The following is a 144,179-nucleotide window of genomic DNA, read 5'->3' as shown; positions in this document are numbered from 1 at the left end:
CAAGGATGGACTGAGGGTATAAAGAAAAGACTGGGAAGGCTCTTTGGGATCCAGAGCCTTCCCTCTCCATAAGAGGGTATCTAAGTTTTTTTTAAATGGGCTTTACATTTGCTTTAAATGATAACATTAAAAAAGAAACTCCTCAGAAGTTTGGCCACAGCAGTGCCAGGAGTACAGCTTGTGTACATTTTCAGCTTTGCACCTTTTCGTTTTACTATAAAGAATATAGCCTTAGATAAAGTAATTGGTGGTGAAAAATGGCTGTTAGACTGCTCAGGCCTGGAGTCCATGGCTCTTGTACCTCAGCACCTAACATTGCTAAGAGAAGAAGAACAAATTGTGTTTTGCACATCTGTTTCTATAAAAGAATGGATTTCAGTGCCAATCTTTTTAAGGAAACGTTTGTCTTTTTGAATCATTTTTATTTTATTAAAATCCATACCAACATTTAATGACTGCAAAAATAATCCATACCAACAAAGACAAGGGGTCTTTCATAAATGTATTTGGATACTTGGTTACAGTTACAGAGAATAAACCATCTGCCGTCACTAACAGTTGTCACCAAACATGGCTCGTCAAGGCAAACACTTTTATTAAAATATTTATGTTTTATGTACTTATTTTTTTGATTTGTTTGAATGTGTAGCTGTAGAATTTCACTTTAATACTATCAATGCAAAAGGAGGCAGTATGGGATAGATGCACTGTGGCAATGCTGGTTTACAAAGACTTCTCATATGCTTACCTTGTCTCATGATGTGACAACCAATCAGATATTCCCATTCACAGAGCTGCTCTCATTGGCTATTGCAGAAGCTCTGGCACCCAGCAAGCTCAAAAGCTATAAAACTAAAGAAAGAAAATTCATATTGAAATTAGATTAATCAGGGACAACTTATTTTATGAGTCTTTCCTTTTGCTTGAGAAGTGCGAGAAAGGTGTTTAATAGACAAGGTGAGACATCGTAACAAGATAATTAAGAGATTTTGCAAATCAGTCCCTTGAACCTGATCAACAAAGGCAGAGGAATGCACCTTTCAATTCCTTTCCTAAGTGATACCTTGATTACCTAAGCAACAGGTGAGTGGCAGCAGAGAGGCAAAAGTGTGACATATCTTCAAGATGTGGTTGCCTACTACTATAATGCCACTTTTGTAGTTGCCTAGTACTATAATGCACTATGCATGCACATGCCCATGGGTATATGCAGTAGGAAAAAACAAACAAGTAAAATAGAGAAGTAAATCAAAGCAAAATACACCATATCTCCTATCATAGCTAGTAAAGAGAAAAGATAGCAGATGATTTTACGAGCAGGTGGTCTACACATAGACATAAAAGTATATTTCTGATTTAGAACTGTTTTAGGGTATGTAAAAATGTCATCGGGAAAAGAAGCTAATAGAATACAGGTGAAATAAACTATATCCTACTTTTGGGCAATGCGATAGTAGAAAATTGGTAAGTTTACTATCGTTAACCTAACCCTATTCTCACTTGATCCCTGCCTCTATCGATGCCTAACCCTAACCGAGCCAACCCCCCCTCCCCCCCCCCCCCCCACACACACACATTTCACCGCTAAACCAAAAACACCCTTCGCTTATATCAACATTGCCTATTTACCAAGTTTACCGATTCAATCAATGTATGTGCCCACCTGCTTTGATGACACACTGGTACAGAAAAACACAGTAAAGATCACATTTTCTTTCACAGTTACGAACACAAAAAAAATATATATATTTTTTTAATTTAGCATTCACGTGTGTGTGAAACAGAAGATAAAGAGGAACTTTAACCCAGGATTGAACTCCATCCCAATCAGTGGCTAATACCCCCTTTTCTCAAATAGATCATTAGGGCCATCTGTATGGTTCATATTGTGGTGAAACCCCTCCCACAGTGCCATGTCAGGGCCATGGTCCTGACAGTTCGTTGTCTGTGACCCTCATTGCATTGTGGAAAATAATGTCTGTTTTCAACTGCCAAGCAGTATCTCCCTCTGTGCATAGAACTATCAGTAAATGAACATTCCACAGAGATCACCCAGTAGGACTTAAGATGTCGCCACCTATGATAAGCAATTTTATTCATTAGGTTATTTTCAGTACAGTTCCTCTTTAAAGAGAACCTAGAGTGAGTACATTTTTTTTAAATAAAGACATGACGTAGCTGCAAATGAATATTACATACTTACCCTACCGTCAGTTCCCCTCAGAAGCTCACCATTTTCTTCTTACAGTGATCCCTTCCAGTTCTGACAATATTTTGTCAGAACTGAAACATACCAGTTGTTGTCAGTTATATATTAGCAGCTGTCAGTTACAACTGAATGTGCAAGGTAATGTCCATGTTTCTCTATGGCTCAAGTGGGTGATATTACAGTTTAACAGTGTGCTGACCAGGAAGCTGTTATGGGGTAATGGCCATTTTTAAAATGGAGGACAGAGAATTCCATTGATCACAGTGGACAAATGGGACGCAGGAGAGGAGAAAGAGCTTGAGGAGTAGACTATATGGGAGGTAAGTATGACCTGTGTATGGTTATTTTGACTTTTTATTTTCAGTTCAGGTTCTCTTTAAGATAAAGAGATACATAGGGTGCATTCAAGGATTTCACGCAAACAGTTACTGTATCTTCTATGTGATGCAGAGTACTTAAATGCTTATACTGCAGAATAAGTTTAAAAGAGACCTGAAGTTAGAGAAATATTGAGTCATTTAATGTAGCTGACAGGAAAATGTGAATTCTGGGAATCCTTTGCATTGGTATACTATTGCCAAGGCTGCAAAGAAGTACAATTTGAAATGTCAGGCAGTGACTCTGAATATACTCCAAAAAGGTAAAGCCCAAATAAAACCTTTACTGGCTTCTAGACAGAAAGCACAGATATACTGTTATTACCTCATGCACTCACTGGCTTCCCTTATGAATAATGAACTCAAATCCTCCTCACTGCTGAATAGGCCCTCTTCAGTCAGCTTGGCTGTTTTCAGCAGTTCTGGCTGCCATAGCCCTAGCTCAGCCTCGCATTTGTTTTAATGGATGATAGTTAATGTGCATTAATAAGCAAGCCACAAAGTTTTGTGCATGGCATATTTGTACTTTTTTTTACGATAAATATAGTTAAAATACCTGGTTGCTGGCTATGTTGACCATCTTGTTCACTGCTGCCAGCAGAGTGAGAATTCTTTCCCCAACACAGAGCAGATCGTTTGACCAAATCCACCTCCTTCCTGCTCTGAAAGAGATTAGCTTTTTGTGGTCAGCATTTCAGCCTTGCTGTCCCTGCAATGTTTTGTTTGTTTCTGGTACTGACAAGCACACTTTAATTTGTGTATGGTATAATATTAATCTAAACAAGTGAGGAACATGTAAAGTGTTTTTTAGATTATAAAAAATGATACTTACTTAAGGAGGGGGAAGGCTCTGGGTCTTATAGAGCCTTCCTGTTCATCTCCTGGTCCCCTCGTTCCAGCGATGTAACCCCCATATGCAGTGTCCGACCGTTGGGTTGGAGACTTCTCACTTCCGCAGAAGACGGGTGGCTACGTAGTTCGCATGCAGGACCCTGCTCTCTCTTGCATTCATGCATGCACAGTATGGAACCGCCCGTATTCAGGAGCACTTGAGCTCGCGAAGATTTCCGAAACCTCCCGCCGCAGGAGATTTGAACAGGGGAGACAGCACTGGAACGAGTCTTCCTCCTCTCTAGGTAAGTCTCTATTTTTTTATTTTAAAAAACGCTTCAGGTTAGCTTTAAAGAGAATCTGTACTCTAATATTCTTACACTAAAAAGCATACCATTCTATTCCTTATTTTCTTCTGTGCCCCTCTGTGCTGTTTCTGCCACTCCCTGCTGCAATCCTGGCTTGTAATTAACAGTTTTAGGCAGTGTTTACAAACAAATAACCAACTTGTAATAGGCTCATATAAGCAGAGTGTGTGAGTCATACAGAGTGTGCATGGGGCCTGCAGAGGGTGTGTATCCCTTCTAACCAATCACAAGCAGCCCTGCACATTCCACACATTCAAGCATTAGCCCGACAGACACGACAGAGGAAAGGAGATGAGATTTATTACAGAGACAGTGCAATTAGGAAAGGCTGCAGTAAGCCAGAGCACATTAGAACAGGCATAGGAACTTATAGGATGGAAGAACTAAGGCGGACAAATTTGTTACAGAGTCTCTTTAAGAATGAAAGCCCGTACACATAGCAGAGTGTTCTTCCCCTTAGCAGAGCTGGACAGGGCCGACTCTTCCAAGCGCACAATTCTCCTCCTTACCCCACTGCTTAGTTACTGAAAAGTAAACAAAAAATTACATTGATTAATGTTGTACACAGGAAACAAAATGAAAATTATTCACCTAGTTGTCTCCTAGGTGATATTTTTACACCTTATTTATAAACTGCCTTTTTAGCCTTCAGCAAGCAAAAAAATACTTAAACAATTTTGACAGTACTTTTTGACCTAATTGTTGGTCCTTTTTCAATTGCAGAGTGTTGAAAAGTTACAGTAATGTAACATACCGTATTTCGTGCCGTATAAGACACTCCGGAATATAAGACGCACCTAGGTTTAGAGGGCAAAAACCAGGGAAAAAAAAAAAATAAACTAAACCTGGTGCGTCCATATTTCAGGAGCGTCTTGTACATGACCTCCCCCAAATGGTGCCCTCCTGTGTCCCCATGTCTCCCCCAAGTGTCCTCCTGTCACCCCCAGGTGTAGGTGCTGTACCCCCAGGTGTCCTGCTTTCTCCCCATGTGTCCTTCTGTCATGCCCATGTGTCCTCCTGTCCCCCTCTAAATGTCCCCCTGTCACCCCCAGATGTCCTGCTTTCTCCCCATGTGTCATGTTTTCATGTCCATGTGTCCTCCTGTCCCCCTCTAAGTGTCCTCCTTTCCCCCTCTAAGTGCCCCTCTGTCACCCCCAGGTGTCCTGCTTTCACCCCATGTGTCGCCCTGTCATGTCCATGTGTCCTCCAGTCCCCCTCTAAGTGTCCTCTTGTCCCCCCCAAGTGTCCCCCTCTCAGCCCTATGTGTCCTCCTCCTCCTCCAAGTGCCTCCTCTGTGTCCCGCTGTGAGTCCCCCCCAACACCTCCCCCCCGCGCTTGTCTGTACCCCCTGCGCTTGTATGTGCCCCTCCTGTGTCGCCGGGTCCCCCCCCTCCCCGTGTACGAAGCGGCAGTGGGCAGCAGCTTACCTCAATCTTGCCCGCGGCGATTGAAGAAGACATCCTGCTCCTGTGGGTGGCTTCCTCTAGTGCCGGCTTCTAATGACGCGTCATCAATTACGCGTCATTAGTAGCCGGCACTAGAGGAAGCTGCCCACAGGAGCAGGATGTCTTCTTCAATCGCCACGGGCAAGATGGAGGTAAGTTGCTGCCCGCTGCCGCTTTGTACACGGGGGAGGGGGGACCCGGCGACACAGGAGGGGGGTACATACAAGCACGGGTGGTACATACAAGCGCGGGGGGGTGTTGGGGGGGACTCACATCGCTGCCCGCTGCCGCTATTACATGGGGGGGACCCGGCAACACAGGGGGGAGGGGGGTACAGACAAGTGGGGGCAAGGGGGAACGCAGCCACAGAGGAAAACAGGCAAGGCAGGGAATCTCCGATGATGGTGGGTCGGTGGTTCGTAGCGGCGGACGTCTGTAAGTCGGAGATTCTCTGCCTTTGCCGTATAAGACGCAGGGACTTTTTGCCCCCATTTTTTGGGGAGAAAAACTGCGTCTTATACGGCGAAGAGTACGGTAATTGAAAAATGATCTCCTAGCAGAAAACTCAGGAGAACAAGTGAAATGAATAAGGACCAATGGCAGTGGTGTAACTATTAATCACGGGGCACCCTCAGCAAAACTTTGATGGGTCCCTCGAATGTTCACACCCTTTCCCTTGCCTATCTCTTGTAACCCTCGCAACCTGGGGGCCCATCTTGTAAGGATCAAAAACAAGTGTGGACATCGCAATCTTCACACCCATGATAACTTTAGCCACAAATACACCTGATCTGAAGGAAGGACCCCTTTATCAGAGGGAATGAAGTAGTAGTTGGGAACCCCATTACAGTTCTGCGCCCCTCTGCATTTGCAGGGCTCTTCCTCTGTAGTTACGCCTCTGGCCAAGGGCCCTTATTCAATTGACTTTTTCTCCTGAGTTTTCTCCTAGGAGATAATTATTCATCTTTAAAATTACTAGGTAAGTGAAAAAGTACTATCAAAAGTATATTGAATATTTACTTGGTTGCTGGAGCTTTAAAAGTCATTTTTATTGACAATATTTAAAAAAAAATCACCAAGGAGAAAACTGCAGGAGAAAAAGTTTATGGCATATGGGCCCATGGGCCTGATTCAAATCACTTTTTTTTCTCCTAGGATTTGTTGTATGTGATATTTTCACACCTTATCAATAACATCAATGGTCCATATGCAATTAACTTTTTCCCCAGAGTTTTTTCCTAGGAGATAATTTTTCATTTTCTATTAAATTAACTTTCCAGCACTCTGCAATTGAAAAAGTACCAATAATTAGGTGAACGATTGCTATCAAAACTATTTGGAGTATTTGTTTGCTTGCTGGGGGTTTAAAATGCATTTTATTTACAAGTTTAAACATATCACCTAGGGGAAAACTCAGGAGAAAAAACAAATTGCATATGGGCCCATGCCTTTTAAGCAACCAGCAAGCAGGAAAATACTCAGAATCATTTTGACTCTACTTATTTTACTTACTTTCTGGTACTTTTACAGTTGCAGAGTACTGAAATGTTCTTTGAAACAGAAGATAAAAACTCATCTCCTAGGGGAAAAGGTAGGAGGAAAGGTGAATTGGATCGGGCCCAATGTGTCTTAAAGGAGGCATACGGAAATAAGTAAATAGTAAAAAATGTCTATGCTCATATCTCTCCCTGTTAACTAGCAATTCTCCATGGTTATAATTGTAATAACTAGTGAAAATGTATTACTTACACGTCTCATGAATTGTATGGCAATTTGAATAATGATAAAATGCTGAGTCTGAGGGGCATTGCTATATTAGAGATATAATCAATACTACAATTTGAATGGTCTGAAGTTTTACTCTCTAACATTTTAGGCCATGTGTTTAATAAATTAGTTGTTACATTTGAAAACACCCATAAAATTTAACAAAAACTTAGGGCAAAATTAGGGCATATCTGATTGGTATCACACTTGCAATATCAATCTTATATTGATGAGGAAAAGCCTTTTCTCTTTTGGGCCCTTTCACACTGGCGTGGTGCTTTTTGGCAAATTGCTGCACTGCTACTGCAGCCTAATGATAGCCTATGGGGAAGTTCATACCTCCCATGTTGCGGTACACTGCGTTGGAAGTGCCCAATTTAACGCTAGCACAAACCTACGCTAGGATGGAACTCCTGCGGGACCTGCAGTGATCTGCATCGGCCCGGAGGTCACGTTAGTCTATGGCAACGTAGGTTTTTCTTACAATGCATATTTTTACAATGCGCTTCATGCACTTCCACCTACCTGAAGGAGGAAGTGACCGCAAGCACACGTCGCTTCCTGCTTGGCCGAGTGCCAAACAGGGAACGCTGTGTACTAATGCGGTGTTCCCTGAAGGCCTGTTTTTGGCGGTGCGGTGGGCGCAACGCACCGCATCGCTAACGCCAATTTACAGTTTGGAACCAGCCTAAGATTAATGTAGGGATGTTCAGGAGGAAGCTGACAGATGCAGCAGATAAGAAGTGTTTTCTACAGCTGTGTACTACATCAAGCAGCACAAGCTGATAGTGGTAGCAATCGTGTCTGCTAACATCTCAAGGTATATTAAAGGTGACCATGCACAATACAATTGTTCATATTTCTTTTCACATTGAGAATTACAATACAATTTTGTAATTGATAGTAACATTTTAAAATTCTGAGCAATGTATTTTCAATTTTTCCCCAATTATGAAAAAAAAGTTTGAAAAAATTGCTTGGCTCTATTAATCAAGAAACTGGCAATCTACATACAGCATTCATTCATCAGAAAAATAAGCTCCCTGTGAAGGGACCTGATGTGCAATTTCAACAGTCGTGGGGACCCTGTACTCTGTGCCCATCACGTCAAGTTGTCAATTCATGAAAATGTATTAGGCAGTATTATGTATAGTTGTAAGGGTTCCTCTTCTTTAAACTTTAATCTTGCTATGTCTAAATCAACACAGCAAACGAATCAATTGTGTAAATATATTCATTACAAAGCCTTTATCTTAATGTTAGAAGATAGACAAGGCAGTTATGCTTTCTCTGGCATCAAGGAGGCGCCATAGCAATTTACTTTCGTTTTCTCTAAAAAGATATGATCAGTTTATTTTCTTTCCCGAGACACTGAGATGAGTGACATTTGCTTTGTGTCATATTTACTGCCATCAAGTGTAGTGTCTTTGTTACTGAATGAAATAAACGCTAAATAGAAAAATCCACTTCAGATTTGTATTAGTCTCTTCTTATTATTAGGATGAATGGATTGGTTATAATCTATTCATTGTGTAGCAAAAGATAATATCACAAGAGCGATTCAGATGACTGTACAACTGCAATCAATAGTCATCAACAAGTCAGCCATGCAAGTGATGACAGTACTTGCAGCATAGGAAGGAGATTATGGCACAGAATAAGTAAAGTAAAATAATTGTAGTGTACAGGTGATGAATCACAGTTGGATCACAGCAGAAATTGGAGTACTTTCAGGTCTTTGAAATCTTTGTTGAGCTGAGAGAATACACGAGAATCACAAGGCAAAATATCAAGGCTAAAAAAAAGATATTTGTGACTTTTTTGGTCACTGTGCTTTTACACTCTCCCAGATTACCCAGCATAGGTCAGGGAAAATGTTTTAGCTGAGTACAGTAGAATGCAGCACTGTCTACAAAATGCACTTGTGCTTTTAAACCAAGTACTGTAGATGATGGTTCTCTTAGCACTAGGGATACTTACAGCAGACCTAAACTCTTGCATAGCAGACAATGAAAGCACGTATAGTTGGTAAGGCTGTGTTCCCACTTGCACCGGATCATGTGCGGCCAGCAAGATCAGACAGAGTAGTATCCTCTGTGGTCTGGTTGGAGCCCGGGACAGATGCGTTACCCCCATAGGCTATATGGTAAATGCATCCACCTGCTGGGATTATTGCAGACTGCACAGAAGTGCGGCCTGCTTACCACAATGGATCCCATGGATCCGTTGCAGAGTGACAAATGTGAACGGCTCCGGTTTATAATAAATAGTTCACTGTCAGTTTAGCGATGAACAGCAAGAGATCAGCCTGTCTTATAAGCTGATATCAACAAGTAATCAGCAAGTGTAAATCAGGGCTGTCAGATGTCCCATAGGGTGCTAAGGTTCTGTACTAATATGTAAACACTGAAGGTTAACCCCATCTGTGCTCCCAGGAATTACCAGTGATCTGGGGATCTCCTGCCTTCAATATCACTATCTATGCCTCAATCTCCTCCACATGCTTCACCCTGTGTGGCGCACAGCTGCTCACTACATACGATTCCGCTTTATTATACAATCTTATTTTTGATTCCAATTAAAAAACAGCAGCATGCAGTACTTTTTTTAACCAGAATCAAAAATCGGATCATATAAAAAAAATGTAATCGCATGTAGTGTGCAAGAGGCCTTACACCCAGGCCTTTAAGTGTGTAAGATATAGATACTGATAAATAGAAGGCAGATGTACCACCAAATCAAACCAGACAAACACAAGCAATGATGTAGACAGTCCCGGGTCATACAAACAAAGATAAGTTACCCATCTGGGATATATCAGAAGAGTGGTCAACCAAGGCAAGGTTTCAATCCAGGCAGCAATCCACAACAGTAGTAATGTCCAGGCAAAGGGTCAGTCCAGGCAGCAATTCAAAAAGTAGTTAATTCCACTCAAAGGGTCAGTCCAGGCAGCAATTCGAAAAGTAGTTAATTCCAGGCAAAGGGTCAGTCAAGGCAGCAATCCAAAGAGTAGTCAGAGTCCAAGCAAGTTGTCACAACATTAGATTAAATCAGATACAGCACACCCAGCAGCTAAAGAGGTTAACGCTATCACAGCAGTTAACTCTGCGTACAGGCAAACTTGTATATCAGCACTTCACTTGCAGGATTCCCAGTAAGCACTGTAACCCACAAACAAGGGTTATTCACTGGTGATCTAATAATTTCATTCCAAACCATTCATACTCACTAGCTGAGGTTCAGTCATGGCTGTAAAGCTTCAGCGTGATATTATACAATATGAATGCAAAACCAAATCCTTCCTTCTATATCTGCTCCCTAATATATCAACATTTATAAAAGCATACAGAAACATTGCAAAGAAACATTCATTAGAGCTGGGCTAAAGTCACATTACCTACTTCTGAATTATAATTACAACACCCTCATTCAACTGTATGACTAAATCTCTGTGAGCTGGTTGAGGAATCTTCCAGCAGAACTTGAATCCATACTCAATTATAAAATCTTATGGGCAGGAAGACTTACAGTATGCAGCATAATAACTCTCCCCTAAATTATATACTTGTACAGGATCATACCCATACAAATACTAGAATCTTTTTTCTATTGAGTATCAAACACATACCAGTAACTGTACCAGAGAGATGGTGGAGGAGTCATGGGGAGACCCTTCTACAAAGAGGCAAGCCCACATGTCTGAAAAAAATACTACAAAGGAAAAGCACGTGTGTTAAAACAGGTAAAACACTTTTGGAAGCTTCAAACAGACAAGCTTTGATCCATGACTGAAAGCCACTTGGTATATAAGCATAATCTGCCTAAGACTAGTAGACGAGTATACACCAAACTGAGAAAGCTCATTTCTGTGCTTAGCGGCAGTCGGGATTTGGATAATGTAGATTATAGCTATAGCGGCAACAGCCGGAGCCCAAATGATGATAAAAACAGGTTAATTCGGGTAATAGCCGGAGCCCGAATTACATGGACAGATAAATAATTAGGTAGTTCGTAGAGGCAGGGCTGGTTCTAGTTACAATGAGGCCCAGGCCAAAAGTAACCTGGGGGCCTCCTTGAACTCGGTCAAGGTGAGTTTGTGCCTGTCCCCACTGCCTCTATAATGCTGCGAGGGAGGAGTAAGTCAGTGTGGGGGGTGTACATAATTTAGTGTGGTGATGGGGACACTTGGGGGTCCCTATGGATGCTGGGGCCCTCGGGCAATTGCCCCTTTTGCCCCATGGTAGCACTAGCCCTGTGTAGGGGAATAGATTTTAAGAGGATATATCTACTGTGTATATATATATATATATATATATATGTATATATATATATATATATATCTCTATAGTATATATATATATATATATATATATATATATATATATACATTTATATATATACAGTGGCAAAAGTATTAGGCCCCCTTAAAGTTTTCCACATTTTGTCATATTACTGCCACAAACGTGAATCAATTTTATTGGAATTCCACATGAAAGACCAACACAAAGTGGTGTACACGTCAGAAGTGGAATGAAAATAATGTATGATTCCAAACATTTTTTACAAATAAATAACTGCAAAGTGGTGTGTGCATAATTATTTGGCCCCCTTTGATCTGAGTGCAGTCAGTTGCCTATAGACATTGCCTGATGAGTGCTAATGACTAAATAGAGTGCACTTGTGTGTAATCTAATGTCAGTACAAATATAGCTGCTCTGTGAGGGCCTCAGAGGTTGTCTAAGAGAATATTGGGAGCAAAAACACCGTGAAGTCCAAATAACACACAAAACAGGTTAGGGATCAAGTTATTGAGAAATTTAAAGCAGGCTTAGGTTACAAAAAGATTTCCAAAGCCTTGAACATCCCACAGAGCACTGTTCAAGCGATCATTCAGAAATGGAAGGAGTATGGCACAACTGTAAACCTACCAAGACAAGGCCATCCACCTAAACTCACAGGCCGAACAAGGAGAGCGCTGATCAGAAATGCAGTCAAGAGGCCCATGGTGACTCTGGACGAGCTGCAGAGATCTACAGCTCAGGTGGGAGACTCTGTCCATAGGACAACTATTAGTCATGCACTGTACAAAGCTGGCCTTTATGGAAGAGTGGCAAGAAGAAAGGCATTGTTAACAGAAAGCATAAGAAGTCCTATTTGCAGTTTGCCACACGCCATGTGGGGGACACAGCAACCATGTGGAAGAAGGTGCTCTGGTCAGATGAGACCAAAATGGAACTTTTTGGCCAAAATGCAAAACACTATGTGTGGCGGAAAACTAACACTGCACATCACTCTGAACACACCATCCCCACTGTCAAATATGGTGGTGGCAGCATCATGCTCGGGGGGTGCATCTCTTCAGTAGGGACAGGGAAGCTGGTCAGAGTTGATGGGAAGATGGATGGAGCCAAATACAGGGCAAACTTGGAAGAAAACCTCTTGGAGACTGCAAAAGACTTGAGACTGGGGCGGAGGTTCACCTTCCAGCAGGAAAATGACCCTAAACATAAAGCCAGGGCAACAATGGAATGGTTTAAAACAAAACATATCTATGTGTTAGAATGGCCCAGTCAAAGTCCAGATCTAAATCCAATCGAGAATCTGTGGCAAGATCTGAAAACTGCTGTTCACAAATGCTGTCCATCTAATCTGACTGAGCTGGAGCTGTTTTGCACAGAAGAATGGGCAAGGATTTCAGTCTCTAGATGTGCAAAGCCGGTAGAGACATACCCTAAAGACTGGCAGCTGTAATTGCAGCAAAAGGTGGTTCTACAAAGTATTGACTCACGGGGCCGAATAATTACGCACACCCTACTTTGCAGTTATTGATTTGTAAAAAATGTTTGGAATCATGTACGGTTTTCGTTCCACTTCTCCTGTGTACACCACTTTGTATTGATCTTTCACATGGAATTCCAATAAAATTGATGCATGTTTGTGGCAGTAATGTGACAAAATGTGGAAAACTTCAAGGGGGCCGAATACTTTTGCAACCCACTGTATATATTTATATATATATATATATATATATATATATATATATATATATATATATATATATATATTTTACAATAGCTAAATGAAGGCGGTGGCTAAATGGGCTTAATGCCAGTTATACATTCAAAAACAAGAGGTTGTAGATTATAAGAGCAGGGGTATAATTAGATCAGAGTGAGCCGTGTTTCAGCTTCCCTACACCCAAATTTACCCGCGCCGTTTTTTAATGTACACACCTTCTCAGTAATTCACCATCCAAAGCATCCTTTCTAAATGGGACGCATTCTGTTGCTCTACAAAATCTGTCCACTCAGGCTCTGCACTCATGCTACTCCTTAGGTTTCACTCAACTCTTATCAACACTTTTGACAGTAGAAAATGTGAATTTGGTAGCATTCCATAGATAAACTCTGTATTCAGTAGAAATAGAATAGTTCCATTCAATGTTTTCTTCTGAAAGTACCGAAATACCCTTTTCTGAAAGTAATTGATACAAACACTTGGAATTAAAGTTGACATCCCGCTTTACCTTTTACTGGGAAACCCTCTAGAAAATCACTGCGCAGTGGTACTCGTAAATCTATGCCATATCTTCTGGTCAACCCCATTAATAAAACCCCTGGCTGAGAGAATTTTAGCCCCTAGAAATGAGAAACACTGGAAATGAAACTATTGGTGCCTCAGAGACTCATATGACTAGTTAGCTACCTGAGAAAGCTCCTATAGAACACAACTAAATGTGCCCAAACACAATGCAGTTTTCCCCAGCAATATGATCACTGTAATTGAATCTGCCAAAGACCCACGTCCCAACATGCCATCTGATCATAATTTATATTTGTAATTTTGTAAATTGATAGTAAATTGATGGTCAAAATGTGGCGGGGGGTGACGGTATCTATGTCAGGGGTCTAGACCCTGAGATGGCCCCCCAGCTATACTGCTCCGCTGAGAGTAGTATTGTAAGTCAAATTAATACTGCCTTAACGTGAACCTAAGGTGAAAATAAACTGATTTATGCTCCTACTCCTAAAATTACCTTTTTTTTTTAGATATGCCATGCTTTTATTTTATATATAAACATATACAAACTAGATAGAATGTTTTGTTGCCTCCACTCAGTGCCAGCCTAATTAGTGTCCCAGCATTAGAAAAATGTCAATAGTTCATGTATTTTTATCTCCCTCTGCTCTCAGAAGTATTCTGCCAGGAAAACTGTATGGCTGTAATTTGCTTATCAGAGATGTATTCCTGACAAGGTACAGACAAGACAGAAGCTGTCACTTCCATGTCTAGAAATAAACTATTTAAGGCAACAAAATAAAGCAAGTAAAACAGCCTGGTTATTAATATGTTTTGCACTGTACATACACGTTTATCTCATCATGTCACGTCGCCTCGGGTACACTTAAAGGCTTCAAATAGAAGAAAACTGGGACAAGTTAGTTGCAATTGTGTTGACTAACTTATTTTGTAAAATGCACAATATTGCACTACGTGGAAAATATAGTTCCAGTAGTAATGTGCAAAGCTTGTATACTTTCTGCATTGAAGCTGGGAATAAAGTATTGAGCCAACATTTTGGGGCTTGATTCACAAAGCGGAGCTAACTGTTAGCACGCCTGTGAAAACACCCTTAGCACGTCTAAACGAGCTTTTCGCGCGTAAAACTTTATGCGCATAAAACTTTACGCGCGTAAAACTTTACGCGCGTAAAATTTTACGCGCGCACTGCACAGAGCACAGGGCGCTCCGTGCAAAGTGCCCATTAAAGCCTATGGGACCTAGCACGCGCATAGGACTTTGCGCGCCCAAAACTTTGCGCACAAAACTTTGTGCGCGATCTAATTGAGAAATCTGGTGCTAACCTACTTAGCACCCTGGTTAGCGTGCCTAAAGACTTTAGACGTGCTAAGTAGGTTAGCACCGCTTTGTGAATCAAGCCCTTGATATCCTATGCAATTCACCTTGATTTGACCAATGTTGTGCTCCATGCTCTGTGTGCAAAAATCGATTCAGAGTCGATCGAATGACATGTGAACAATAGCCGATTCCTTTTGTGCTTGATTACCTAAGATGGCTGATTGAATATGAGATCAGGCACCATTCAATGATTGGATATATTGGCACACACTCGATTCTCTCTAGGTTCTATAAAATGATCGATTCAAATGGTCGATCGTACAGCCAAATCGCTAGATATATGGCTACCTTTAGGAGAATTTCATTCTGCTCACTAATCTTTTAATTCTCCCCTACCCTATATGAGGGTCTGATCCAGCAATTGGTGTAACTGACTAAACATTTGTTGCAATTTTTTTTTTCTTTTTCCTTCCCTTCTCTCATGTACGTTTTTTTCTTTTCTTGATTAATTCTGCTTATTTAACCACTTCACCACTGAGGGGTTTTACCCCCTGATCACCAGAGCAATTTTCACCTTTCAGCGCTCCGTCCATTCATTCGTCTATAACTTTATTATTACTTATCGCAATGAAATGAACTATATTTTGTTTTTTCCGCCACCAATTAGGCTTTCTTTAGGTGGGACATTATGCCAAGAATTATTTTATTCTAAATGTGTTTTAATGGGGAAAATAGGAAAAAATGTGGGAAAAAATTATTATTTTCAGTTTTCGGCCATTATAGTTTTTAAATAATGCATGCTACTGTAATTAAAACCCATGAAATTTATTTGCCCATTATTCCCGATTATAAAACCGTTTAAATTATGTCCCTATCACAATGTTTGGCCCCAATATTTTATTTGGAAATAAAGGTGCATTTTTTTCAGTTTTGCGTCCATCCCTAATTACAAGCCCGTAGTTTATAAAGTAACAGTGTTATACCCTCTTGACATAAATATTTAAAAAGTTCAGTCCCTAAGGTAACTATTTATGTTTTTTTTTATTGTATATATATATATTTTTTTTAAATTACAAAAAAAAATAAAAATTGGGGAGTGTGGGAGGTAATGAGTTAATTTATTATGTAAAACAATTTATTTGTATGTGTAAAATGCATTAGGGTGTAGTTTACTATTTGGACACAAGATGGCCACAGTGAGTCTGTTTACATGCGACCTGTAAGCGTCCGGAAGGACGCTTACAGGAAGCAGTAGGAGGCTGGAGAATCACAATGATCGCGCTGTTTCTGAAAGAAGCAGCAGATCATTGCGGGGGCTTAGATCAACGAACGGGAATGGATTTTCCCGTTCATTGATCTCCGGGCAAGCGGGCGGCGGCGTGCACAAGCGGCGGGTGCGCGCACACGAGCGGCGGTAGCGCGGACAGCGGCGGGAGCGCGGAAGGTACGGATTTCTCCGTCCCTGGTTTTTTAGGAGGGAGAAAAGGGGCGGAGAAATTTGTACCGCCGGGGGTAAAGTGGTTAAAAAGTGAGACTAGATACAGCGGAAGTACTGTGAGGCAATTCAGCATTAATTTGTGACTTTTTTTTGTTTAATCTTTTGCTTCCTATCATTTTCTATAGCTTTCATTACACATGCAAGTTCTGCAAAGTCGATGACACAAGTTTACCAGCCATAAATGTTATTACTCTGAGGCTATGGGCTTAGCCTTTCATTATCAGGAAAAAGAGAAGTTCATGAAAGCTCAAAGACATGTTTTAGTTACATAATTTTTCTGGAACATTTAAAGCAGAATGAAACCCAGCAATTCTTCTTTGCTCTGAAACATTATTTACAGAATATTACATACTACCAGTATTTGTTTTTTTACTAGAACAGCATTCAAAGGGTTAAACACAGGACAGAAAAGCTCACTGCCGGGAAAGCTGGACACATCCGGACTGGAGATAATGTAATCTTGTGTTCAATTATAACAAGTGAAGAATGTAAACAAACACTTCTCTGACACTGCAGACTCTCCTGAACACAGACAGACAGTCAGAAAGCATTTCTGCTTATATTTCAAGATGACAAAAAAAAAAACAAGTTATAAATAAAATGCAAAGTCAGCTCTCAGAGCAAAAAAGTGTACTTTGGAAACTTGTAATTTCTAAATGAATAATAATACTTATGCACAAAAGCAAATATGATAACTGTATGGCATAGAAAAAGTAGGAAAACATGTTTTTATTGTCAGGGTTTTATACCACTTTAAGAGTTTTAGTGATTCACAACAATGATTGGGCCAGGCTGGCCAATATATGGTTATTTTTTTTTATTATTGTTTTATTGTTAGCACCTCAATGTTAATGGATTGCAGCTGTGGGTGTCTATTGGAGAATGGGATGGACTAATGGAAGGGGCTCTCTGGAGTGAATTGTTTCAGAATCACTTGATACTTTAATATTATATGCAGATTAAAGCAATGTTTGGGTTATGTCATTTTGCAAAACTGTTTCTAGAAGTTACTATACCTGATTAAAGAAGAGTTTAATCTAAGAGAATAATCTCCTGGAATGTTAAGATACTGAAATCTCCTAGTAAAGGTTTTAAAGTATTAAGACATTTAAAAATGTTAAGGCTGATATAGTTCTTCATCCGGAAACCCATTTAACTAGTTCAGATTATAATAGGAAGAAAAAACTATGGGTGGGTCCTGTTCTTGGTTCTCCATAAATTGGAAGAAAAGCAGGAGTTTTAATTTTAATTCACAAAAAGGTAAACTGTTCTATTAACCACTTGCCGACCACCTAATACAGATTGGCAGCGGCAGAATGGCTTAGTTGTTCCTCAGAGACACCATATGACATCATCTCGCAAGGACCGAGATTTGACGGGAGCTCACATGATCAGCCTGCCAGCAGCTGATCAGTGCTGGCAGGCTGTTTTGTTTATTTATATGTCAAATAATATTTATATAGCCCTTCCATTTTATGCAGCGCTGTAGAATCATGATTCTTTCCTGATTCTTTTCCCCTTCTCGTAGCTTTTGCTGCAGCATGCATGACATGTCCTAGTTGGGGCATTTTTCTTGGGAGTTGGTGGAATGTATTCCATAAAAATGACGGCCAGTGAGGCGCTCCGGTTTTACCACATAAGAGGCACAGTGCTCAACTCTGGCATCTGCTGCAGTCTGGTACTTTAGACAGATGCATTCGCACACTTTCCAGATTAAGTCAGCATGCGTCACTTCACTGCTTGTGCAGAATGTAGGCATTCCAGATGCTTTGTTCCAGGAGGTGGTGGAAAATCTTTTTGTAATATTTTTTCTGCTTTTTCCTTACTGCAGGATAAAAGGTCACCGCCTGGTCAGCTCTGTCTACACCACCCATGGTGTGGTTATAGTCCACCACGACCTGCGGTTTTGCAATGTCTTTTCCTCCTCTCGTTCTGGTGGGGACAGTGCAGGTGTCGTGAACTGTTGAGAGGAGACAGATGTCTTTTTTTGTCCCGCCACCAGAGCGCTAACATCTTCCCCTTCTGCCAAGCAGCTATGTCCCCAGTCTTCAGCTTCTGCTTGGCAAAGGCCGATGGCATCTCCCTCCTGTTAGCCCTAACAGTGCCATAGGTGTCAGTCTTATGCTTTATAAGAATCTCAGACAGTTCAGGGGAGGTATAGAAATTGTCTGTGGTGAGACAGTAGCCTTTGTCCAGTAAAGGCTCCAGAAGGGACAGTACAGACGGTGTCGCCACTCCATACTCGCTAAACCTGGGACAAAATTTGGTGCCTTTTCCCGTATACATAATAGTGTTCCAGATGTATACGGTACTTGACTCGCATAGAGTGCACGATTTGATCCCAAAGCGGGCCCGCTTGGAAGCAATATATTGGAGCCAGCTCAGCCTCCCTTTGTATGCCATCAGGCTCTCGTCCACACTGATGTCCCTCTGTGGCACATAAGTGGTCCTGAAATTTTCCACCACCACCTGGTACACCTCTCAGATTTTTCTGTTTCAAAATTTTTATTGAAGATTTTCATTTTACATGGTATAAATATAGTGCAAGAGAGACTTGCTTATCACAACAGTTAAATCAGGATATAACTTTGAACAGCTAGTATATAGCAATATACCCAAAATATCCGCCATCAGCCAAGTTCAAATGTTCTTTCAGTATGTATAGTCCTGACTTTATCCTTGAGATTGGGCCTGAGCCCTAACACAAAAAACACATAGGACATGTGATAGAAGAAGAATAGAAGAAGGTAAGTTGAGAGAGGGGAGGACTACAGGAAAACATAAAAATAAGAGGGGGGGAGGGGGGGATGGGGGAGACGGTTCGAGGTCGCCGCTCCAACCGGCAGGAGGGTTGAAAGTGCTGAGGATTGGTTCCGTCTTTGTATTAGGAGGGGACGGAATTGATATAGTGGTTCCATGCGTCCCATGTTCTGTGGTAACTTGCGACTCTATCTTCCAAGGCCCCAGCCATCCGTTCCTGGACCATATAGGATGACACTCTGCTTTTTAGCTCCTCAAAGGAAACAAACTGGGTTTTCCAAGCTTTGGCTATTGTTTGCAAGGCTGCCACAAATATAAAGTGAGCTAAATTATTTTGATATTTAGTAAGAGATTCAATCTTACAGTGTAGGAGGGCAGACCAGGGGTCTTTAGTAATGCGCTTATCAAACAGGGTTTGTAACATCCTGTATATACGGGACCAGAATCTAGATATCATTGGGCATGCCCAGAAGGTATGGAGCATGTCTCCTTTTGATTGGCAGCCTCGGAAACAGGAGCCCGAATTCGTCACTGAAATGTGACGAAGTCTAGCCGGGACCCAATACCATCTTAGCATAACCTTATAAGAGGATTCCACTAGTGCTAAGTTTATAGATAGTTTGGATGTAGTAGCCCAAATCCTTTCCCATTCCTCTTTTGATTTAGTTCCTTTAAGGTCAGTCTCCCACTTTTTAACATACTGATGTTGAAAGGATTCAGGTAGGTCATTTAATGATATATACAAGTCAGAGATAACACCCTTCGCGAATGGTTCTAGTGCACAGAATCTTTCGAATCTGGAGAGAACAATTGGGAATGGAGTCTGTGGTGGGAAAAGAGATTTCAACCAGTGCTTTAGCTGGAAGTAACGAAATTTTTCCTGGGGAGGAATTTGGTATCTATCTCGTAGATCTACCCATGATAATATCCCAGAACTATTAGTGAGTGATTTAATCTGCTCTAGCCCTTGGTCTCTCCACCATCTGAAGCTTCTAGAGTTTTCGTAGGCTGGAAGAAACAGGGGGTTATCAATGAATGACAGTAGCGGCAGAGTTGGAGACATTAATTTTTGGGAATAACGAACCGAATCCCATATTGTAAGGCAGTGACGCATTACTGTACTCAGGCCCTTAGGGCGAGACTGCTTGGGAAGCCACATGGGGGTTTGAACTGATTGAGGGGCTGCTACAGGTATATCAAATAAGGTCCAAGCCGGCATGCTGGACCCCTTATACAAATCTAAAAGATGATTTAGTTGGGCCGCCTTATAGTAGTTGGAAAGGTTGGGAACTCCCAGTCCCCCTTCCCTTTTGTGCACATATAATGTGTTCTTACAAACCCTCGGAGAGGCATTGTTCCAAATGAATCTGTTTAATTTATTCTGCAACATTCTGAGAAAGTGAGGGGGGATTCGGACTGGCAATAATCTGAAACAGTACAAAAGTTTGGGGAGGAGCGTCATTTTTAGGGCGTTTATCCGACCCAGCCAGGAAAGGCCATAGGTGGACCACTGGGCTAAAGAGCGTGTGATCAGCTTAGCCAGTGGGTAATAATTACATTGGAATAGATTGTCGTATGAAGATGTAAGATTAATTCCCAAGTACTCTATAGAAGGGTCTGCAGTCTGGAAGTGATATTGGGCAGTTAGGGATTGACAAGATTCTGGCGATAATGTTATGTTGAGCATTTTAGACTTGTTAGCATTGATCTGGAGTCCCGAGATTGAGGTGAATTTAGATAAAAGTGACATAACTGCTGGAATGGTGGAATGGGGTTGCGTAATAAAAAGTAGTAGGTCGTCCGCGAAAAGATTCAGCTTATGCTGAACTCCGGCCAGTTCTACCCCTTTTATTTCCGCATGTTGCCTGATAGCAGCTGCCAGGGGCTCTACAGCCATAATAAAAAGAATAGGCGATAAAGGGCATCCCTGGCGGGTGCCTCTGCAGATTTGAAATGAGGAGGATGAGGAGCCTGCATAGTAAATGCTGGCTGTTGGATTGGAATACAATGTTTTAATCCAGGTAGTAAAAGGACCCCCAAGTCCCCACTTTCTCAGAACTGCATATAGATAGTCCCAAGAGACCTGATCAAATGCCTTATAAATGTCAAGTGAAAGACATAATCCTGGGATCTTACGTGATTGTAATAACTCAAAAACCTGTATTGCTCGCAAAGTGGCGTCTGACGCCTGACGCCCAGGGACAAAGCCTGATTGGTCCCTATAGATTATATCTGCGAGAAATCTGTTGATTCGAGTGGCCAGGATTTTCCCTAGCAGCTTATGGTCGATATTTAGTAAAGATATGGGTCTAAACTGGTGTGGTTCTAGAGGCTCTTGATCAGTCTTTGGGATCATTACTATATCAGCCTGCAATGAACTGGGGTGCGGGATTTGGCCTGTTTTATAAGCATTAAAAAGTGGGACCAGGAGTGGACTTAGGGCTGTTGCAAATTTTTTGTAAAAAAGGCCTGTGAATCCGTCTGGACCTGGAGTCTTGGACGTCTTAAGAGATTTTATTGCCAGAGTAACTTCCTCAGATGTAATATCGCTGTTTAATAGGTCTATATAGTCTGTGGGGATCTGAGGAAGAACTATGGAGTCTAAAAAGGTTCTGATTTCTTCTGTAGGGGGTGAATCTGGGGATGAATAGAGTTTACTTAGAAAGCTTTGAAAACTGAGGGTTATTTTATGTGGGTCTAAAGTGGTTTGCCCTGAAGGTAGACGGACTGACAATGTGGGGGGTCTGTATATTCGATGTTTTAGTTTGTTGGCTAATAGGGTACTAGATTTATTAGCCCACCGATAATATCGGTTCTTCTGCCAGCGTAATTGTTTTTCCGCATTGTCAGTGAGTCTGAGATCCAGTTGGGTGCGTAAAAGGTCTCTGTCTCTCTTTAAGGATGAGGAGGGATTATTTTTCCACATTGCCTCAGCTTTTTCTAGCTTAGCAGTTAGATCCAGCACCTCTTTCTGTCTTTGTTTCTTCTTATATGAGGCTAGGCCTATAATTCGTCCTCTCACAGTCACTTTAAGGGCCTCCCAAAGGGTAATGGGAGATGTGACGGATTCGCCATTCTCCTCCATATATTCTACTAAGTAAGCTCGAATTTTATCAAGTGATTCTGGATCTGTGAGCAGTGAGTCATTCATGCGCCATCTGTAGGTGGGCTTCCTGGGGGTCAACGATGATAATTGTATTAGGAGGGGACTATGGTCTGACCAAGTGACTGTGAGAATTTTAGCCCTGATTATATTGGAAAGGAGTTGCTGGTGCAGGAAAAAGTGATCTATTCTGCAAAAACTGTTATGGGGGTTGGAGTAGAATGTGAAATCTTTGGTTGTGGGGTTAAACTCTCTCCAAGCGTCAAAGAGATTCTGTGCGCGAAAGAGAGCATTAATGGCTGAGGGACATGGTGCTCCAATAGGTTTGGGCTGGGCTGGTTGACTAGTGGGTTTAGATCTGTCCAGGGCTTCGTCTAGTACTGCATTAGTGTCCCCACAAAGTATAAGTGTGCCTACACTATGCTGATTTATCACTTGCACTAGGTGAGAGAGAAATCGCTCCTGGAAGGTATTGGGGGCATAATAGGAGACCAATGTGAGACTTTCATCTCCCAGCGAACCCACCAGAAGTACGTATCTCCCAGTTGGATCGGATATATATTTTGCGCATTTAAATGGCAGGCCCCTACGGAATGCTATTGTCACCCCCCTCACTTTCTCACGTGCCCAAGAACTATAGGTTAACGGGAAATGATAACTGAGGAAGGAGGGGTGGGAGGAAACTGAGAACCTTGTTTCCTGTAGGCAAACGATGTCTGCTTTACAGGATTTATAGTAATTGAAAGCCTTAGTTCTTTTCTGTGGGGCGTTAAAACCTTGTACGTTGTGCGATATTATTGTGAGACTCTGTAAGGCATTAGAAGAAGCCATGGTGAGTGTTTTTAACAGATAGAGCTCTACATAATTCTCCTACAGGTGGAGCAAGCGACCCAGGAACGACAATAGATACATACAGGGGCAAAGGAAGGAAAAAGGGGGAGGAAAGGGGTATAAAGAGGAAAAAAAGAAGAAACAACATAAAGGCGCGTCCCTCTGGAAGGAGTCCAAACAGAGGGAAGCGTAACATTTTGTATGATTGGCTGTCGCTGCGTTCGGAGAACACAGGGAGAGCCAAGGTCATTCCCTGTTGTATCGGGGAATTCGCCAGACTTTCGGCGGGGGATCTGGTGGCCCCTCCGGCTGCACAGCTTAATTCAAAAACTTTAACAAGTAAGGGTAGTAATAGAATGCTTGTCACTCAATTAACAAAACAGCATAATTAACAACATTTTGAACAATAGAGGTTCCGCAACTTTAAATGAGCTTCTGCAACGCAAAATCTAAAGAAAGTTCTTGAAGCAGGGCTGTCTTGGTAAAAAGGCGACATAAAAGGTGAACCTCGTTAGAAAAAAAAAAAAAAAAAAAAAAAACTAAGAACAGAAACAGATTTTGCCTATCTAATAAACAGAGTTCCGCATCCAGAACCAGTTAGCAATTGGTATAGTAATAGATAAAGTACTGAAGTATCAGGACCTAGTAACACAAACCAGAAAATCCTGACCGTGGTGGTTAACAAACCCAGGTTCAGACATTATCCTTTCTTTTCACCCCGGGTCTGACATTCTCGAAGGAGAGCAAGAAGGTGCTCGTCGTCGTGAAGTGGTGCGGCGTGCTTTGACTGTTTCCCATAGTGGTGCAGAGCGTGCGGAGGTTGAGCTGCGAGTAGGGGATCCTGCAGGTAGGCTTAGGTGCAATGTTTCTAGCTGATGTTGGGCCTCCTCAGGGGACGAGACCGACACTTGCTTGTTGTGATATGTGAATATCAACTTGAAGGGGAAGCCCCATTTGTACTTGATTTTGTGTGCCATCAGGATCTGTAAGATAGGCTTCATTGCTCGCCTCCTCTGAATTGTGGCCGGAGCCAGGTCAGTGAAGATCTGATAAGAGTGACCTTGAAAAGTTAAGTTCCCTTTGTCTCTCGCTGCACGCAGTAGGGTTTCTTTTGTGTTGTAGTAAGTAGGTTTTACTAATATGTCCCGGGGTGGGCCATTAGGTTTTAGCTGTGTGAGGGCTCTATGAATTCGATCGAACTCCAGTCTTTCTATCGGGATGGCCGGGTCTAGTTCCTGGAACAGGGCTGTGATGGTTGAGGTTAGGTCAGTTATTGATTCAGGGATCCCGCGGATTCTGAGGTTGACCCGCCTGGCCCTGTTCTCAAAGTCCTCAAGCTTAAGCTGGTTCGCTAGCGTATCTGACTGCACTGACTCAATGTCTTTTTCATGGGCGTCCAGGACCACCGTGGCATTATCCATTCTTTGCTCTAGAGCATTGGTTCGAGCCCCAAGATCCCTTATCTCCCTTTTAAGCTGCTGTGTTATACGGGCCGAGGCCTCGTCCAGTTTACGCTGCAGGATCAGTTCAAACTGCTCTAGTAGTACCCTGTCCCGATCTGCTACGTCCCCAGTACCTTGTGTAGTGATCGCAGGTTGCTGCCACTCCTGTGCTGAGAGTGATATGGAAGCCGAACTGTTCGCTTCAGATGTCCGGCCTGGGGACTCTGCCCGCGAGGGATCAGGCGCCATCTTAGATGTCTTAATGAAGGAAGAGGTAGGCTGCTGGGCCTTGCTCCCGGGTGTCTTGTTTTTAGCTTGAGCCTGCCGCCTCTGCTTGTGTTCCGCGGGCTGTGACTGTGGCTGCGAGGTGAGGCTGCCCTCTTCCGTAGATGGGGCTGGAGAGGCCTCTCTCGGATGTTCGTGCGCCATCTTGGTCTTGCCGCTGGGAGCCTGGACCTGCTTATGTGTCTCGCTCTTCGGTGGTTTGTCGGTTCGGCGGCCACCCATCTAAGTGCTGTATGCGGTGGGGGTCTTCGTTATGCTGTTGGGTTCCTTTCAGTAGTACTGTGACTCGCATATATGGGGCAAATGCAGCCGGAGGGTGCAGAGCTGAGCTACCACGCGTCCATCCGACTCGGCTGCTGGCCACGCCCCCCCACCTCTCAGATTTTTTTTAGTTTTGGAGCAGGGTGGGTTGACTTCTCAAAGGCGTCATTGTTGGCAAAGTGTAGAAATGTCATTATTAGAGAAAACCGGTACTCGGACATCACTGTACTAAAGAAGGGGGTCGCAATTATCTTATTCGTGCTCCAGTACCATTTCTGCAGGGGCTTCCCCATCACTCCCTGCAGAATGATCAGGCCCAAGAACAACCAGATATCCGTTGTTGTTACCGGCTCCCAGGTCCTGCTCCTGGAAAAGCATCCTTGCGGAGTAGTCAATTGTTGGGTGGCATCCCGATTGGTCTACTCCACTATCTTCTCAATAACAGCCTCTGAGAAGAAAAGCAGGTACGCCAGGGGGTTGCACTCACAATTTTTTTTCAGGCCAGGCTCCCCATTAAAAGGGAAACGTGGGGTCGGTGGCGAAGCCTGAGAAAGGTCGATGGTGCACCAAACCCGGACACCACTGACCTCGCTGGTGATGGAGTCGCTGTCGCTACCTGAATCGGATGTCAGATCCCCAGATGCATCACTGTCACTAGAGATGGCCCGAACCTCCGATTTTCGGTTTGCAAACCGCAAAAGTTCGGTTTGCGCAAACTTTCGCGAAACGCAATAGACTTCAATGGGGAGGCGAACTTTAAAAACTAGAAACACTTATGCTGGCCACAAAAGTGATGGAAATGATATTTCAAGGGGTCTAACATCTGAGTTTTTGCATGGATTAGTGGGATAGACGCCAAAAGTCCCGGGGAAAAAAAACTGGATTTGACACAAAGCAGCGTTTTAAGGGCAGAAATAACATTGAATGCTAAATTGCAGGCCTAAACTGCTTTAAAACATCTTGCATGTGTATACATCAATCAGGGAGTGTAATTAGAGTACTGCTTCACACTGACACACCAAACTCACTGTGTAACGCACCGCAAACAGCTTTTTGTGTTGTGACGGCCATGCTGGAATGGTGCGCACCATGGCGAGAGTGCAGGCAATAGCAGTTTTCAAGCCCATATGGTCACCAGGCTGAGGTAGCTCAATGACAGAACAACAGTGACTGTCCAGCTGATCAAATTTGGTCTGTCCACAATGAAGCAACAACCTTATTATCTTGGGTGTGCCCCCCCCCCCCCGAGACACTCATACCACCATCAGTCATTGCTTCATTGTGATATGCAAGCCCCTTCCCCGCGGCAAGGTAATGATAATGAAGGGGAATTGGCACATGTACATGCCTTTTGTTTTGTTGTTGCAGCTGCAGTGCAGCCAGAAAAATTAGGCAGAAAGGCTGTGTGTGTGGACTGACTTAGTCTTTGGGCCCTCCAGGATCCATGCCTCAGTCATTTTGATAAAGGTGAGGTACTGAACACTTTTGTGACTTAGGCGACTTCTCTTCTCGGTGACAATGCCTCCAGCTGCGCTGAAGGTCATTTCTGACAGGACGCTTGAAGCAGGGAAAAACAGAAGTTGGATGGAAAATTGTGACAGCTCTGGCCACAGGTCAAGCCTGGGCACCCAGTAGTCCATGGGTTCATCGCTGCTCACAGTGTCTACATCCACACTTAAGGCCAGGTAGTCGGCTACCTGCCGGTCCAGGCATTGGTGGAGGGTGGATCCAGAAAGGCTAAGGCGAGGTGTTGGACTAAAGAATGTCCGCATGTCCGACATCACCATGAGATCGCTGGAGCGTCCTGTCCTTGCCTGCGTGGACATGGGAGAAGGATTACTGGCAGTGGTACCTTTATTGCGTTGTGCTGTGACATCACCCTTAAATGCATTGTAAAGCATAGTTGCCAGCTTGTTCTGCAAGTGCTGCATCCTTTTTGCCTTCTGGTGATTTGAATACATCTCTGCCACTTTGTGCCTATACCGAGGGTCTAGTAGCGTGGCCACCCAGTAATTGTCATTCCCCTTGAGTTTTTTTATACGGGGGTCCCTCAACAGGCTGGACAGCATGAAAGACGCCATCTGCACAAAGTTGGATGCAGACGTACTATCCATCTCGCACAAAAAGACACCAGCTATGGCCTCAATGAACCGCACCACATCAGACATGAATCATATAGAAAAAAGTACATCCTTTATTTATCAATCCACAAACAATTAAAACATACTTAAAAACAGGTGGGGAATGGCATGTAAACCCAGATTGTCGGAGAACCGGCAGGAATTTAAAGTGCTGATATTGTGTGTGACACACCACTAAGGGTGTGAACCATAATTGGTGACACACTGATGTGATGAGTGAACGTTGGGGCTGCAAAGTACACAGCATAAATAGTAAAAACAAGGGACCAAAGTGCAAAGTGCATACAACAATATATAATTAAACAACAATCATGGAAAAAACACACATAAAACCACTGAGGTGATCACTGTATAACTGGATGTAGTACAGTGAAATAACAAACAACAACTGATCAATGTCAAACCAATGTTCAGATAGAGTGAAGGAGAAATCCCCTGAAAATGTAAGGCAAGTAAGGAGTAGTGATAGACATGTAAGTGAAACATGTACCAAATCAAGTGAAGAACCTACCAGTAATGAAGTAGCTCCACGGGTCCCCCACCGCTGCTATCGCGATTCGCCACGTTATGTGGCTTTCTCAAAGCTACTGTGTTACCTCCTGCAGCCATTTTATCCTAATCCAAGAGGAGGGGAGGAGGGAATGGACGCCCGAACGTAGCGTGGCCACGCTACTGCCTCCATCACTCCACGCTGCAGAGCAACTGTCTCTCTTGTGGAGTTATTTACATGCTGCGGTGTCCTTGCGACAAAATATATATTTGGCAAACAAAGAATATCCTGAAAGTGCGGATTCAAAAGCACTGGTCAACAATCCGGTTGGCGGAGAGGGATTGGATTGAGGGGAAGAACCTTACCCCTGTGGCCGAGCATGCTCTGAAAATACATGGAGGGAGCACCAGGGGCTGGACTGTGGTAGGTTTACAAAAAATCCGTTTATCTCCTAGGGGTGGTGACGTAATCCAAACTCTGTTGAGGAATGAGACAAGATGGATATACGAGATGGGATCCTTGCAACCAGCAGGTATGAATGAGGAATTTACTTTTGTGGGGTATTTGAAATAGCCCCATTGTCCTTCTTCAACCTCTTTCTTTGACTCACTTGGGTGCCCATTGTGGATAGTGTCTCGGGGACCTTTTGTATGGCATGTTGTGTTTGTTTGGGTTTATAACTTTCCCCTATTGGTTGTATCTCTTGGGGTCTGGATTTACTCCACTTACTTGTGTCATCATGTGAGTTTGTGTGATTATGGTTTGCTTTGGTGAGTAGTGAACCATGACTTATTATTAGTTGGTTTGTATACGACACAGCCTCCATTTCTCTAGGGACTTGGGGTCATGGTCGCCTCTTGATATTGATTTGTGGATCATGGCATCTTTCCTTCATCCAATGATGGGCGATTGTGGATGTTTTCATTTGACTGCATCATATTTAATGTGTTATTTCTAGTTGCAGATTATACACATGATCATTTTGGACAGTATACATCCCTTATCTCTGTCTGAAGTAAGGAAGAATCTCTGACAGGACTTCTCTGCAGATTCTGGACCCCTGAAGAGGATGTTGGATTGTCTATGCAGTGTTTCTTATATGGACTGGTCCACTTGGACGTTCTAAATTCAGGATTGCATGTGTTTATTTAATTGTACATTATCTACATAGTTTGCTATTGTTTAAACATGATAATGTGGTTCCGACAGTTATTATTTTATCTTGGGAGTAGCCTTGATTTATCTGACCAGTTTGAGGTCATCTGTAATGTACCCATGTACCAATTGGTTGTTGCGCTCTTTTTTAGTACTGTAGTAATGTATAGATAAGGAAATAATAATACAAATGTTCCTTATAATTTCTTCTTTATACTACATTTCCTTTACCCTTTGTCTTTCCCTTTCATTCTTTTTACATAGAGTATGTGTAGTTCTTTTTTGCAGCCAGTAGATGGGGTGGGTGTGCACATAGTTAATATTGTTTTGCAGGTTTGTATTATTTCATGCTTTAAAACCTGCAGTCTATTTTTAGACCCTAGATGGCGCCTATGCGTATGTTTACTCTAGAGTCACGTACGAACGTACGTGTTATACTTTTTTGGCCACAATGTGGCCACCATAGGTACGGGAGCCGACAGAGCTCTCACGCTGCTCTGCAGCGTGGAGTGATGGAGGCAGTAGCGTGGCCACGCTACGTTCGGGCGTCCATTCCCTCCTCCCCTCCTCTTGGATTAGGATAAAATGGCTGCAGGAGGTAACACAGTAGCTTTGAGAAAGCCACATAACGTGGCGAATCGCGATAGCAGCGGTGGGGGACCCGTGGAGCTACTTCATTACTGGTAGGTTCTTCACTTGATTTGGTACATGTTTCACTTACATGTCTATCACTACTCCTTACTTGCCTTACATTTTCAGGGGATTTCTCCTTCACTCTATCTGAACATTGGTTTGACATTGATCAGTTGTTGTTTGTTATTTCACTGTACTACATCCAGTTATACAGTGATCACCTCAGTGGTTTTATGTGTGTTTTTTCCATGATTGTTGTTTAATTATATATTGTTGTATGCACTTTGCACTTTGGTCCCTTGTTTTTACTATTTATGCTGTGTACTTTGCAGCCCCAACGTTCACTCATCACATCAGTGTGTCACCAATTATGGTTCACACCCTTAGTGGTGTGTCACACACAATATCAGCACTTTAAATTCCTGCCGGTTCTCCGACAATCTGGGTTTACATGCCATTCCCCACCTGTTTTTAAGTATGTTTTAATTGTTTGTGGATTGATAAATAAAGGATGTACTTTTTTCTATATGATTCATGTCTGATGTGGTGCGGTTCATTGAGGCCATAGCTGGTGTCTTTTTGTGCAATATTGTATCTGTTTGGCCATTCTGCACATGTCAGGGTTCCTCCAAAATTATAGATAGGACTGTACCAATGTTATGGATGGTGCTCCCCAAATTGTTGTATTTAGTTTAATGTACTATCCATCTCCTCTTGCTCTTCCTCAGTGACGTCAGGTAAGTCCCCCTCCTCCCCCCAGCCACGAACAATACCACGAGAACGTTGAGCAGCACAAGCCCCCTGCGACGCCTGCTGCGGTTGTTCTTCTGCTGTCGCCTCCTCCTCCTCCTCCTCCAAAGAAACACCTTCCTCATCATCCGAGTCTGACTCCAGTTCCCCACATGACTCTTCCTCCTCCTCCCCCCTCTGTGCTGCCGCAGGTGTTGAGGAAACATCTGGTTCTGATGAGAATTGATCCCACAACGCTTCCTCCTGTAACTGTTCCAGTTCACGCTCTGGTACCTTCACTGCGACTCACCAGGTAGGTCACCTCCTCAAACGGCCGCATGAGCCTGCATGCATTTCGCATGAGTGTCCAGTTGTTGGGCCAGAACATCCCCATCTCCCCAGAGTGTGTCCTTCTACTGTAGTTGTAGAGGTACTGGGTGACAGCTTTCTCCTGTTCTAGCAGGCGAGAGAACATAAGGAGGGTCAAATTCCAGCAAGTCGGGCTATCGCAAATCAGGCGTCGCAACAGCTGAATATCGTAAAAGTGTGCCATGGCCGCGTAAGACCGCCTGAAATGCCCACACGCCTTCCTGGCCTGCTTCAGGTCGTCCTCTAAGCCTGGGTACTTTGACACAAATCTTTGAATGACTAGATTCAGCACATGTGCCATGCAGGGTACATGTGTCAGCTTTCCCAAATTCAAAGTGGAAATGAGATTGCTGTCACACACCACCTTGCCGATCTCCAGCTGGTGTGGGGTCAGCCGCTGATTCATCTGTTTGTTAAGAGCAGCCAGGAGAGCTGGTCCAGTGTGACTCTCCGCTTTGAGGCAAGACATGTCTAAGATGGCGTCACATCGTCATACCTGGCATGCAGCATAGGCCCTGGGGAGCAGGGGCTGTGTAGCTGGAGAGGAGATCGCAGCACCAGTAGAGTTGAACTGCCACTCAGCCAAGGAGGAGGAGGATGATGACAGCAAAGAGGATGTAGCAGAAGGAGAGGAGGTGTCAGGAGGCCTGACTGAAAGCTGTGGAGGTGTCACAAGTTGGTCCGCTGCACAGCCACATACTCTCTGCTTGCCATTGGTCACCAAGTTGACCCAATGGGCTGTGTAAGTATTGTACCTGACCTGACCGTGCTTGGCAGACCAGGCATCCGTGATCAGGTGGACCCTTGACCCAACGCTGTGTGCCAGAGATGACACCACTTGCCTCTCAACTTCACGGTACAGTTTGGGTATCGCCTTTTTAGATAAATAATTGCATCCTGGTATCTTCCACTGCGGTGTTCCAATGGCCACACATTTACGGAAGGCCTCAGAGTCCACCAGCTGGTATGGTAACAGCTGGCGAGCTAACAGTTCCACCAAGCCAGCTGTCAAACGCCGGTCAAGGGGGTGACTGGCAGAAATTGGCTCAAAGATTTCCTTCACAGACACCTGGCTGCTGTGGGCAAAGGAGCAGGTCAGAGGCGGAGTGGAGGAGGGTGGCTGTGAAGGTGCAAGGGAGAAAGCGGCTGAAGATGCTGCACCTGAAGGAGGAAGAGGAGAAGGAGGGTGGCTTCTCTTTTGTGTGCTGCTTTTGCTCAGGTGCTCTTCCCGTTGCAGTTTGTGCCTTTTCTGCATGTGCCTTCGTAAGGCAGTTGTCCCTACGTGGGTGTTGGCCTTTCCACGGCTCAATTTTTGGAGGCAGAGAGAATAGATGGCATTGCTCCAATCTGAGGCAGACACATTAAAAAATTTCCAAACTACTGAGCCCCCCTGGGGTGATGGCACTACGGTGGCATCAGCAGCTGACATTGAAGGGCATGTTGGCTGGCTGTCCATAGGTGGCGATACATGGTGCCGGACACTGCCACCAGCTGTTTCTGACAACGAGCTCCCCCTGCTTCTTTCAGGAACTCGTCCTCCTACTCCTCTCTGACTCCCCCTCTGAGCTGTCCCCCTGTTCAGCTCCTCTTTTGGGAACCCACGTGGCATCCGTATCATCGTCATCATCATAATCATCCTGCCCAGCTTCGCTTGCCTCAGACACCTCCAAAACTGCACCAACAGCAGGTACTTCATCCTCCTCCTCCTCACACGTTACGTCCATAGTGTCGCCTAACTCAGACATATGAGGTGGTGTAACTTGCTTAGCGCCTTCATCTTGTTGTAACAATAATGGGTGTGCATCAGTGATTTCCCCACCAAATAACGTCTGCGAAGTGTCAAATACAGCGGATGTGGTGCTTGTAGTAGCGCTGGTGGCTTCGGAAGAGGAGGTGTTCTGTGTTAAATAGTCAACCACGCCCTGACAATCTTGGGAGTTGATGGGACGTGCCTTCTTCTGAGCACTGTACTTTGGTCCAGGGCCGCACGAAATCACATCAGCACGACCTCGAACAGACCTGCCGGGTGGCCTACCTCTGGGTCTGCCTCTACCTCTGCCTCTACCTGTTTTGTCCGTTTTGTCCATATCTGGGGGGGGGGGATGAAGTGAAAGGTATGCACTGACTTGACTAATACAATGTGCAGTCACACAGGTGCAGTTAACAGGTATGCACGGAGTGGTATATCACGCTTCATGCACTCACGTAGGTTGGTGGGTTTACTGAACACAACAGGTAGGTATATGCAGTGATGGGTATTACAAATGTGCACCTGTCACACACACGTACCGTGAACAGGTACAGTGACTGGTGGTATTAAATATCACACTGTGTGCACTCACGTAGGTAGGTGGGTGCACTGAAGTGAACAACAGGTAGGTTTATGCAGTGATGGGTATTACAATGTGCACCTGTCACACACAGGCAGGTACCGGACAGGCACAGTGACACTGCGTGCGCTCACGTAGGTAGGTGGGTGCACTGTGAACAACAGGTAGGTATATGCAGTGATGGGTATTAAATGTGCAGCTGTCACACACACACACACACACACACACACACACACACACACACACACGTACCGTGAACAGGTACAGTGACTGGTGGTATTAAATATCACACTGCGTGCGCTCACGTAGTTAGGTGGGTGCAATGAACAACAGGTAGGTATATGCAGTGATGGGTATTACAAATGTGCACCTGTCACACACACGTACCGTGATCAGGTACAGTGACTGATGGTATTAAATATCACACTGTGTGCACTCACGTAGGTAGGTGGGTGCACTGAGGTGAACAACAGGTAGGTACATGCAGTGATGGGTATTACAATGTGCACCTGTCACACACAGACAGGTACCGGACAGGAACAGTGACACTGCGTACGCTCACGTAGGTAGGTGGGTGCACTGAAGTGAACAACAGGTAGGTATATGCAGTGATGAGTATTATAATGTGCACCTGTCACACACAGACAGGTACCGGACAGGCAGTGACACTGCGTGCGCTCACGTAGGTAGGTGGGTGCACTGAAGTGAACAACAGGTAGGTATATGCAGTGATGGGTATTATAATGTGCACCTGTCACACACACAGGTAGTCACTGAATGAGCTGGGCCTGGCAGTGGCACACACAGTAGGAATTACCAAGGCTGTCTATGCAACACAAGTGTCTGTGAAACACACACAAAAAAAAAACAGATCACAAGAACAAGATTAGCTCTCTAAAGAGCTGTTGAGGGGTGCTTTTTTAGCAATAACAATCAGCAAGGAGCAAGCTAAGAAGCCTACAAGAGCCTAACTAAGCTTTCCCTATAGGTCTCTGCCTGGACTTTCACTATTCTTTCTGTCTTCTGCCTGGACTTTGACTATTCTTGCCTGCTGCCTCTAATTCTCTAATTACTGCAGGCACAGGACTGAGTCCAATGCCTGACGCTGCCTGCCTTTTATAAGGGGGGGGGGGCTCCATGAGGGAGTGTAGCCTGATTGGCTACAATGTGCCTGCTGACTGTGATGTAGAGGGTCAAAGTTGACCCTAATGATGCACTATGGGGGCGAATCGATCTTCCGGAAAAGTTTGCTGTTCTCCGTGAACGCGAAGCACCAAAGTTCGCCGGGAACCGTTCGCCGGTGAACCGTTTGGGCCATCTCTAAGTCTGTCGCTGGAGTCCGCCAGTAACTGCAGATCGCTGTCCTCCAACTCCGCCAGCGCTTCTACGGTGAGACGCCTTCTGGAGGATGATGCCATAGTAAACGACAGGCAGGCAGAGGTCGGTGCAAAAGGCAGGCAGAGAGTTGTCAAATCCAGGCAGAGGTTGGTGCAGGCAGCAGGCAAGAGTAGTCAAAGTCCAGGCAGAAGGCAGAAAGAATAGTGAAAGTCCAGGCAAAAATCGGTAACAGGTAGGCAGAAAAATTAAATCAGATCAGCACTCACAGATATATCAGTTTCCATCACCTCCTATATCAGTTTCTGTGAGGACACATGCATCCCAACCAAGACCTTCAAGGTGTACCCCAACAACAAGCCTTGGTTTAGCGGCAAGCTGCGCCGGCTCAGGAAACTGAAGGAGGTAGCGCACAAGTCTGGCTCCCTTGAAGAGTTCAGAGCTGCCAGGAATGCCCTAAATCGTGCACTGAAGCATGCAAAGAGGGCCTACTCGGACAAGCTGTGTCTGAGCCTTCAGTCCAACAACTCACGTGAGGTCTGGAAGGGCCTGAGGGCAGTTACAAACTTCAAGCCCCCCCCCCCCAGCAAACGCCACCTAGCACCCAGCTGGCTGATGAACTCAATGACTTCTATTGCAGGTTCGAGCAAAGTCCCAAGCAGCCTGGAGTCTCTGGGGCCATGGCTAGAGATGCGAACTCCCCTCCACCTAACTTAGAGGACAGTGGTCTCGCAGCTTCAGAGGCAGTCCAAGAAGCGGAGGTGCTACGTCACCTGCGCAAACTCAACCCCAGGAAAGCCTCAGGCCCGGATGGCGTGTCGTCAATCTGTCTGAGAACGTGTGCAGTCCAGCTAGCTCCTGTCCTCACCTCCATTTTCAACAGGTCTCTAACGGAAGGCAAGGTCCCCTCCTGCTTTAAGAGATCCACGATCATCCCAGTCCCCAAAAAAACGGGGAACACAGATCACAATAATTTCAGACCAGTAGCCCTAACCCCCACCATCATGAAGATCTTTGAGCGGCTCATTCTTGCCTCGCTGAAGCTATCCACGAATGCCCACCTGGACCCACATCAATTTGCCTACAGGGCCAATAGGTTGGTAGAGGACGCCATCAACATCAGTCTGGCATACATCACGGAGCACCTCGATAGACCTGACTCTTATGCTAGGCTCCTGTTCTTGGACTTCAGTTCTGCGTTCAATACCATCTGCCCAGACATCCTGCTTGCCAACCTTGCACAGCTGAGAGTAGCCCCCTACCTCTGCAGGTGGATTAGAGACTTCCTTTCAAACAGATCGCAGAAAGTTAAGCTTGGCAATTGCTACTCCAGCGAGCGAACAACTAACACAGGAGCACCGCAGGGGTGTGTTTTGTCCCCGCTCCTGTTCTCATTATACACCAACAACTGCACCTCAACTGATGACTCTGTCAAGATCATTAAATTCGCAGATGACACAACAATCATCGGCCTCATCAGCAGGAATAGCGAGCATGCCTATCGTTATGAGATAGACAGGATCTGCAACTGGTGCAAAGACAACAATCTCGTCCTCAATGCGGCAAAGACTGTTGAACTGATTGTGGACTATAGGAAGCGTCCGCCCCCCCTCCTTCCAGTTCACATTGGGGAGACCGAGGTCTCCAGGGTTCCGTGCGTTAGATTCCTCGGCACAACCATTACTAATGACCTAAGATGGTGGGAGAACTCCACTAAAATCCAAAAGAAGGCACAGCAGCGGCTATTTTTCCTGCGCCAGCTGAAAAAATTCGGCATCCCGCGTGAACTGCTTAAGAGCTTTTACACGGCTACCGTGGAATCCATCCTGTGCTCCTCTCTCATCGTCTGGCATGCAGGGGCATCTGCCAGGGACAAGTACAAACTGCATAGAGTAATCAGCACCGCAGAAAAGATCATCGGAGTGCCCCTGCCGCCCCTTGATCTTCTCCACACTACCAGAATGAGGACAAGGGCCATCAAGATCTCGCAGGACCCCTCCCACCCCGGCAACCGCTTCTTCAAGCTTCTCCCACTGGGCCGCCGTTTCAGAGCCATCCCCTCCAGAACCACCAGACGCTGGAATACCTTCTTCCCACAGGCGGTACACCTTCTGAACTCAACCTCGAGCCCCTCATGACCAGTTCAGCCACCCCCTGGCCCTTGCCCTGAATGCATGTCCCCTAGGCTCTCCATGTGTGTTATGTTATTTTGATGTAGTGCAATGCTATGTTGTATATGTTTGCTATGTTTGTATATGTTTGACTGCCATGCCATGTGTACCAAAAACAATTCCGGGTACGTCATTCCGCGTACTTGGCGAATAAAGCTGATTCTGATTCTGAGATCACAGCCAGCTCCTCTCCAGCTCAACAGCCACAGCTCCTCTCAGCCACCCAGGAAGCAAAAGGCAACATTGCATTGGATACAAAATCCCCTTGTATCGAATACAATGCCCTGAATGCATGTCCCCTAGGCTCTCCATGTGTGTTATGTTATTTTGATGTAGTGCAATGCTATGTTGTATATGTTTGCTATGTTTGTATATGTTCGACTGCCATGCAATGCTATGTTGTATATGTTTGCTATGTTTGCATATGTTTGACTGCCATGCCATGTGTACCAAAAACAATTCCGGGTACGTCATTCCGCGTACTTGGCGAATAAAGCTGATTCTGATTCTGATTCTGAGATCACAGCCAGCTCCTCTCCAGCTCAACAGCCACAGCTCCTCTCAGCCACCCAGGAAGCAAAAGGCAACATTGCATTGGATACAAAATCCCCTTGTATCGAATACAATGCTATTTTGGCCCAATAAGAAGCTTTACATTTTTTTTGCTTCCTCTCTCCCTTGTGACCCTACGCCGCCCCCAACAGCACGCTGCACCACCGCATCACCGCCGATGCTCCATGCTAATTGGCCGCCGGGTCCCGGAAGATCAGAGCGATAATGGGAATTCCGCTGGGGGTAAGATGCCTGGGTCCCGCTGACAAACGCTGATGGCGTGCGGGACCCAGGATAGAGCTGCACGTGATATTTACAGTCATAACGAGCTGAGCTCGGACCGCTCCTGACATGTATCAGTCAGCCTGAGCTCAGCTCGTGAATACCGCCAGGGAGGTTAATAGTGATGAAGATGGTAGAAATCTAACACATTGCCTTGCCAGATATGGAATTCATTATTTACAATATTTATGCTCCTAATTCCCAGAGCAAACAGTTTTTTCAGGAGATTATTCCATGGATCAGGACTGGAGATCAGATTCCCAATAAAATTGTAGGTGGGGATATGAATGTGGTGTTGTCAGAATTAGAAGATAGATCATCCAAAACTTCTGCACTGGATTCCTGGGTGGTGTTTCCTTTAATAACAATGACAGAATCTTTGGGGTTGTTTGATATTTGGAGGCTACATAATTCTACAGGCAGAGAATACTCCTTTATTTCACAAGTCCACTCATCTCTATCCAGATTAACTACCTATTAACCACCTCATCCTTACCTCCCTTTGCCTCAACCCCTAAAATACATGATATTATTATCTCAGCTCATGCTCCTGTATCCTTAGATATCGAGGTGGACAGACTCAATATGGTGGCAGTGTAGAAGCTGGTCAGCAGCTCCTCCGGGATTCCAAACTTCCTCAATTGCCTCAGGAAGAACAGCCTCTGCTGGGCCTTCTTTTGGGTTATGGCAGTGTTTGCGTCCCATTTCAGGTAATTGGTGATAATAGTACCTAGGAACCGGGCGCTGTGTACCCTGGAGACCTCAGTGCCATCAGTGGAGACTGGGGTCAGAGTTGGTACATACCTTCTGAAGTCCACAATCAGTTTAACAGTTTTTGCTGCATTTAGTACAAGTTTGTTATTGCACCACCTGCAGATCAGCTTAATCTCGCTGCGGTATTCTTGCCCCCCCTCCCCCCCATTTTCATCAATGAGGCCAAGGATGGTAGTATCATCTTCAAAAGTGGTGACTTTGAGAGTCAACAGATGAGGTGCAGCTGTTTGTGTACAGGGAGAAAAGAATTGGGGACAGTACACACCCTTGTGGGGCGTCTGTGTTGGATCTTATGCTGAAGGAGCCACAGCCAATTTTGACTAGCTGCATCCTGTTGGTAAGGAAGTTTTTGATCCAAGCACAAAGAGTGAGATCAACTCAGACTTGTACTGGGTTGTCATGCAGGATGCTCGAGCAGATGGTGTTGAACGCAGAACTGAAATCCAGGAGGAGGATCCTGGCATAGGTGCTGGGTCTGTAAAAATGTTCTGTGATGTACGGCGGACTGACATTAATGGCATAATTTACGGACCAGTTCGCCCTGTACGCAAATTGGAAAGGATCCAATAGAGTAGCATTGTGATGTTTCAGATAGGAGAGAACCAGCCTTTTGAAGGTCTTCATGACAATTGGTGTTAAGGAAACAGTTCTGTAGCTGTATAGGTTTGTGACTCCCGACCTTAGGGACTGGAATAATGGTAGATTTCTTAAAGAAAATCTGTAACTAAAAAAAGTTCTCCTGAGGGGTACTCACCTTGGGTCGGGGAAGCCTCTGGATGCTATTGAGGCTTCCCCATCCTCCTGTGTCCCACGGCGGCAGCGATAAAGCTTCCCGAATCGTGGGGATGTAAATATTTACCTTCCCGGTTCCAGCGCAGGCGCAGTATCGTTTTTCCGCTCGGGGATAGGTGGAAATAGCCGATCGCTGTTGGTCCGCTCTATTGCGCAGGCACAGGTCTCCTGCGCCTGCGTAGTAGAGCGGACCCGACAAAGATTGGCTATTTCTGAGCGGAAAGCTGCAACAGTGCCCCCCGGAGCCAGAAAAGGTAAATATTGCCCAGCCTGACAAATTGTCGGCTGTGCGTTTCGTGGGCTGCAGCGAGACCGCCGTGAGACACAGGAGGATGGGGAAAGCCTTGATAGGATCCAGAGGTTTCCCACCAAAGTGAGTACCCCCCAGGGGAACTTTTTTCGTTACAAAGTCTCTTTAAAGCAGGAGGGAACTCTGCCCAGCGACAGGGATTTGTTAAATATGGAGGTGCGGACAGGGGCCAGCTAACTTGCACAAGTTTTCAAATACAAAGCTATCCTCCCAAAAAGTTCAGGAAGCTATTGCTTACTTAAAAAATGGAAACTGGCCAAGCCCTGATGGCTATACATCAGAATGTTATAAAATATTACAACAGGAAGTCACAGATATCCTTTCACACCTTTACAACCGTATACTTGAAAAAGAATATCCTTCCACAGGCAATGAGACACATATAGAAGTTCTACACAAAAAGGGAAGGAAGGGATCTGATGGACTCTACTAATTATAGACTCATTTTTATGATTAATGTAGATATGGAACTGCTATGAAAAATGATGGCAAACAGGTTGGCCACTATATACTGCCAAGTCTAATTCATCCTGCTCAAGTAGGATTTATGAAAGGAATATCAGCAATAATTAATATTCAAAAGGTGCTCCCTGTACTTGAATTTTGTAAAACTTGGAGTAAGAGAACAGAGTGTATTGCCACTAATGATGCTGAAAAAGCATTTGACAAGATAGCATTTGAATGGTTGTTGATATCATGGGTTTTCAAGGACATTTTATTCATATGATGAGAGCTATGTATGAAAAACCTATGGCTCTAGTTTGTACTTCAGGGTTTACATCGGATCTTTTCCCCTTACATAAAGACAGAAAACCAGGTTGTCCATTATTCCCCCCTATTATTTAATGTAGTAATTGAGTCCCTTTCAAGATTTTTGATGAATACCCCTTAACTTAATGGGTTAAAAATAGGCAAAATGGGAGCAAAAACAGCTTTGTTTGCTGATGATATTTTAGTTTTCACATCCAAGCCATTAGTAGATACTCCTGATTTAATTAACAGCTTTAATTTATTTGGTGAATGTGTAAGATTTAGAAACAACCCCGACAAATGTGAGCTATGGCCCATTGGAAATTGACTTTTTTTTTTTTTTAGAAAAGTTGAGAGGTTTAGTTTTCAAATGCGTAAAAAATGATATTTATCTGGGTATACAATTTATTTAAGTTATTTATCTATGTATTTACGAGTTGAATCCACAAGAACACAAACATTTTCAATTTATGAGGTACTTGTTTTTTTGTATTGTATTTTTATTTGTTATTATGTATTGATATGTATAACAAGTTACAAGTATACCTTTGTATTAAAGCTGAAAAAAGAAATAAAAAAAGAAATGTAATTGATTATGATTTGTGAAGAGACTACAATAGAAAAAATATTGCTAAGGTGAAAATGTCATCTGGCTCTGTGATTATTTCTGACGAAAGTGCTGACATTTGGACATGAGCAGTTGTGACATGAACAGTAACAAAAACATTATTTGTGAAGAATTCCTGAGTTTTACACGTGTCATTGGCTTGGATGCTGTTCCTGTTGCCAACACAATTCTTGGCCATTGAGTAAAATTTGGCTAAACCTTGAAAAGCTATATGGCCCCGCATATGATGATTGTTTTACAATGACTAGAAAAGAAAATGGCTTGCAGTCAAAAAGCTTGCAGTCAAAAATTAGAAGCAATTTCCCAAAAACTGCATATGTACATTACGCTGCACATAAGCCTAAAGTGGGAATACAATTAAAATTAAATGTTTGCCCTAATGCATTAAACACAGTAAAACATGAATATAAAACACTAAAAGAATACTCCAATGTCATTTCAAAGCAAATTTACACCTCACTAACTCTATCTGATATTATTACTGCCGGACAAATGATCAGATTGACTCCTAATTAAGTAATTAGTGTGAGCAAATAAAGGAGAGAAAGTTATCTGCTTACCCCTGGATATAACAGGGTCTTTTCCAGCATGCTTCCACAGTTAATTACATTTCCAAAACAATTTGATAATGCTGGTCAGCAAAGGCAAGCTTATCAACTAGGAGCTAATTTAGGTAAAAAGCTTGAGTTTTAACCCTCCCAGAACCTTGAAAAAAGTCAGGTGGCTTTAGCTGTTAATTTTACGCTGTGTTTAATGCTTTAGACAATAGATTAAATTTGAGTGTAATACCACTTTTAATGATGTAGTTCATGTCTGATATTAAAATATAACTGTAACTGTAAAAGCTATTGTCGCATACTTCCATGACTACCCAAAAGGGAGAAGACTGATACCAAATGTACCGTGCCTAAGTGGCATACGGCGGACTGGAAAATATATAAGAATCAGAGTGCTTCACTCTAACTTTGGTGCTATGTTTGAGCAGTTAAGTTGATGGCGACTACAGCAGTTGTTAAAATTTGTGTAGCTTTAAGCACAGGATATTTTTTGTCTGTCTTATTATCATTTCAACCTACTCAACAATGCTGGAACCTGTAACACAAGCACTTCTGTTGACTGTGATATTCTTGCAGTGCATGTCCATGTACAAGAACAAATAGCTCTTCAAATATATGTTTAAGAAAGATGGGGAGTTGGCTAAATCAATTGGGTCTGAGCTAATGATTCCTTGAAAGAACAAAAGTCGAGCGTTCCTATGACAAGACAAGACAAATAACATTTTTTATTGCGCTTTTCTCCTGGCGGACTCAAAGAGCTGGAGCTGCAGCCACTAGGATGCACGCTATAGCCAGTAGCAATGTTAGGGAGTCTTGCCCAAGGTCTCCTACTGAATAGGTGCTAACTTACTTAATAGGAAGGGCCAAGAATCAAAACCAGGTCTTCCTGTCAGAGGCTGAGCCTTTAACCACAATCTCTGTACAATATCTTGAATCACTAATCATTCCCTGGATAACAGGTTTGGTGAACAACATAGAGGAGGTGTTAGTTGTTTTGCTCTGTGCCCTGTACAGATGATAAAAATAAAACTAGAAGATTTTGCTGAAAACATTATGCAAGTACATCAAATGTATGAAATTGACAACTCAAATGCTAAAGCACTCACATGGTTTGATATGTGGTCAAAGAAAAAAATTGGCCAAAAAAAAACAAAAAATGTACTACAGGATGGACTTACAGGCTTGCTGAACATCACGGATCTTTTTCCTGTTGCTCTTCTTATTGCTCTAACATTACTGATAACAACTTGCACAGTGGAAAGATCATTAAGTGCCATGAAAAGCATGGAGACTCGATTGAGGTCAAACATGACAGATGGATAATTATCTTGACTATGCATGATGAGTGTTCACAGGCCAAAGATTCTGGACCAAAAATTCTGGAACAGAAAAGTAAACTAGCTGACAAAATTATAAACAATTTTGGTCCCGATGTGCAACGAGTACAACTGCTATTCAAGTAACAGGGTCACAATTTTGTGAAAAAGTAACATCCCATGGAGGTGTTTCTTATAAGTGACTATAAATTAAACACCTTTAGCAGCAGTGACTTAGTCATCTTTGTGACTTTACCGTTCTCTCACACTGGCATCGATTCATAAACCTTGCAATTCCATATAATTGCATATAATAATGCTGTTTGGACCTGATATTTTGCCTCTTGTAGGTAACAAATGGATCTCCTGATTCGTATACTGAAGGAGCTGCGGCGACATGACCTTAGAGATAATTAGACCCTTTTTAACTTTTATATACTGGCATGTAGATAATAATCATCTAAAGATATTGATATCACCCATTGTGTTATCTGGTGACTAATGCTAGGTACACACTATGAGATCTTCTGTCAGATTTACTGACAGTATGATTATTTCCTACATGTTTGATTCCCGATCGATTTCCGAAAATTTTCCGATCGATTTTCAAATGGAGTGAACAGAAAACAGAAAAATCAATCGACAGAAATTGATCGAAAAATGATCAGAAATCAGATCGGACATTTTGGAAATAATCAACCTGACAGTAAATCTCCCACTAAATCTCATAGTGTGTACCTAGCATATTACTATTTTCAGCTCCAGCAAGGGCTATTGCATGCAATTTTTAGCCCAGACATTAGACTTGCCAAACAGGAGATCTAAAGTCTTATCTCTGAGCAGATATCAGAACACATACAGATGTTTTACATATGGAAACATCCGTATGTGCTCTGATATGCTTTAATTTACTGTAGTTAATTGATTGAACAGCTAGGTCCTCCCAGCAAGAGGAAATCCCTCTCAGCAGGAGGATACCCCTCTTACTTGGAGCCCCAACAGCTTGCATAGTTACCAGCATAGTTACTTTCTGTTTCTACTTGTACTGTCATGAAGTTTAGCATTTAACATTCTAACTCATGTCCGTAGAGTCAGAAATCAGCTGATTTTTTTGTGTGCAATTTTTCTGATCATTTTACTGTCTGACCTGGGGAATAACTTGCTGGGAAGTCCACTCCTGTGAAGATTTGTAACTGTCTTTAATGTTTTCCACTTCGGAAAAAAAAAATCTTGCTGGATAGATCACGTGAAGCCACATTGCTGATTATTTCCTAATTAATATTGTGTTAACACACACTTGAATGCTTCAGACCAGCAAAATGCCAACATTTCTATAAACATTTTTGTAGAGGTTGCCAATTTTGGTGATTACCTTTGGATAGCAAAACCTGGCTGCTACTTACCCTCTTAATTTCTGTGGAAGTGGTTAGCATCTACCTATGCTTAACAAATTTTTCCTGCATTTTGAACTGCACTGATTTTTCCTGCTGTTCAACAGGCCATTCTTATTGCTCTGATATTAGCTGTAACAACTTGCACAGTAAAAGATCAGTAGAATCACCAGAAGTGTAAAAACTTGGTTGAAGTCATGACAGTTTTATGTGGACCTTGCTTGCTGACATGGTGTAATATTTCTTGTGTTGTTGTTCATCAGAAGTTGTAGTTACCTAAATTGACCTGCTAAGGAACAGGTGACATATTATTGAAAATGGGATGATTTCTGGTTGATGAGATTCCAATCACCAAGGTTCTGTAATTAGAGAGACCAGGAGCCTGATGGTGCAGTGTCGTTAGGTAAAGTTGGTATGAGTAGGATAATAAGATATACTCACAAGGGTGGGTTGCACTCCTGCAACCACCAACAGAGCCTATGGGAAATTAACCATTCTCGTTCGGGATCCCAGATCCGCTTGGCAGGTACTGGTCAGTCACTCTCCTTAGGTATTTGGACATATACTACCCCAAAAGGGTTGGACTACAACTGAGAGAACTTGTTGGAGGCGCCCAGAATATAATCTTAAATCATAAGGTATACAAGTAATTAGATCTTACCTCCATAAATGGACAAACCATATGGTTAAAATTAGTTTTAATGATGCACACAAACAATTTATGGAGGCAAGAGCTAATTACTCCTATACCTTATGATTTAAGATAGTTATATTCTGGGCAACTCCAACAAGTTCCATCAGTTGACATTGACATTGTATTATAAGATGGCGCCTGAGCGGGTAGCCACGGCCACAGGGCTCCGGCTGTAACTTCTCCTTTTACCTCTTCTCTGTGGGGGCCCCCGGCCATGGATCACTGCACGAGCTCCTGCCAGCTTCCCCACACCGTTGGATCGTCGACCGGTGCTCTGGCTCTCCGGGCTGCGGCTCCCCAGCGCTGGTTGTGAGGACCGGCTCCTCACGTGGGAGGTTGCAGCTGATGGCCCATGTGACGCACCGCCCCCATGGTGGATCTGGACATCTCGGTGCTGGCTCTCTCCGCTGGGCCCCCGGGCCCCCGATCTGCTGAGGACCTCCAGGAACCGGGCTGCATCTGCCCACCGGTGGCATACCATCTGCCGCAACTGCATGGCACTGCCCTCCGTGGCTCTCCACCGCTGCCACTCCATCGCCACTGTCCGGGTCTCCTCACTACAGCTGGCTGAGCCTCCGCGCAGCCTGGAGACATTTTCACCTCTCCGGCTCCTAGGACTCCAACGCACCACGTGGGAGGATGTCCCCGGTCCCTGCAGCAACCATGCCGGCCCTCGGCCACTGCCCCGGTGTGCTGCTTCTGTCGGCATCCGCGTGACCAGCGCACAGGGAGCTCTCCACCAGACCAGGATCAGTGTCTGCCCTAACAACAGGCACAGTAGGCTGCTGATCCCCGCGCAGCCCTGGTCCCTAGCCTTGCCTGTAAGCAGCCCAGCATGACCTCCGCTGCCAGTGTTCCTCCATCGGAGTCTCACCTCCACTGCCAGAGCCTCCACAGGCACAACATGGGGCCAGAAGTTCTGCACTGCACCACCAGGCTGGCCAAAAGGTACATCATCCCCACGTGGCTGCGACCATAGGCCCAGGAGCTGCTTCACCTGATGCAGGCACTGCCGTCCACTTTCTGTGGGGCCTCCACAAAAAGCATCCAGGCCCTCCACAGACAGAGGAACTTTTTGCTGAGGCTAGCCTGGTCCGCCGGCTGCCGGGCCTGGTCCAACAACCTAGTGCTACCACCGGCTGCCGGGCCCTGCTCCAACAACCTAGTGCCGCCACCTTCCACCTGGTCCCCACGGGGTCTGCCACCTTCCACCGGTCTCCACGAGGTCTGCCAGGCTTAAATAATCCACCGAACTGGCACTTTACCACACAGTGCCTGAGTAGCAGCTGCAGATCCGTCACAGCCTGCCATCCGAGACATTTAAATGGACTAGGTTGCATGGCAATCTCAGGGGGTCTTACCTTCCACTGCTTTCTTTCTCACTGTCTACTGTCTCTCCTTTTCTTATTTTCTCCTTTTCTCTCACCACCTGCATTTTCCAAGACATGCGGTGGGGTGTCTGTTATTGCTGCAGAGCAGTGAGCGCCGCACAGAGTGCAGCAGGCAGCTCCGCTTGACATAGCACTCAGACAGACCCATCTAGCTTACGTTTTGTATAATGTGCAACGTGTAAATCTTGTAATATGACTGCTTGTATATCTCTGAAACGACCTTTGTATGTCTATGATTCTGCTGTTACCGTACCATCACCGACCCTGTATGTGCCAAAAATAATTCCGGGTACAACCCCCGTGCTGTACTTGGCGAAATAAATGATTCTGATTCTGATTCTGATATGTAAAATATTAGAAAAAATTGTGATCCGTTGCTCCCTGCCACTTCTGTGCCAAACTGCTGGGACTGCCAATCTCTGCTGCATCCTTGTCGTACTTAAAACTGTAGCCCTGACAAACGCCTATTCAAAGCTCCCACCGGGGTTCCTATTGGTCCATCAGTGATGTCACAAAAAAGTTTTTGTCACTTATTTTTAACTTTTTTTTATGTTATTATAAGAAAAAAGATTACATCAAAATCTTACAGTAATTTACTAATTTATTTTCAGTTATGTACAGAAGGCTACCATGTCATCTTTCATTAACTTAAATGTATATGCTAATCCATACCACAATTACAGAAGTGACTAAACAAGTGTCTACACAAACAACTAGTATTTCTTAGTTAGTTTTGTACAAGTCTTTAAATGTATATTGGTTATAAATTTGTTCATAGATCAAGACAAGAGCGAGCTTAGTTTCGCTAGACATGACACAGCATCAGCTTGTTTTTGCAGACGGGGACAATGCAATGAAAGTTAATTTACCCAAATATTCAGCTCTTGCCGCAGCACTCTACACTGCACTCCATCCTCCCAATATTTCCTGTTTCAGATGCGTAGCAAGAGGAATCCCTGGAGAAGGGGGAGCACAGTTCTAGCGATCAACAGTCAATTTAAAGAAAATAAAGTTATTCTGTTATCTGCTAACCAAACACAAGTCAAACAAGAGAGGAGGGATAAAAGCAGAGTACAGAGACTGTGTGTAAAAGTTTCAAAAAGCGAGAGTCACGGGGGGGCGTGGCCGGCAGCCGAGGAAGATGGTCGTAGTCTAGCCTTGCTCTGCTCCCTCTGGCTGCATAAACGGCTATCAGTCCCACCTCATACAGCTTTTTGACCCTCCTGGAAGCTAATTGCAGTTGGTAGCACCTCCGACAATAAGCTCAGCCTGATTTATTAAGGTGTGTGCAGGAGAAAGACGATAACATCCTTGCAGGAGACGCTCCCAGCATGACCTCTAAGATGGCGACTGATAAACAGCGTGAGGAATCTCCGGCTCAGATGTCAGACGACAGCAGCGTCTCATCACTCCGCTCTTCTACCAGTACTACTAAAGCCAAACCAGCTGTGAAAGGTCAGTCTAAACCAGACTCTAGAGATCAAGCGATGCTTGACCAGTTCGAGCAGATCCTGCAGCGCAAGCTGAATGAAGCCACGACCCGCATAACCTCACAGCTTAAAAAAGAGATTAGAGAGCTGGGTACTCGAACCAGTGATTTAGAGCGACGAGCGGACAAGACAGGTGTGGTGTTAGACGCTCACGAAAAAGACATAGGGTTATTACAAACTGATGCCCTACACTCGCAATTAAAAATGGAGGACTTTGAAAACAGGGCCCGGCGGGGCAACCTGAGGATCAGGGGGCTTCCGGAGTCAATTGAGGACTTAACCTCCACAGTCACGGCCCTTTTTCAGGAATTGGACTCAGCGATTCCTATAGAGCGTCTAGAGTTCGATCGAATTCACCGCGCATTAACCCCTCTGAAACCTGGGGGCCCACCGCGAGACATTATAGTCAAATTGACTTACTACAACACTAAAGAAGCCCTCCTGAAAGCAGCTAGAGACAAGGAGGAGCTCCAGTTCCAGCAGCACAAATACCAACTTTTTGCAGACCTTGCTCCAGCTACAGTGCAACACAGAAGAGCAATGAAGCCCTTTGTTCAAATCCTCCAGAACAAAGAAATTAAGTATAAATGGGTCTTTCCCTTTAAGCTGCAGTTCACCTATAAGAATAAACAAGTAGCCGTTGCTTCTCCGGACGAGGCCCAGCAAAAATTTGAGCAACTACGACTCTGCCTGCCTGCGGGTTCGCCCACTCCAAGTCAACATTCCGCAGCTTCTCACCCTCCTTGGGAGACTGTGAAGCCGAAGCGAACCAAAAACAGACGTCGTCGAGCTTCCCTTTCGCCATCTCGCCTGTCCGACCCGGGGTGATATAACACAACTAGAAGGATGGGTGACTATTTTGTTTTTCCTCTAACTTTCTTTATTTCCCCAGGAGTTTCTCTGCCAAACCTCTGTCCCCTGTTACCCGGACTCTGGCCCTTGGCACCCTAAACTCTATTGCTCAATGTTATATGCCTGTGTGCTGGATCTTGCTTTTGAGCTATCTTGGCTTAGTTCCCAGTGGACATTATATTACTGCACTAGCTCTGATGGAGCTCTTTGGAACACACGGCCCCTGGCTGTAGGACATGCTTCGAGAATAACCAGAAGCTATTACTTCCAGTTAAAGTTTTCTCTTCAGAGGTTCGAGTAGTTGAAATACATGCCCGTGTCAGTTATGTGCGGGCTTTAATAAGTAGACTGTTCTTGATTGTTTGCTTAGTTTTTTATGAGGGTTTGATTAGCTGTATTATGGGGGTGGGTACAAGTGTTTTTGGGATGATTTTCTGTTATGCATTTTTTCTTAGTAGATAGTTCTGGTAATCTGAAATTGCCCTTTAGTTATTGTAAGCATTGTGCAGTAGGAGGTGGCCGTCTCCCCCTTGAAATTCGTACTGGTGGTTCAGATTCTGTCCCACGCAGACGTGAGTCTTGCCCCTTCTGTGCTCTCAGAGCACAGAACAGGCATGAACTGTGTTTTACACGGCATCCCTCTGTTTGGCCTCCTTCTGGAGGGATGCGCCTTAGTTCTTCTTCTTCTTCTTTATCTCATTTCTTTTTCCTATTTTCCTTTTCCTGCCCTCCTTGTTCTTTCCCTTTGGTGTTGGGGCCATCAGTCTCCCCGTAACTCGGGAAAATCCCTTGTAACTAGGCTCGGTAAGTTCAGCCTTTTTGACTTCTCAAGATGGCTGAAAATATAGAAGCTGGCTCTCTTACAATTATTTCACATAATGTTCAGGGTTTTAATTCTCCCCAGAAGCGCTCGAAAGCATTTAAATATTATACATCATGTAAAGCGGACATAATTTGTTTGCAGGAAACCAGGTTTTCGGGCTCCTCCTGCCCATCCTATTTAAGTTATTACTACCCTATGGTCTTCCATTCAAAAGCACGCGAGAAAGTGAGGGGGGTTACCATAGCCTTCAGGCGTGGCCTTCCCTTTAAATGCACTAAGCAGTTGGCGGATCCCACAGGGAGATATCTTTTGCTAACCGGGACGTTGTATGACACCGCCCTTACTGTGGTGTCCTACTACGCCCCTAATAGATTTCAGGATAGGTTCTTATCACACTTGATCCAGGTTGTTAATGATCACAGTGCGGGCGTCCTGATTCTGTGTGGGGACACTAACGCGGTCTTGAGTGACACCCTAGACAGATCCCGTCCCACGAGCACTCCTTCCCCTTCTCAAAGCCCTGGATCCCCCCGCCCCACAGTAATAGCCACTTTGTTTAAATCCCAGGGTCTAATCGACACGTGGAGAGAATTACACCCAACCACAAATGACTTTACGTTTTATTCACACCCGCATGATAGTTTTTGCAGAATTGATCATTTCTTCTTGAAGCAACATTTCCTTCCAAATGTCTGCTCTGCGAAGATTCTTAGTGTAACTTGGTCCGATCACAGCCCTTTAAAAGTCAGTCTTTCTTCTTTAAATCCTAAAAAGACATCCTTTAACTGGAGAATGAATGATTCCCTTCTGTCTGATCCTGAGACTCTGGGAAAACTTCGTTCCTACCTTGAAGAATATGTTGATGAAAATGCTGGCTCCGTCCAATCCTCTATAACCTTTTGGGAAGCTCTTAAAGTATCACTGCGTGGTCGCATTATAAGTTTAGCATCGTTCAAGAAGAAGCAACATGCTAGCCTAATTACTGATCTCACCAATGATCTAGAGCAAGCTGAAATGAACTGGAAAAATACACCTTGTGTTGCGTCCAAAAAAGCCAGTGATACTCTCCGTGTCAAATTAGACTCTCTCCTGACAGAGGCGGCTGAAAAGTCCCTAAGGTGGCAAAAAATTACTATTATTATCAATATTATTATGGGACTGCTCTTGCACGGTCAGGAAGAAACACTAAAGAACGAACCGGGTCTGTCATGTATACCGTTACTATTGTTGTGTATCTTGTCTTCTTATACTATGTCTATGCCATGTGTACCACAAATAATTCCGAATATAGCTCTTGCTGTATTTGGCGAAATAAATATGATTCTGATTCTGATTCTGAAAAGAATAAATACTACAGGTGGGCAAATAAGTCGCATACTCTTCTAGCAAACAGGCTTAAGAATAGATCTTACAAACCGCCCACACTGTCTGTTCGTTTGTCTAATGGGCAAGTATCCTGCAATCCCTATAAAGTGGTAAATACCTTCCAGGAATTTTTAAGCACTCTTTATAGTCGTCCTGAATCCCAAACAAGTCAATCTATAGAGTCCTTTTTGGAGGCAATTAACTTACCTCCTATTTCAGCAGAACTAGTAGAAAATCTTAATAAGGATATTTCAGGGGAAGAGGTCCTATTGGCAATTAAGTTTCTAAAAAGTTCCAAAACCCCTGGTCCAGATGGGTACTCAAACCTTTTCTACAAAAAGTTCCAAACAGAGCTGTCCCCCTTTCTGGCATCTGCGTTTAACGAGAGAGAGGGAGAGAAGGGGGGTTTATCCTTATGTAGACTCCTTACATGCAAATATTGCCATGATTCCTAAAATAGAGAAAGGGCCCCTAGATTCTCATCAATTTAGGCCTATTTCTTTAATAAATGTAGACTTTAAACTGTTAGGAAAGATCCTGGCCACCCGGATCAACCTATTCCTGGCCTCAATAATACACAAGGACCAGGTTGGTTTTGTTCCGGGCCGCCAGGCTTCACATGCCACGCTGCGGGCAATGCAAGTCATCGAATTGATGCGCTCCAGAAGGATTCCTGGGTTGTGTCTGGCCCTGGATATCTACAAGGCCTTTGACACGGTCTCTTGGGCCTACCTGTTTAAGATTTTGGAAAGGTGGGGATTTGGAGAATCTTTTTCAACCTGGATCAGAGTGTTATACTCTAGGCTTTCAGCAAAAGTACAATACGCAGGATATACCTCTGACTTACTTTATATTAACAGAGGGACGTGGCAAGGGTGTCCTCTTTCACCACTTCTTTTCATTATAGCTATGGAACCTTTAGTGATCGCGATCAGGCAAAATGAAGCAATTTCTGGAGTGGAACTAGCAGGAGTACAACATAAGACGAATATATTTGCTGATTATTTACTTCTATTCATCTCAGAGCCTGCTTCCTCCATCCCTGAGCTGCTGTCACTGCTTACCAGATTTTCCCAGGCCTCTGGTTTAACAATTAACCCTGCCAAGTCTAAAGCCCTAAGTATAACTTTGCCGACAGACACCCTAGCCTTCTTGAAGTCGCAGTACTCCTTTCAGTGGTGCTCACACTACATAGATTACCTGGGAATCAATTTAACCAACTCTTATGAGTCCTTATTTGCTCAAAATTACTATCCGCTAGCAAAAATGGTCTCTCAACAATTGACACAATGGTCTGCTTATAATCTCTCCTGGCTAGGGAGGATTAACGCTATAAAAATGACCCTGCTGCCAAAGATTTTATACTATTTTAGACTACTCCCAATCAAGGTCCCCCCTCACTTTCTCAGAATGCTGCAGAGCAAATTGCTCAAATTTATATGGGGTAACACACGATCTAGAGTTCCCAAGTCCACCCTTTACACTAGTAAAGATAAAGGTGGCCTGAGTGTTCCCAATCTATCACGATATTACCAAGCTGCACAATTAGTACACCTGGTGGACCTCTACAAGGGTGACAGGATGCCCCTTTGGACCTATTTTGACATTTCATACTCTGCACCTCAGTCGGTTCAGACTCCCATCTGGACCTCAAGGCCTTATCGTTCTCAGTACATGAGTAAGGTCCTCAATCATTGCTTAAGGACATGGGACGACATCAGGTACTCTAAAGGCCTGATGTCTCCCACACTACCCCTGATGTCCTTTATTAATAACCCTATGTTTGTTCCTGGAAGGGGCAATCCTTTAAGTTTCAAGTGGTGGAGAGACCATGGCCTGGAATGCATATACAACCTAATTGATGGTTCCGGTATCCTTACCTGGGAAAAATTGCTTGATAAATATCAAATCCCTCCTTCTGAGCATTTGCGTTACATGCAAATAAGACATTCGCTCCAGAGTCTCATTCCACCACATACAAACTTTCCAATTGTCCTCTCTGGCTTTGAACATCTTTGTATAAAAGACCCTTTCGGGAAAGGGGCCATCTCCACTCTCTATAATATCCTCAACGAACCTCATGCATCTTTTTCACATCCGTTTGTGTCCAGATGGGAATCTGACCTGGGGAAACTAAAACTATAGACGATTGGAAGGAGGCCTGGAAGACCTACTCGAGACTGTCCATAAATCTGGCAATAGTAGAGTCTGCATACAAGGTAGCCCTCAGATGGTACTGGGTTCCCGCCAGGTTGAGGCACGTGGCGGGTAACGCTTCTGGTCTCTGCTTCCGTGGATGTGGCGCTTCTGGGGACATGCTACATACCTTCTGGTCCTGCCCTATGTTAGGGAGATTCTGGACCAAAGTTTTTAGGTTGCTGAGCCAGCTTTTCAAGGTCTCAATTTTTAGGGACCACTGGATAGCCCTGTTACATTTTGAGATTGCCTCCCTGAATAGATCCCAGCAAGTGCTGGCCCACTTTGTTATAGTCGCAGCTAAACAAAGTATAGCCAGGGCCTGGAGAACTCAATTCGCCTCATTTGAGGAAGTCAAGAGCAGGGTGACGTCTTTTATGACTCAGGAAAGGATGGCTGCGATCCTTGAGGACAAGGTAGATAAATTCAACAAAATCTGGGAACCATGGCATGCGCTCATTCTCACCTCCTGAGCCATAATCTAATGTTAGTCTCCAGGATGGAGTCTGTGGGCCCCCAACACCATTCCCCTTTCCCCCCCTTCCCCTCTCCCCCAGCTTTTCTACCTCCCTTTCTTCTTTCCTCACTTCTATTTTCACTCTTTTCTTCTATTTTCTACCTCTATCTTAATTTTTAGGGCATCTGCCCTCCAAACAGTATAAGAAGACAGAACAAGTTGGTTAAGCTGTGCCTTGCTGTAACATATTACGTTATTGTTGGATGAGTTGCCTAGGGCTAACCTAACGAGGCTTTTATTTTTAATTGAAAGACTCTACTATACTTGAGCAATGTCTTCTTACTATATTGGTCCATGACCATTGTTGTATACATCTATTTTTGAAAACTCAATAAAAATATTGAAACAGAAAAAGCGAGAGTCACAATTATTTCAAATAACTCACCCCTCTTTTGTTGACTGAAGCTGTAATACTACAGGGTCTGCAAATTTGCTTATGCCGTTTACACCTCGGCATGAGTGTAATCAGGATTAGCAGAAGTTTGCTTTTTGAATGGACTGGTATTTTTCATGGGACTGCAAGACTCAGCAGACCTGCATTTGTCAGTGTGTAGAGGACGAGTAGAGGACATTCAGGGAAGGGAGAACAAGTGATGTAAATCAAAGAAACTTGCTTATTTATTCAATAAAGTAAATAACTACAATTGTTAGGGGTACTGACACTAAAATGTTTCGCAAGTGGTAAGCACTCCTTCTCAGAGTGAAAGGATTGTGGTGAACTGAATGAAAAAAGGAGTGCTAAAAAAAAGGTTGGTGGGTGGGAAACAATGGATAATTATTTAACAAGGGCAGTTAGTTAGTTTGCACAGAATGGATGACAAAAGCAGAAAATAATAACTAACTGATCCACACAAGCAATTGGATGTGGATAACCTGAGCTGACACCAGCAGAGATGCTGCAAGAAAAAAAATAATTCTAAGGACTCTTGAGAGGCTCCCTTTGCTGAAATTATCATTGTAGTCCGGCACTGCTATTGGCCTGAGGAAGCGCGAAACGCGTTGCCTGTGCTACCAATAAAAATCTTTTGTATTACATAAAGATTTTTCGTCATTTGAGGTAAGCGACCTCAAAAACTTTTTGCATTTTAAACTGTTTTTAAATGCTTTTATAAACCACCAAGGGCGCCTCTTATACCCTAGAGTAATGACATGAACAAAACATTCCAAAATATGATTGAGTACATGCAAAGCAACAAAGAACAACAAAAAAATACATGGAAAGAGATGAGATTGAGCAGTATATTTTCGTAAAGGGTCTTATTCCCAATTTGAACAAAACAAAACACAAATATCTATATCCTGATCTTCAAGCAGAAATTATCAATTATGTCAGACATACATATTGTGCATAAAGGAAGTGGAAAAAAAACAGGCCTAGTGAAGATAGTAAGCCAAGCATGTCTGAGTATGCCTCAAAATCTGGCCATGGTCATGCTCACGATAATTAATATACACAGTACAAGACCACCCACCTTCTACACCATACAAGCCTGCGCAGTTCGCTGTGGCCCACGTAGCCATGACTGAGAACGGCGCATCGCGCAGCCGCGTGAGGCCGACCCCGCGGTCGGCCTGAATACGGACACCGGAGACCGGGACAGTGACGGGGAGTGGAGCAGTCGGCGTGGGACAGTCGGCTGCAAGGGGCTGGAGAAAGCCCCCATTTGGGTTATTTTTACTCCTTTAACCCTCCTGGCGGTCTATTAAAAACCGCCAGGGGGCAGCACATCCGTTTTTTTGAATTTTTTTTAAAAATCATGTAGCGAGCCTAGGGCTCGCTACATGATAGCCGCTGTGCAGCGGCATCCCCCTACCCTCTTCGATCGCCTCAGGCGATCGGCGATCAGGAAATCCCGTTCAAAGAACGGGATTTCCTGGAGGGCTTCCCCCGTCGCCATGGCGACGGGGCAGGATGACGTCACCGACGTCATGGACGTCGTGACGTCTAAGGGAGTCCCGATCCACCCCTCAGCGCTGCCTGGCGCTGATAGGCCAGGCAGCGCACGGGGTCTAGGGGGGGGGGGGCTCTACGGCACGGTGGATAGCGGCGAATCGGCGCGGGGCGGTGGCGATCGGTGTGCTCACGCAGCTAGCAAAGTGTTAGCTGCATGCAGCAAAAAAAAATTACACAGATCGGCCCAGCAGGGCCTGAGAAAACCTCCTGCGCGGCTTACCCCGAACGTTACCACCAGGAAGGTTAAGACTGTTTATATGTTATTATTTGTACTGATCTGAGCTTTTAACCATTTCAGCCTCCCAGGCGTGATCATCACGTCCAGGTGACTGCTCTGCTGCAGTGGCGCGCTCCTGTGCCGATCCCCGGTAGCTCCGAGATCAGTGAATGGGAACATGGTTCCCATTCACCGATCTAAGTCCCCAGCAGAAAAACCGACGGTCTCTTATCAGAGGCTGCAGTTTTTCTGAAAACAAAAAGTTACCCATCCTCCATGTGCTTCCGGGAAGCGAGAAGCACAAAGGAAAAAGAAAACTCAATGTGGCCATCTTGTGGCCAAATAGTAAAACTACATCTATATACATTTTTGAAGGCAATTTACACACATTATAACATTAAAAATTAACTGTTTATTTCCCAACACCAAAAAATTACCCAAATAAAATGTTTATTGGAAAAAATGTTTTACAATAAAAAAAAAAAACAACATAATAGTTATCTAAGGGTCTGAACTTTTTAAATATGCATGTGAAGGGAGTATACTATGAACATTTTTTAAATTATAAGCTTGTAAATAGTGATGGACACAAAACTGAAAAAATGCACCTTTATTTCCAAATAAAATATTGGCGCCATACATTGTGATAAGGACAAAATTTAAATGGTGTAATAACCGAGTCAAACGGGCAAATAAAATACATAGGTTTTAATCATGGTAGCATGTATTATTTTAAAGCTATAATGGCCAAAAACTGAGAAATAATGTATTTTTCTTCATTTTTGTTTTCTTAATATTCCTGTTAAAATGCATTTATAAAAAAATAATTCTTAACTTCTGTGCGTTTCTCTCTAATAAACAAACATAAACTCAACTTTTAATCGCTAGGTGTACTTTTAAAAATGGCAAATTTTATTTGTTTAAAAATGTGAAAACTAGTTCTCCTTTGCAGTATGCTCTTTGTTTATAAGAAGAAATGAATTTCTTACAAAAAGAGGAAAACTAACAGAGTTAATCAATTTATTCTACATCCTTTACAGACTTAAGTAATTAACTCTACTTTTTACAAACTAATAAACATTTTGGCAAGGCAGAATATTTGTCTGTTTGGAAGTAAATAGATTTTCTCTTTGTTCTTTAAATCTTGTTATTTTGATAATAATGTTAGATGATTTCCTAAGTCTTTCCCTAGAGCCGTGTTTACAATTTGCAGTGATCTGGTAATGGATTTTAGAGCCTGTGCAATAAATTCATGTTTCCCATTTTGTTGAGAGTATAGCTTTAATAATGGATTTCTCCCTAAGCACAAGTCACTTTACAAGTAAGATCTGTAATCAGAACATAAATAACAGGTCTGTGACACCAAGCTAAACGATTTCCTAGAATATGTTCTGTACACAGTGTGGGAGACTCACTGGGTCTCATTCTCAGAACACTACTAGCATCAAGGTAATAACTTTTAAGGTTTTCATAATGAGTAAACAGATTTCTTGTGTAATGTAAATACAATTTCTGAATCCCTCACAAGGAATCCTATAGATGCTGTGTCTGATCAGCATTACTGTTTCAACTGGTTACTTTGCTACCCCAAAAATCTTTGGAGCCGGGGAAGGGGGGAGGGGGATAGGTCCAAAGCTTCCCTCTTCTCCAGGCCATATTCCTGTATAGACCACAAAGGCCATGGCATGGCTGTCAGGGATGGTTCTAGAGCGCCACTGTAACATGCAGCGGGGATGACGCCGCGGTGGAGAGCGGCATGTCAGCCGTCTCCGCATGTCAGCCGGCGGCGGTCCCTGCCTCGCGCTCACAGACAGGTCCTTTGGCCGCACATAGGGCACGGGCTACGCGTGCGCGCGCCCAGCGGCAGGACATTTATGCAGCTAGACTCGCCGGTCAGCTGACTCCAGCTAGCTGCCGGATTGGCTGGGCGGCTGGGTGGCGCTGCAGAAGCGCTCCCAGCATAAAAGGAGCTGTTTGTCAGTTGCTCCTCGTCTGCTGTCGTGAATACTTCGTGTGCTAGCGCTCAGGCCTTAGACTAGATCCCTGGTGTTGATGCTAAGGATTTCACACCAAGATTAAGACATTGCTGATATTGTATTTGATTTCCTGTGTATGATTCTTGGCTAACTCTGACTCTGATCCTGCTTTCTGACTCTGTACTTCTGCCTATCTGCCTTAAACTGTTGCTGAACCTTTTGCCTGATTACCGACTACTCTCTTGCCTTACGATTTTGTACCGATACTTACCTCTCTGTTGCTGAACCTTCTGCCTGATTACCGACTACTCTCTTGCCTTACGATTTTGTACCGATACTTACCTCTCTGTTGCCAACTCGATTAGTCTGACTCCTCTACTCTCACCAGAGGGCCCTTGTCTCTGGTGAGGGGCTCTGTACTGTTAGGGCCCTCCAGCTCCTCTGGAGAGGTACAGCCAAGGCTATCAGTACTACTGTTGAACCAAACACCACAATATTGTATTCCTCTGCTATACTAGTATTATTGGTTGATTCTGCAGGTCACCACATAATCTGGTATAGAGTCTGCATTATTGGTGATTCTGCAGATCACCATATAATCAGACATTTGAGGCGCTACACAATACCTTTACAGCCACATTCTATTTCACTAGGAGTACTGTCAGAATGTTCCCCTGTACACAAAAGCAACTTAACTGAGGAAATGATCTGGCAAACTAAAAAGTGTTGGAGTTGAGTGCTAAATTAAATTACAGATACTTAACTGAGTTACTATCATAGAGTTTAGTTTTCAGTTTAATAAAAAAAAAATAGACAGGAAAGGGTAAGATGACACAGGAGAAGTGGCCCGGAGAAATAGAATGCACATATCTGGCCCTGCTCTGCTTTCTGCATCATGGACTTGGCTTGTGAAAGTACTGGACCGCACCAAGAGATGTCATAGTGTGTGGCACGTACTACGACTCTCAGGCTGTGGGCTACAGTGTTCCCCAACCCTGTCCTCAAGGCCCACCAACAGTGCATGTTTTGTGGAAATCCACAGAGGTAGTTAATCAGCTCTGCTGAGACACTAATTACCCCACCTGTGAATGTTTGTGGTTTCCTGCAAAACAAGGAGTGTTGGTGGGCCTTATTTATTTACTGTATTTATAAAGCACCAACATATTAGTTAGCAGCGCTGGACATTAGTTAACTTTAGGTTATAGACAACATTTAGGGTGACATATAGCATATGACAATACAGGAAAACAAGAAAAACCAGATCACGCAGCACAGTATGAGTACAAGGTAATGCTTAGTCAGTCACTGGATGGGAGCATGGAGATTAGGCAAGTTGAGTGAGTTTGAGTTCACTCAAATGCATAGCATGGGTGCACAGTAATGGAGGTGCATGATCAGGTAGGACACAAAAGGAGGAGTACCCTGCCCAAATGCTTACAATCTAGAGAGAGAGAGGTAGGGACACGAAAGGTAGGGACCAGAGTTAAGCTGCGGGTTTAGGGCACTTGTGAGGTGTGGTAGGCCAGATTAAAAAGGTGAGTTTTGAGGGCCTTCTTGAAGATGTTGAAAGAGGGGGCTGCCCTAATGGGTGGAGGTAGGAAGTTCCATACAGTTGGTGCAGCTCTTGAGAAGTCCTGGAGGCGTGCATGGGACTGGGTGGTGCGGTGGGGGGGGCGGTCAGGGGAAGTTAATTGGAGGAGCGGAGTGAGCAGCTAGGTGTGTACGGTGTGTACCTCTGAGCAGTGCTGCTCATCAGGATACCGGATATCCGAGTAGACTCGGATATCCGAACTTTTTAGGCCTATCCGATCGGATCCGGATTCCGGATATCTGGACGGTAATCCGGATAGCTCTATGCGGATAGTTGGTCGCATAACCCGGATACCCGCGGATACCGGTCGGATATCCGAATCCGGGTACTGTAATTGGAGATGATGTCCATGACGTCATTCAGCCAATCAGAGCTCTCCCAGCCTAAGCCCAAGCACCCAATCACAGAGGGGAACCTTGGCCAGTCCCTCCTGTATATAAGGAGGGGGCCATGTTAAGAATCTCGTCCTTGCTTTGTGACTACCACTGTGATAGGTTGTCCAGTGTGTTTGGCTGAAGCAAGTACATTATCCCAGTGATAACCCAGCGTTTTAACACTAAAACACCTTCTGGTTTTACTGTTTTACTGTGTTGTAGTTAGCTTAGCTAGTCTGTGTAATTTGTTAGTGTCAGTCAGTCTTGTCAGTCAGTCTTTCAGCTGCAGCAGCTGCCTGTGCCTGCTACTAGATCCTGTGTCTTTGTGTGTGCTGTGTCTGTGTGCACACACTCCAGGCTCCTTGCTGCTGGCTGGGCTGCTATTATACTGTGCTTTTATATTGTGTAGTTGCAGTGCTAGTACTACAGATTATTGCTGCTGTGCTGCTGAGTGAGCAGTGTCAGTGTGTTTAGTTGTTGTACTCTGCTCCTGTCTGTCAATCTGCTGATAATTTCCAAGCCCGCCGCCAATAATAAAAGTGCACCAAGTACCCCGGGCCCACACACATCATCTGTGACGTCGACTCATCAGTGAGTCTTGTACTATGTCTGGCACTGGCAGTGTCAGCCGGGGGAGGGGCAAGGCCAAAAGGAGAGTGAGCAACATTGTGGCCTCTGGCAGCAGTTCTGCCGCATCAGTCATTCCGCCGCTACCCACTGGCAGTCACGCTGCAGAGACGCAGCAGCGTGTTGCGTCAATTTTCAAGCAGGGTCAGCGGCGCAGATTGGAGGAGAAGGACGCCGCGTCTGTGATGCAGCAGATGGCGCATGACGAGGAGCAAGCCAGTGACAGTGAGGCCACCACCACCAGCCCTAGCCCTAGAGAAAATATTCTCAGCAAAATTGGCTTTACAGAAGAGTCTGAGATGCTGACAGTAATTGTTGGGGGGGAGCCCGTCCATGATGTGTCAGCAGAAGAGGAGTTTGAGGCGGGCTCATCATCCCAGCAGTTTGACGAAGGGGAGTTTGATGATGAGGTGAAGGACCCGGACTACCAGCGATCGGAGGGGCATGTCAGCTCTGACTCTGAGGAGGAGTCAGTGGGTCTGGCACGCAGGTTGAGCATTGCAGGGATTGGCAGGAGCAGCAGTGGGCATGGAATAATACGTGACCCGCAGGCTGCTGCTCCATCTGTCAGTGGCACGACTACCACCAGCCGCACCACTCAACCCCAGGCCCCAACCACCACCGGGAGAAAATCCACAGCAGCATCTCGTTCTGAGCCACGTAAGGGAAAACTCCAATCCCCAATATGGCAGTTTTCCCATCTGCCCTCACTGGATAGCAAATTTGTAACGTGCAAATTATGCCATGTAAAGCTGAGCAGAGGGTCTCACCCCTCCACTTATGGCACCTCCAGCTTTATAAACCATCTGGGCAATAAGCACAAACCTGAGCATCAGGAATTCAAGAGGCTGAAGGAAGCTGGCGCTGGCCCTTGCAGAGGTCAGAGCACTATAACCAGCTTTGCCACTCCTGCTGACACTGAGGCCTGTTCAGGCAGCCAGTCCTCCTTAGTGGTCTCCTCTGCTCTCTCCTCGGCTTCACGTGCAAGCCTAAAACGCCCCCACCACCAGACCCTGCTGAGTGACTCTTTTGTGGTCAGGGCTCAGCCTCCCGGCAGCCGTCGCATACGCCAGCTGAACGGCTTGCTGACACAGGCCATGTCCTCCCAGCTCCTCCCGTACTCGTTTGTGCAGGAGGGGAGCCGGATGCGTGCTCTCCTGCAGTGCGCAGCGCCAGATTGGCCAATCCCCAGCCGGCACTACTTCGCACGCAAGGCCATCCCAGCACTGCACTGCTTTGTGAAGGCCAATGTGAAGCGTGGGCTGGATCATGCGCTTGGTGCGCGCGTCCATGTGACAATGGACTCATGGAGCAGCCGGTTCGGGACAGGCCGCTATTTGTCCTTTACCGCGCACTGGGTCAGTTTGGTGGAAGGGGGTGAAGAGGAGACAGCAGCATCATCACCCCGGTGGGTGGTGCCACCCCGCAGCTGGGTCAGGGGAAGTGCAGCAGCTTCCAGCTCTGATCCGGTTCCATCCGCCGCCAAACAACCCCGCCTCAGCAGCAGCGTGAAGGCCCACCACTGCCAAGCGCTGCTGCAGATGGTCACGGTGGGCAAGAACAAGCTGACGGCAGACCACGTCTTGGCCAAGCTCCGAGAGCAAGAGAGGAGTTGGCTGACCCCCAGAGGCCTCAGAGTCGGAGAGGTGGTGGCCGACAATGGGGCAAACTTGGTTGCCGCCATCCAGTGGGGAAACCTCACCCACATCCCCTGTCTGGCCCACGTCCTGAACCTAGTGGTGCAGAAATTCCTGCACACCTACCAGGGGATGGACACTCTTTTGGGAGCGGCAAGGAAAACGGTGGGTCATTTTCGCCGCTCGGGTAGTGCCACAGCGACCCTTACAGCCGTGCAGCTGGAGCTGAACCTCCCACAGCACCGCCTCATTATAGACGTTCCAACACGCTGGAATTCCACCCTGGCGATGTTGGAACGTCTGGTTGAACAGAGGCGGGCTGTCAACCTGTACCTGGCCAGAGCCACCATGGATGCCAACTTGTTGGGGACCGGCACCACCCACCTCCCAGACATCATCCGCCCTGCTGAGTGGGGAAAAATGCAGCTGGTGTGCTTTGTGCTGGCACCCTTCCTGGAGGCCACCAACATGGTCAGCCGGGACTATGCGTCGCTGTGTGAGTGGTTGACCATTGTGTGCATGCTGGACAAGGCCCTCGATGCTCTGCTGGAAGTGGGAGAGGAAGCCTTGATCCAGCAGGAGCAGCAGCAGCAAACTTCGCAGTCCACCTCTGTGCAGCAGGAGGAGGATTCGGAGGAGTTGGAGGAGGACTTGGAGGAGTTGGAGGTCCCTGACCTTGAAGAGGAGGGGGCACAGCGGAGTGCAGCTGCAGTAGTGCGGGGGTGGAGAGAGCAAGATGAGGCTCCGGAATCAGAGGAGGACGACAGCACTGTCAGCGGTGCAGAAGATGATAGGTCAGCAGAGATGGCAGCCCTCTTCCCCATGGCAGTGCACATGCTGCAGTGCCTGCGCAAAGACCCAAGGGTGAAGCAGATGAGAGCTCGGGAGGACATCTGGATCACCCTGATGCTGGACCCACGGCTGAAGGGGAAGCTGGCTCAGTTCCTGCCTGTAGGAGGAGACCCTGTGCGCCGAATCAGGGACTTGCAGCGGATTCTGGTTCGGCGCTTGGAGGAAGCCTTCCCCCGGACTCCCACCCCCCCTGCTGTCTCAGTCCAGCCAGCACAGCAGCAGGTGCCTGCATCCAGCATCAGCAGGTGCCCAACAAACCTGCTGTCTCTGACAAAGGCGCTCTATGCCACACCAGTACCGCTGCCTACAGAGGAGGTGCCTGCAGCAGCATCCGGCTCTCAAAGCCAGAACCAGCACCTGACCCGGATGGTGACCGACTATATGGGGTCCTATAGCGGGCTTGACACCGACACCCCTGTGGACCCCTTGGAGTACTGGGTGAAGCACCTGGATATCTGGGGCGAGCTGGCGCAATACGCCCTGGAAGTGCTGTCCTGCCCGCCTTCCAGCGTTATGTCGGAAAGGTGCTTCAGTGCGGCCGGTGGTGTGGTCACTGAGAAGCGCTCTTGTCTGTCAGGCCAGTCTGTGGACAGACTGACTTTTCTAAAGATGAACGAGGCTTGGGCGGTTGGTGAGTTCCTGGCCCCTGTTGTTGGCAAGAGGGGGAAATGAAGTGGCTGAGTGGTAATCACTATGCCTGCTTCACCACCCTTTACCACCACAACCTCCTGACTCCATCTTCATGAAGCCAGGTTCTTATTTTTTGAACTGTGCCGTGGTACCTGCCATGGTCAACTATCTAAACACAATAGCTGTGTAATTTTTTTGGAGGTGTCTGTGCTGTCCGAGTTGTGGGGAGGCCCCAACTGCGGCAGTACGACCGCTTCCTGGAACCTCTCCTAATTTTTTACTGTGCCGTGGTACCTACAACAGTGCCATGGTCAACTATCTAAACACAATAGCTGTGTAATTTTTTTGGAGGTGTCTGTGCTGTCCGAGTTGTGGGGAGGCCCCAACTGCAGCAGTACGACTGCTTCCTGATACCACTCTGATGTTGATTGACAGCCATTTTTTTTTGGGGGGGGGGGGGGATTTTAAGTCCCCACATCATCAGTGTTTCACTTTTCAAAATTATGATGCTACATGCCTCATATACCCTAAAAAACCTTTTTAAAGCAATTTAAAGGCCACTTCCGGGTTTAAACCCGGATATCCGAATCCGGTCGGATACTAGGGTCGGATATCCGAATCGGATTCGGATCGGAAAATTTTGAATTCGGATATCCGACCCGGATCGGATAGCGGGGTATCCGGATCCGAATCGGATCCGGATTTTGAAAAAGGGTATCCGAGCAGCACTGCCTCTGGGTGAGATCGGAAATGTAGGTTGGACAGGTTTTGTGGACAGATTTATAAGTCAGGCACAGTATCTTGAATCTGATTCTGGAGTGGATAGGAAGCCAGTGGAGGGATTCACAGAGAGGAGCCGCTGTGGTGGAGCAATGGGAGGAGTGGATAATTCTGGCTGCCGCATTCATGATGGACTGCAGTGGGGCGATTCGGGTCATAGGGAGACCAGACAGAAGGGCATTGCAGTAGTCAAGGCGGGAAATTATGATGGCATGGATAAGGAGTTTGGTGGTGGCAGAGGTCAGGAAAGGGCGGATCTTGCAGATGTTATGGAGGTGGAAGTTACAGGACTTTGTGGGGTTTTGGATGTGGGGAGTGAAGGGAAATGCGGAGTCCAGGGTGAAACCGAGACAGCAGGCTTGAGAGGTAGGGTGAATGGTAGCCTTGAGGACAGGGTTGGGGAATTCTGGGCTATATTAACTATATGCAATGGTAAAGGTCTCCTGGGTCTTCACAGCAAAACATAGTAAAAAGGTATTGAATTAAAAATGTGCTGTAATATGTACGAACAGAGGCGCCAAGCAGAGTAAAAGAATGTTCTAAAAATGACCCACACGCTTTATGGACCTGAACCAGTTTTATATGCTCCTGTATTGCCTGATGAAGCAGGACTGTTGACTGCGAAACGCGTTGCGATTTTATGGAGCTGTGAATAAATTGTATATTTTTTTACTCTGCATTTGAGTATATGTCCACTACCAGAAGGAGGTAAATCCACCTCGACTTCCCTCTTTTTATCATTTTTAGAACATTGTTTTACTCTGCTTGGCGCCTCTGTTCGTACATATTACAGCACGATTAAGTCCACCCCTGGTGGAGGGGTTCTTTCCCCATTTTCCTATCTACAGAGAGCGACTTTTATACCTGAGTGGGGTCAGGTACTAATACTCCCCACCTGCCTGTCAAGTTGCCTGATGGTAACCCACCTTTGATAGTATAAGAACCTTTGACATTACATATATTAGCTTACCAGACAATATTGCTCTATTGCGCTCTTGGTGTCCTCTGTTTTGTTTTTACAAATTGAATTGAAAATGCAACATTTTGTATACTTTGTCATTTTGTTTCACTTCCCCATATTTTCACTCTCAGGGCCAATCATTTCTTCGCAGGCAAAAACTGAATCCGTTCTTTACTATTTTAAAATACTGACATACTTGTGTATATCCAAAAAAGACAATAAAGCAGCGTATTGCAATGCTGTTTTATTGTTTTATGTTATGCAATCTGGAGACAGCGCATACCTTCTGCCAGCCATGTAAACAATGAACATCTGCATAATAATGTCAATAAGGTAGAGTGTCGGCTGTAAGTCGACTATCCGTAGTTATAAAATGCCTAGGAACATCCTTCATTCAACGGAGCTGCAGAATGTAATCTGAAGAAGTGATGAAATGTCTTCTAGAACAGAGAAAGGTGTCCAGTCAAAGCTTCATTATTTTCCCTGGAAAAGCACGCTGACATGCAAACAGCAGTAGAGGAATGTACCTTGTTAGCCATCAGATAGAGCAGAAGTATTTTTTTCTCCTCACTTGAGACTAGGATTCGGCAGAAATGAGAATTATGCATTTCTCATCGGAAATTGCATGTCCGCATCTGTAAGATGAATTCTGGAAACATATAGTGGTAAGCGGTAATGGCGGTATTTTATGCGGAAATTTCGCATTACCGATGTTCAGTATTTTTTGACCAATCAAAACACTCGGAAATTGATAGCCAATCAAAGAATCAGGATTTCGTAGCGTGGAAATGCAGAAATTGTGCCAGAAATCCTCTTTACCATTTGGCGGTATTTTTAAGCCAATCAGAAAAATCTGAAGGAATAAACCAATCACAGAATCATGAAATATGTGGAAATTCGAATAAAACGCGGAATTATGCCACCAATTAGAGTCTTTAGAAAAAACAACCAATCATACGTTAGCAACCAGAACCTAGCTACCTATCATAGGCTATCCCACCCATCTTGTATATAAGAGAGGTTTGACTGTCATCAAGTTTGTGGGTTTGAGTCAGGTGTTTTGGAGAGAGGAGAGACAGACCCATATTAACTGTTTTTATATTAAACAATAGTCTTTTTAAATACTGTGTGAGAGCTTTAGACTGAGTGAGGTTTAGTGAGTGAGCGAATAGTACTTAAGTGTATTTGTGAGTGAGTGATAGACTGTAGATTGTGCGTTTGAGAAATAGATTGTAGTATAGTGTACTAGTTGCTGTGTGGAGAACTAGAGAGAGTCTGGCCACAGGCTTAGTGTGACAGAGAGAGGATACCGTATATACTCGCAAGCAAGCCGAATTTTTGACCCCCCAAAAGTGGGCCAAAAGTTGGGGGGTCGGCTTGCTTGCAAGTCATGGGTGGGTGGATAGGTGCTGTCCCTCCCCGCTCCCCCCGCGGCCGCCGCTGCTATTACCTTAGGCGGCGCCGCTTCCTCTATCCCCGTCCTCCTCCGGTAACTCATTCACAGCAGCGCGCCCCCCGCTGCTGTGATGACGCAGGAAACCATAGAGAGCGGTTTCCATAGTAACGGCATCGCCGCTACAGGAAGCCGCTCTCTATGGTTTCCTCGTCATCACAGCAGCGAGAGGCGCGCTGCTGTGAATGAGTTACCGGAGGAGGACGGGGATAGAGGAAGCGGCGCCGCCTAAGGTAATAGCAGCGGCGGCCGCGGGGGAGCGGGGAGGGACAGCACTTACCCACCCACCTACCCACCCATACTGGGGCACTATGCTAGCTATATGGGGCACTATGCTAGCTATATTGGGCACTATACAAGCTATACTGGGGCACTATACAAGCTATAATGGGGCACTATACTAGCAATAATGGGGCACTATACTAGCTATAATGGGGCACTATACTAGCTATACTGAGCACTATACTAGCTAAACTGGGGCACTTCACTAGCTATACTGAGCACTATACTAGCTATACTGAGCACTATACTAGCTATACTGAGCACTATACTGGCTATACTGGGCACTATACTGGCTATACTGAGCACTATACTAGCTATACTGAGCACTATACTAGCTATACTGAGCACTATACTAGCTATAATGAGCACTATACTAGCTATAATGAGCACTATACTAGCTATACTGAGCACTATACTAGCTATACTGAGCACTATACTAGCTATACTGAGCACTATACTAGCTATACTGGGGCATTTTACTAGCTATACTGAGCACTACCTACCTATACTGGGCACTATACTAGCTATACTGGGACATACTGGGGGGATCACGCGGCCAGCGTTTCCTACCCCCGGCTTACATGAGGGTCAATCATTTTTTCCTGTTTTTTGGGGTAAAAGTGGGGGGGTCGGCTTACATGCGGGTCGGCTTGCTTGCGAGTATATACGGTAAATGTTTTTTGTGAGTGAGATAGGTTAAGTGTGACAGAGAGAGTTTGATTATTGTTATGTGACTGGGTGACACAGCTTTATCAAACAGTTTTACAAAGTGAGAGAGTTAGGTGATTGATTAGTTGAGTGTAGTGCAAGTGTAGTGTGTGTCCTTTTTTTTAATAAGTTTATTTTCTGTCTTTTTTTTGTTTTCTTTATTTTGTTCTTGATTTATTTTCCTTTTTACAAAAAAAAAAACGTTAAAAAAACTTATTTTCCTTTCATTTTTTTTTATTTTTCTCTTATTTATTTTTTACTGTTTCTAGTCTACTCTTCAGAAAAAATGTCAATTAGTTCTCTGCGGCTAGTTATTTGTAGAGACAGTTCCAGTTAGGTGCATTTATTTTACTTTTGCTCTGTCTCATACCCCCAGCCCCAATAAAAAAACTTTGTCAAAATTATTTCCCAAGGCAATGGAGCGAAAGCAGCAGCAATCTCCTGCCACTCCAAAATGAAAGTGGAGTGAGGGAGCACGTCAAGCACGTGATCAGGTGGAGGCTGGAAGCAGCAGTAGGATGTGTTCCCCTCTGATCAGAGATGTCTTCCCTCTGTTCGCACGCAGCAAAATTTTGACTGAGCAGCAGGCGAACAGAGTGGTTGACTATTTTGTTCAGGAGCTCTCTGCTCAGTCAGAGGAATTTGACGCTAGTGGCAGTAGCATCAGTAGTGGCCAGGTTCCTCAGGACCAGAACCCGGCGGCAGCTGCTCATGCCAACGGGTTTGCCTCCTCCAAGTTCGCTCCTAATGAATTAAACCTGACATATGATGATGAGAGAGACTTGCAGAAAGATTGGGAGGAGGCATTGGAGGAGACCATGGGACCAAGCTCCCAAGAAGTGGTGGGTTCTGTGGTGACAGAAATGGCCCCCATATTTTCATCATCCAGTAATCCACAACTAGGAGCTTGTGTCGCCACCAGTCAACATCAACCACAGAGGTGCTTCATGGCCAGGTGGAGGGTCCAGATGCACTTCTTTGTTTCAGATCTGTGGTGGCTGATCCAACGTGGACACCATCTGGCGGGTTAGGCAGTAGCAGGTGTGAGCAGCATGGCCAAACTTTTTCAAAATTAAAGCAGAGGATGAGTCAGTTGCAGTCTGTACCATCTGCTGCAAATCAGTGAGCAGAGGCATATCAAGCAGCAGGTATGGCACTTCAGGCCTGATAAGCCATCTGCTCATCCACCACATACCGGAGTTTGACTTCATAAAGAATGCCAAGAGCATGGCTGGAAGAGAAGCTGCAGCAACAGGCCCCTCCTGTCCTTCTTGCAGCCGTTCGCTTATCCCTATCCAACCTGCTCAGTCCCACTCCAGTCCTATTCCCTCTGCATGCCAGGCTGGAAGAGAGCTCCAGACCTGGGCAACCACCTCATCATTTGTGTTGGTCTCCTCTGAACCACATGTGTTCCAGCGCCAGGCCTCTGTGCCAGAAATGTTGCAGAGGAAGCGGATGCTCCATGCAACTGATACATTTCTTGTTAAGAATAATGGGCTCCTGGCAAGACTGTTGGCCCAACAGCTCCTACCCTATCAGTTTGTGGACAGTGCCCCCTTCTGCAAACTGAGAGCAGTGTGGTGACATAATGGCGCATCCCCAGCCACCATTATTTTGCCAGGAATGCTATCCCTGCCCTTCACCAGCACATTGTGGAGTGTGTTTCGCCCAGACTATGGACCACGCCATCTTCGGCAAGGTGCACTTCACTATAGATGCTTGGAGCAGCAGGTATGGGCAGGGAAAGTATCTAACATTTACTGCCTATTGGGTCACCCTCCATGGCACTGGGGTGGGTGCAAGATCTTGGGTGGTATCTCAGCTAGTGGTGCCACCCCATGGGGGTCAAGGGGAGGCCTGTCCCACTTCCCTCTGCCACCTGTTCTGTCCCAGGCCAGGCCACTGCTGAGCCTCCCAGCAAGCGGTCCCGCTCCTATACTGGCCTGCAGTAATCAATGCCAAGCAGTGATGAAGCTGGTATCAATGGAAAAGAACAGGCAAACCTGTAATCCTTGCTGCCCTAGAGGATCAGATCCAGAAGTTGTTGACCCCCAGAAAATTTCAGACAGGTGTAGTGGTATCTGACAACGGTGCCAACATGCTGGCCGCCATTCGTGAAGGTGGCTACACCCACTTGCCTTGCCTGGCCCACGTCTTCAACCTTGTAGTTCAGAAGTTCTTAGGAACTGTTGATGGGTTTAAGGATGCTGTGGCCTCAGCAGGTAAGGTGTCAGCCTAAATCCGTAACTCTGCAACCACCACCGCATCCTTGAAACTTAAAACTTGCCACAGCACAAGTTTCAGATTGTACAGCGTGGTGGAACTCCACCCTCCACATGCTGGATAGGTTGTAGCAGCAGCGAATGGTGGTCAGGCTATACCTGTCTCAGATGGCTTCCTTCACAACAGTAACAGTAACACTTGATAAAGGCCGCAGGCCGAAACGTCGTGTGTTGGTTTTTGTAACTATGGTGCAATAAAACACAGCATTTTGCTCAAATCCAGGTGGAGACCCAGCCATCTTTCTTTTGTTGCAGTTCCTTCACAACAGGGTCACTGGACTACATCACTGTGAACCAGTGGCAGCTGATTGGATAGGTCTGCAAAGTGTTGGAACCGTTTGAGCAGGCAACAAAGTTGGTCAGTGTAGACCACTGCAGCATATCGGAAGTGCTCCTTCTTGTCTTCATATTAGACAAGATGCTTTTCAACCTGCTCGGACAGGGGGAGGAAGCCCTAATGCAGAGTGCGGAGTCAAGACGGGGAGTGCCTGAACATGCTCAGGTCTTGGAGGAGGAGGAATGAGAGGTAGGGCTTGAACAGGATGAAGAGCCCATTGTCTGGGGGTGGGAAGACTTTGATGTGCAGCTGGAGCATGACGACAGCTCTGTTGACAGCCAGGAAGAGGTAATTCATGGTCTGCCTTCATGGTCTGCATTCATGGTCCCTTTGGCTACGCACATGCACCAGTGCTTCAGGAAGGACCCCAGGATAAAGAACTTAAAATCGTGGCTTGACAATTGGGTGGCCACCATCTTAGATCCATGGTGCAAAGGAAATATGGGGCAGTTCATATCCCCAACCCAGGAAGTCTAGGATGACCCACATCTGGGATGCCCTTGTTTTCTGGGTAGAAGATTCATTTCCCGCACCTGTATCCCGGACCCTAGTTTCCACACCTCATCATACTCAGCAGAGGTCTGGTAGTCCCAGTAGCACCACCACCGGCAAATCTGTAAACCTGCTGAGTATGATGAAGGATTTTTACCAGCCACTGCCAGATTGTTCCAATTCTCCTTGCAGCAGCAGCAGCACCACCAGCAGGCACAGTAGTCCCTGCCAGCGGCTGGCCCATATGGTGAGTGACTACTTGGGGTCAGCCAGTGCTCCTGACAATATGGAGACTAACGACCCAATGGAGTATTGGACAAGGAAGCTGGACACCTGGCCTGAACTCGCTCAATATGCACTGGAGGTTCTTGCATGCCCCGCCTCCAGTGTTCTTTTTGAGCGAGTATTCAGTGCTGCAGGTGGGGTGGTCACCAACCACCAAACCCGTCTGTCCACAGAAAATGTGGATGTAACGAAAAATTTGTAACGTCGGATGGATTGCAGAAATATGGTCGCATCCAGTCCGGCAAGCGGACCTTCCAACGCGGGATGCGGAAATTCGTCCGCATCCGCTGCGCAAACCCGTCCGAGCGCTCTGCTCCAAACTCACCAGCATGCTGCTCACCAGGGCTCTGCCATCTTGCCTCTAGGGGGTGCGCGCTCGCCAGACATGCCTTTATACTCTTAGAAAGCGTGTCAGCTGACCTGGAGGTCAGCTGACATTTTAGCCTGCTCTGATTGGTTGCTGCCTGGGGTGGAGACTTCTCTTCCAGGCAGTATATAAGGAAGTCCTTTTCAGTCACACTTCGTCTGTGTTTGCGATACTCTGTGTCAGCACCCAGACCTAGTCTGCCTTATATTGAGATTGTGTTATATATTGGTTTATCGCCAATATATACACATATTATATTGTCTTGATTTATCGTGTATGATTCTGTGCCTGTCTTGACTACTCTTCTGCTTCCTGATTCTGTACTTCGCCAGCCCGTACCGTTACCGACTATTGGCTTGGTTTCCGACTATTCTCTTGTCTCACGTTTCTGTACTGCTGCCGCCTGATCTGTTGCCGAACCTCATTTTGTCTGACCTTTTTCCCTTCAGTGGAATGTCTCCCACTGTAGGGTTCTATCAGAGGCTTGCCTCTTTGAGACGACCGCCACTAGCAAACCCTTGCTGCTAGAGGCCGAGATTCCTCCACTCCGTCCTTTCCCATTCAGAGGTAACCACACCTCTGAGGAATTACTGTGTGGTGGATTTTTCCACAGACTTGTATTTACGCTGTATATTTTTGTTGTCTGCTGTTCCAGCTTGCCTGGAGGTTGTATCTCTGTGCCCTATAGAGATACTTGATTGTACTAAGCACCCTCTTGCTTACAATTGTACTGTGTCACGCTATACTTGCATTATTGGTGATTCTGCAGATCACCATATAATCAGGTATAGTATCTGCATTATTGGTGATACTGCAGATCACCAATAATCAGAATCTGTGCTTGTTGACACCAATCGTTACAGTGGACAGACTAATGTTCATCAAAATTAACGAGTCATGGATCAGTGATGATTACAATGCCCCTCTAACTGATTCATAATGCGAGTAAATTAAAGTTTCAGTTTTCAAGCCTCAAAGGCTATCCCTCTGAAATTCTGCTGCCTATCATCATATATTTTTACATTTTAACATCAAAATGCTACTTTTGCAGATATCTTAACCACTTCCCGACCGCCCACTACACAGGGGCGGCGGGGAAGTGGAGCCCTTCAGGACGGCCTCACCCACAGAGGCGGCGGTCCATTTAAGGGCATGGGCGGAGCGATCGCGTCATCCGTGACGCGATCCTCCGCCGGCGCCTGTCACCGCTCGCTCGCCGCAACATCCCGCCGGCTATACGGAAGCGCCGGCGGGATGTTAACCCCGCGATCGCCGCATACAAAGTGTATAATACACTTTGTAATGTTTACAAAGTGTATTATACAGGCTGCCTCCTGCCCTGGTGGTCCCAGTGTCTGAGGGACCACCAGGGCAGGCTGCAGCCACCCTAGTCTGCACCCAAGCACACTGATTTCTCCCCCCCTGCCCCAGATCGCCCACAGCACCCATCAGACCCCCCCCCTGCCCACCCCCCAGACCCCTGTTTGCACCCAATCACCCCCCTAATCGCCCATCAATCACTCCCTGTCACTATCTGTCAACGCTATTTTTTTTTTTATCCCCCCCCCTGCTCCCTGCCCCCTCCTGATCACCCCCCACCCCTCAGATTCTCCCCAGACCCCCCCCCCCTGTTTACTGTATGCATCTATCCCCCTGATCACCTGTCAATCACCTGTCAATCACCCGTCAATCACCCGTCAATCACCCGTCAATCACCCCCTGTCACTGCCACCCATCAATCAGCCCCTAACCTGCCCCTTGCGGGCAATCTGATCACCCCCCCACACCAATAGATCGCCCACAGATCCGACATCAGATCACCTCCCAAATCCATTGTTTACATCTATTCTCTCCTCTAAACACCCACTAATTACCCATCAATCACCCATCAATCACCCCCTATCACCACCTGTCACTTTTACCTATCAGATCAGACCCTAATCTGCCCCTTGCGGGCACCCAATCACCCGCCCACACGCTCAGATTGCCCTCTGACCCCCCCTTATCAATTCACCAGTGCATTAATTACATCTGTTCTTCCCTGTAATAACCCACTGATCACCTGTCAATCACCTGCCAATCACCTATCACCCATCAATCACCCCCTGTCACTGCCACCCATCAATCAGCCCCTAACCTGCCCCTTGCGGGCAATCTGATCACCCACCCACACCATTAGATCGCCCGCAAACCCGCCGTCAGATTACCTCCCAAATGTATCGTTTACATCTGTTATCTTCTCTAAACACCCACTAATTACCCATCAATCACCCATCAATCACCCCCTATCACCACCTGTCACTGTTACCTATCAGATCAGACCCTAATCTGCCCCTTGCGGGCACCCAATCACCCGCCCACACGCTCAGATTGCCCTCAGACCCCCCTTATCAATTCGCCAGTGCATTAATTACATCTGTCCTTCCCTGTAATAACCCACTGATCACCTGTCAATCACCTGCCAATCACCTATCACCCATCAATCACCCCCTGTCACCCCCTGTCACTGCCACCCATCAATCAGCCCCTAACCTGCCCCTTGCGGGCAATCTGATCACCCACCCACACCATTAGATCGCCCGCAAACCCGCCGTCAGATTACCTCCCAAATGTATCGTTTACATCTGTTATCTTCTCTAAACACCCACTAATTACCCATCAATCACCCATCAATCACCCCCTATCACCACCTGTCACTGTTACCTATCAGATCAGACCCTAATCTGCCCCTTGCGGGCACCCAATCACCCGCCCACACGCTCAGATTGCCCTCAGACCCCCCCCCCCTTATCAATTCGCCAGTGCATTAATTACATCTGTCCTTCCCTGTAATAACCCACTGATCACCTGTCAATCACCTGCCAATCACCTATCACCCATCAATCACCCCCTGTCACCCCCTGTCACTGCCACCCATCAATCAGCCCCTAACCTGCCCCTTGCGGGCAATCTGATCACCCACCCACACCAATAGATCGCCCGCAGATCCGACATCAGATCACCACCCAAGCGCAGTGTTTCCATCTATTCTCTCCTCTAAACACCCACTAATTACCCATCAATCACCCATCAATCACTCCCTATCACCACCTGTCACTGTTACCTATCAGATCAGACCCTAATCTGCCCCTTGCGGGCACCCAATCGCCCGCCTACACGCTCAGATTGCCCTCAGACCCCCCCTTATCAATTCGCCAGTGCAATATTTACACCTGTTCTCCCCTGTAATAACCCACTGATTACCTGTCAATCACCTATCAATCACCCATCAATCACCCCCTGTCACTGCCACCCATCAATCACCCCCTGTCACTGCCACCCATCAATCACCCGCTGTCACTGCCACCCATCAATCAGCCCCTAACCTGCCCCTTGCGGGCAAACTGATCACCCACCCACACCAATAGATCGCCCGCAGATCCGACATCAGATCACCACCCAAGCGCAGTGTTTCCATCTATTCTCTACCCTAAACACCCACTAATTACCCATCAATCACCCCCTGTCACTGCTACCTATCAGATTAGACCCCTATCTGCCCCTAGGGCACTCAATCACCCGCCCACACCCTCAGAATGCCCTCAGACCCCAGCCCTGATCACCTCGCCAGTGCATTGCTTGCATCTATTCCCCCCTCTAATCACACCTTGAGACACCCATCAATCACCTCCTGTCACCCCCTAGCACACCTACCCATCAGATCAGGCCCCAATTTGCCCCGTGTGGGCTCCTGATCACTCGGCCAAACCCTCAGACCCCCTTCCGATCACCTCCCCAGTGCATGGATTGCATCTATTTTCCCCTCTAACCACCCCCTGAGACACCCATCAATCACCTCCTGTCACCCCCCTAGCACTCCTATCCATCAGATCAGGCCCAATACAACCTGTCATCTAAAAGGCCACCCTGCTTATGACCGGTTCCATAAAATTCGCCCCCTCATAGACCACCTGTCATCAAAATTTGCAGATGCTTATACCCCTGAACAGTCATTTTGAGACATTTGGTTTCCAGACTACTCACGGTTTTGGGCCTGTAAAATGCCAGGGCGGTATAGGAACCCCACAAGTGACCCCATTTTAGAAAAAAAAGACACCCCAAGGTATTATGTTAGGTGTATGACGAGTTCATAGAAGATTTTATTTTTTGTCAAAAGTTAGCGGAAATTAATTTTTATTGTTTTTTTTCACAAAGTGTCAATTTTCACTAACTTGTGACAAAAAATAAAATCTTCTATGAACTCGCCATATACCTAACGGAATACCTTGGGGTGTCTTCTTTCTAAAATGGGGTCACTTGTGGGGTTCCTATACTGCCCTGGCATTTTAGGGGCCCTAAACCGCAAGGAGTAGTCTAGAAAACAAATGCTTCAAAATGACCTGTGAATAGGACGTTGGGCCCCTTAGCGCACCTAGGCTGCAAAAAAGTGTCACACATGTGGTACCGCCGTACTCAGGAAAAGTAGTATAATGTGTTTTGGGGTGTATTTTTACACATACCCATGCTGGGTGGGAGAAATTTCTATGTAAATGGACAATTGTGTGTAAAAAAATCAAACAATTGTCATTTACAGAGATATTTCTCCCACTTAGCATGGGTATGTGTAAAAATACACCCCAAAACGCATTATACTACTTCTCCTGAGTACAGCGGTACCACATGTGTGGCACTTTTTTACACCCTAAGTACGCTAAGGGGCCCAAAGTCCAATGAGTACCTTTAGGATTTCACAGGTCATTTTGCGACATTTGGTTTCAAGACTACTCCTCACGGTTTAGGGCCCCTAAAATGCCAGGGCAGTATAGGAACCCCACAAATGACCCCATTCTAGAAAGAAGACACCCAAAGGTATTCCGTACGGAGTATGGTGAGTTCATAGAAGATTTTATTTTTTGTCACAAGTTAGCGGAAAATGACACTTTGTGAAAAAAAACTATTAAAATCAATTTCCGCTAACTTGTGACAAAAAAATAAAAACTTCTATGAACTCACCATACTCCTAACGGAATACCTTGGGGTGTCTTCTTTCTAAAATGGGGTCATTAGTGGGGTTCCTATACTGCCCTGGCATTTTAGGGGCCCTAAACCGTGAGGAGTAGTCTTGAAACAAAAATGACCTGTGAAATCCTAAAGGTACTCATTGGACTTTGGGCCCCTTAGTGCAGTTAGGGTGCAAAAAAGTGCCACACATGTGGTATCGCCGTACTCGGGAGAAGTAGTACAATGTGTTTTGGGGTGTATTTTTACACATACCCATGCTGGGTGGGAGAAATACCTCTGTAAATGACAATCTTTTGATTTTTTTACACACAATTGTCCATTTACAGAGGTATTTCTCCCACCCAGCATGGGTATGTGTAAAAATACACCCCAAAACACATTGTACTACTTCTCCCGAGTATGGCGATACCACATGTGTGGCACTTTTTTGCACCCTAACTGCGCTAAAGGGCCCAAAGTCCAATGAGTACCTTTAGGATTTCACAGGTCATTTTGAGAAATTTCGTTTCAAGACTACTCCTCACGGTTTAGGGCCCCTAAAATGCCAGGGCAGTATAGGAACCCCACAAATGACCCCATTTTAGAAAGAAGACACCCCAAGGTATTCCGTTAGGAGTATGGTGAGTTCATAGAAGATTTTATTTTTTGTCAAAAGTTAGCGGAAATTGATTTTAATTGTGTTTTTTCACAAAGTGTCATTTTCCGCTAACTTGTGACAAAAAATAAAATCTTCTATGAACTCGCCATACTCCTAACGGAATACCTTGGGGTGTCTTCTTTCTAAAATGGGGTCATTTGTGGGGTTCCTATACTGCCCTGGCATTTTAGGGGCCCTAAACCGTGAGGAGTAGTCTTGAAACGAAATTTCTCAAAATGACCTGTGAAATCCTAAAGGTACTCATTGGACTTTGGGCCCTTTAGCGCAGTTAGGGTGCAAAAAAGTGCCACACATGTGGTATCGCCGTACTCAGGAGAAGTAGTATAATGTGTTTTGTGGTGTATTTTTACACATACCCATGCTGAGTGGGAGAAATATCTCTGTAAATGGACAATTGTGTGTAAAAAAAATTAACAAATTGTCATTTACAGAGATATTTCTCCCACCCAGCATGGGTATGTGTAAAAATACACCCCAAAACACATTACACTACTTCTCCTGAGTACGGCAATACCACATGTGTGGCACTTTTTTGCAGCCTAACTGCGCTAAGGGGTCCAAAGTCCAATGAGCACCTTTAGGCTTTACAGGGGTGCTTACAATTTAGCACCCCCCAAAATGTCAGGACAGTAAACACACCCCACAAATGACCCCATTTTGGAAAGTAGACCCTTCAAGGTATTCAGAGAGGGGTATGGTGAGTCTGTGGCAGATTTCATTTTTTTTTTGGTGCAAGTTAGAAGAAATGGAAACTTTTTTTTTTTTTTCCTCACAAAGTGTCATTTTCCGCTTACTTGTGACAAAAAATAATATCTTCTATGAACTCACTATGCCTCTCAGTGAATACTTTGGGATGTCTTCTTTCCAAAATGGGGTCATTTGGGGGGTATTTATACTATCCTGGAATTCTAGCCCCTCATGAAACATGACAGGGGGTCAGAAAAGTCATAGATGCTTGAAAATGGGAAAATTCACTTTTTGCACCATAGTTTGTAAACGCTATAACTTTTACCCAAACCAATAAATATACGCTGAATGGGTTTTTTTTTATCAAAAACATGTTTGTCCACATTTTTCGCGCTGCATGTATACAGAAATTTTACTTTATTTGAAAACTGTCAGCACAGAAAGTTAAAAAAATCATTTTTTTGCCAAAATTCATGTCTTTTTTGCTGAATATAATAAAAAGTAAAAATCGCAGGAGCAATTAAATAGCACCAAAAGAAAGCTTTATTAGTGACAAGAAAAGGAGCCAAAATTCATTTAGGTGGTAGGTTGTATGAGCGAGCAATAAACCGTGAAAGCTGCAGTGGTCTGAATGGAAAAAAAGTGGCCGGTCCTTAAGGGGTAGAAAGCCCTAGGTCCTCAAGTGGTTAAGCTATATTACTTAACCTCTGTTTTTTTTAAGGGGTTTGTATGGCCTGGGTATGGGTTGTACTACTCTGCATTATCCTTTTTCTACCTGTTATTAGAGTCATCTGCTGATTTCACAGGTATCTGATGTTACCCTCTCCTGCTGCTGCTGTGTTGATACCAATTGTTATCTCACCTAACGCAGGTCTCTAGGGGAGCGGAGCCCTGGATACGCTGCCTTTTACTGCTAAGTCTGACGATATATACCTTACCTATACTCTCCTGCTGCCGATGCTGTCTCATATATCAGGCATTAAATAATGTAGTCCAGGTCTCTAGGGGGCGGAGGCCTGGCTAGCTAATGCCTTTTACTGCTGACGATATACTCACACTAAAACTACTGTGAAACTGCTGCCGTCAAGGATGTCTGGGTTGAAAACAGTGTTGTCCGAGTTGTGGTGAGGGCCCGACCGCGGCTCCACAACCGCTGCCTGGAACCTACATGTTTTCTATTTTCTTAATGATAAGTATGTGAGGGTACTTACCTACCCTGTGTGTTCCTGCCAATGTGGGATGCCAGAAAACTGTTTCCTCGGGATCAAGATTTGGGTGAACTTACCTACCCTGTGTGTTCCTGCCAACATGGGATGCCAGAGAACTGTTTTTTCATGATCAAGTAGCGGGGCACTTACCTTCCCTGTGTGCTCCTGCCAATGTGGGATGCCAGAGAACTGTTTCTTCTTGATCAAGTGGCGGGGCACTTACCTACCCTGTGTGTTCCTGCCAACGTGGGATGCCTGAGAAATGTTTCTTCGTGATCAAGTAGCGGGGCACTTACCTACTACACTATATAATCAAATACATAAAAAAAGGAAAATTAACAATATTTATGCAATAAACACTGTTTATTGCTTTGTTTTTTTTTCTTTTTTTTCCCCACAAATTTTGATTGAGGTCACATTCACAGTAGGACGTTTTGTGCGACGTTTTCGAGGCAAAATAACGCCACAAAATGCACTGCAATGGAAAGTGAATGCACCGTTCACAGTGCACGCATTGCGTTGAGTGTTGACATTAGGCGTTAGTAAGACACACTGCATATAGTACGTTTGGCATAACGGATGCGTTGAAAAATACAATTGTATCCAATGAGCAATGCAAAAATGAAAGTCAATACACGTTAAAATGGTACACGTTACAATGTTTGCACATGCGCAGTTATGATTGCATCCCGTGTGACGTTAAAGGTGCAGTAGTGATGAGTAAGAAATTGTTTGTATAGTACTGCACATGCGTCACATGACCAAAACTGACAGAGTTTATCAAATTGTTGCTGCCACTTTTGTTTAGCACAATGATTTTCATTTTTTTTTTCATATAGGAGTGTGCTACACCTGTGCGAGGTTCATTTTAAGTAGTAACATGTGCAGGCAATGTGGCTAATTTAGTAATTAAGGTCATGTGTTACTATAAATTAATCTTCACAACTTCAGAAAGTTGAAAGAAGTTTTGTGGACAGAGCATATAATGACAGGTAGAGGTGCACGAGGAGGTGATCGTGGCCGTAAGCGCTTCAATTTCGATGTCGATTACCTCATTGCGAGGGTTCAGGCTAATCCCCAGCTTTATGACAAGAAGCATGCCAAATATGTAGACAATGCACAAATAAAGTCTTATGGGAGAAGATTACAGCTACTTTCTATGTGGATTAGGAGAATCAAGAGAACAAGGAAAAGAAAAGTAATTAAAGTCAAATCTTATGTAAAATGCTTTATAAATGCTCACATTTACATACTGCATTTATGTGTGATCATGATGTCGCACAAAGTTTCATGCAAGTCTGCTGTAACGACATACATGATCCTTACACAACTAGAATGACATACATGATCCTTACACAACTATAGTAATGTAGTGTGCGCTGTTGTTTGTGATGGTATGACACCATTGTGTCGCAGACAGTATTTGTATTAGTATATAATCTACTAGTGGCCTAAGTCCGTTTAAAAATGGGCTAGGTCTGTTCGTATTGCGCCGCGCACCCGTTGCATGCGCACACACGCCCGCCCCTCCTGGCCCCGTCCTCCCCCGGCTCTCGCCGGTGTCTCTGCGTCTTGTCCCTGCACATGCGCAGTGCTAAAAAGCACTGGCACACGGACGGACGCAGCGACACAGGGATTTTATAGTATAGGATATGGGTGCCACCATTGTGTCGCATTGAGTATTTGTGAATTTTATATGATTGCTCAACTGTGGCACATTCATGTCGCACATAAACACAGCGATACAACAATCAGTATAGTGCTGTTATGCTGCATAACTAATGTAGTTACCGCTTAATTACTGGAGGGCGTGCCACTATTGTGTAGCAATGATTATTTCTTGATTTGCTAAACAATAATCAAGTGGCACAATAATGTCGCATAAAAGGATAACAGTACAACAATTGACTATTGTGACTTTGTGTTGTGGCACCATTGTGTCGCATAATGTTTGTGACAGATAGGTTTGGAATTGTACGCGTGCCACCATTGAGTATTTATGAATTGCTTCCAAATTCTCAACTGTGGCACAATAATGTTGCACAACAGCATGTCTGTACAAAAATCGATCAATTAGTGTATTGCTAAGTTATGCTGCATAACTAATCTACTTACCGTTTAAATACTGGAGAACGTACACCATTATGTTGCATAATGTATGATTCGATTTAGCAATCTTTTTAGGGTGGGTGATCATTAATTCCACATGATTGTGTGTGACAATTATGGGGAATGAATGATCACCCACCCTACAGCCAAATTAAAAATTAAGTATGCGATACAATGGTAATACATTTTGGAGGTTTTTATTTTAAGGCGGAAAATCAGTGCACAATAATTGAACATTTTAGTCGCATAATAAAACTTTTTTTTTTTATTTTTGTTTTTTTTTTTTTGCAAAGGGGAAGTGCAAAACATTGTACTTTATAATTGTAAATAAATAAATAAACACGTTTAAATTTTTTTTTATATTTGTTATAAACATAGTACAGGCTAATTGTCCACACCTCCAGCTTGATTATCATCAACTGCATGCTCTAAATCAGCAGATGAGACAGATGCCTTATATTAATTTATTTTGTGAGTACGTGAGAAGTGCATATGTTATGTACTATGCTAACATTGTACAGGTAATTTTCTTAACAAGTAGCCAGGAATACAAGTACTGTGTTAATGTGCAGTAGCATAAGCCACATGACAGACATGAATGTCTGTAACCTTTAACAAATGTTGCTGTCTGAGGCCACTGCATCCTCCCTGCCTGTGCTACACAATGTATAACTGTGTCCCAGTGTGTGCATTTATACATTACCTGTCCTGTTGCACAAACATCTTGAAGGATGCACAAACGATTGGCTACAATTGTAAAAACAAAATGTTGTTATTTGTTGGCACCAATTAACATCACATTCGATTACAATAATTGAATCACATGCTCCAAATAACTCAAAGTCACCTGACGTATGGCCAGTTGGTAACGTTTACCATTACAGCCAAAACAAACACACAGCACATGTAAAAACAAGATTGTTGGTCCCACATATCAACATGCATGTGGTTAAGCCCCTCTGCCAAAGACAAGGTCAACCACATAGAGGGGACCCTACACTAAACTAATTAGTACACAACAAATACAAGTATTGTAAATAAAAATAAAAACTTTACATAACTCAAATATTACACACAACAAAGCAGGTTATAATCAGGGTTTTGTGCCCTGCCAATGCACTCTACCTTCTCTTGCATCTTGTACAGCCAAACAATCAAAATCTTCTCTTGGGGGATTGGCTGTCACATCACGCAGATGGCAAACCTCTGAAACATCTGCTGTTATCCCTTCACGTTGGAGAACAAAATTATGCAGAACACAAGTTACTTTCACTGCACACACTGCATTTGTCAAATTTAGGCTCATTGCACTATGCAGAATACACCATTTATTAGCCAAAAGTCCAAAAGAACATTCTACGACCTGTCTTGCCCATGACAACCTAAAATTAAACAGCCTGCAATCATCATTCAGTGCTTAAGATGAGTATGGCCTCATGAGATGACAGCTGAGACCAAATGCCTCATCACCTATCAAGGTGTATGGCCAAGGAGGGCCAGTAGTTCCAGGCCAAGGCTTTGGTGGTGTTAAATGTAATTCTTCATCTAACATTCTTTGATAAAAGTTAGAATGTTAGAATATAAAAAAGTCACTGGAACTGCCATATGAGCCCACATCAACAAAAATAAACCAAGATTTGGCATCTGCAATTGCCAACAAAACAAACGAATAATATTTTTTATAATTATAAAATCAGCTGCCACTGTGTGGAGGCATAACGACCCTAATATGTTTGCCATCAATTGCCCCTATGCAATTAGGGAATGTAGTTTTCTCCCAAAAGTCTGCAGCAACTTCTTCCCACTTTGCTTGGTCAGGAGGTGGTAAAAATGTAGGTGCCAGTCTATTCCATATGGAACAACATGTGTCCCTTACTATATATGATATTGTTGAAATTCCAAGATGATAACTATAATGCAATGAAGCAAAGGATTGTCCTGTTGCCAGGTATCTGGAAAAAAATTGTCATATACGTCATATACAAAACGTAATATTATTATATAAAACATATATATTACAGTATCCAAAGAAAGACACATACCCAGGTTGAACATACCACATTACAGAATTGTACAAAAAGTGTCCTTACCTCAACGTAAGAAGAAGCTTTTCCTCAGCAGATATTGATTGATGCACATTGTAATACCCATCACTGCATATACCTACCGGTTGTGTTTAGTGCACCCACCTACCTACGTGAGTGCACGCAGTGTGAGCATACCTGTTAACTGCACCTGTGTGACTGCACGTTGTATTAGTCAAGTCAGTGCATACCTATCACTTCATCCCCCCCCAATATGGTCAAAACAAAAGGCAGAGGCAGGCCACCTGGCAGGTCTGTTCGAGGTCACGCTGTCGTGATTTCGTGCGGCCCTCGACCAAAGTACAGTGTTCAGAAAAAGGCACGTGCCATCAACCCCCAATATTGTCAGGACTTGTAGTTGACTATTTAACACAGAACACCTCATCTTTCTCAGCTTCCGCATGGAAGCGTGACATATCTTCCTCCTCCTGCTCTGATTCTGGCACCCCACTTAACACTGCCACCACCAAAGTGCTATCATCACAGGGCTCAGCGGTGTGGAATTTTTTTTGTGTGTCTGCCTCAGATGAGAGCAATGCCATCTGTACTCTCTGCCACCAAAAATTGAGCCGTGGAAAGACCAAGACCCACGTAGGGACAACTACCTTACGAAGGCACATGATTACAAAGCACAAACTGCAATGAAATGACCACCTGAGGAAAAGCAGCACACAAAAGCAAAGCCACACACCGCAGTAGAAGATACCAGGCCGCAATTTTTTCTCAAAAAAGTCGATATCTAAACTGTACCGTGATGTTGAAAGGCAAGTGGTGACATTTCTGGCACACAGCGTTGGATCAAGGGTCCATCTGACCAAGGATGCCTGGTCTGCAAAGGACACTCAGGCCTGTCCGAAGACTAAGTCAGTGCCCACACACAGCATCTCTGCCTGCACGCCGTGTGACTGCCTGCCCAAGACTAAGTCGCTCCCCACACAGCACTTCTGCCCGCAGGCCGCTTGACTGCCTTCTCCACCAACAGGGTCCAGGACTCCAGGTGGATTCCTGAATTTTTAAGGCCGCTGCTAGCAGCGGCCGCTATACTACTTTTTCTGGTGCGTGTGCATGCCTGCCTAATTTTTGTGGCTGCACTGCAGCTGCAACAACAAAACAAATTGCATGTACATGTGCCAATTCCCCTTCGTGATCATTACCTTGCCGCGGTGAAGGGGCTTGCGTATCACAATGAAGCAATGACCGATGGCTATATGAGTGTCTCGGGGGGGGGGGCACACCCAAGATAATAAGGTCGTTACTTCATTGTGGATAGACCAAATTTGATCAGCTGGACAGTCACTGTTGTTCTATCATTGAGCTACCACAGCCCGGCAACCATATGGGCTTGAAAACCGCCACGGCCTGCACTCTCGCCATGGTACGCACCAGTCCAACACGGCTGTCACTACACAAACAGCTGTTTGCGGTGCGTTATACAGTGAGTTTGGTGTGTCAGTGTGAAGCAGTACTCTAATTACAGTCCCTGATTGATGTATACACATGCAAGAAGTTTTAAAGCACTTTAGGCCTGCAATTTAGGATTCAATGTAATTTCTGCCCTTAAAACGATGCTTTGCGTCAAATCCAGATTTTTCCCCGGGTCTTTTGGCGTCTATCCCACTCATCCATGCAAAAACTCAGATGTTAGACCCCTTGAAACATCTTTTCCATCACTATTGTGGCTAGCATAAGTGTTTCTAGTTTACAAAGTTCGCCACCCCCATTGAAGTCTATTGCGGTTCATGAAAGTTCACGCGAACCAAACTTTTGCAGAAGTTCGCAAACCCGGTTCGCGAACCGAAAATCGGAGGTTCGAGCCATCTCTAACACTGAAGCGAAAAAAAAATATGATATAATGATTTGGTTGTGTAGTACGGATAATTACTAGAACATTAGTAGCAAAAAAAATATTCTCATATTTTTATTTTCAGTTATGCAGCTTTTTTTATAACATTGCGCTTGGAAGAACAAAGAGAAATCGAGAGCCCAATATGGTGTAGTATTGTTAAGTTGGTTGTGGTTTAAAGCAAAATATTAAGAAATACTCACAAACATGGGTTACCCATAGGCAACCACTTCAAGTGCAGGTGGGGAGTATTAGAACCTGACCCCACTCAGGTTATTAAGATGTCGCTCTCTGTAGATAGGAAACAGGGTAGCACCCCTCCACCGAGGGTGGAATCAAGATTTCAGCAAGGCTTGGTGTACAGAGGCGCCAGAGTAGAATAAAAATCTTTAAAAGCCGTCTAAAAGAGGAGGATGTTCAGGTGCACTTACCTCCCTCAAAAATATAGAACTCAATTGAGTCACAATATATCAATATAAAAAACGTTTTATTTAACTCCAATTAGTGCAATGCGTTTCGCAGGTGTGGTCCTACTTCATCAGGCAAACAGGAGTATAACTCAATGGGTCTAGATGCAGAAGTGAGCGCTCACTTCTGCATCTAGACCCATTGAGTTATGCTCCTGTTTGCCTGATGAAGCAGGACCACACCTGCGAAACGCGTTGCACTAAGTGGAGTTTAATAAAACATTTTTTATATTGATATATTGTGACTCAATTGAGTTCTATATTTTTGAGGGAGGTAAGTCCACCTGAACATCCCCCTCTTTTAGACGGCTTTTAAACATTTTTATTCTACTACGGCGCCTCTGTACACCAAGCCTTGCTGAAATCTTTTTTTTATAACATTGCATCATTCTCTAATATTTGCAGTTTACACACTATTCAGCATTCTAAATGTTTTTTACAGAACAGGCAGTAAGCTTTTGACCTGTCCTGAACTGTTTTCTGCAAAAGAAAAAACAATACAGTTAAGATAACAACCTTCAGAACACAGAGCTCTCTGCGACTTTGAAAGTCGTGGAGCTCAATGGCAATTTGCATAGTTAACTGGAATTTCTTTACTCTTCCTGTACTGGAAACAACATTAGACTTATGTCTCTGCTCCTAATGCTTTATTTCTTAGCTGTACTACACATACAAATCATTATATCATATATTTTTTTTGCTTCAGTGTCTCTTTAAATTCAACAGCAAGCAAAAAAATACTCAGAATAATATTGGCAGTACTTTTTCACATAATATTTGGTACTTTTTTTAACTGCAGAGTGCGAAAACATTACTTCAAACAGGAGATGAAAAATGATCTCCTAAGGGAAAACTTAGGAGAAAAAAAGGCCATATACAATTAACTTTTTCACCTGAGTTTTCTCCTATGAATTGATTAACTTCCCTTTAAAATAACGTTTAAGTATTTTGCGATTGAAAACTTATATATTAAATTATTTTGAGTATTTTTTTGCTTGCTGTGGGTTTAAAAGACATTTATTTACAAGTTGTGAAAATATAATGTAGGAAAAAACTCAAGTGAAAAAGTGAATTGCATATGGGCCAAAAAGTGAATTGAAAAAGTGCCCAGTTTTCTCCTAGGAGAGATTTTTTTTTTAATCTTCTGTTTAAAATAACTTTCCACAACGTAACAACGCACAAAAAAAGAGGATTGGCTCTTGGGTGCATACAAAAAACTCAGTTTAAAAACTGAGTTTTTTGTGTGCACCCAAGAGCCAATCTTCTTTTTTGTGCGTTGTTATATTGAATTTGTTGGCATGCTGCATGCATAAAACATTAATTAGATATGCAATTTTTGTGATTATTAGATTTATTGTTGGTTATTTCCTGCAATTGAAAAAGTACCAAAAAGTAGGTGAAAAAGTACTATTAAAATAATGTTAAGTATTTTCTTGCTTGCTGGAGGTTTAAGGGGCATTTTATTTACAAGTTGTGAAAATATCACCTGGGAGAAATCTCAGGAGAAAAACTTAATTGCATATGGGTCCATATGTTGAAAAAAGACATATGCTCATCAAGTTCAACCAATAAATAAGGTAAAACACTAGCCTGCACTTTCACATATCCATGTTGATCCAGAAGAAAGCAAAAATATTGTGATATTTTCACAACTTGTTATAAACAGCCTTTTAATCCACCAGCAAGCAAGAAAATATTAAATACTTTTGATAGCACATGTTCACCTATTTTTTTATAACTTTTTTTATTTACAAAGTTCTGAAAAAATAACTTTCAATACATTATGAAAATAATCTAGGAGAAAACTAAGGAGAAAAAATTAATAGCATATGGGCGTTGGTGTTGTTTTTGCTCACTAAACAACAAACAAACATTCCACAGAGATGCAGGTTGCCAGCAGCAAAGTTCTCAGCACCTGTGAAGATTTAAGAATGTAAATCATGGTGAAGAAAATGTAACAATGGATAAATACATTTTCAACTAATACTGTTAAAAGTAAGCAGGGGAGCACATGCGCAGCGCCAACAGGAGAGACTGCAATCCTGTTGAGCTCTGTGGCCAAACAAAAGAAGGTGTCGTCGCAGCCCTAGAGACACCTAAACTGCCTCCATTTGCTTGATTGATTCCACCTACGGTACATGTCAGGACGACACAGCTCTAAAAATAAGCAGGACCCAGGTGATTTAAAGAACTCGATCCCTGCTCTCTTCACGGGCCAGCAGAACGCAAAGGTGGCGGCCACACCCGCTGACGGATCTATGTCTACATCTGATGGCTGTAATCAGAAGGCCCCTTCTCCTAACCCACAGCTTGATCAAGCCTCACTCCTTGCTTCTATCAACAAGATGCTGAAACGGGATTTGAACTCTTCTGTAATGAGTATAAATACGAAGATTACTGAACTCTGCGTCAGAATCAACAAGGTGGAGCAGAGGCTGGACACCTTTTCGGACGCACTGGAAGATGATAAAAGCCGCCTTAATACACATGATTGCCGACTAGATACCCGATTAGAAGATTTCAAAAACCGGGCTAGGAGATCAAATCTGCGGATCCGAGGCTTGCCAGAATCTGTCATTGATCCAAAAGCTACTGCCACAAATTTGTTCGCTGCACTCCTACCGCAAGTGGACCATTCGCTGCTACGACTGGATCATATCCACAGAGCGCTGGGACACCCGAGAAATCCTGATCTAACCCGCGATGTGATATTGAAATTGCACTATTATCAAACAAAGAAGCATGTACTCACAGCTGCCAGGAACCTCTCCCCGTTGCCGGGTGTACCACAGTCAGTACAACTGTTTGTGGACCTGGTGCCCATAACACTCCAGAAGCGCAGAACCCTTCGGCCTATCACTCAGGCTCTAATAGGAGAGTCCATTCCCTATCATTGGGGCTTACCATGCTCCCTGATTTTCGCTATAAGCAGATCTAACCATCAGATATCCTCTGTGGACGAAGGTAAGTGGGTGCTGGAGGCAGCGGGAATACGAGTTGAACTTCCCCAGCTTGACACTATTCCTAGGCCTTAGCGTCCAGTGAGTGTATGGAGAACGGGCACTAGAAGGTCGAATCGCTCTTCTGAGGCTTCTTCCTCACCTAGATGACTTTTACCTTATTATTTATCTGGAGTTACTATCTACAAATTATATCCACCTTTTACTTTTTAGTACAATAGCTTGGAAGGCCCCTTCTTTGTGTGACTTTAATCAACTTGCTGCTATAACCCCTGATCTATAATCTACCTCATAGATGATTTATGGTCTTAGGACATTTTCTCCATCAAGTAACAAGCCTTGTGTCCAATATTCATACGAAGCTTTGCGGCCTAGTTCCCTTACTTAAACTTGTATGCAATCATAATGCCACTTACGCAACTTGCTGAAGATAACTTTAGGGGTTAACGCTCCCAAGCTGCCTTTCTGGTCCATCTAAAAAACAGCATCTCCTCTGTTCATGATGTTTAAGTGCTCCCTGTCCCACAATGTTTTTGACTGTCCTATGTTATGTTTGATTCATATTGAATTATTGCGAAATTTCACTTTATCTTAAAGGGGAACCCTTTTCTTTATTGACCTCTGTGAGGTGACTTTTGGCTACCACACTGGCCCATAACTGCTGTGGCCGGCTGTGAGGATGATCTCCAATAAAAACTAGCGGCTCTGCTGTGGTTGTCCCTCCGCCTCTCTGGGACCTGGCATTCACTCCTGATGTCCGGAAATTCAGTCCTGTGCTTTTATTCTTCTATCTCTACAAATTGTTCCTTAGTACATGGAAAATGTTTTAAGATCTTCTCTTCTATTTCAATGCTTACAAGAGCAAATAAGTGCCTGATTTTGCTTGGGTTCACCTTGCTTCCTCCCTCAATGCAGGTGATGTTAGGAGTGCTTATCCTCAACCCCCCCCCCCCCCCCCCCCCCGCACACACCTGTTATGGTTACTCTATTTCCTATAAATGTCAGTGAACTTCATAAGTTTAGTTATTTATGTTTTGTTCCTAGTTGGTCCCATTTCAACTTTCTGCATTACATCCCAAATGCGCTATTATACTTTAAATCCTGCCATGGCATATGTTAAAATAATCTCTCTTAATGCTCGGGGGTTGAACTCCCCTATTAAACGTACAAAATTATTCATTGCCCTTACTCACCATCGGCCTGACATCATATGTCTTCAGGAAACCCTCTTTTCAAAAGACTCTAGCCCAAATTTTTTACATAAGAGGTTTTCTAATCTCCATTTAGCTAGTGCTACAGAGGGGTGGCAATACTAATAAATAATGTGCTACCGTTACACATTGATTCAATAGAACAAAATGATGAAGGTCGTTATTTAATCCTCAAAGGCACCCTTTATGACTATGAAGTCCACTTAATTAACCATTTCGCCCGCCGTGTCCCCAGCAGAAAAACCGAAGCGCTCTTATAAGAGGCTTCAGTCTTTCTGCACGTAAAATTTTCCGCGTCATCCTTGTGCTTCCATTTACCGAGGAGCACAAGGAGAAAAAAAACTCAAGGTGGCCATCTTGTGGCCAAATAGTAAAACTACATCTACATATTTTTTCCATTACAATTTACACATATAATAAGATTAAAAATTAACCCACACCAAAATATTACCCAAATAACATTTTTAATGGAAAAAAAATTACAATAAAAAAATAAAAAACATAAATAGTTACCTAACGGTCTGAACTCTTTAAATATGCATTTGAAGGGGGTATACTATGAACATTTTTTATAAATTATAAGCTTGTAAATCGTGATGGACGCAAAATGGAAAAAAATGCACCTTTATTTCCAAATAAAATACATAGGTTTCAATTATGGTAGCGTGGATTATTTTAAAGCTATAATGGATAAAAACTGAGAAATAATGAATTTTTTCAATTTTTTTCTTATTAATCCTGTTATTAATCCTGTTAAAATGCATTTATAAAAAAACAATTCTTAGCAAAATGTACCACCCAAAGAAAGCCTAATTAGTGGTGGAAAAAAAAGATATAGATCAATAAATCGGCAACTCTGACCACTGCCTTGTCCGCCTGATTGCCACCTACAGAAGGCAGCTAGGGTCCACCAAACCAGCCCTGAGAACTGTAAAGAAATGGTCAGAGGGGGCCAAGCAGCAACTTCAGGCCTGCTTCGAAAGCACTGACTGGTCAGCCCTGGAGTCACCCTGCCTGGAGGAATGGGCTGAGAACATCACGTCCTACATCAGCTTCTGTGAGGAGTCATGCATCCTGACGAAGAGCTTCAAAGTCTTCCCCAACAGCAAGCCATGGTTCAATGGTAAGCTGAACCAGCTCAGGAAAACAAAGGCAGCAGCTCACAAATCAGGCACCCCAGAGGAGTTTCGTGAGGCCAGGAACAGCCTAAACCACGAAATCAAGGTGGCAAAGTGGAACTATTCAGACAAGCTGCGTCTCAGCCTCCAGTCCAACAATCCACGGGAAGTCTGGAGAGGCCTAAGGGCAGCCACGAACCTGAAACCTACCCCTCAGCACGCTCCACCCAGCACAGAACTTGCCGAGAAACTCAACGAGTTCTATTGCCGGTTTGAGAGAGACCCCCTCACACCTGAGGCACAAGCAAGCGCACCAGAGACGTCACCCGGCACAGGTCTGGTAACTGTCCGAGAAGCTGATGTCCTGAAACAACTCCGGTGGCTTAACCCCAGGAAGGCCTCAGGCCCGGACGGCGTGTCATCTATCTGCCTGCGAACCTGCGCAACCCAACTTGCTCCTGTCCTCACCCCTCTCTTTAACAAATCACTGGCCGAGGGCAAAGTTCCAACCTGCCTTAAAAAATCCACAATCATTCCGGTTCCCAAGAAGCCAGGAAACTGCGATCTCAACAACTACAGGCCAGTAGCACTCACCTCCATCATCATGAAGATCTTGGAAAGGCTGGTCCTCCACCACCTGAAGCACTCCACGGACTCCCTCCTAGACCCACTTCAATTTGCCTACAGGCCAAACAGGTCTATCGAGGACGCCATCAACATCACTCTGGCGCACATTACAGAACACCTTGACAACCTGAACACCTATGCCCGGATCCTTTTCCTTGACTTCAGCTCAGCCTTTAATACAATATGCCCAAACATCCTATACGACAACCTTGTTCATCTTGGCCTCGACACCCTGCTGTGCTCCTGGATCAAAGACTTCCTCACAGACAGGACACAACGAGTGAGGCTCGGCAACTGCTCGTCACAGGATAGAACCACAAACACAGGAGCCCCGCAGGGGTGTGTACTGTCTCCCATCCTGTTTTCGCTCTACACAAACAGGTGCACCTCTTCCGCGGACTCTGTCAAGGTCATAAAATATTTGGACGACACCACCATACTTGGGCTCATAGGCAGCGACAGCGAACACGCATACAGGGAGGAGATCGCACGCATCTGCAGGTGGTGCAAAGACAATCAACTGGTACTCAACGCTACAAAAACAGTCGAGCTTATAGTGGACTTCAGAAGGCGCCCACACCCGCTCCACCCGGTCTCCATTGAAGGCATCGAAGTATCCAGGGAGTCGAGCTTCCGTTTCCTGGGTGCCACCATCACGAAAGACCTTAGGTGGGCTGAAAACACCCCCAAGGCCCAGAAGAGGGCTCAGCAGAGGTTGTTCTTTCTGAGGCAGCTGAGGAAATTCGGGATGCCGTGGGAACTGATGACCACCTTTTACACCGCAACCGTGGAGTCTATCCTCTGCTCCTCTATTGTTGTTTGGTACGCAGGCGCTACCGCGAGCGACAGACTTAAGCTCCAGAGAGTAATCAATGCCGCTGAGAGGATCATCGGGTCCCCCCTTCCACCTCTGGATCTCCTACATACCTCCAGACTGTGGTCTAGGGCAAACAGAATACTGAACGACCCTACTCACCCTGGCAGCCGATACTTCGACCGTCTGCCTCTGGGACGCCGCTACAGATTGATCCTCACCAAGACCACCAGACATTTGAACACTTTCTTTCCCCAAGCTGTTCTCCTACTGAACTCGAGCTACCACCCCTGCAAAGCCCCCCTAGCCGTGCACTGACGCTGCACTACTGCCCAACTACGTTTTAACCCTCACCCCCCCCCCCCCCCCCTTGTAATCTGTTTGATGTTTGCAGTCTTTTTTAGCTCCTTCTCCCATCTGTGTGAACTAATCTGTATAAAATCTGTATCTGTATTCTGACCTGTGTGAACTGATCTGTATAAAATCTGTATCTGTATACTCCTGCCGTGTGTACCACAAACAATTCCGGGTGCGTCAGTCGACGTACTTGGCGAATAAAGCTGATTCTGATAAGTAGTGATAAAGTTATTAGCGAATGAATGGGAGGTGAAAATTGCTCTGATGCATAAGGTGAAAAATCCCCACTGGCTGAAATGGTAGCATGTTTGCGGACGATGTACTCCTTACACTGACCGATCTTGATACATCTATTACAAATTTATTAACCTCCTGGGCAATAATCCCGAGCTGGGCTCGGAGTAAGCCGCCGCAGAGGATTTCTCAGGCCCTGGTGGGCCAATTTGTCACGGTCAGTTACCTGTCCAGACGAGGCGGCTGGCACATACGGATGCTGGCAGCCGTCCTGGCGGGTCTCGGCGGGCTTCCCTGTGTGGCGGTCTGTCGGTGCTTGCCCACGAGCGTTGCGTGGCGCAGCGCAAGCGGTGGCGCTGCAAGGCGTTGGCGTGAGTGCTGCGTACGCGCGCGCGTGAGGGATGGCTGTTTATGCATGGCTGATTGTTGTCGCGGCGTGTGCGCATGCGCGCGTATTGCGTGCGCGTGCGCATGCGCGGGTGGTTGCGTGCGTCCGTGCGTGCGCATGCGCGGTGGTGTGCGCGCGTGTGCGCATGCGCGTGGCGCATTGCGCTATTCGCGCCAAACGGCCTATTTAAGTCTGGAGAGTGCACACCTCAGTGCTGTAGTATTGCAGCTTTGTGTGTGTTGCACTCCCGTGCGTGAGTTCCTGCTCTGCCCGTTTTCTGACCCCCTGGATGTTGACCCTGGCTCGCCTGACTACCCGATTACCTGCTGACCTTGGCTTTGGACGACTACCCGATTTGCTGCCGACCCTTGCTTGCCTGAGAACCCGACTTGCTGCCAGACCCCGGCCTGTTCGAGTACCTGCACCGTTGCCGACTTCTGCCTGTCTAGGACCCAACCTCATCTTCAATCTGGTGCCTGCTTCTGAACTTACCTGGTGTCTGAGTCATTGCAGTACCAGACTCAGCCTGCGGGAGTGCTGTGTTTCCAAAGAAGTCACGCCACTGGTTTCACAAGCGCTCCTGCCCCTTGCTTACTGGAATTCCCTGTCTCACTTCCAGGGTATCCAGTCAGTGAGCCGCAAGGGTTGCTGTCCTCAGCGTATTGGTCTCCTATTCCTACAGAGTGTTACAAAATACTACAGCCACAGAATGGAGACCGCTGAGGCAGCAAGTGTGCTGAGCACCTTATGTAAACAAATGAGCAACTTGACAGAGGCTATAAAGGAACTTCAAGCAGCCCACAACCAGTTAGAAGATCGGATCAATACTTTGTCTAATGTTACTCCACCCGCCGGATTTGCTGCTACCGCTGCTCCAGCCCTTGCTCCTGCTGTGCCTCCTCCTGCTGCTGCTCCTGCCCCCGCTCCTGTGGACCCTGCATCAGGAAACCCCTTACCTGAACCGCGGGTGCCGGTTCTAGACCGTTTCTCAGGTGACCGAGCAAAATTCAGGGCCTTCAAAAATGCTTGTCAATTATATTTCTCTCTCCAACCAAGAACTTTTGCTTTTGAAGAAACCAAAGTCGGGTTTGTAATCTCATTACTACAAGGAGAACCTCAGTCTTGGGCCCACCAACTAATGGAGCAGAAGAATCAGTGTCTAGCCACCCTGAACACCTTTTTTGAGAGTATGGCAGTTCTCTATGATGATCCCCAGCGAAATACCACAGCCGAGGCGTCTTTACGTAATCTCCGTCAAGGACGACGACCCGTGGAGGAATACACATCCGAGTTTCGCCGCTGGGCAACGGACATAGACTGGAACGAGTCGGCCCTTCGTCACCAGTATCGTCTCGGTCTATCCGAATACCTGAAGGACGAATTGGCAAGAGTTGGCACACCTGGTACACTGGACGAGCTCATCCTGACCTCCATCCAGATTGATCGACGCTTCAGGGAACGCCAATTAGAGAGATCAGCTGGTACCAACCGCTCAACTTGGGTTCCTTCAATTTCCTCTCCTGCCCCGGCATCCGCCTCCTCTTTGGATCTACCCGAACCCATGCAATTAGGTGTGATTCGTCCTGCATTATCCATGGAGGAAAAGACAAGAAGAAGACAGGGCAATCTCTGTTTCTACTGCGGAGCCACTGGTCATTTCATCCGCTCATGTCCAGTCAGACCAATGGGTAAGAATCTTGCTACCAATCCCTTATCTTCAATTAATCCTCCTGTTAGTTCAAACCATCTCATTATCCCTATTTCTTTCCAGCTCCCAGGAAGAGTCCTTGAATCCACTGCCATTATTGATTCCGGCGCTTGCAGCTGTTTTATGGACATTTCATTTGCCACATCTCACCAGTTTTCCATTCAAACCCGGAAAGAACCTCTTCATATTCACTTGGCCGATGGAACATCGATCAGTTCCGGTCCTGTAACAATGGAATCAACTCCAATCATTACTCATATATCTGGAAATCATCAAGAATATCTCAAATTCGACTTAGTGGCATCCCCTTTATATCCAATCATCTTGGGGTTACCTTGGCTTCGGGCCCACAATCCTGCGATAAACTGGATTACCGGACAAGTTTCATTTTCCTCTCCATACTGTAACAACTTCTGTTCCTTGAAAGGGGTAAGGGATTCTGGATCCCTGTTATGCACTTCATCTTTGGTCGAACTTGTTCCTTCCCAGTACCATGAATTCCTGGATGTGTTCGATAAGAAGGGAGCAGACCAACTTCCGCCACATCGCACGTATGATTGCCCCATAGACCTCTTGCCAGGCGCAGCCATTCCATTCGGCCGAATGTTTCCTTTATCCGAACCCGAGCAAAAGGTCCTTAAACAATATATCGAGGAAGAACTGAGAAAAGGATTTATCCGCCCTTCTGTCTCTCCGGCTGGGGCAGGTATTTTCTTTGTTGAAAAGAAAGACAAGTCACTTCGCCCCTGTATTGATTACCGGGAACTCAACAAAATAACCGTCAAAAACCGATACCCGTTACCATTGATTCCAGAACTATTTCAAAAACTACGAGACGCCAAAATATTTACAAAACTGGACCTGAGAGGGGCGTATAACTTGATACGAATAAGGGAAGGGGATGAGTGGAAGACCGCATTCAGATCCCGTTATGGACAATATGAATATCTTGTAATGCCTTTTGGACTATGCAACGCCCCAGCCACCTTCCAGTACTTCATCAATGATGTTCTTAAAGATTTCATTGACCTATTCATAATTGTTTACTTGGATGATATTCTGGTGTACTCCTCATCTCTAGAAGAGCATCGCTGCCAAGTCTCACAGGTACTCGCAAGGCTTAGATTCCATCATCTGTACATGAAGGCAGAGAAATGCGAATTTGAACAACAATCAATCCAATTTCTGGGACTTATTATTTCACGGGAAGGGTTCATTATGGATCCTCAAAAAATTCAGGCAATCCTAGAATGGCCGGCTCCAAGTAATAAGAAGGCCATACAGAGATTCATAGGCTTTGCAAATTTTTATCGCAAATTTATCAGAAATTTCTCACAAATCATCCTACCAATCACCCAACTCACACGTCAGCAGACTCGTTTCCTCTGGACGTCGCAGGCACAAGCAGCCTTTGACAAACTCAAGCAGCTTTTCACTACTGCTCCTGTTCTTAAGCACCCGGATCCAGCCTTAGCCTTCACCCTGGAGGTAGACGCTTCAGAAACTGCAGTAGGCGCAGTACTTTCTCAACGGCAGGGTCTGAAAGCAGCACTTCACCCGGTAGCCTTCTTCTCAAGGAAGTTGTCAGATGCCGAAAGGAACTACAGCGTGGGAGATAGAGAACTACTGGCAATCAAGGATGCCCTGGAGGAGTGGAGGTACTTACTAGAAGGAGCAATTCACCCAATATTGATATACACTGATCATCGTAATTTGGAATATCTTAAGACAGCCAAGCGTCTGAATCCCAGACAGGCCAGATGGGCACTTTTTTTTTCTCGATTCATCTTTCATATTACCTATAGACCCGGCTCAAAGAATATAAAACCAGACGCACTTTCACGTATGTTTCCCGACGAAGAATTTTCAACTACATCTGATACTATTTTAACCAAGAACAATTTTCTGATGATACAATCAGAACTGGTTGACCAGATCCGGCATGGTTCCGCTGTGCTCGCCGAAGAGGTTAAAGTCCCATTAATCCAGAAGGATGGACTTTGGCTAAACAGAGACAAGATATTCGTACCTAGTGGAATTCGCTCTTCGGTACTCAAGCTTTGCCATGATCACAAGTTGGCCGGCCACTTTGGTTGTGCTAAGACCCAGGAGCTAGTCCAACGCCACTTCTGGTGGCCAAATCTCAAAGAAGACTGTAAAGTTTACGTCTCTACATGTTTAGTCTGCAATCGCTGTAAAGATTCCAGGCTGAAGCCGTTAGGATTGTTAAATCCTCTTCCTGTTCCTCCCAGGCCATGGTACTCCATTTCTATGGACTTCATCATTGAACTACCTATGTCAGATGGGTGTAATACAATCTTTGTTATAGTTGATCGACTATCAAAGATGGCACATTTCCTACCAATGTTCAGTATTCCCTCAGCCCAAGTAACTGCTAACACATTCATCAAGGAAATTGTTCGTATCCACGGAGTTCCAGCCGATATTACCTCAGATCGGGGTTCACAGTTTACCTCACGTTTTTGGAAAGCCCTTTGCAAATCATTGGACGTGCAACTTCATTTTTCATCTGCATACCACCCTCAGTCTAATGGTCAAACGGAACGCACCAATCAAACTCTCGAACAATATCTTAGGTGTTTTTCTTCCGCGGCTCAAGATAACTGGGTTCAGTTACTTCCATTAGCCGAATTCGCATACAATAATTCTATCCATTCTGCCACCCAGCAATCACCTTTTTTCGCCAACTACGGTTATCATCCATCATTTTTGCCAGACCTTATTCCCGAAACCTCTGTACCAGCCGCGGTTGATGTGGTAAAATTCTTTTCGGAAAATAACAAACTCTTGCAGCAAATTATGTCCCAAGCACAACGTACTTTTAAGAGGAAGGCGGATAGCCATAGAAGGGGTGATTTGGAGTTTAAGCCTGGAGATGGTGTATTATTATCCACTTTGAATTTGAAATTGTCCTGCCCATCCAAGAAATTGGGACCCAAATTCATTGGGCCTTTTGTTGTGAAAAGAAGAATTGGCCAGGTGGCATATGAACTTGACTTACCTCCAAGTTTAAGGATTCACCCAGTATTCCATATTTCCTTGTTGAAACCAACATCAGTGGATCCGTTTCCTGATCGGGTAATACCTCCTCCCCCACCTGTTATGATCAATGGGGAAGAGGAGTTCGAGGTGGAAGAAATCTTGGATTCCAGGATGAGGGGTAGTCAGGTCCAGTTCCTCATAAAATGGAAAGGTTATGGACCAGAAGAGAATACATGGGAACCTGCCAAGAATCTACATGCTTCTAGGCTAATCAAGGACTTTCATAAGAAATTCCCGCATAAACCTGTTCCAGTGGGCATCCGGAGGCTGCCCCTTGGGGGGGGGGCATTGTCACGGTCAGTTACCTGTCCAGACGAGGCGGCTGGCACATACGGATGCTGGCAGCCGTCCTGGCGGGTCTCGGCGGGCTTCCCTGTGTGGCGGTCTGTCGGTGCTTGCCCACGAGCGTTGCGTGGCGCGGCGCAAGCGGTGGCGCTGCAAGGCGTTGGCGTGAGTGCTGCGTACGCGCGCGCGTGAGGGATGGCTGTTTATGCATGGCTGATTGTTGTCGCGGCGTGTGCGCATGCGCGCGTATTGCGTGCGCGTGCGCATGCGCGGGTGGTTGCGTGCGTCCGTGCGTGCGCATGCGCGGTGGTGTGCGCGCGTGTGCGCATGCGCGTGGCGCATTGCGCTATTCGCGCCAAACGGCCTATTTAAGTCTGGAGAGTGCACACCTCGGTGCTGTAGTATTGCAGCTTTGTGTGTGTTGCACTCCCGTGCGTGAGTTCCTGCTCTGCCCGTTTTCTGACCCCCTGGATGTTGACCCTGGCTCGCCTGACTACCCGATTACCTGCTGACCTTGGCTTTGGACGACTACCCGATTTGCTGCCGACCCTTGCTTGCCTGAGAACCCGACTTGCTGCCAGACCCCGGCCTGTACGAGTACCTGCACCGTTGCCGACTTCTGCCTGTCTAGGACCCAACCTCATCTTCAATCTGGTGCCTGCTTCTGAACTTACCTGGTGTCTGCGTCATTGCAGTACCAGACTCAGCCTGCGGGAGTGCTGTGTTTCCAAAGAAGTCACGCCACTGGTTTCACAAGCGCTCCTGCCCCTTGCTTACTGGAATTCCCTGTCTCACTTCCAGGGTATCCAGTCAGTGAGCCGCAAGGGTTGCTGTCCTCAGCGTATTGGTCTCCTATTCCTACAGAGTGTTACACAATTTGCATATTTTTTTTTAATTTTGCTAGCTGCGCGTACATGCCGATCGCCGCCGCTCCACGCCGATTTGCCGCTACCCGCCGCGTTAGAGGGCCCCCCCGCCGAGAACCCGTGTGCAGCCTGGCCAATCGCCGCCAGGCAGCGCTAAGGGGAGTATCGGGACTCCCTCCGATGCCATGACATCGATGACGTCATCCCAATCATCACCATGGCGACGGGGAAGCCAAACAGGAAATCCCGTTCTGAGCGGGATTTCCTGTTTGCTCTGATCGCCGGAGGCGATCGGAAGGGGTCGGGGGATGCCGCTGCACAGCGGCTATCATGTAGCTAGCGCTAGGCTAGCTACATGATTAAAAAAAAAGAAAAAAAAGTGTTGTGCCGCCTCCCTGGCAATTTTATTGTATCGCCCAGGAGGTTAAATGTAGGCCTGTACTGCGCCTGTGCGAGCGGCGCTGTCAATCACCGCCACGTGGACCTGGGCGGCCGGCCAGGGACCGGGAGGCAGCGGTGGCGAACGGCTGATGGCGGAGCTGCAGCGAGGGACATGCTGGGAGCTTGGGGCTGGACGAAGCCCCGGGTAAGTAGCACTTATTTTCATTAGAATTGCCTGATAACTCCTTTAAGACATCTCATTGGTACCATCTCCTTTTCATCTCCTTTTATAAAACCTGAGGTTTTGAAAATTCTTACCACCTTCTTTCTGTGAACTACCATGCAGTTCACTCTTTCTCCTGAGTTTTCTCCTAGGAAATATTTTTCAACTTATTTTTAAAATAACTGTTCAGCACTTTGCAACTAAAAAAGTACCAAAAAGTAGGTGAAAAAAGTACTATCAAAATTATTTTGATTATATTCTCGCTTGTTGATCATTTAAAATGCATTTTATTGACAAGGTGTGCAATTATCACCTAGGAGAAAATGTAGGAGGAAAAGTGAATTGCATATTGGCCATGGTGTACTCTATAATGTAGGGATTCTTGGAAATGTACTCTGGCATTTATTGCTCTTTCTTCTTTGCATGTCTCATGGTCACCCTTCATTGACCTGCTCTGCAATTGAATTGTGAGGGGACAAGAAACTGCAGTTCTAAACATGTTGGCCCATTTAATGGGTATTCTTTCCACCACTTTGCTTCTGCACACTGTTTATATTCACAGGCTATCAGGATTCCTGATCCGTGTACAATGTCATTGCAGTAAAACCATAGAATGGAATTTTACTTCCAGCTTTGGGAAAACTACTGAACCAAAGACAGAAGAAAGATGCTGAATTCAGCTGTGATAGTTTTCAGCAAAATCACTAGAAAGTTATTGCCGTTGCAGACGGAAGACAATAGTTAAATGAACGTCTTGTATAGTCAGAGCATACAGTATCAAAGAAATGCTTGCACTAGATTAAAGTTATTTTTTAAATTGTTGTAAAAAAACAGAGAACAAAATAGAAGAATCCAGTTTGGAAGATAGATTACTAGGCATGCATAAGGTATGAATTATTGCAAATTCATCTCAGGATTTATAGGAAGACTGAAAAGAGCAGAAAATGAAGCTTATCATCTGTATTCCTCTTGACAATTTTCTTGGTTTGCCTATTGGGTCCTGCGCAGTGTTGCCACGCTTATACATAAAGGGGAGCGTGGCAACAAAGAGGGTCCTGCCTGCCAGTCATGGACCGTGGACATTAGGAAAAGCCACTGGAGCATCCAGAGGCTTCCTTCTACAGTAGTAAGTATGTCACTTTTTGATCCCTACAGCTTTGCTTTAAGGGTCTGGAGTAAGAGTTAGGCTTAGTTATACTGTAAATTGTGCTTTTTATCTCTTACCACCCTAAGCTGTCCCCAATTGTCATAATTTCTAGTCATGTTATGTAGTCATGTGATGTTGGTGACAGAGAACACCAGTCTTCAAGTAACCTACAACAGTTTGCCTGTGTGAGAAAAAAATGCTGAAGTCCAGGGCCACATGCGGGTAAAGCATTTCCTCTTGCTGCCTATGCCTATAGCAAGCAATCCTATTACTTGTTAAATGTTGCTAATATGCACTGTGAAAGTGACATTTGAAAGAAAAACAAACATTTCAGGGAAGCCAACTTTCATTCTCACATACTCAAAAGAAAGCAAATTTAGGACTAAAAATATGAATTATACAGTGGCTTGCAAAAGTATTCGGCCCCCTTGAAGTTTTCCACATTTTGTCATATTACTGCTACAAACATGAATCAATTTTATTGGAATTCCACATGAAAGACCAATACAAAATGGTGTACACGTGAGAAGTGGAACTAAAATCATACATGATTCCAAACATTTTTTTTACAAATAAATAACTGCAAAGTGGGGTGTGCGTAATTATTCAGCCCCCTTTTATCTGAGTGCAGCCAGTTGCCCATAGACATTGCCTGATGAGTGCTAATGACTAAATGGAGTGCACCTGTGTGTAATCTAATGTCAGTACAAATACAGCTGTTCTGTGACGTCCTCAGAGGTTGTCTAAGAGAATCTTGGGAGCAACAACACCATGAAGTCCAAAGAACACACCAGACAGGTCAGGGATAAAGTTATTGAGAAATTTAAAGCAGGCTTAGGCTACAAAAAGATTTTCAAAGCCTTGAACATCCCACGGAGCACTGTTCAAGCGATCAATAAGAAATGGAAGGAGTATGGCACAACTGTAAACCTACCAAGACAAGGCTGTCCACCTAAACTCAGAGGCTGAACAAGGGGAGCGCTGATCAAAAATGCAGTCAAGAGGCCCATGGTGACTCTGGACGAGCTGCAGAGATCTACAGCTCAGGTGGGGGAATCTGTCCATAGGACAACTATTAGTCATGCACTGCACAAAGTTGGCCTTTATGGAAGAGTGTCAAGAAGAAAGCCACTGTTAACAGAAAAGCATAAGAAGTTCCATTTGCAGTGTGCCACAAGCCATGTGGGGGGGACAGCAAACATGTGGAAGAAGGTGCTCTGGTCAGATGAGACCAAAATAGAACATTTTGGCCAAAATGCAAAAAGCTATGTGTGGTGGAAAACTAACACTGCACATCACTCAGAACGCACCATTTCCACTGTCAAATATGGTGGTGGCAGCATCATGCTCTGGGGGTGCTTCTCTTCAGCAGGGACAGGGAAGCTGGTCAGAGTTGATGGGAAGATGGCTGTAGCCAAATACAGGGCAATTCTTAGAAGAAAACCTCTTGGAGTCTGCAAAAGACTTGAGACTGGGGCGGAGGCTCACCTTCCATCAGGACAACAACCCTAAACATAAAGCCATGGCAACAATGGAATGGTTTAAAACAACATATCTATGTGTTAGAATGGCCCAGTCAAAGTCCAGATCTAAATCCAATCGAGAATCGGTGGCAAGATCTGAAAACTGCTGTTCACAAACGCTGTCCATCTAATCTGACTGAGGTGGAGCTGTTTTGCAAAGAAGAATGGGCAAGGATTTCAGTCTCTAGATGTGCAAAGCTGGTAGAGACATACCCTAAAAGACTGGCAGCTGTAATTGCAGCAAAAGGTGGTTCTACAAAGTATTGACTCAGGGGGGCCAAATAATTACGCACACCCCACTTTGCAGTTATTTATTTGTAAAAAATGTTTGGAATCATATATGATTTTTGGTCCACTTCTCACATGTACACCACTTTGTATTGGTCTTTCACGTGGAATTCCAATAAAATCGATTCATGTTTGTGGCAGTAATGTGACAAAATGTGGAAAACTTCAAGGGGGCGGAATACTTTTGCAAGCCACTGTATAATCTATTGACTACATTTAAGAAATCATACAGTAGGTAAGTGTTTATTATTACTCATTATACAATACCTGCATGTAACTTACGAAGCACTTTTTTGACCAAGATTTGCTTTAAGTTTTAATATTTGTGCCACACACTAGCAAAGAAGCAGGTGGCCAGATGAATCAGAAAAGGAGATCTGCATATTCTCTCTGAGACTGTGCTTTAAGAAAGCCATACACTGGTCGATTAGGCCACCAGATCGACCATCAGATAGATCCCTCTGTGATCGAATCTGATCAAAGAGGTATCTATTGGCTGCCTACACTGCAAACAGATTTTGAATTGATTTCACTATGAAACCGATTCACAATCTGTGGAGCTGCCGCTGCCGCCGCCCGCAGCATACATTATCTGATCCGGCCGGCGCGAGTCCCCCGGTCTCCACTGTCTCTACTCCGCGCTCTGGGCTCCAGCTTCACTTTACTTCCTGTCGGGGAAAGTTTAAACAGTAGAGGGCGCTCTACTGTTTAAACTTCCCCCGACAGGAAGTAAGTGAAGCCAGCCGGAGCCCAGCACGGAGAAGGGACCACGGGGACAGCGGGGACACATGCCAGCAGAACAGGTAATGTATTGCCGCTAGCGTCGGTCGTCGGACATTCGAACGCCGCTATTGACACACTCTTGACCCGCCGGCGATCGAAATTTTCCATGCGGACAGATCGACGGGATTGATCGTTTTTGGGCGGAAAACGGTCGAACAGTCAGCGTTTGTGCATCGATTTCACAGCAGATTCGATCACAGTGATCAATCTGCTGTCTATCGGCGGTAAATCGGGCAAGTGTATGGGCACCTTTAGAAAGAAATAGGTCAGTGAACCAGCATGGCAAATGGCAAATAGCATATGCTATTTGCCATGGATTCAGAAACAAAACCTTGCCAGTAGTTTGGCTTCAGGTTCCGGTTTGCCTCCTCACAAGGAAATTTGCTTTGTGTTTAATGGCACATGGTGCAAATTCCTTTCTAGCTGTAAATACAAGCAAGAATGCTTACATTGTGGTGGTTTACCTCCAGTTATTAGGTGCTTTAAAAAGCAGAAGGCACAGGCTCACATTGAAGGGTAAGGAATCCTTTCCGAAAAAGTGGTGATGCTGGTGATATTGGAAAAGGCTCTGCTGAGGCTAGAGTGTAATCCAAAGTAAAAGTTTGTGAACGGTTTTTATATTCTGCCATATAAAGGGAACGGTTTATTATGGGAGGATAGTTTGGGTTTGGCAGCTGCATTACCTCATATTGTTAAAGAAGACATAAATGAGATCCAGGCAGGCAGGGTGGAAGGCACTTTTGTTAATCCACCTATTAAAAATGTAAATATTTCAAAAGCAAGAAGATTTCAGATTAATTCATCATCTTTCTTATTTTAAAGGAGCCAGAAAAAGGAGGATCTTTTAACCACTTAAGCCCACAGGGTTGAAATTTTTGTGCATCTGAGCAACTTTCACCTCCCATTCATTTGCCAATAACTTTATCACTACTCATCACAATGAATGGATCTATATCTTGTTTTTTCCGCCACCAATTAGGCTTTCTGTGGGTGATACATTTTGCTAAGAGCCACTTTACTGTAAATGCATTTTAACAGGAAGAATAAGATAGAAATGGAAAAAAATCATTATTTCTCAGCTTTTGGCCATTATAGTTTAAAATTCATACATGCTACCATAATTAGAACCCATGTACTTTATTTGCCAATTTGTCCTGCTTATTACACCATTAAAATTATGTCCCTATCACAATGTATGGCGCCGATATTTTATTTGGAAGTAAAGGTGCAATTTTTCAATTTGCGTCCATCACTATTTACAAGCCCATAATTTTTAAAAAATATATTAATATACTCCTTTGACATGCATATTTATAAAGTTCAGACCCTTAGGTAACTATTTATGTGGTTTTTTTTTATTATTATTATTGTAAATTTTATTTTTTTTAATTAAAAATTGTATGTGGGTAATTTTTGGTGTAGGAGGTAAACAGTTTTATTTTGAATGTAAAAAAGTGTATATGTGTAATGTAAATGTATGTGTGATGAAACGCGGAAATGCAGCCGCCTCTGCTCAGCGTGGGGCGACTGCTTCTATGGAGAGCAGGGCGGAACGCGGAAAAAACGCCGCGTCTGATGCGGCGGTTAGCGCGCATGGCCCCGTTGCTGACACTCTGTCCCTGCGCGGGGAGGCCGCCGCTTGTGCTGTGAGCGGTGCGACCAACCCCGCGCATGGGACCGCAGAGACATTGCGGAGCAGTGTGGGTGTGGCTGGGACTCATAGTCCCTCTAGGTTCAGAATGACACGCGTGCGTGGAGAGGCAGAACTTATATGGCAGCCAGAAAAAGGTCAGCTGACCTGGTCGGTCAGCTGACGACTCTGCTCCTTCCCATTGCTCCAGCACTTAGGGAGGTGCTGGAGAATGTCTGTGTATATATACTGGTGGCTGGGCATTTGCTGGTTGTCTGCCGTTGCGATCACTACGTGGTAGCACTCAGACCTGATTCAGATCCTAAAGTGTGCCGGGACCAGCTGGAGCTGTAATCCTACACTTAGCTAGATTCTTTTGATAGTCTAAAGTACTAGTTTGATTGTGATTATCTGTTATGACCTTCTGCCTGCCTGACTATTCTTCTGAACTCTGATCCTGTACCTTGCCATTCTGATACTCTGTTGCCGAACCCCGGCTCGTCCTTAGACTCTGCATCTGCCTCCTGATTTTGTACCTCAATATTTCTGATACCCTGTTGCCAAACCCTGCCTGTACTTTAGACTCCGCCTCTGCCTTCTGAATCTGTACTTTATCTGTCCATGTGTTTTCGACCTGGCTTGTCTGACCTCGAGAACTGACCTTACTGTTAGAGGCAGTTCTTAGATCTGTTAGTGACACCCTCTCCAGGGCGTCACTCCCGTTCTGTCCTTCCTATCTTCAGCCTGACTCCTCCCCCGGGAGAGTCCAGGTCTACGGAAGGAATCTGTATTTGTGCAGTACTCCTTGCTGTACGGAACTTGTTCCTGAGGCTCAGTCCTCAAAGTATTACTGTTGCACCAAACACTCTTACTCTACTCAGGTGTCCAGAGGTTAGCTTATATATCTGATTATCGGTGATACTGCAGATCATCAATAATCTGGAATATATCTGTATTCCCAGTGATACTGCAGATCACCGGTAATCAGATCCTCTCTGTGTTACACCGATCGTTACAGAACGGCAGACCAAATACAAAATGGACGCAAACACTGATCATCTGGGTGTACTTGCCGCTTCGGTGGACAACATCAATCAAGTACTGGGCACCCACAGAACTCTTATTGATGCCCTATCAGGGTCTGTACAAACCCTCCAGACATCAGTGGATCATGTGCGATCCCCTTCTAGCTCTGACATACGTATGCCTGTACCTGAAAGATTTTCTGGCCACAGATCTGACTTCCGGAATTTTAGGAGTAGAGTGTTGTCCTATTTTGAGTTGAGACCCCAATCTTCAGGTACTGAGACCCAGAGGGTCACGTTTATTAAAACTTTGTTGTCCGGCGACTCCCAGACTTGGGCGTATAGCCTGCCCACCGGAGGCTCTTACCTCTGTAGAGGAATTCTTTAAAGCTATGGCAGTAATTTACGATGATCTGGACCTTGCCTCGACTTCTGAGCAGAAGCTCAAGCTTTTGCGTCAAGGCAAAGGTCCGGTCGAAGATTACGCGGCTGAATTTAGGAGGTGGTCAGTTACGGCCAGGTGGGACACTTATGCCCTGTTAGATTGTTTTTTGTCAGGGCTGTCCGATGAGGTCTCTGATCTGATGCTAAGTCAGCCCGAGCCCAGAACAGTCGATGAGGCCATCTCAGCGGCCATCCGAATCGACCGCAGGCTGCGCTACCAAAAACAGACCAGGGGTAGTGCCCGTCAGAATGGTGTCTTACGCCACAGCCCCAGTGACTCCACCTCCTACTGTCTCATCTTCTCCTGTCTTGCCTCCACCCGAGCCGATGTAGATTGGTCGGTCAAAACTGACCCAGGTGGAGCGAAGACGGAGAATGACCGAACAGCTCTGTCTGTATTGCGCTGAAGGGGGGCATAGAGTACGAAACTGCCCTAATAAGCTGGGAAACGATACCGCCTAGGAGTTGTAGGGGGTAACACCCTAGGCGCCCGACTCTTACCCCTAGAAGATAAATGGTTGCTTCTTCCTTGTATTGTTACATGGGAAGATAGGACCGAGGTCACTGAAGCTTTTGTTGATTCTGGCTCTGCAGCTAATTTTATGGACTTTGAGTTTGCTAAAAAGTTGGGTATTTCACTCACCCCGGTAAAACCACCCGTCCAGGTTACAGCAGTGGATGATTCCCCCCTGCAGAGGAATCACCCGTTATCACAGACACCAGAGGTGGGAGTCACCATAGGGGTGCTGCACAGAGAGAGATTGCAGTTCTTTGTGCTACATATGACAACCTCCACCATTATCCTTGGCATGCCATGGTTGCACCTCCATTCTCCACACATCGATTGGGCCACGGGTCAGTTGACAGGCTGGTCGGCTCGATGCTTTCAGCAGTGTTTAGGGAAGGTGACTTTGGGTCAAACCAGGATTCATGTGGAGGGTGTGCAAGAACAATATTCGGAATATGCTGACGTATTTTGTCCCAAAGCAGCAGACAAGTTACCCCCACATCGCCCGTTCGATTGTCCCATCGATCTCCGTTCAGGTTGTATGCCCCCCCGGGGCCATTTGTACAATTTGTCTGGGCCTGAAAAATTGGCCATGCAAGAATACATTTGTGAAAATTTGGCCAAGGGCTTCATTCACCCGTCCCGGTCACCTGCTGGGGCAGGTTTCTTTTTTGTTAAGAAAAAAGACGGAGGCCTGTGGCCCTGCATTGATTACCGGGGCCTGAATAAAATTACGGTGAAGAACCGATATCCGTTGCCCCTGATAGACGACTTATTCACGCAGGTCACCAACGCTAAGATCTTTTCAAAGTTAGATTTACGGGGTACGTACAACCTGATATGAATTAGGAAGGGTGATGAGTGGAAAACGGCCTTTAATACGCCCGACGGGCATTACGAATACCTGGTGATGCCCTTCGAGTTATGTAATACCCCGGCCGTTTTCCAAGAGCTCATCAATGAGGTCTTCAGGGAGGTGTTGGGGAGATTCGTTCTCGTGTATCTTGATGATATACTTATTTTCTCCAACAACCTCTCTGAGCATAGAACCCATGTGAGATTCGTGCTGGACAAACTGAGACGGAACTCACTTTACGCTAAATTGGAGAAATGTATATTTGAAGTAACATCTGTCACCTTTCTGGGGTACATTATTTCCACCTCGGGCCTGTCTATGGACCCTGCCAAGGTTTCCGCTGTTCTGGATTGGCCTCAGCCTGTTGGGTTGAAGTCTCTTCAGCGGTTTTTGGGCTTCGCAAACTACTATAGAAGGTTCATTAAGGGGTACTGCACGGTCATTGCACCCCTCACCAGTCTCACTAAAAAAGGGGCAGATACTACGCACTGGTCTTCTGAAGCTCTTCAGGCATTCTCCATCCTGAAGGATTTGTTCTGTTCAGCACCTATCCTTAGACATGTGGACACTTCATTCCCCTTTGTTGTTGAGGTAGATGCCTCAGAGGTCGGGGTGGGGGCTGTGCTGTCTCAGCGATCAGGCTTGCAGGGTCGAATGCACCCATGTGCCTACTTCTCTCGTAGGTTCTCCCCAGCAGAGAGAAACTACGATATTGGCAACAGGGAGCTCCTGGCCATTAAATTGGCTTTTGAAGAATGGCGACATTGGTTAGAGGGAGCTGAACATACGATCACGGTTTACACTGATCACAAGAACCTGGAATACATCGAGGGGGCTAAGAGGTTGAGCCCCCGTCAGGCTCGATGGTCGTTATTTTTCTCTAGGTTCTGATTTATTATTACGTGTACTCCAGGTAGCAAAAATATTAAGGCGGATGCTTTGTCCAGGTGCTTTGAGCCAGAGACAGCACAGCCCTCCGTCCCAGAGACTATTGTCCCACAAAAATTGGTGCTGGCTGCAACTGAAACTTGGGAAGACTGGAAGGAGACTTTAAGTCCCTTTAAGCAGGACATCCCGGAAGGAATGCCTGAAGGGGTTATGTTCATTCCTCTGCCTTTCCGTCTCCAGATCTCAATCATGGCCACGTTGCCCACAGTGTACTGCACAGGCGCAGTAGTTCTGACCCTTCACCTGACCCTTCACAGTGTGCCGTGGGCAACGTAGACATGATTGACAGCAGGGCTTCACGCAGGTGCAGTAAGGATGACCCCGCGGTCGGCCTCTGCACCGTGCGCAGAGACTGGGAACGGCGGCGGAGAGCGGTCAGCGTGGGACAGTCGGCTGCAGGGTGCTGGAGAAAGCCCCAGGTGAGAAAACCTTTTTTTTCCCCCCTGATAACTCCTTTAAGTCCCCCTGTATTCCATGCCATCCCTCATTATCCTCTGGGTCCCCTTCATTCACCCAGTGGTGGCTCTGTTACGTGTGACTCAAACGCGAGTGTGCATCCCCATCCATGTGCTTGTTGATCACAATACTGCATTCAGCCTATGCGTAGCTTTCAAAAGAATGAACCACACATATGCAGGACACTCCTGGCGATAATAGTGCATCTGGATGAGACCGCACAGTCGCTGTGACTTGGGTTTGGGTCACACATGTAACAGAGCAGCCAGCAGTAGAATGAGGGGACATGGAGGGACCACACGAAGTATGGGGGCTGGGAGAAGCCCCAGGTAAGTCAAGACTGCACATTTATCCTCAGTTAATTTGCTGTAATTTTAAGCGTAACTGAAAGGTCCTAAAAAATAAGTTTCACTTACCTGGGGCTTCTGTCAGCTCCCTGCAGCCACCCTGTGCCCTCAGCATGAAGAACCAACTCTTTGTTCTCCCGCTGTGGCTCACTCTTCTTCTCACAGTGGAAGCCTTCTAAGTCGCCCTGGCCACGCGTGTCCTCGTACGCGTTCCCAAGGGAGCTGCGGTGTGGGAATGGAAGATCGGTATGCCAAGTCGCGGGCACAGGTTGACTGCAGGGGGCTGTCAGAAGCCCTAGGTATGTGAAGCTCTTATTAAGACCTTTCAGTCCCGCTTTAATGTAGACACTGAGCACGGTTTTATACTTTTTACAACTATTTTTTTCCTCCTACTTTGGTACTTTCCTGTTAGCACGGCACCACTGCTATGGGGAAGTCAGTGTTAGGCACTTAAGTGCGGAAAAGTTAGCATGTGGCAGAGGCCAGGGGAGGTTAGTGTGTGAGAGAAAGGGGAATGTTGGAGTTGTCGCTAAACATAAATGCATCTTGTTGGTGTGTGGAGGAAAAGTGTGACTTGGGCAGATTTTCTGTCTGTGTAAAATCTAAATTGTGTATCAATGTATCATGTTCTCCTGCACCCGGAATTAGACATTATGCAAGGGTGAAATTCTACTTCAATTTTATTTCCTTTGATTGTTTTATATGCAAATGTCTTGTGTGTCATTGTAATTTTAGTAAAAATATTTTTTTGTATTTCTGCACTATTCCACTTTTTTTGGGACATGGAATCTGTTGGCGTTTTATCTATCAATAATAATACCTATGTAATAGGTTTAGTCTTCTTCAGTATACTAAGCAGAGAATTTACATTTCCTCTGACCTAGAGAGACAGAGAGAGACTGCAGAGTATTGTGTTGCAGATCAGTGCCTGTATTGTATGCTTTATTGCTACATTTGTGAGATTGCATTGTGTTTGAAGCCCATCCATCAGTGACCTACAAATGTGGGCACCAGCCTGAGAACATGCATATATGAAATTGTTGTAATTGCCATAGACAGAGGCAGATCTCCTTGCAGCTCAGGAATCTGTGTGTGTATTTGTATGGTATCTAGCTAGCAGATTCATTTGCAGCCGGGCGGATCGCTCATAAACATCCTTATCAGTCCACCGACAGACTGTACACACGCTGTACTGTCTGCTGAAAACCCGCCCAGTGGGAGGAGATGACGGACCCGTCGTTGCCTTTGATCAGGCGTGTGTACGAGCCTTTAGTCTTGCAAGTTGTGGTTGAGAACGCAGTGTTCCCCAACCCTGTCCTCAGGGCCCACCAACAGTGCATGTTTTGTCGAAATCCACACATGTAGTTACCACACTGTTGGTAAGCATTGAGGAAAGGGTTGGAGGACTCTGGACTTGAAAGCATAAGCTTTGAGTTATCTTTTAAATAAGGCTACTCATTTCAATTGGGAGGAAAACCATCAGGTCCTATCTTTGATGACTTGTCACAGGGCCGGGTCCTGACATATCTTGGTATGGGTCGAGAAATAACAAGTGAAATGTTGATATACATTTTGAAATCATGGACCCTAGTATAGCAACTTTATTTAATCTTTCCTAGGCTACATGCATATCCTGCCATTCAAGGATCAAGACACCAAGACCAGACACAGAACCAAGTGACAGAGCCTGGAGAAGGACTTATCATTTTGCGAAGGCTGCATTGTTTCAGTTGCAATATCACCGCAAGCTCATGAGCACAATGAGTAACCAAAGATTGCTGGGCTGCAAAGGGGGAATACTCAATGTTGATGCAGCAGAATCCTCCAAGACTGCCAATACAAAGAAAGCTGCAGCTAAAAGAAAATACCAAGAGTCCTACTTAAATTGGATAATGGGTTCATTGCTACAGGTGATACACTTTCTCTGAGCCCACTTCGTCTAACATGTGGTGAACGGCTATCCAACGAAGCTATGAAACCTTCAAAACTACTACGACACTTGCAGACCAAGCACCCTGCACTAAAAGACAAGCCTCTTATGTTTTTTTAAAAGAAAACAACGTGAATATGAAGGACAGAAGCAATTACTAAAGTCCACCACTTCAACAAATGTACGTGCACTGAGATCATCATATTTGGTGGCTTACCGCATTGCTAAGGCTAAAAAGCCATTTACCATTGGTGAAGAGTTGATCCTGCCTGCTGCAAAGGACATTTGCGGTGAAGTTTAAGGAGAGGCTGCATTTCAAAAGGTGGCACAAGTTCCTCTTTCAGCTACCACTGTAACAAGACGAATCGATGAAATAGCAGAGGATCTCGAGGCACAGTTAATAGAGAGGATTAATGCATCTCCATGGTATGCAATACAGGTTGACGAGTCTACTGACGTTGACAACAAGGCAATAATGCTTGTTTTTGTGAGATACATTTTTCAGGAAGATGTGCATGAGGATATGTTATGTACATTATTACTGCCAACAAACACCACACCTGCAGAACTATTCAAGTCTTTAAATGATTACATATCAGGAAAACTGAATTGGTCATTCTGTGTTGGAATATGCACGGATGGAGCTGCTGCCATGACTGGACGGATTTCTGGGCTTACTACTCGAGTGAAGGAGGTTGCTTCTGAATGTGAATCTACACACTGTGTCATCCATAGGGAAATGCTGGCTAGCTGAAAAATGTCACCTGAATTGAATACCGTTATGAACAATGTGATTAAAATTATCAACTACATCAAAGCACATGCCCTTAACTCACGCCTATTTGAGCAGCTCTGTGAGGAAATGGATGCAGGCCACAAACGTCTTCTCCTATACACAGAAGTTAGATGGCTCTCTAAAGGCAAATCGCTGACCAGAGTTTTTGAGTTACGAGAGCCACTCCAGAGATTTATTTTAGAAAAACAGTCACCACTGGCAACACATTTCAGTAGCAAAGAATGGGTTTTAAATCTTGCTTACTTGTGTGATATATTCAGCCTGCTCAATGAACTCAATCTGTCACTCCAGGGGAGAACAACAACCGTGTTCAAGTCAGCGGATAAATTGGCTGCATTCAAAGCCAAACTGGAATTATGGCAACGACACGTGAACAACGGGGTTTTTGTCATGTTTCAAACATTGTCAGGCATTCTGGAAGAAACCGACCCTGGGCCTTCATTCAGTCAGATGGTGCAGGATCACCTGTCTCAGCTTTCACAAGAGTTTGAGCATTACTTCCCAACCTCAAAAGACCCCCGAACTGGAAAGAAATGGATCCGTGACCCATTTGTCAACAAGCCCGATGAATCCACTTTGTCAGTACTAGAAGAGAGTCAACTACTTGAGATTGCAAATGATGGTGGTCTGAAAAGTATGTTGGAGACTACTTCAAATCTCTATAATTTCTGGGGTAAAGTCAAAGCAGAATATCCTCAGATTGCCACCAAAGCACTGAAAAGCCTCCTTCCATTTCCAACATCCTACCTTTGTGAAGCAGGATTCTCTGCAGTGACTGCAACCAAAACAAGATTACGAAGTAGATTGGACATAAGGAACACACTTCGGGTGTCTTTGTCTCCCATCACCCCGAGGTGGGACCAGCTAGTTGCAGGGAAACAAGTGCAGGGCTCTCATTGATGTTGCACAATTATGTGTTGTATTACAATTTATTTGCTTTTGTGTTATAATGTTATAATATTACAGTGCATATTAATATAATATTATTGTATTTGGGGAAAGAGATACCTTCTGCGTTCATGAATATCTTTAAGCTAAATTATGATGCGCTCTTGAAGTCCAAGCTGCAGACAGGTGGTTAGCGGTAGACTGGTAGATTGGCACTGTAATGGTTCTGATAAAGATTGGGTACAATTTTGGAAAGGCAGTTTTATTGAGCGGATGTAGCTTGGTTACCGTGGAATCGGGGAGATAGAACAAGCTTGGCCCCCTTTCATATCCTCTCACCCTCTGATATGGGCTACTATTGTGGGCTTTCGAAGGCGCTACCGGGAAACGAAATTACCAGGTCTGTTGACTTAAAGGAGAACTGTAGAGAGAAGTGTATTGGAGGATGCCATATTTATTTCCATTTAAGCTATACCAGTTACCTGGCTATCCTGCTGATCCTCTGCCTCTAATACTTTCAGCCATAGACCCTGAACAAGCATGAAGCAGATCAGGTGTTTCTGACATTATTGGCAGATTTGACAAGATTAGCTGCATGCATGTTTCTGGTGTGATTCAGCCACTACTTTAGCCAAATAGATCAGCAGGACGACCAGGCAACTGGTATTGCTTGAAAGGAAATAAATATGGCAGCATCCATATACCTCTCACTACAGTTCTTCTTTAAGGTTTCAAAAAAGATTTGTGCCTGGGCATAGTTCAAACTTTCTCCCAAGACTTTCAAACCTCAAACAACTGTTACTTCAGATTTATGGCCTGATGGGAATGTTATTTTATTGGGTGAGTTGACTGCAGATTTGGTGGTTACACTGTCTTTCTGGCAGTACTTACAAATGAGGAGTTTTCTCCTGGCTATAGCATCACCTGAGTTAGCCAAACGAAGGATTACTTGCTTTTAGCACTTAGTACAGTACAGCTGACTTCATCTCAACAAAATGTAATCTCCAGATTCTATCAACACAAGGTGTTGTTAAAGGGAACCTTAACTGAGAGGGGTATGGATGTTTCCTCCAGTGTTCCCCAACCCTGTCCTCAAGGCCCACCAACAGTGCATGTTTTGTGGAAATCCACAGAGGTATTTAATCAGCTCTGCTGCAACACTAATTACCCCACCTGTAAATGCTTGTGGTTTCTTGCAAAACATGTACTATTTGTGGGCCTTGAGGACAGGGTTGGGGAACTCTGTTTTAAACTATACCAGTTGCCTGGCAGTCCTGTTGATCTCTTTGTCTGCAGTAGTGGCCGAAATCACACACCTGAAACAAGCATGCAGCTAATCCAGTCTGACTTCAATCAGAGCACTTGATCTGCATGCTTGTTCAGGGGCTGTGGCTAAAACTTTTAGAGACACAGGATCAGCAGGAGAGTCAGGCAACTGATAGTATTTTAAAAGGAAAAAGCCATATCCTTCTCAGTTTAGATTTACTTTAAGGAGGTTTGGGAGGACCATCTGCATCTCATTAAAGAGGAGCTGTCAGCCATACTATCAGAAAAACACCCCACATATAAGTAGATCAATACTTCCACATATAAGTAGATCAATAGTTGCTTTACTTACATAAACACATGTATTGCACTGTCCACATTTTGATTTCAGTCATTTTTCTATAGTAAAAAAGAGAAAATCCATGTTAGGATTTTCCAGTTTGACTGTGTCTATCTTGAAGCCACTCCTGACATCATTTCCTCCCTTACCCTGTCTGTGTATCATTGCCCTCCCTCCTCCCAGTCTTCAGACACTCCCAGCCAGCTCTGCAGAAGAAAGTGCATTGTCTCAGCATGAGAAATATTGGCCAATCAGAGAGGAACAGAGGTGTTGGAGGGGAAACCGGGAGGTAAAGTGGCTTCAGCCAATCAGGCTTTAGTATTTTAGCTGTACTCATCACACTATGACGGTGTTAGTTGCAATGTTTGGTTTGGAGATATGGATCTGCTGTAATTTTTATATGTGCTGTTTTCCCTTGTTTATGTTGCTGAGAAGCTGTTTTTCATAAGGGCTTATTAAATAAGCCTTATTTGATGTGTATGTTAAAGAATTGTTTGAAAAAATATATAATATTATATACACTTTGTCGTGTTATGTGCTTGATTTCTCCCAATCCTGGTCTGCCGGGCCTCGGAAAGAATGTCTTACGTCAAAGTGGTGGTCCTTGGGTCCAAAAAGGTTGGGGACCCCTGATTTAGATGGTTACCTACTTAGCTTATTATAATTCAAGGTAGTCTTGGAAAAGTGTTTAAAAAATTGGTGTTTTAATCAGGAAAATATTACAGTTCAATCTCTTAGAATTGGTGCAGTGACAGAGGCTGCAAGACTAGGTTCAGGTGAGGAAGCGAGTAGACGCATAGGTGGATGAGAATCTTTTCAGTTTAAAATTTATATTTGGCCTGCTTTGTCTTTACATTAATTTTTCCTTTTGTCTTAGGTTCTCCTTATATCATTTGGATCTTAGTACATTATTTTTGTTTTTTGGGGGGGAAGAAGGAGAGCTCAGAGCAGGAATTATGGGGAGAAATTAGGTTTGCATTCTTCTAGCTTTCAGACATATTGGAAAGGTGTAAGAGTGTTACGTTGGGAGGGTTTATTTAGTGTGTTCTAAAATCTTTGTTCTTCTTGGCCTGCCCCAACTGTATTTCAATTCCTTTAGGAGGTAACGATGCAGGTAATGACAACTCAATAAATCTTATACCTAGAATGAAATACGATTTTTTGAGAATACATTGTAGATTCTGCAATGCTACACTGATTTTCTCAGAAATTATCCTTAGAAAAGTTTGGGCCAGTTTAGGGTTAGATTGTATGTTTCATATCAAGTGGTGGATCAATAGAGCAATTTTTTAATTTTGTTTCAGTTCAGGGTTTTAAATTTTGTATAAAGTGGCGGATCAATAGAGCAATTTTTAACAATTGGTGGTTTTGCCTACTAGCTAGGAATTAGAAGGCTGCAATTCTGGCCTTTTTAGACAAGATGCTATACACCAAGGTATACACCAATCTAACATAGGGCTAGATATTTTACATTTTAACTTCCAAACAATGATTGAAAGGCCTGTGATGGTGAAGGGTCCAGGTGTTTAGGCCTGGGGGGAGGGGGAGGGGGTGAAGCAAGTTTCACCACTCCATAGGTGGTTGTGTTTATTTAAGCTACTAGTTTGGAGCTATTAGTGTTTTTGGTTTTAAGATAAACCGTTTATTTTATTTGAATAAAGTTACTTGCTGGATCATTTCATTTAAACCTCAATAAAAGGCCACGGCCAAAGTTTATCCATTATATTGGTATGTCTTTATTTTATTCAAGTTAAGTAGTATTGTATATTTGTGTTTTTAGGGTTACCAATACATTACCATGAATAAACTGTAGTGGGCATAGTGTGGAGGTTTTGTGGGAATGCTGGGCACAATAAAAAAAATTGTATTATACAGTGTAAATAAATTGCCATTATTTCAGTAATAATTTGCTCAGTAGAGCAATTTTAACAACAATTGGTAGTTTTGCCTACCAGCATGAGCAATTAGAAGGCTGCACTTCTGGGCTTTTTAGACAAGATGGTATACACCAATTTGATATAAGTAGTATTGTTTATATTGCTGGGCACAATAAAAAAAACTAACAATTTTTAAATAAATTGCAGTTATTTGAGTGTTTGGTGCTGGAGGTCCATGTGATTTCTGGCTATTTCTCTCTTTATTTTTTTCAGGTTACTGTTGCTGGGGAGTATTCCTCGTGATATGCTGGATACTACCTATTTTTTTTATCTGCCTCCAACTGATTGGATGTGCAGCATGGAGGTTAACTCTAATGGACCAATGGCTGGATCGCATCTGATATATATTGCCTGGACTGCCAGGTGTTATTTAACCTTTGTTTGCAGCATATTCGGATTCTTGCATCCTCCCTTCCTGCAAAGAGGAATGTGATTTAGGACTGTCCCTGGCTTCAATTTTATTGAGGTTTGGTCATTTGTTTATAATGGACACATTTAAGGCTGTTGAGCAAGTTTGCCCACTCCATAGGTGGTTGTGTTTATTTAAAAAATAAAAATTATATTAAAAATATGCTTGGGTTTTTCCACCTAGCATATAGTTTGCAGCCATTAATGTTATTGTCTTTAAGTTAAACCATTTTTTTTATTTTTATAAAGTTACCTGCTATATCACGTCACTTAAACCTCAATAAAAAGCCACAGCCAAAGTTTATCCATTAGATTAGTGTAGATTGTTTATATTTGAGTTTTTAAGGTTGCCAATGCATTACCATGACCTGAGATCAGTTCTGCACCAATTTATAACAAAGCAAAAACAAAATATATCCACTGTTGACTACAGCTAATTTAAACGAGGTTAATTTACACTGGCTTGACCTTGAACTTCTTCTCATATCATTTTCTTTGTGCTTATACTTTAAAACTATACAGAAAAACCCACATAAGATGAAAATGCTAAAGAATTTTAAAATGTGCTTTATCAAAACTGAACTGTTATGATTTATCTTTTTTGCAATGTCTCAGAAGAGCATATTTCTTGCTTTGATTCAGTAAGCAAAATAAAGCAGATGTCTGGGCAAATTCTCTTGGCCTGTTGAATCAAACATATCCTTCTGTTTTTCTTTGATGACACACAATTTGGCTGCTATCAAAGTTGTTACCGTTTCATGTTTTTGTACAGAACATTGTCTAGGTAAAATGCTTAGCACTTGTAATGGAGCACAAATTGGAAATGCAAAGTATTTCTCAAGACAGGGATCATGTAGCAATTATAACAGACTCAAGAGTTGAAAACATTACATAATTTATGTCTACTACTTTTAGCAGCAGATGAGTTACAGTAAATGCTAATAATTCAGCAAATTAAACAGTTTAGGGACAAAACTCTAAATGCACGGTTATTCAGTATCTAAAAATCTACAAAGGAAAATTATAAGAATTTTGCTAAATTAGGAAACAGATTATAACATACAATATTTGTTTTACATAAATTCTGTACTTAATAATATTATTTTATGTAAGAGACAAATAGCTAGATGCTTTCTGATTTACATTTAAAGCTCTTCCAGACAGCTCATTTAGCCTTTGAATCTTTGCCATTTAGTGTTTGCAGATACATTTTTCCTTGAATAGACTTCAGTGTCTTTCTGGAGGTATGACATGACTGATGAGTCAAGCAAACAGAACAAAGAGTATAATGGGTTTATTAATAAACATGAAGATTATGGTTGAAGTCGAGTTCAGATGTTTCTGAAAGTTTACATAACTTATCAGACAGTAGCCCTGTTTAGAGTGTGGCAGCTATCTTAATACACATAACACATTCAAAAATGAAAAAAATGTATTTCATGCTTGCATGCAGATATATTTTTATTTGTTCTGTTCTGACGGCATGCCATAAAATGTATTGTAGCTATATAAATAATGGTGGTAACCTAAGAATTCAATAAAAACGATGGCATTTATGGAATTAAAAGATAATTGTTTATATAATAAATATTTAAATATAAATATGGGGTGTATGCAAAAAATAGGGATGCTCATTCGGATTTTGCGGAATTGAAATTTCCGATCGGAACTCGGAAATCAGATTTCTGCGGTAATACTGCATTACTGCAATTCGGTAATTTTAGCCCAATCACAGAACTCAAAATCAATGGACCAATCAGAGAATGCAGAAACAACTCGAAAGTATTTGGCCAGAGACTGCAAAAAACGTAAAAAGAAAAAGAAACTACTCGGAAATCGGAAAACTGATCGGAAATCGATTTCTTCAGAAATACTGCATTACCACAACACGGTAATTTTAGCCCAATCACAGAACTCTGAAGCATTGGACCAATCAGAGAATGCAGAGTCAACTCGGAAGTATTTGGCCAATCAGAGAATGCAAAAAATTACCCAAAAACCTACTACTCGGAAATCGGAAATATAAACTCGGAAATCGGAAACCGATTGGAAATCCGTGAAATCGGTAATCTGCATTGACGGAAATCCGAATTTCTGCAGACTCGGAAATCGACATTTCCGACCATCTCTAGCAATAAACTGCATTAAGGAGAATTACCGTATATACTCGCATATAAGCCGACCCCCCCCCCACTTTTACCTAAAAAAAACAGTAAAAATGATTGACCCCCATATAAGCCGGGGGTAGGAAATGCTGGCCGCCTTGTTCCCCTAGTGTGTCCCTAGTATAGTGCCCAGTATAGCTAGTATAGTGCCCAGTATGGGTAGGTAGTGCCCCAGTATAGCTAGTATAATGCCAAGTATAGCTAATATAGTGCCCAGTATAGCTAGTATAGTGCCCAGTATAGCTAGTATAGTGCCCAGTATAGGTAGGTAGTGCCCAGTATAGCTAGTATAGTGCCCCAGTATAGCTAGTAAAGTGCCCCAGTATAGCTAGTATAGTGCCCAGTATAGCTAGTATAGTGCCCAGTATAGCTAGTATAGTGCCCAGTATAGCGCCCCAGTATAGCTAGTATAGTGCCCCGTATAGCTAGTATAGTGCCCCGTATAGCTAGTATAGTGCCCCAGTATAGCTAGTATAGTGCCCAGTATCGCTAGTATAGTGCCCAGTATCGCTAGTATAGTGCCCAGTATCGCTAGTATAGTGCCCAGTATCGCAAGTATAGTGCCCAGTATAGCTAGTATAGTGCCCAGTATAGCTAGTATAGTGCCCAGTATCGCTAGTAAAGTGCCCCAGTATAGCTAGTATAGTGCCCAGTATAGCTAGTATAGTGCCCAGTATAGCTAGTATAGTGCCCAGTATTGCTAGTAAAGTGCCCCAGTATAGCTAGTATAGTGCCCAGTATAGCTAGTATAGTGTCCAGTATTGCTAGTAAAGTGCCCCAGTATCGCTAGGTAGTCCCCCCTGCCTCCCCTCTCCCCCGCGGCCGCAGCTGCTTTTACCTTAGCCGGCAGCACTCTTCACGGCGGCTGCTGTGATGAGACAGGGAGCTGCAGAGAGTGCGGCTTCCTGTAGCGGCGGTTGCTATGGGAACCGCTCTCTCTCTCTACTGCAGCCGCCGTGAAGAGCACTGCTGTGAATTATGGAGCCGGACAGGAGGGGAATAGAAGAAACGGCGGCGGGTAATGTAAATGCAGCGGTAGCGGCTGCCGCGGGGGGGGGGGGGGGGTGGTGATGGCGGGGCGGGGGGGGGGGGGGTTGCGCGGACCACCACCACTAAATGACTCGCATACAAGCTGACCCCCCAACTTTTGACCCACTTTTTGGGGGTCAAAAATTCGGCTTGTATGCGAGTATATACGGTATGTGTGTAAAGTCTTATGCTAGGTACACATCATACAATTTTCTGCTAGATTTTCTGTTAGATTTATCTGCCATGTTGGAAACATGTTGGAAATTATCTATCTAACCATCTATCTAACCATCTACCTAGCAATTAGGCATTGTTCTACTCAGCAGGAGATAACCAGAAGACAATGCACCAGAGATAATGACCAGTCTCTACAAAAAATAATCTAAAGGTAGCCATACACTGGTCGATTTGCTATCAGATCGACCAACAGATAGATCCCTCTCTGATCGAATCTGATCAGAGAGGGATCGTATGGCTGCCTTTATTGCAAACAGATTGTGAATCGATTTAAGCATGAAATCGATTCACCATCTGTGAAGCTGCCGCTGCCGTCCCCCGGTCTCCGCTGTCTTCTTCTCCGCGCTGGGTTCCGAGTCTGGCTGGCTTCCCTGAACTTCCTGTCCGGGGAACAGTAGAGGGCGCTCTACTGTTTAAACTTCCTGTCGGGAAAGGAAGTTCAGTGAAGCCAGCCGGACTCGGAGCCCAGCGCGGAAAAGAAGCCAGCGGAGAGAGCGCAGACACGCGACGGCAGAACAGGTAATGTATTGCAGCTAGCGTCGGTCGTCGGGCATTCGAACTCCGCTGTCGACGCACTCCCGACCCGCTGGCGATCGAGCAAAATCTTCCGCATGGACGGATTTATGGGAATCGATTGGAACGATTGATTTCGGATGGAAATTGATTGTTCTGTCAGCGTTTGCGCAACGATTTCACAGCAGATTCGATCACAGTGATCAAATCTGCTGTATATTGGCGAGAAAATCATTAGGTGTATGGGCCCCTTTAAACAGAAAATCTAACAGAAAAATCTAATCGAAAATAGTATGGTGTGTACCAGGCATTACAAATGTTAAGTAAAGCACAATGCATTGCATGTAATGTATTGCATTCTGCTTTACTCATTGTGCAGTAAAACATTATGCATGTAATTTTGCTTTACGCAGTTTATTGCATATACCCCTATATTTACCTAACATAATTTATTACATACACCCAATATGGGGTGTCTCTGGTCAGACAGTAAATATAAGCTGCTGTTTTCAGATACCAAAATCACATCCTATTTTAGTGATTGGTGGTGGCTAGAATACACAGAATATTGGCACTCTGTCATATACAGTATATATATGCATTTTAGAGACAACCTATTCTCTTCAGTAGCTGTACCTGACTATGAACCCTTTTGAAGATGGACACAACCATTTACTTTATATGATCGAAAAAATTAGCAGTGGCCACACCCACTAGGGACTAGATGGCTGAGACTGTGACTAAAGTAGGGTAATGGTATCCGTGAGAGGTTTAACCTATTTTGGTTCCCAGACGTAGAAACTACGTCCAGGAACCATGCGCACTCCCGGCCGCGGATTCGGTAGCCACGGAATCAATGTATCGGGCTATGGTGCCCGATCACTGATTCCTCTCCCCCGCTGAAAAAGCGAAAGCTTCTCTCAGAAGCTGTGCTTTTTCTGGCTGTTCCCTCCCCGATGCGTCACTCTAAGCGTGTGTTACGCTTAGAGTGACGTCATGTAAACAAACTCATGGCCGCCATCTTGTGGCCAAAAAGTAATACTACAACTGAATGTAAAAAAAAAAAAAAATTAACACACATTTACATTATAAATGTATTGTTTACCTCCCACCCTCCCAAAACTACCTAAATAAAATGTTTACTATAAAAATAAAAACATTACAATAAAAAAAACAAAACATGTAAATATTTACCTAAGGGTCTAAACTTTTTAAATATCAATGTAAAGATGAAATATTTCTATATTTTTTTTATTTTAAACTTGTTAATAGTGATAGATGCAAAATGGAAAAAATGCACCTTTATTTCCAAATAAAATATTGTTGCCATACATTGTGATAGGGACATAATTTTAACGGTGTAATAACCGGGACATATGGGCAAATACAATACGTGAGTTTTAATTATGGAGGCATGTATTATTTTAAAACTATAATGGCTGAAAACTGAGAAATAATTAATTTTTCCATTTTTTTCTTATTCTTCCTGTTAAAATGCATTTACAGTAAAGTGGCTCTTAGCAAAATGTACCCCCCAAAGAAAGCCTAATTGGTGGCAGAAAAAACAAGATATAGATCAGTTCATTGTGATAAGTAGTGATAAAGTTATAGGCTAATGAATGGGAGGTGAACATTTCTCACGTGAAAACGACAGAACCTGAATGGGTTAATATAACTGTGATACAATTGTTGCAAACGCGAGATACCGATTTCCCTTCCAGCTGAAGGAACTAGGCTGGATATACAACCATACGGTACATGACAGTACGGGGTTCAGCCCTTATTCCATGCTATTCAGGCTTCAAAACAATAGTCTGCTGAAGATGATGTACCATCAAAGCGAGTCCACTACACCAGAAATCCCAAGGTCCTGGATACAGGGGCACAGGGCTCAATGGCAAGAAATGCAACAATTAGTCGAAGAGAAAGGGGATGCAACTGCTGTTGTTCATGGTGGGAGATGGAGTTTGGAGGTGGGAGACCTGATCCTGGTGAGACAGAAAGGGGAACTACAGCCAGGGAAAACTGCAGCACAGAAGGGGAGCTCAGCGTTGGAGAGTGGTGAGACACCTCCATCCATCTCTTCTTGTATATGGAATATAGAGACACAATGGAATAGGTGCCCAGAAGACGATTAGTCGGCCCTTGCTCAAGCCCTGCCATTCTCGTCTGGAACAAGAGTCTGAAACTCCAAATATAATCCTTGAAGATTACTTTAAGATTAAATTTGAATTGTATCTACCTATCCTTGATAGAGATTAGGTAGTCTTTGGTGTCTTTCAAAAGGTCAGAACACTCTTACTGCTCCAGTTCAGAAATGTCAGTCTTCCATTTATCAAATACCTTCTGTACCCAACCCGAGAGCATAGTCAGCAGGTTTGTGTAGATGGCCAAAAGGGGTTTATCTCATGTTTTCTGCAACAACATAGCCTTAAGGGAGTCTGATTCTAGTGTTATCAGTCTAGGAAACTGAGTTTTCATCACATTGCGGACTTGTAAATATCTGAACAACATTTTGTTAGGCAAAGAGTGTAATTGTTTCAGTTTATTGAAGGTAATCAACTTCCCATCTGGGGCTATATCACTCAACCATTTTTTGCCCTTCTGTGCCCAGATTATAGGGTCAAGGATGTCTCTAAAATGGGGCCGTTACCTGAAATTAGTTCACACTATGAACAATGCACAGAGCCCTCAACAATGCAAACATAGCGCGATGCACATGTTACCTTTCATAGCATGAAGATTGCTATGGTAATGTGGTCGTTAATGCACAATTATTCAGAAACACCCTGTAGAAAGTTCATTTGGATAGCGTGGTCCACTACAATGCAGGGATGTAGACATACTTGTTCAGTTGAATAGGCACAGCTTTCACATGCAGCAATGTGTGACATATTTAATAAAAAAAAGTTGGCACTTAAATAAGCGAAGATTCATTTAAGAATACATTTTTAACTGCAGCTGTAAATTTTAAAAATAATAGCTTAACCTTCTTCTCATGCTTTCATAAATCAGAAAACGCTCTTAATATCTTGAGTCTATGCTCTTTTTTTAGCTGCTTTAAGCTCTGAAACACTTTAGTTTGTGTGTTGCAAGTTGTGACCGCATACTTAAAGAATGAGTTAAAATAACTGGATGTGTCTCCATCATTTTGTGCAGATGGGAATATGGGCAAACAGACACAGCAGGGGGCTGCATACTTGCAAAATACCCTTCTTGGATTGACTGTAAAAGCCCTAGTTTAGTGACCCATTTTTAGTGTATATAGTATTAATATACAGTACATTAACCTTCCTGGCGGTAAGCCCGAGCTGAGCTCGGGCTATCCTGCCGGAAGGCACCGCTCAGGCCCCGCTGGGCCGATTTGCATAATTTTTTTTTGCTACAAGTAGCTAGAAATTTGCTAGCTGCGTGTGCAATCCGATCGCCGCCGCTACCCGCCGCTATCCGTCGCGCCGCAGCCGCCCCCCCCCCCGACCCCGTGTGCTGCCTGGCCAATCAGTGCCAGGCAGCGCTGAGGGGTGGATCGGAGTCCCCTTTGACATCACGACGTCAAGGACGTCGGCCATGGCGACGGGGGAAGCCGTCCAGGAGATCTGGCGATCGGAGGAGCTGGGGGGATGCCGCTGAGCGGCTATCATGTAGCGAGACCTTGTTAATAAGAATGCACAAAGCTGAAAACGTTTGGTAAATGTATCGTATATTTTTAACTACCTCACTGACATCCAAAAATGAGCATTTAGGGCTCAGACACACTTTAAGCACTTTTAACACGATCAAAATTTTACTGCGATTTTAATGTAAGTCGATTGGAGCGTTTTTTAAAACGCTCTCAGGAAGCTTTGAAGGGCAAAAAGTGCTTAGAAAAGCGCTTGTAGTGTGTCTGAGTCCTCAATAGTTTTGCGATGCAATTTATAATCTATGCCTAGCAAAACTTTTGACACCTTGGCCCATATGCAATTCCCCTTTTCTCCTTAGTTTTCTCCCAGGTGAAATTTTCAAACTTGTCAATAAAATGCGTTTTAAATTACTAGAAAGCAAAAAAACTCAGAATGATATTGATAGTACTTTTTTCACCTATTTTTTGGCACCTTATTCCATTGCAAAGTGCTGAAAGGTTATTCTAAATCGAAGATGAAAAAGTATCTGCTAGGAGAAACCCCTGGTCCATATGCAAATTACCTTTTCTCCTAGGTGCCAAATTTTTATTTTCTTTTTAAAATAACTTTTCAGCATTTCATAAAAAAAAAAACCTACCAAAACGATTAGAAAAAGTACTATGAAAATAATGTTTTGTATTTTCTTGCTTGCTGGAGGTTTAAAGAGCATTTTACTGACAAGGTGTTAAAATATCAACTTGGAGAAAGCGAAGGAGAAAAAGGGAATTGCATATAGGCCCTTGGCCCATTTGCAATTAATTTTGTTACCTGTTCTTTCTCCTAGGTGATATTTTCAAAAATGATCAATAAAATACCTTTTAAACCACCAGCAAGCAAAAATAAAAAAATACTCAAAATATTTTGATACTTTTCAGTTGCAAAAAAGCTGTAAAGTTATTTTAAATAGAAAATGAAAAATTATCTCCTAGGAGAAAACTCAGGTAAAAAAGTTAATTGCATATGGCCTTTTGTGTTACTTCCTCACCATGGTCCTTATTCAAATCACATCTTCTCCTAAGTTTTCTTCTAGGAGGATCATTTTTCATCTACTGTTTAAAATTACTTTTCAGCACTTCGCAATTGAAAAATTTCCAAAAAGTAGCTGTCAAAATTATTCTATTTTCTTGCTGGCTGGTGGCTTAACTACTTGCCGACCACGTCACGGCGATTAGCGTGGCTGTGGCAGCAGCCCCAGGACCGCCTAACGCCAATTGGATTGTTTTGCAGGAGATCGTGCATGCTAATGCGTGCCCATCTCCGATTGGTAGGCTCCGTCCCACCTTCAGTCTCCCAGCGGCGATCGCCGCTAGGAGACTGTTAGACTACGAAACCACCGTCTTTTCACTCCGTACAGCGATGCAATCTAAGGCAGCGCTGTACTTAGGCTCAGAGGTGATCGGCTGTCATAGGCTGAAGCCTATGACAGCTGATCACAGGGATTGGCTGGTGGGGGGCAGGAACACAGTAAAATAAATAAAACAATCGTTATTTTTATTACTAAATAAATCTTTGTTAACAAACAAACAAACATCTGGGGTCGTTCAGACCCCACCAACAGAAAGCTCTGTCACTTGTGTGCTGGGTTGTGCGTCCCTGCAGCGAGGCCTTAAAGCTGCAGTGGCCTATTTAATGAAAATGGCCTGGTCTTTAGGGGGGTCACTGCGGTCCTCAAGTGGTTAAAATGAATTGTATTGCTAAGGTGTGAACATATGACATAGGAGAAAACTTAGGAGAAAAAGTTCACTGAATAAGGGTCTAGATGTTATTTCATTGGGCACAGTAACTGATAGAAGAAAATCACATAAATGAAGCTGACATGGAATTATATTAGCTCAAGTGATTTAACATTGTATGCAAAATATATTACACCAAAACAGCAGGCTTTCTTATTACATTTTTGTATAAAATAATAAATGCAAACACTTTTAAGATAAGACTGTGGCTTTGTTATATTCATATACAAACAGCTAATAGTTCATGTTTTAATGTTTCCATTTGTTTTGTTTAGAACCACACTTAACAAAGAGATGTTCCACTTCAGGGCTTCCTTCCTCCATATTCCATTGTCTTTCCTGTCCTTGAATGTTTCTATCATATGTTATTTTTCCTCTAAAGCTATGCCAAATTCATGTTATTGAACCAGCTTTCTTACTATACAAATATTTTTTGGTCTTGTTTATTGTGTCATCTCTTCATAAACCTTGGCACTTTTTCACCCAAGATTGATTCATTTCTAACATATAATGGATTGTTAGTTTTGATTATGCTGATGGGGAATTTTATTTAATAACCATTGTACTATTGAAATGAGTACATCGAATGCTGCAAAACTTCAAAAACCCAATAAAAAAAAAGTTTTTTGTTCTGTTTTGTACTGTATAAGAAGCAGTTTAACCACTTCAGCCCTTAGGCCCCGTTCACACTGCACGCGTTTGTGTCCGTTTTTAAGGTACGCGTTTTGTGTGCGTTTTGCGAGGGCCAGAAAAATCAATGCAAAGGTATGGCCCTCGTTCACATATACGCGTGGCAAACGTATGCGTGGCAGAAACGCATACTTGGATGCATTTCTGTGCGTCGCGCACAGAAACGCATTATAATGAAAGTCAATGGGCGCGCACTAAAAACGCATGGCATGCGTTTTTGTATGCGTATTCGGAGGTGCGTTTCTCGTCGGAAGTGTAGCTGACATCCTTCAAGAAAAAAAAAAAAAAAACATTTGGTATACACCTCTTCCAGGTATGATCAAAAACGCATAAGGAAAAAACGCATACAAACGCATTACAAAAACGCGTACAAACGCATACAAACGCATGCGTTTTTCCAGTGCGTTTACTAAATGCGTTCTGCACGTTTTCCACACGCACATAATATGAACAGGGCCTTAGTCGTGTTTCACTTTATGCATCCGAGCAATTTTCATCTCCCACTCATTCGCCTATAACTTTATCACTACTTATCACAATGAACTGATCTATATCTTGTTTTTTCCGCCACCAATTAGGCTTGCTTTGGGTGGTACATTTTGCTAAGAGCTACTTTACAGTAAATGCATTTTAACAGGAAGAATAAGAAAAAAAGGAAAAAAAATCATTATTTCTCAGTTTTAAAATAATACATGCCTCCATAATTAAAACCCACGTATTGTATTTGCCTAATAGTCCAGCGTATTACACCATTTAAATTAGGTTCCTATCACAATGTATGGCGACAATAAAAAAAAAATAGAAATATTTCATCTTTACATGGATATATAAAAAGTTTATACCCTTAGGTAAATATTTACGTTTTTTTTTAATTGTAATGTTTTTTTTTTTTATTAAACATTTTATTTGGGTATTTTTGGGAGGGTGGGATCTTAATAGTAATTTTTTAATGTAAATATGTGTTAATATTTTTTAACATGTAGATGTAGTTTTACTATTTGGCCACAAGATAGCAACCATGAGTTTGTTTACATTACGTCCCTCTAAGCGTAACATGTACACTTAGGCCCGGTTCACATTAGCGGCTGCTATCCGGAATCGCCGTGCCGGAGCCGTGCCGGAGCCGGACCGCATGCGGACCGGACGAAACGGACGCACGGCATAGCAATGAAAGTCTATGCGACCGTTCACATGCGTCCGTTTCGTCCGGACCGGAGCCGGACCGGATCCGGACTCCGGCGTCCGTTCCAACATGCGCTATTTTTTGGTCCGGCTGGTCCGGCTGACGTATCCGGACCGGAGCCGGAATGTTGCATCCGGCCAATGGAAACCAATGAGAACCGGAGAGCGCACAACACACTGGCTATAAAAACCGGATGTTGTACCACACTTCCTATGCAGACTCTATGGTATGGTGGCCATTTTGGATGGGGACCACATGGCACCAGCGTTCACAGAGTGGAGCAGCAGTGACTTCATGCTGGAGCTCTTTGGCAGCAATATGGAGCAGGATCTGTCTGATAGCGAGGGGGTGAGGCCCTACACATCAGAAGACCTCATCCTACAGGTGCAGCAGGTACCAGCCCTGTGGGACAAGGGGGATGCGGACCACAGCAACATCAAAAAATGCAGAGGCCTGTGGAAAAAAATTGCCAAGCTGTATGTGGAGGACTTTGAGAACTTGAGCAAGAGACAGCAAGGCACAGAGGGTATGTTGACTAGAAGTTTTTTGGGGGGGGCTTGTGGTTTAAGCTTGTGATGTATTCAACTTTTGCTATGGATTTGTGTCACCCACGTGTTGCCCACCCACCTGTTCCCCACCCACCTGTACCCCACCTGTGCTGTATCCCACCCACCTGTGATGTATCCCACCCACCTGTACCCCACCTGTGCTGTATCCCACCCACCTGTGCTGTATCCCACCCACCTGTGCTGTATCCCACCCACCTGTGCTGTATCCCACCCACCTGTGATGTATCCCACCCACCTGTGCTGTATCCCACCCACCTCTACCCCACCTGTGATGTATCCCACCTGTGATGTATCCCACCCACCTGTACCCCACCTGTGATGTATCCCACCCACCTGTGATGTATCCCACCCACCTGTACCCCACCTGTGATGTATCCCACCCACCTCTACCCCACCTGTGATGTATCCCACCCACCTGTACCCCACCTGTGATGTATCCCACCTGTGCTGTATCCCACCCACCTGTGCTGTATCCCACCCACCTGTGCTGTATCCCACCCACCTGTGATGTATCCCACCCACCTGCGATGTACCCCACCTGTGCACATATAACATACACAATGACCAATTATTATACATCAATTTATTGTAAAAAATTAATACATTTAAATTCACTCAAACTTGAAACTCCAAAATAAACACATTTCAACAAAACATATTAAAAACCAAACATTCACCCTCGTCCAGGTGGTGTGGTAAAATAAAGTCTCAGTTGGTCCCTGTTCCGCAGTGACACTACCCTTGGCCTGGTTGCATACCTCCGCAGGGGCATTAGTGGAAGCACATTCGGGGGTTCCGGAGTCTCTCTTTCCTCCTGCCGCACAAAGTTGTGGAGGATGCATGCTGCCTTCACCACGACAACTGCGTTGCCCGGTTTCAGCAGCATGGGCGTGTGGAACACCCTCCACTTTGACACCAGGATCCCAAATGTGCACTCCACCATTCTCCTTGCACGGCTCAACCGAGCATTGAAGTGTAGCTGGCTGGCATCAAGTCCCCTGTCTGGGTACGGACGCATTACATGGTCGGACAGGGCGAAGGCCTCGTCCGTCACAAACACATAGGGGTAGGCCGGTGCCCTTGTCCCAGGCCAGGGTCTGTCACGGGGGAGACGCAGTCTGCCTTCCTCCATCAGCCGGCAAAGGGTCGTACGCTGGAAAATTCCAGAGTCATTGGAACTACCGTACGACCCCACGTCCACGTACACAAACTTGTAGTCCGCATCTGCCACTGCCATTAGAACAATGCTGAAGTATTTTTTATAGTTGAAATAATGGCTGCCACTCCCCACGGGTTTCTGAATCCGGATGTGTTTCCCATCCAGTGCGCCAACACAATTAGGAAACTTGCACTCGGTCCAGAAGCCCTGGGCGATCTCCTCCCATTTCGTGGTGTCCGGCACAGGCATGTATCTGGCCCTCAGTCGCGTCCAAAGGATCCTCGAAGTCCTCACGACGATGCCTGCCACCGTGCTCTTCCCAATACGAAATGTGACATGTAGCGATGTATATGTTTGTCCAGTTGCGATGTACCTACAAGAGAAATAATCGAAATCAAATTTTCATGTCGTTACAGGAGAAAGGTACAAGACAAGGTGGCGGAATATACGGGATGCATATGTGAAATGGCTACGGAAGAAAAAACTTGCCGAACGAAGTGGCAGTGGCGGGGGAAGGCGACAAAAAGACTACCAATTTGCCAAGCAATTGTCTTTCATCAATGCAAGCCTGGAACCTAGACTGTAAGTACCACTACTGTGGGCAGGAACTGAGAGCTCATTTACCATGACTTCGGCCATGTATTGCTATGGCCTCAATTCCCATGGCTAGCGAACTTTTCTCACAAGCTTTATCAAATGTTGGGTAGAAACGGGTGATAAAGTGATTGCTAGTGTTTGCTAGCTCTGTGAATTGACGCCACATGCTGTTTGGCACACCAATAAATATTTTTTTTATCTACAGGACTGAAGACAATTTGGAGCAAGAGGAACCGACCCAGGAGGCACGGTTCAGCAGTGAGGAGAGCTTGGTGGATGATGACGTCGCCGATGTAACCTATTGCCCCGAGGCGAGGAGTAGGAGAAGGGAGTCCTTAATCACAACTCCGTCCTTTGATGATGACTTGGCAGAAGAGAGCTTGGATGTTGAGGTTGCAGGACCGAGTGTGGAAGAAGCTGAACCTCCACAATCGACCGCTATGGAAGCTCCAGGGGAACAAGAACAAAGTGAGGAGCACCGAGAGACTGCAGCACAACCAGCGCGCAGGGCAACCCCGACACAGGCCAGAGGACGGGAAGATGCTGCCACACCACCAGTGAGGACCACCACACCAGTGAGGCGTCGAGGTACCCTCCCCCCAACAAGGAGAGAGACAGAGTCCGAGATGTCCGGGGCTGTCTCCGGACTTCTCGGGATTCTTCAGAGCCACCAAACTCTCATAACCCGGCAGTTGCAAGATGAGGACAGGGGCCATATCATGGAGCAGTACAAGTCCCACATCACTACACTGCAATGTGAGCTCGACGCTGTACATGGGCACTACAGGGACGAGCTTAAAATGATGCATGAGATGCACAGAGGAGAAATCGACCAACTGCGTGCGCAGCATCATCAGTCGGTGGGCCAGCTGCAGAACATGATGCAGCAAATGCATCAACAAAGCAAGGAACTACTGAAATTGCAGGCACACCCGTGTTTTCACACTGTGATGTCTCTAATACCATATCTAGAAAAGGTGCCTTCACAAAACCTGATGGCGTGCCATTCCAATTTGCTGGAGGTGATTAAACAGCACATGGACACGCCATTATTGCAACCACCAATTTTTAGACCCCCACAACCAACAGCGGTGCCCACCTGGCAATCATCACAGATGTACACCGGCTACAGAGGCAGTCAATATGGGCCACCGCTGTCAGGGTCCAGCTCATCCACGACCAGCACCCAAGAGAGTCCAGATTTCCAGGCAGCAACTCCCACCTTTTCTAGTAGTGGTGCCGATACAATTTGAAAAAAAAAGTCAAATTGTTCCTGGACATGCTCCTCTGAATACCTCCGATCCTCGGAGGAAGGATACCATCACAGGGCTTTTTAACTTTTGGTTTTGCTGGACTTGAACTTTAGGGCCTGGTGTCCCCGAAAGACACTACCTGGGTCACAACCTTGTGCCTGTTGCACAGCACCTGTAGTCCTGCACCTGTGCCTTTGATTCCTCTTGTTCCTTACTTTGTTGATCCTAATCACTTGCACAAGACCCTTGGAGCCATGGGTGAAGGACACCTTCACTGGTCGGTGAGAGGCCTAGCCTTTTCACTGCCCTGTGTCCTTCATCCATGGCTCAGAGGGTCATGTGCCAGTGGTTAGGTTTTTGAAGCACTTCAACTTTAGGGCCTGGTGTCCCCGAAAGACACTACCTGGGTCACAACCTTGTGCCTGTTGCACTGCACCTGTAGTCATGCACCTCTGCCATCGGTTCCTCTTGCTCCTCACTTTGTTCTTGTTCCTAACCACTTGCACAAGACCCTTGGAGCCATGGATGAAGGACACCTTGACTGGTCGGTGAGAGGCCTAGCCTTTTCACTGCCCTGTGTCCTTCATCCATGGCTCAGAGGGTCATGTGCCAGTGGTTAGGTTTTTGAAGCACTTCAACTTTAGGGCCTGGTGTCCCCGAAAGACACTACCTGGGTCACAACCTTGTGCCTGTTGCACTGCACCTGTAGTCATGCACCTCTGCCATCGGTTCCTCTTGCTCCTCACTTTGTTCTTGTTCCTAACCACTTGCACAAGACCCTTGGAGCCATGGATGAAGGACACCTTGACTGGTCGGTGAGAGGCCTAGCCTTTTCACTGCCCTGTGTCCTTCATCCATGGCTCAGAGGGTCATGTGCCAGTGGTTAGGTTTTTGAAGCACTTCAACTTTAGGGCCTGGTGTCCCCGAAAGACACTACCTGGGTCACAACCTTGTGCCTGTTGCACTGCACCTGTAGTCATGCACCTCTGCCATCGGTTCCTCTTGCTCCTCACTTTGTTCTTGTTCCTAACCACTTGCACAAGACCCTTGGAGCCATGGATGAAGGACACCTTGACTGGTCGGTGAGAGGCCTAGCCTTTTCACTGCCCTGTGTCCTTCATCCATGGCTCAGAGGGTCATGTGCCAGTGGTTAGGTTTTTGAAGCACTTCAACTTTAGGGCCTGGTGTCCCCGAAAGACACTTGGGCAGCTATGCCCTACAACTCTTCCAGCACAAAGTTGGTGTTCCTTAAAACTGACCGGGCTATACCATAGATATGTTATTTTTTTGTCTTCCATGTTGGAAGAATGTTTCCATGTTGGAAAGTGGTTGTTTTTGCAATAAAAAAATTTGTTTTTACATACCTCAGTGTGATGAGTAGTTGTTCTTGTGGTGTGACTGCTCTCCTGAACGTGGTATCCTTCTTCCTAAGGTCATCCTTCACCATCTCCAAAAGGGTATCAAACCTGTCAGGAGATGGAAAGGAAGAAGCTGTAAAGTATGTTGTGGGACAAGGTGTTGGGTGGAGGATGGGGGAGGTGTGTTTACAGAGGTTTGGGAGTGTTGTGGAGGGTGGGGGTGTAGTGTATAGCTAGGTATACAGGGGTGTGGGGGTCAGGGTGGTGTGTTTAGCTAGGTATACAGGGATGAGGTGTTGTGGGGGTGAGGGTGGGGTGTTTAGGGATGGTGGGGGTTGGTGTATTTAGGCCTAGATACTTACAGGGGAATAGACATCCGAGTGTAGCTGTAGAACTTCTGTGGGTGTCGTCTGAGGTCCCGGTAGAGGGCCTGGAACTCTCCCTTCCTCTGCCTCCTGGCTAGTAGAGGGTGCACCCACCATCTCCTGCGAGGAGCACGCCTTCTCCCCACATAGTAGTAGGTAAACAACAGGAAGGAGAGAATTCCCAGGTAATAAGCGTAAAAAATGACTGGATCCATGGTCCCAACTGCTGTCTCTGTATCCAAGGATGGTCTCCACACGTCCAGCTGTCTCCAACAATGACCCCAGAGCTTCTGCTGACCTCCCAGAACCCCAGGTATTTATACAGGTTGTTATCTCTTTAAGAATCCGGATCCGGACCGCAACCGTGTTCATACCGCACGGAAACCGTATGCAACCGGACCGGATCCGGACAGGAACCGTACGGTTCAGGTCCGATCCGGATCCGGTGCGGTCCGGACATCCGGTGCGGTCCGGACATCCGGTGCGGTTTTTGCAAAACCGCAAGTGTGAACGGGGCCTTAGAGGGACGTAGGGGGGACGTAAGAGGCAGAAAGAGCGAGGCTTCTGAGAGAAGCCATCGCTTTTTCTGCCAGGGAAAGGGATCAATAATCGGGCACCATGTCCCGATTCATTGATCCCCAGGATAACAAACCGTGGCCTGGGATTGCGTGTGCATGCGTGCGATCGGCCGCAGGAGCACACATGCAGCCTTTTGGACATTTACTGTACGTCCAAAAGGCCTAAATGGTTAAATCAAAACTTGAGTTATTTTACTTTCACACTGGGGAGCTGTGTTGCATTCCCAGGAAAAACAGCATCACCACGCAACAGGAGGAAACGTTGCATTGCACTTTATGCCTGCAGTGCTACACATATAGTGAAGCATGCAGTACATAGAAAGCATGCTTCACAGCAACTATTAACATATGAGTTATGCAGTAACACACTGTATGCATCTTGTTATTGTATTGTAAAAAACAAGATGGCGCTTGAGAGGGTAGCCGTGGCCACAGGGCTCTGGGTGTAACACCTTTTCTCTTCCTTTCCCGTTGTTCCCCTGGCCATGGATTGTGGCAAGAGCTCCTTCCAGCTCCCCCACGCCATCAGATTGGCGATTGGAGCCCTGGCTCCCCGGGCTCTAGCATTACAGCGCTCATTCTGAGAGTCGGCTCATCACGTGGGAAGCCCCAGCTGATGGCCCAAATGACGCCGGCCATCGCATCAGATGCAGTCTTCTGTGCCAGCTCCCGTCTGAGGTTCCAAGCCCGACTGCTGAGGACCTGAGCAAAATCATCGGATCCCCCAAGGACTCGGACCAACTGATCTGCTGTACAGCACGCTCGGCTCCATTGTCAGAGGCCCTCCACGGGACCCGGACCACAGAGGAATAAACAAGGTACAGGCAGCTCACCTGCATATGGACCCTATATAAGCCTCTGGATCCTATAAACTTCCCGGGCCCTCCTTGCTCTTGTCATCGCTCGCTGGACCCTCCGGAATCCAATACGTATGTCTCTTCAAGCATGAGCACGGCTGTGCTGCTCCCACAGAACACAGCTGCAAGCACAGCCGTACTTGTGCAGGTGCAGTACTACCGCACTGATGCTAAAGGAGAACAGCCCCGATCAGATGTCTGACAAACCCTCATCGGAAAACTTTGGGTGATCCAGATGACGTTGTGGAAAGCCTCTACAGGACCCAGAGGCTCCCCTCTTCTTAGGTATTCCTTTTTGACCAGAGCTTTGGCTTAGGTACACTTTATGCGACTTGGTGAATAAATGATCGATTTCTTGGATTGGTGCATCTACTTGGTTGAAATTTTTTTTTATTTTATCAACAATTGAGTTCTTTTGTACAGATTTATTCCATTTTGGCTTAAAATTTTGCTTGCAACTGTCTTGATAAAGGAGATGTTTGTTATGTTATGTGATGTTTAGAAAATGAGCAGCCTAGTCATACAAAGTCAGAATTACTATACCTCAATAAAACTTTGATGAAAGTAATTTAGCATGTGCAATTCATAGAAGCTGAAAAAATCTAAATGAGCAAGGAATCATCTGCAGCTTTTCTAACTGCTAATGTGTTTCTCCTGCAGAGTCTGCCTTTCAGCCATATCATGTATCAACATAATCAATGTTATTATCTAGTGACATACGATTACACTCATGCAGTATATTTATCATGAAGATTTATGTGTGGTGTTTTAATCCACCAGTACTAGGAATACAATATGATCTTCTCCAAAAGTAATATTTCTCAAACAATATAAACTGGCACATTTTATTCTTAACAATAAAAAAACACAACTCCCAAAACCTCTAACATTCATTTCTCATTAGATTATATCTTTAGACTTCCAGCTGTGGTGAATATTTCCGGTGCTTTTTTTTCTCATTTCTCTTCGTGTCCGCATGGTTGGTGATGTTTAGATGATGGAAAGCCAAATTAATTGGAACATGGTGACATTCATGCAGGATGGCAACTACATACATCTCATTGCTACAGCAACAAATGCTTCCTGTAAATTCTAATACCTCTACTTACCAGCTGTGCATTTTGTAGTCAATGTAAGGGGTTTGTTTCTTTGAAAATGTAAGTTTCTTAAGAAGGTTACATGTTTATTTAATCTTGGAAGATACCCAATTAGTACAGAAGTAATATTTAGGTAACATCACAAGCAAATACAAAACAGGATGCCACTGCAAAAGAAGCAGCTTTTGGAAATTCCTTACTTGATCAGTAAAACTCAAAAGACAGTGCGTATAAAAATGTAAATATCCATAACATCGAAAACAGGATAGGCGCAGCCAATGGGCTGTTGCATAGTAAACAGTATCAGTAAAAGCATTAATGTGCACATTCATCTGTATACAGAAAGGGTGTGGATTCTTGACCACGACTGATTTCTGGGCTAACAAATGGGTGGAAACCATGGATTGAGGTCCCTTGTAAGTTTGGGTTCTCTCTGTATGTCCAGTTCCAACAAGATGTGATGTAATAGGAAGGAGCAATGCAATGTCTGCAACAATGGGGGATTAAAAGGAGAGGACTGTGCAGAAAAAAGTCAACATTAAATCATCTCCAAGAAGGAAAGTATCACCAACAGTCATGTAAACAAAAAATTTAATCAATACCAACATTTATCAACACATTGGGCATGTAAAACACTGTTCTGGTATAAAATTATTTTTTTTGCTATTAAGAATATGTAAATTACTATATTTGAAGGAAACATCACCCGCTGACTCAACTGTTACCAAGTCCACAAATCACTAAGCTTATCTTCCGTCTTAAACTATTTTTTGAGCTATTTTTACTGTTATCACCATAGTGATAACTCATTTAGTATTCACTAAGCAATTTACCTCATGCAATCCTTTAAATAAGGAATCTGCCCTTCAGTAAAGGATGAATTCTTAAACATAATGATTGAATCCTTAAATGAACAATTGGATCCTAACCGTAAAGACTGGTTGTTAATTCACAGAGAGGACAGCAAGTGAAGTGTGTGAGGAGTTATCACCTGACATCAGCTGTCAAGTGGAGTGTTTCTAGAGGCTGCAATGTGAAATGGAGGATTCTGAGCAGTCTGCTTTATTTTTTAGTACTTTATACAAAAGGGGACTCTATAGACACATACACAGCAGGCACACAGAGAGGAAGGAAGAGAAAGACAATATGTTTACACACACACAACCACACACAGACACAGACACTCTCCTTCTTTGGCTGCCATAAACAAGTTACAGGCTGGCTGTAAACTCGCTGACAGAGGAGGCAGCAGGAGGAGCGGGGCTACATCCTCCCTGCGTATGCTTCTCTCCTATCTACTGCAAGTAAGGATAAATACAGAGGTGATCATGTAAGGACTGGATTTATTTGACAACACTCACACTATAAAAAACTATCACTAGATATGAATAACTATATTTAGCATTTTTTAATGTTCTGAGCATTTTTACAATAAAAGAAGGCATTTTTTATCCTATTTGGAGAGTTTTTTTATATATATAAGGTGTGCTGGAGGGCGGATCTAAGATTTCGGGTGATGTGCGGCAGAGATTGCCAGAGTGGCTGGGGTTGGCCTTACACCCCACATGCGCTGTTAGACTCAGCGGGGTCAACAGATCTGGTGAGTCGACTACTGGAGGGGGGGGGAGAGCACGTGGTGTGAAAAACCTCCAGGTGGTGGACTGCATCTGGTCACATTAAAAGCTCACTTACATACCTGAAGCGGTCATAAACATGCATTGAGGACTACTCAACAAACTGTTGTTTACTTTTTTCCTACATGTTAATAAGGCAAGCTTCTTAATCGACGCTTAAACACTGATCAATGTGATACGTTTTCACTTGCCTTATTATCACTAGCAGAATATTAGTGAATTGTGGCCAATGTCTATGTGAATGAAACGTGTTTTGCCATACAGCTGTAGTAACCCAGTCTTGGTCTTCTTGGTAACTGATTATTAGCCCCGCTGCTTAACATGGAACTGTGCAACCTTTACAAGTGAATGGAAGACGTCTTGTATATACTCAGCTTGTCAATAGAACCAGGAGGTAGAGATTTAAATAAACATTAAAGGGAACCTAAAGTGATAGCTAAATGGAGGCTGCCATATTTATTTCCTTTTAAGCAATACCAGTTGCTTGGCTATCCTGCTGATCCTCTGCCTCTAATACTTTTAGCCACAGACCCTGAACAAGCATTTACAGATCAGGTGTTTCTGACATTGTCAGATCAGACAAGTTTGGCTGCATGCTTGCTTCTGATGTGATTCAGACAGTACTGCAGCCAAATAGACCAGCAGGGCTCCCAGGGAACTGGTATTGTTCAAAAGGATATAAATATGGCAGTTTCCATATACTTCTTGATTCAGGTTCCCTTTAAAGGAAACCAGAGAGGAACCTTATCTAAAAAAATGAAAAAGCAGTTATACATTCCTGGGGCTTCCTCTAGCTCCATACGCACTGATTGATCCCACGCCGCCGTCCACAACTACGAGAACGGGCTCTCGTTGCTGACGTCATCGGAGCCGGGAGAAGTGTACCCTCTACGCAGGAGAAGTGTGCCCTCTACGTATCTTTCCATACACTCCTGCAGAGATACGCAAAGAGCGCACCTCTGCTACGCTTAGACTGGCTCCGACTGGCGGATCAACGCAGAGGCGGTTCTCGTAGCTGCGGGCAGAGGAGGACGGCGGCGTGGGATCGATCAGCGTGTATGGGGCTGGAGGAAGCCCCAGGTATGTATAACTGCTTTATTTTTTCCTCTCTGATTCCCTTTAAAGTGACACTGAAGCAAAAAAAAAAAAAACCCTCATGATATAATGAATTGGTTGTGTAGTACGGATAATTAATAGAACATTAGTAGCAAAGAAATTGGCGTCATACTTTTATTTTCAGTTATAAAGTTTTTTTATAATAGCATTGCATCATTCTCTAATAATTGCAGTTTCCACAATACACTCAGCATTTTAAATGATTTCACAGCAGGCCACTAACTCTGAACTTTTCTCTGCAGAAAAACCATAAACAAAGAAGTAACAATGAGAGACAGTTGAGATAGGAGTTTCAAAAGACAGTGCTGTCTAGGACTTTATAAAGTCTCAGCAGGGGCTTAGCAATAGGAGGTGCAGAGGTAGCGACCGCATCGGGGCCCTTGGGCCAGAGGGGCCCCAAGGGGGCCTCCCTCAACTACAGTATTAGCTCTCTATTGGTCCTGTGTTCATAATAATCACTTCTATAGATACTTTGAATAGTGGTAATCATTAACAAACTGTTCCCCATCCCCTTCTTGCACCTCTGACACTGTAGTTGCCATTAGCAGGTTTTGGTGCGCCGTATCAATTATTATGTATAGGGTGCTTGGGGGGCCCCATTGTAAAACTTGCATCGGGGCCCACAGCTCCTTAGCTACGCCACTGAGTCTCAGTGCTCACAGAAGCTCTTTTACATAGATAACTGAAGTCTCTTAACTCTTCCTGTACTGGAAACAATATGAGACTCATATGTGCTAATCATGTTTTATTTCTTAGCAGTACTACACACACAAATCATTATATCATAAGTTTATTTTCACTTCAGATTCCCTTTAACCACTTGAAGAGTGTAGGCTTACACCCCCCTAGTGAATAGGCTTTTTTTTTTTCAATTCAGGTCACTGCACAACTTTCTGTTAGTGGGCTCTGATCGCTTCTACAGTGCTTTTTTTTTTTTTTTTTTAATAAAATAATTTTTTATTTATTTTCCCTCCCTCCCCCCGCCAGGCAATGACAGCGATTGGCTGTCATAGGCATCAGCCGGACTGGCAGGGAACGCACGCTTGCTCGCTCATGCGTTCCCAGCTAGTTAACAAAGCTGGGATCTGTCATCAGCCTGCCAGCTGGGGTCGGAGCTGGCAGGCTGAAATAAAGAAAAAAAAAAAGCAATAAACATTACATTTGTACAGCGCTGCGCAGTACAGGGGACAGCCTTGTCATTTAACTGTGGCTCCCAACAGCTCACAACCGGATTTCCAAGCATAGGCTGATACCTATGTATGTGTAGTGTAGTGTATGGATCGCTGTCTAGGGCTAATTTAAGGAGGGGGAGGGTTAAAAGAAATAGGGGTTGTTATTTAAAAATAATCAATTTTAATTAATAACAAAAATTGCAGCAGCAATCAAGAGACCACCAAAAGAAAGCTCTATTAGTGGCAACAAAAGAAGGTAAAATTCATTTGGCTGCTAAGTTGTATGGCCGAGCGATAAATTGTTAAAGTGGCAAAGTGCTGAATTGTAAAAAAATAAAAAAAATCACCTGGTCACTAGGGGGGTATAAACCAATGGTCCTCAAGAGGTTAAAACAGCTGCAAACCCCCCCCCCCATGAACACTTGGGTCCTGAGGCAGTGGATGTTTATACAACATCCTATTTGCACTACTTAGTTTTATTTAAAATGTCCATTTTGCAGGAAGTGGTTAAAAGGAAATAAATATGACAGCCACCATATATTTCTCACTTGGGCTGGAGCCCACTACCAACACTTTTGCAGTGGTTGGCAATCACTATTTCCACTAGGGAAATTGCAGCACTTGCTTTTTCACTCAAATCACAATTGCGCTGTATGCAGCATTTTTGGACCTGGCGTTCAATTTCTGCTGGATTTCTGTGCAAAAAATAGTTCAATTAATTTTCATGAAATATTTGCTTGTCTGTATTCACAAAATGAAGTATAAACAAACATCCCTGCCTGTTTGGGGTCATCTCCTAGCCCCTTCTGTAATATTTTTGCTGCTCTCCGCAGATAAAGAGGGTAAGAAAACTGTTTTATAAACTGTTTTGTAAACAGAAAAGATGGCCACCAAAACGGGAAGTACATCAGCAGAGCCGTGAACTCAGTTAATACACAGTGAGTACACAGAGAATTCAGTGAGTTGCACATTGAATTCAGTCTCCAGAGGTTATGTGCAAGTTTTGAAAGAGCTCTGTGTCAATGAAGCATGACAATCTGTGTCTTGGCTCTGCACTCTTGTCAGCCTGACAGGCAGCTTCCTCCTCAGCCAGCTATTCTTTGTTCAGTTTATCAGTCTGTGTTTATCAACCTCACAGATAGCAGACAAGCTGACAGTGAGAGCAGGGACATTGTCTGTGAGGAATAATCATCACAGGAGCACTGGAGGGGCGTGGAAGGGGTTAACTTGTTCACATTACTGAAGAGTTGGCAGCCTTCCAGACACACAAATCCGACAGGGGAAAGATACGTTGATTTATTACAGAGACCGTGCAAGTAGAAAGTGCTGCAGTAAGCCAGAGCACAATGGAACAGCCTTAGGAACTTGTATGATAGGAGAAATACTACTAAAATTTTTGTTACAGAGTCTCTTTAAATGCGTCAAGCACGTCAAAATTATTTAAAAAATAAATGTAATTTTTCCTGTTAGGCCACAATTTCCCCACTCTTTAGCTTTTTAGCAGAAAACGAGTAGTTTTTCACATTAAAATTTGCGTTTTCATGCAAACTTTAACATGCAGGTTTACAGAACATGCAAAAATGTACATACGAACCCAAATTTTAAAGCAAAAAAAAAAAAAAAAAACAGAACAGAACTGCTGGAAAAGCCTGACCCAAATTTTCAGCTATTTTTCCCTGGACAAGTAAGGCTCGTCCATACTGTTAGCGAGGCTATGGTCCGGTTCCAACTTGTAACAGATTTAGTCGGATCTGCAAAAAAGAAGGATTTCCAATCTGTTTCATATACTATAGGGAGCCTATCAAGTGAGTAGCCATCTCTGTGAATGACAGATATGATATTAAATGACTGATCCAGTAAGATGCTATCCATTCCTGTCTGAGACACAACTGTCAACTGGTGGATGGAATATCATGCTTTAAAGTATACCTGAAGTTACCGGTGACAAGATTAGATCAGCATAGGTACATGTAGTACTAGCTCTACTTTTAAACTCTCTGAAAAATAAAGTTTTCATCTATGTAAATGAGCTTGTTGAGCAGCTTTCCTGAAAAGTAAACAGAAGCCCAAACAGCTGAGAAACAGGCAACTTGAGATAAGGTTTTAGTGTTGGAAAATTCAAAGGGTCATTGCTTTCGTTTGTTTTTTAACTCAGTAAGGCAGATTTATCACAGATGGTTTTGATGAAAGAGTCTTAAAACAAAGACCTTACAATGAACATAAAAATATGAGCATTGAATCTATGTTTAATACATTTTTAGTAGAACACATACAATATACCATCCCATATTTCACTTCAGGTTTGCTTTAATGTTTTTCTGTATGGAGCAGAAGCTACTCCTTTAACCACATAACGACTGCCTAACGCCGATAGGCGGCGGCTGGTCGTTTGTGGTTTTACATCGTTCGAGTGGCCGTTCCATGTCAGTTCATGGAGGGTGTCTCCGTGAACAGCCTACGAGCCTCCGATCGCGGCTCGCAGGCTAATTGTAAGCATGCGGGGAAGAAATCCCCGCTGTTTACATCACACGGCAGCGCCGAAAAGGAGATCGGCGATCCCCGGCCTCTGATAGGCTGAAGCCTATCAGAGGCGGCGCAGGACAGATCGATGTCCTGTGCCGCCCATGGAGCGAAGGGGGAGGGAGGGAAGGAGGGAGGAATAGCGCTGTGGAGGGGGGCTTTGAGGAGCCCCCCCCCACTTGGCCACACGGAGCGGCGGCGATCAGACCCCCCCAGCAAAAGGGGGGGGGGGGTAGTCTGGTCGCCCTGCCTCACTGCTGATCTGTGCTGTGGGCTGGAGAGCCCACGCAGCACAGGTCAGCAAAAAAAAAGCCCGGTCCTTAAGTGGTTAATAATACAGATTGACTAGACAACAGTAAAAAAAAAAATGTTTATTTAAAAATACTTAGGATATATAATGAAACTTAATTTAGATTGAACAGTACAATAATGAATGATGAGTTTTGTCCTCAGTCACGACACGATGCTGGTTGCTTTTCTTAATGCCAAATATCCAGTGACCACATCAGTGGGTAGCATCCTGATGTAATTAAATTCTTCAATTGTGCTAAATCGAAGTTTACTTTGGGGATCAGTATAGTTTGCCTAAAATACAAAACGATTTCAATCAAACAAAGTTTACAAGCCTCAGGTATCAATCAATGCGAAAAGCAGAACAAATTATATTGTTATATAAATAAATCAATAAAAAAAGTGTCAAAAATGTTTCAAGCATGTGTATTGTGCCAACGTTCAACATGTTTCATGGATTCCATTATTAATAAATTAATCTTTGTCTATGTAATATATTATGTAATTATACTGTATATAACAATGATGAATCTCTCCAGATTACATTGCCGAGTGCTCCTCAGAGGAACAATCTAATCCTCAGTCTACCATACGGCAAACTCTAGGTGTAACCTAAAGTGGAATAAAACTGACAAAATATTCAATAAAAATGTTTTTTTCCTACTGTTTATTACCCATACAGTCACAATTGTTGCTTTATTGCACAAGTAATATTACCTGTTTACAAATTACAAGGTCCCAAAGCTCAGTGTATCTGCTCTGAAAGCTGCCATTGCATTTTATTAATAATATATATATATATATATATATATATATATATATATATATATATATATATATATATATATTATATATATATATATATATATATATATATATATATATATATATACATACATATATACATACATATATACATACACACATATATATATATACACACACACACACACACACACACATATACATACACAAATACAGCAGCTATCTAGTGATACATTTCTGTCTGTCAGCTCTGTGTAGTCCAGTTTCAGCTGTTGCTAGCTGTAACTAATTATCCGTTGTTTACATTCCTCTGTTGATACAATGTTATCGCCTCAGATGACAAACTAAAGGTAGCCATACACTGGTCGATTTGCCATCAGATTCGACCAACAGATAGATCCCTCTCTGATCGCATCTGATCAGAGAGGGATCGTATGGCTGCCTTTACTGCAAACAGATTGTGACTCGACTTCAGCCTGAAACCGATTCACCATCTGCTGAGCTGCCGCTGTCGCCTGCCCCCCCCCCCCCCCCCGCATACATTACCTGAAGACTGGTCCCGGGCATCTTCTCCGCATCACGGCATCCGCATATAACTGTCACTCCAGTGACAGCGGAAGTTCAAATAGAGCACCCTCTATTTGTACTTCCGCAGTGACACAGGAAGTTATACACGGATGCCGTGATGCGGAAGGTGATGCGGAGAAGATGCCAGCTGGGAGCCGGGAGGTGATGTGGAGAAGATGCCGGGAGCCAGCTTCAGGTACAGGGAAGCTTCAGCGTGTGCAAGGTACCATGAATTCTCTTCAGTACCAGGAGATATTGGATGAAATGTGATGCAGTCCGTCACAAACCTGAGGCTTGGGAGACGTTGGACCTTTTAACAGGACAATAATCCCAAGCATACCTCCAAGTCCACTAGAGCATGGTTGCAGATTAAAGGCTGGAACAT

General features: G+C 44.5%; 1 protein-coding gene across 1 annotated transcript in view; it reads right to left on the bottom strand.

Moving 5' to 3' along the window:
- Positions 1-142,527: 142,527 nt before the first annotated feature.
- Positions 142,528-144,179, bottom strand: part of INO80C (INO80 complex subunit C) — a 40,532-nt gene continuing 38,880 nt past the window's right edge. The window contains exon 4 of the mRNA XM_068234576.1: positions 142,528-142,756. Coding sequence (XP_068090677.1) covers positions 142,625-142,756 — 132 coding nt within the window. The 3' untranslated portion in view covers positions 142,528-142,624. The remainder of the gene's footprint in view (positions 142,757-144,179) is intronic.

Source organism: Hyperolius riggenbachi, chromosome 5 (genome assembly GCF_040937935.1).
Source record: "Hyperolius riggenbachi isolate aHypRig1 chromosome 5, aHypRig1.pri, whole genome shotgun sequence".
NCBI lineage: Eukaryota > Metazoa > Chordata > Amphibia > Anura > Hyperoliidae > Hyperolius > Hyperolius riggenbachi.
The sequence above is the reverse complement of the archived record's forward strand: the minus strand, read 5'-3'. Positions and strand labels throughout refer to the sequence as shown.